General features: G+C 34.7%; 1 long non-coding RNA gene across 1 annotated transcript; it reads right to left on the minus strand.

Moving 5' to 3' along the window:
* Window positions 1-59,526: 59,526 nt before the first annotated feature.
* LOC143254534 (uncharacterized) lies at window positions 59,527-108,593 on the minus strand. Its single transcript, XR_013030239.1, has 4 exons — window positions 108,485-108,593; window positions 105,731-105,792; window positions 85,152-85,265; window positions 59,527-59,654 (listed from the first exon to the last, which is right to left on the minus strand). It is a non-coding gene; the product is annotated as an uncharacterized LOC143254534 (long non-coding RNA).
* Between the last annotated feature and the right edge of the window lie 13,303 nt (window positions 108,594-121,896).

The following is a 121,896-nucleotide window of genomic DNA, read 5'->3' on the forward strand; positions in this document are numbered from 1 at the left end:
TGTAACTTTTAAGTCTTGGGAATCACATTGTTAACGTTGTGTGCTCTAAGTCATCCACTACTCTTGCATCTGCGTGACAAAGGCAATAGCAAATTAGCATAAATTTGGTCACTCTAACTGCCACGCTATGTCTAAAGAGAGTAAACCTTACTCGAAGTGTAGTGGAACAAAAGCTTTACATGGAAAATACGACGGTTTCCAATACTTACCAACACATCATATAGGATGTCCCCAGATCGATATTATTGTGTATCTAATATTATCTGCTTCAGATGGTATACACCCAATACCAATGACTACAAACATTTTTGAGTCCGAAGCCACCTGCTTCTATCTTTTTTTTTTATCTCTACAGCTAAACCTTCAAACTATAATATGTTAGATAGCGTGGGTATTTTCACTAGTTCTAACTTGTGTTGCTCCACAGCAGAATCAGTTTGAATGTTTTATATACCAGGGCACTTGAAAAATTAAAACAAAGAAAAAATACTGATTAAATTGAGCGTTTTGCAAGACAGGCTGAGAGCACTTTAAAAAACTACTGACACTTTTAAAATAATCATTTATAAAATCAATCCATAGGTTGGCACATATTATATGCAATAGTGTCCATTATCTTATGCAATCAATAATTGCTTCTATCACACAATACACTTTTCTGTGAAGATTTCAAAGACTGGATTTCTCTATAAGATGTTGGTGACAACCTTTAGTAGAAAGTACCACATCCAGTTTATGAGAAGGATCCAGTGTATTCTTAAACACTCTATCTGCATGCAACATCCATATCATTTGATTATATCAAGGTGAAAATGTATTGAATATCATTTCGAATACTTATGTATAAAAAAGAGTAACAGTTGTGTCATTATTTTCATCTATCAGCAAGACATGGACCAAGGGATGACATAATTGAATCGTCAACGGATATAAGTATCATTGGTTTAACAAGGGCTACTGCTTGTTGAATGCTTACTTGGCACTGTATTCATACGCACATAAAAGTAGGATAACAAAATCATTACATCATTCTACAGCAAGATTCCGCTAGGCCATGCCGGGCCCATGGGCAGTATTACGTGACAGAGCGTTCTGATTATTAACTTGTACAATGGTATTTCATGTGAAAATTAATTAATTACATTTTATTAAATAAACGTAAGTCCAATATACGTATATTGGCAATACAAATGCTTCTAATTTGTAAATATTACATATTTTCAAGTATAGTCCAAAATAAAATCCAATAAAACGTTAAAACATACAAAACGAGATGTTTCGGGCTTCATCTATTTCAGAAAAATGGGCAAACTGATCTTATCTAGGAAGAACACGCGCACAAATCCACGGGTCACTTAAGTATCAACACGGATAATTTACTTCTAAGTCGACACGCATGCCTTGCTGCTACGCACGAGTGTGTGTGAGAATATTTCAATTTCATTGTTAAGTATATGGCTTTCAGAGCTTTCTAATTAAGATGCATACAAGTTGAAAAGCAGAAATATCGACTGTTATAAACAAATACTGATTATACATGTATTTAAAAGTTCTACCTCAACAGATATATTTCAAAAACTGGAAGTCGGTTTAATGAAGAGCAACCGTTATCAAAATATAAATTTATTTCTGAACATTTTATCCAGTTGGCTTGACATTGGTATAATAACGTTGATGAATTAACAAACATACTCTCATAAACATCTAAGCGCAGAACCTAAAACATTACATATCACATTTAGGAATAGATAGTTACATCTGTACTATTCCTTAAAAAGAACTAGTAACTGAGTGAAGGTGTGAGATCAAGCCGTTGTTTGAAACTTTTGAACATGTCTGTATGTTTCTTGTTTTTTAAACTAAGAGAAAGTAAATAGATATTCAATCGAACTTTAACACCATCTCATGATTTCAAAATCAATATTATTTTTAAGTTCGTATGTGTTTGTTTGTTTAATCAGCGCTAGCCGTCCCTAATTTAGCAGTGTAAGTCTAGAGGGAAGGCAGCTAGTCATCACCACCCACCGCCAACTCTTGGGCTACACTTTTACCAACGAATAGTGGGATTGACAGTCACATTATAACGCCATTATTCACATTTATAGCTGAGCCACTGGCGGATTGGGAATGGGGGTAGTATTTGTGATGCAAAACTATGAGACATCTCATAAATCCCAAACAGTCGTACATTGTACATTTTAGTATGGCTTAAATGTCGGTTTATTCATGATATGTATGTTTAATTAACACAATACGTAACTGTAATTAGTTAGATGAGTTATTTTATGTACGTTTCTTTTATTTCTAATGTTATATATCCTGTTAACGTTTAAAAGCTGTACAAAGTACGATATTGATGTCATAATTACAAACATTTGACATTCAGTTCTGTTTTATTACACTCCACTATGGCTCCTGTTTTCCTGTTTTTAGTTTTCCTAACTAAATAATTATAGACTCGCCTTACCAAAGAAAAGAAAAACGCACCAGTGCTATAAATCCTTTGTTTTTTATGAAACATCTTCCTTGCCACCTAAAGTTTCATACCTTCTTATTCTATTTTGTCTGAGACAACCTATTTAAAATGACAAATGGAAGTAGATAAGAATAAAGGATCGTGAACTCCTCGTGAAAGATTCCTTATTAGTCGCCAAATCCTTTGGGGGGTTACAAATCCTCTCTTGCCTAATCAACACATTTATTTCAATTTTATTTGGCTCTTACATGTGAAAGATTTTGCTCGGCTTATAAAATTGGATAGTTCTCAAAATTCTGAGGTTAACGGTTTCTAAATTAAGAGTATTTATATAAACCACCCATTAACTTAGAATAAAGAAAAGTTCCCAGACCTCTTCTGGCTACGTACAACTTGTAAAGGAAATAAGAAAAAAATGAAGTTTTTAACGGTCAGAACCGTATACATAAGATGGTTACAAAACAACAAGACTGCTTGAACACTATGTATGCTTTTCTCTTACCTTTTGATTTTATAGAATTAAAGTAATTCCTGAATATTCTGCAGTGTTTATTTTAATAAATACTTAGTGTTCCCTTTGATGTGCCCTTGAAAACTAATGCTCATTCACTGAAATGTAAATGAATTCTCTACAAATTACAATAAATATTTCAATAAAGATAGGTTAGTTTTTGAGTAGTGTCTCCAACTTACTTCTGAAAGAAAGCAATACAATATATTGTCTATTGTCCACTACTGAATAAAAAGGTAAATAAAAATCAGCATAAAAATAACACAGTCTCCAGTGACTGGACTCAAAAACAGAAACAAGAATAATTCTGGTATTGTTTTACCAGAGTAACACCTTCTTGTACATAATAAGATACGACTGTACAGAATTGTTGATTTTGAGGTCCTTGTTTGTGTCGTAAAAACACGGACACTCGGTATAGTGGTTTGAAGAGCTGTGTTAGGTTTGTAAAGCTTACATTAGGTAACAGTCGAAAACTATCCTCAAACTAGGTTTTTCTTCTTGTTGCATCTCGTGCAACTGTCTTAAGAAAGTGTTAAGTCGATAGACTGACTGAAACGATATGAGTCTTGAGTTTTGCTAGTAGGTCCTGATTGGTCATATGAGTCTGAGTTTTGCTAGTAGGTCTTGATTGGTCATATGAGTCTGAGTTTTGCTAGTAGGTCTTGATTGGTCATATGAGTCTGAGTTTTGCTTGTTCATTCTTTACATGTTTCAAAACAGTCTTCCTTGACTTTCAATCAGTAATTTCGTCTTACATTCTCTTTAACGTTAACGCTGGCTAGACAGCGTAGGCTTAATCAAACAACTTTGACTTTTCGTTTAAGTACATTTCATTTATCATCGATTTAGTTCATCTTTTCTTAAGTCATTCACAAAATTATTACCGCATTAGGCATACAAAATGCATATTACTTATTCTATTGAAATTCAAGCCCAATTTGGACAGTAAACAAGTAAAATGATAAACAATCTCTCTGTAATTGCGGTATCAGTAATTATTGAAATCGAAAAATATATTACAGCGAGGAATGTTGTCGTTTGTTAATATGCTCAAAGCTAACCAAAAGGATATTTGTTCTCTGCTCACCACGGGTATAGAAACCGTTATCAAAACCACAAACACACAGTTGTGCCACTTGAGTGTAACAGTAAGATTTCGGCAGACAGATAGATTATAAGGCATTGTAAACCAACTACAAAAGTTATGTGTAAATTGCAATTTTGATGTTTGTCGCTTATAACGAATTATACGAATATTTTAAGGGAGCATCCTTTTATTTCAATTACGTTTGTATGCATGTGTATGTAAGTGCGTGAGCTTTCCTCATTCTTCAAGTAATATTCTTTCCCTCCCGAAATTATGGTTTTTCCCTTATATTTTTATTTAGGCATATTTTATTCAACTATAAGGACTTAATTTGAAATGAGACAGCAAACGCTATAAATCACACAATGCACTACAGACGACGAAGTCAGTTGCGAACCGTATTTAGATATGAATTATGGGAGCTCTTGCACGACAGCCCCAATTACTCCAAGCACGAGCGCACCCATATTTCGAGCGTTCGCCAAGTGAAAGATTTTAATTAAATGAACTACACGAAGCTCAATAGGACTTGAGCAATTCCGTTCAGTACACTGCCGTTTGGTGGCTTCAGCCGAATACGAACATTCGTCGTGAATAGCAGAATTAACACATCGTACTTAAAACGCACGCGAATTCAACGATTAGGTTACTAACTCTTGAAAAGATTGTTATAAACTGTGTTGTTAGGTATTTATTGGACGTGTTTGTTTTAGTCTTAAGGATTTTTAACTGAAAATGTGAGATTTTTCTTTCACCTTTCTTCTTTTTTAATTATTCACAACGGTTTATTTTCTACACGCATCTGTTTCTGTTTAACTGCCTTTTATGTACAATAGTTACTTCTGCTAAGTTTTCCTTGCTTTTATCATCGTGTTTATATACAAATGCCGAATGTGGAATTTCATTAACATAATATGATAAATAATAAGTTTCTTAAATGTTTAATTAGAAATGCATTATAGTGGTTAAAGCACTCCACATGTGCTCAGCACCAAAAGTAAAAGCTTTTTTTTTTTGCAATGAAAATAATCTAATAATGATATATTTAATTTTAATTTAATAATTTTTCACAATCTTCAAAATATGCCCCAGAAAATATTAAGGGAATATCCTGATGAGAACTACAGGTAAAGGGGTAAAGAAGTTGTACACCCTATAAGCATACATATGGTGTTTATCAGTTGATGAATCGGGTAATGTCATGCTTCAGATAAGTGTTTGTATAATTTCGCTCAGAGGTACTCGAGGAATACCTGCACTAGCTATCCCTAATTTAGAAGTGGTAAACTTTCTTTCATCGGGGATAAATGGCAAATGAGAGAAAGTCCACTTTGTATTATTTTACTAAAATAAAATACAGAACAATGCTTCGACTTTCTTAGGTCATCTTCATCATGAAGTTTGCCTTTTTGTCTGTTATTTAAGTGTGCTTTCAATTGTCATTGGTACATAGAACGGCACTATTATCAAAACCTGTCACTAAGGTCACAGATGGCAAATTGGATTACCAAAATGTTTAAGTCAGTAATTAAGCTGTATTTAGAATATTTCCTCTACAATTATATACTCTAGTGTCTTTGCAATTACAACCAATAAACGTGTTGAGGCTGTGGTAGAGTAATATATTTAGTATTTGCTGAAGTTTCAATATAGACAAATCATATCTTCTGAGTAACGTTTTTTGTGTTTCTTATAAAATTAAAATTTCTGTGGTGCTTCCAGTGGTTACTGTGTTTTTTTTAAATATGCACAACTTTCTCCACGACAAGATTCCCCTCGCTGTATTGACAACGTTCTTTATAGTTTAAGGTTTGTACCATTTCTATTCACATTCTCCCCCAGTGGCACAGCGGTATATCTGTGAACTTACAATGCTAGAAGCCGGGTTTCGATACCCGTGGTGGGCAGAGCATAGATAGCCCATTGCGTAGCTTTTTGTTTAATTAAAAAAAAAACCTATTCACAACAAATAACAGTTAAAATTATTCTCGAGAAAGATCTTGCACATACTGTATTTTACAACTATTAAGGTTATCTACCGAGATCCCTAATTTTGAGCTAATGACTATAGGTAAAGCAACCACCAACCGTCCATGCTAAGGGATTGACTGTCACGCATATAACACACCAAAAGATTAAATTGCGAAAACTGTTTCGTGGTGTCGTATAGACTTAAATCTGGCTCGTAAGATCCGTAATCCGTAGCTCTACCACAAAGACAATCCGCAGACTTCTAGAGAAGGTAAAACTAATGTCGAGAAAGGTTTGACACTTCCCCCCCACACAAATGCCTTAGTTTTATGGGCATTCAGTATTGTTGTCTTAGTTTGCTGGGGATTCAGTATTGTTACCTTAGTTTGCTGGGCATTCAGTATTGTTGTCTTAAAATATTTTATTATCTCATAAGATGATGTGCCAAAATAACATATTATATTTCAAGTTTCTACTTAACACAGAAGTGGCGTCAGGAAAATTACTGCTTAATAAAGTTTAATTAATGACACTAGAATTACATTACACACAACTATGAATGAGGAGTGAAAAATGATGAAAACAACGGGAATTAAACGAACTAACAAATAAATAGTGTTCATTCTGGCGCAGTTGTAATGCTTTCTGACATTTTTCTTGATATTTAATGTTGTAAGCTTTTGCTGATTTAAGTTTACGTGTAAAACAAAACTGACAAGTAATGTTACAGCAAATATAGGAAACAAACTATCTAAGAAGATTTGGGTATTTAAGACAAAATGATAACCACAATAAACTAATTAATACACACTACGTGTTTCGACATGACATTGGTCTATCTGCTTCAGGTATGATGTAAATCCAAGCAAAGAAGTTTGTACACAGAACAAACTAGGAACTATAGGCTTTATGCTTAATTCAAAACAACAACAATCTATTCACAAATAATATCGTTGAAATTATTCTAAAGAAAAATCTTATATAAATTATATTTTATAGCTACTAAGGTCCGTAATTTTGAGCTACTAAAGGTAAAACAACCAGTCTGTAGCACCCTCCCCCAGTGGCTCAGCGGTATGTCTGCGGACTTACAACGCTAAAAATCGGCTTTCGATACCCGGAACAGGGTTTCTCGATCTCTTTGGCTCTTATGTTGCCGAACTGTAGATCGAAGTGCCACTGATTAAAGTTCCGCATTTTGGGGCCGAAGCATATAATAGTGACTTTTAACTCTTACTATTCAAGTAGGGTAGTACAAGAGTTAGCGGTTGGTGCTTTTGTCTAGCTGTCTGTTCTGTAATCCACCGGTTGAAAATTAGGGATGTTAGCGTAAAATAATGTTTTTGTGTAGCTTTTGTAAAATATCAAAAAACAAAATAATCAATAAACTTTCTTTATGGTTGTCTTCATTATTTGTAAAGCCCGGCATGGCCAGGTGGTTAAGGCATTCGACTCGTAATCTGAGGGTCGCGGGTTCGCGCCCGGTCGCGCCAAACATGCTCGCCCTCCCAGCCGTGGGGGCGTTATAATGTGACGGTCAATCCCACTATTCGTTGGTAAAATAGTAGCCCAAGAGTTGGCGGTGGGTGGTGATGACTAGCTGCCTTCCCTCTAGTCTTACACTGCTAAATTAGGGACGGCTAGCACAGATAGCCCTCAAGTAGCTTTGTGCGAAATTCCAAAAAACAAACAAACAATACTGCCCATGAACAACACTGACTCAGATTGTCTGCTAGCATGGTACAAAACAGCTAATACAGATCTTTAATTAAAAGTGAGCGAACCAGTAGCTATGTTACTTTTATTTTATATTTACTCGTTGAAGAAGTGACTTTAGAGAAAATGGAAGTTACAACTGCAGTGATACATAAAATGGAATGGTACAAAAGCTCTCAGACCTCTCATTTTTATGGCGAAACTTCTTTTGTACTGTTAATTTGAGTAAAAATTTACATACACAAACACAGCTCGCTCGTCTATACTTACACTGAACATTTTAATTTTCTGTGAATTTAAGTAATTGTAATAGAAATGAAAAACTGTTCAAGAACATTGCATCAAGTAATCAAGAAATAACATACAAAATGAGAAGTAGTAACTCATTATTGGTGTCGAAGTAACCGTTATTTAACATTTATATTTGATAATTTCACTGTAGTAATCGTTATTTAACGTTTATATTTGATACCTTCACCATAGTAATCGTTATTTAACATTTATATTTGATACTTTCACTGTAGTAATCGTTATTTATCATTTATATTTGATAATTTCATTGGAGTAATCACGAGCTAACATATCCATTTGATACTTTGACCAACACGTCACGGTAGCTGGATGAAATTTCCAAAGACAAAACAGAAATAGATTGATTATGGACACTTTCAAACGCCACTACTGATCAAAGAAAATATTGTTTTTACTTCGTACTAATACAGTAAGTGCTTCATTGGCATTGTGTGATAAAGTAAAGAGGCCAGACGTGACTCGACATGTCTTTCCTAGCTTTCTGGTCGTCATAAGTTGTCCAGCTCATAAATTACAGTTCTGAAGTAGTTTTTTGTGTGTATAAATCATGCTCACTTTACATAATTATGATAGATGAGTACAAGTAAACAAAGGGTACACTTTTAATTAATTCTGATTTAACACGTTTGGAATAGATGTACATTTGCTAAAAAAATAACACTAATACCTTTTTCAGGAAATATGGATGTTAGTAAGGACATAAAAGATTGTGAATATTGTAAATATTCACATAACATATCTTATTTACCATAACATTCAGTTAAAGTAAAAGAAAAGTTTTTTTTTATCTAACAAGCACGCGTTTTTAGATATATCTACATACATGTATATCTATTACTACCGTCCTACACATATGTACATTTATTACTACCGTCCAATAAATATGTATACCTATTATTACCGTCCTACATATATGTATATCTATTATTACCGTCCTACATATATGTATATCTATTATTACCGTCCTACATATATGTATACCTATTACTAGCGTCCTACATATATGTATACCTATTACTACCGTCCTACATATATGTATATCTATTATTACCGTCCTACATATATGTATACCTATTACTAGCGTCCTACATATATGTATACCTATTACTATATGTGTGTATCGTCCTACATATATGTATATGTATATCTATTATTACCGTCCTGCATATATGTATACCTATTACTACCGTCCTATATATATATGTATATCTATTACTACCGTCCTACATATATGTGTATCTATTACTACCGTTTTACACATATGTATATCTCTTATTACCGTCCTACATATATGTATATCTATTACTACCGTCCTGCATATATGTATATCTATTACTACCGTCCTATATATATATATATTAAATATTTATACGCTTCATTCCTCCTTTCTTTATCACAGAGAAATTCTTATTATTGTACCCTGTCTATGAGCTATTGTAGAGGACAAATATTATTAAAAAATGATTTTGTTTTATGTTTTTATAAATTATGCTAAAATAACTCTATATGTGTGTGTGTGCACCACCACTGCAGTATAATTAATACATTTCTTTCATACAGTATTCCGTTAAAATATTGTTAAACATTATTATTTTAACATACGAAAATAAAGTTTTGAAATATTTTAGCTCCAATTAGAATAAGGATTTTTTTTCTGACTTGTGACTGTTGAAAGAAACTCGCTGATTCTAAGTTGTCGTTGTTATTTTGAATAAAGCACAATGCTACACAAGGGGCTATCTGTGCTCTGCCCACCACGGGTATCGAAACCCGGTTTTTAGCGTTGTAAGTACGCAGACATTCCGCTAAGCCACTGGGTGTCAGTGATTCTAACTTTCAGATACAGCACAAAATACTTACTTCAGCACTGCAAGCAGATTTGTTTTTCGTGATATTGGAGGCGTTACTGTGAAAGTAATAAAGTCTCTCTATTGTAGAAATAGATAAACGAAACGATAACTGATTCCAAGTTTGGTGATTCTAGAGAATAGCCGGAAGTATAACCAGATCTTTGTGTACACTGTTTGTAAGTGAACTAAAACAGTAAATGTCATTTAATTAGTTATCCTGACATGTATGAAGACCAACATTCTATATCCTTATCTATAGCGCATGGTTAATCTGGTTTACGTGAAATTTAGCAGAGATTATTGTCCAGAAGAGACAACTGGGCCAGCGCAGTTAATTAAGGCCAATCAAAATAACCAACCGCAGCCGCGAATCAGGAGGACTTATGTGGAACGTGTAGATATTTTAAGCCTTAAAAGGTTCCGAGGATGAAGTCTTCAGAAGCTTGTGGGTTTTTAACATTTAGAATGGTAAAATATTGGCGATTCCTTTTCGATAATTTGACTAAGTCTTTTCTTACTTGGTGTGAGCAATACTTGTTTGTTTGTTTTTTGGAATTTCGCACAAAGCTACTCGAGGGCTATCTGTGCTAGCCGTCCCTAATTTAGCAGTGTAAGACTAGAGGGAAGGCAGCTAGTCATCACCACCCACCGCCAACTCTTGGGCTACTCTTTTACCAACGAAAAGTGGGATTAACTCGGGCGCGAACCCGCGACCCTCAGATTACGAAGCGCACGCCTTAACGCTCTAGGCCATGCCAGGCCCATGTGAGCAATACTCTGTTTGTCAGATTACTCTGAACAGGGGCCCGGCATGGCCAAGCGTGATAAGGCGTGCGACTCGTAATCTTAGGGTCGTGGTTCGTATCCCCGTCGCGCCAAACATGCTCGCCCTTTCAGCCGTTGGGGCGTTATAATGTGACGGTCAATCCCACTATTCGTCGGTAAAAGAGTAGCCCAAGAGTTGGCGGTGGGTGGTGATGACTAGCTGCCTTCCCTCTAGTCTTATACTGCTAAATTAGGGACGGCTAGCACAAATAGCCTTCGAGTAGCTTTGAGCGAAATTCAAAAACAAACAAACAAACATACTCTGAACACTCAGTGATGTGAACAATACTAAGAAAGGGATTTTTTATATTCTTAATCTTAGAATGGAGCACTAACTTACCAATACAGTCAGCACAGTAGCAGTACTAAAAGATTAGTAGTGATACTTGATGTAATACTTCCCTCAGTATTGATATTTGATGAAATACTTCCCTCAGTGTTGATGTTTGATGTAATACTTCCCTCAGTGTTGATGTTTGATGTAATACTTCCCTCAGTGATGATGTTTAATGGAATACTTCCATCTGTAGTGATGTTTGATGTAATACTTCCCTTATTAGTGAAGCTTGATGGAATTCTTCCCTTATTAGTGAAGCTTGATGGAATACTTCCATCTGTAGTGATGCTTGATGGAATACTTCCCCGTGTATTCAAACCACGACCCTTACTTATTCTCCAGTAATTTGTAATAATCCTCATCGTCAGTGATATGTAAAGTATAACTTTCACTTTAATCAATATACAATCATTTCATCAAATATTTTATCCATTTGATACGTTTTCACACTCGTGTTTCAGTGACGTCATCCAGCAAGTCAAAACGTTAACACGAGAGTTAAGGGTTGCGACACGTGAAAACAAAACGAAATTAGATTAACGACAAAAAATACGGATTCAGGCATACAGATAAACGAAAAAAGACAAAATGACGCGAAAAATACAAAAATCGAGAGGCTTAAAAAGGGAATTGGGAGATGAACTACACGGTCTGGAATAGATTGTTAAAGTCTACACTGAATTCAGTTATGAAGGTATTTATATAAGCGGTAGAGAAGATGATAACTGTTGTATATAAACTGCTGTTCACCATGGTTGTAAACCATATCTCTAAACTATGTTTTATTTTTATTCCGGGGACCTTTTCCCACTTTAATCAGGTCTGATGTTCCTGGATTTCAGCTGCGTGATTGATCTGTTTCTGTGTGAAGATAACGTTAATTGGTAATTAATAATCAAAACATGAAAAACAGAGCATAAGGTTAACAGTGAAAAACTTTATATTAGAGCAATCTATCAAACTTGCTCAGCTGTACTAAACATTGGAATTTACATTTAACTAAATATTATTTATGCGGAATAGTGTCTCTGAAGTGTAGTTACATTACGTTTGAAAGTCAATAAAGGCAGGTAAGTTAATTTCAGAATTTGATAGGTGGGAAGATAATATCATGTCTTATTTAAGACAAATATACTCATTAAGTTTCGTATAGGAAATTAGAAACAAATAAATGTGCTGAATCTCATACTGAGAAAGATTTAGACAAATGCGTATACTAAATATTATTTTAAAAATCATCATAACAAACACATGTGAGAATAGCGAAGACATATATAAATATATATATATATATATATGTATATAATCAGTCGTATACTGAACATGATTTAGAGAATCCTATGTAGTAAGAGTGATCATGGCAAATATATGTTCCAAGTATTATACTGAGAACGATTTAGAGAAACATATCTACTAAGTCTCTTACTAAGAGTGGTTTTGGGAAATATGTGTTCCATGTACTTTGCTGATAGTCCTCGAGTAACTTTGCGCGAAATTCAAAACAAACAAACTTTCATTCTTGTCTGAGTTAAACTGTGCAACTGTTGTTTTAGAACTGTTATATAAAGTTTAGAATTTCGAATGGTGGTGGAAAACGATTGATGTGTATCTTTACATATGTATAAACGATGAATACGTACTTCTACATAGTTGTTACTTAGGTTTGTTTAATATTCGTTTGCTTTTGCAACTATTAACACTTATCTATGATATTCAACTAGAATATAGTTATTTTATTGTAGCTTAAAATACGTAATAAGTTACCACTGCTGTAGAGAACGTATAAACACACTGATGATGTTTTGGCCCTCGCTGTTAACGAGAGTTTCATTGGTTTGGTTGACGAAAATCTAGAGTAAGATCCAAGACTATGGAATAGACACAAAATGGAGAACACAATTTTCATAGTTGAAACAAAGACTGAACTTTACTTGCATAGCAACACAATCAAATGATGTTCAAAAGCTAAATAAATAAAACTAATTTTAAAATTAAAAAAAAACTTACGGTTTGTTGTAATGAAGTTAAATAAAAACAAAGCTAAACAGAAAAGCAAAGGTGAAGAAACACTATCTAGCGGGTCAGTGAAGAATAAGTTAGAAAACAAAGATAAAATTATAGATTAGCTTGGGTGCAGCTCAAAACAACAGAAAGTCAGGGTTCTCTCAACTAAGAACCTATGGTCCTCTAAGGCGCAGCTAATCCCAATCAGAGGAAATTTCTGAAAATAAGCAACTTGAAACAGTAAATTCGATCACAAAAAGAATAAAAAAGAAATTTTTCTTTATCACTTCTCTGTCACTTTCTTTATTCTGTGTAACGTAGGCTTCAGTCGCTACAGGAACACAAATTATTATTTAGTTTCCTACACTGCGTCCATAATTTGTCTAAAATATGTTCAAAGAATACGTTGAAACATTGTGTGGACCTTTACATTTAATTTATTAGATGGCGTGGTTGATGATGTCAGCACAACAGAACTAAATGATTTTTTAAAAAAATGTTGCAAGTAGAGAAGTTTTTTCTTCAAAACTTAAGATGATTAAAACTTGTGTGATGTCAACTAATGCACAAACGGGACTGGTTGGACTGACAACAAACTCGATCCAGTGTGAAACTCCACGCACACACACACACACACACATATATACTAACAAAAAGATAAATGGACGTTTGGAAACAAACAGTGCGAGATTTCATTTGGATTAAGTAAAAAAGTAAATTTCAAGGTGGCGCTGCAGGCGTGTGTTAATTGATACTTGTTGTAACATTTCCTCAGACAGTAAGAAATAGGTTTATTTGATTCGTAGTCCTACGATTTCATCGTACGACTGAAAGTAAAATTTGAGATAGCGGCAAAATAGTGAACACTGAGCCTGCACCGGTCAAATCACACCTAGTATTTGTTCATCTGTGATATATGTTCCAAAAATCAACGCAAAAAAATGAACGCAAAAGTTCACAGTTGTGTTTTTATCAGTTTTACTTAATATTATTACGTGTTTGCCCCCCGCCAGTACAGCGGTAAGTCTACGGATTTAGAACGCAAAAAAATCAGGGGTTCGATACCCCTCGGTGAGCTTAGCAGGTACCCTGATGTGGCTTTGCTATAAGAAAAATACACACACACACACACACATTACGTGTTCGATTTTTACCTCCTTTACATTAGCTTTCAATTCAGTGGTTTAGTGACAAGTCTGAATGCTTTTATCCCTGAAATCCAGGTTTCGATACCCGTGGTGAACACGACGCAGATAGCCAATCGTGTAGTCTTACGCTTAACAGCAAAGAAACAAAGAAAAAAGTCTAAAATTATATAGGGGCGTAATACCTCCTGTGGGCAAATAAAATTGTCCCACATCATAAAGAAATACCTTTTTCCTGTTGTTTTTTTTCTCTCAGTAGTTCACCTTAACGATAAGATACGGCTCGACACACTTAAGGGACATAATCTGTCCAAGTACTAGCCTTGAACGTTGAATTTGGAAGAGAACACATCCGTTATCCTTACACTTCTTTCTTTTTTCGAAAACGGAATTAAAAAATTAACTATTTCCTTCAAATCGATGAAAGTGCACGCACCCAATGGACTTAATCTATTTTCATTTCCAGTTCATGTGTTTCAAAATGACTGTAGCTCAAAGCAGCGCGACATGACTAACTGGAGTTCGCTTCCTTCAAACAATTTATTTCAGTAGCAGCAGACAGCCGCTCTGGTTCCCTTGGTAATGACTAGCGCCAAACAAAACTTCACCGAAAAAATATTAATAGCCTTTGAATAAAGTTTCTCTTATAGGGTACGATGTCCTTTTTTATTTTGGTCCATTTTAGAAATTTATAAAGGATCAAAATTGTTTGGCTGAAATTGTCTTTAATTATTCTGAAACGAATAAACTGCTTTTAACACGTTAGATTTTATTATACTAAAAATTATTGTCAATTATTATTCGGTTGGCTCTAAACTAGGGTTTCCCAACTTTTGCCAACCAGCGGACCTCCCTCCTTCCAACTTCTTTACTGTACTGACGGACCACCTCCCATTAAAATTATTTTTTATCATGTTTAACTGGTGTATCACACGTATTTTAATACTTATACAAAGTTATTCGAGTTTTGAAAAACAATGAAAAGAGATTTAAATGTGGAAAGTATAAAAATATCTTATGACTTACTTTATTTTAAAGGATGACACTGCTTTGCTAAAACAGTCTTGTGAATTTCTGGGTCAACGTCTGGCACTTTTAAAGGAATATTCGTAATAACTGTTAGTTGTAACATTAACGTAATACACTGCAGTGATGTGTCAAGCCAACTGGAAATTAATTGTCTTGTTGTCTTGTTTTTGCAATCGACAGGCAACACTTCCAAGCGCACAACGAATTTACATAAATCCATTTATGCTAATTATAATTATTAATTTGGAATTTTTATATACTACTGAATGAGTTTTATAATGTATTATCATTTTATTTTATTCGTTGCTCTTTCAATAAATATAACTTTTATAAATTTGATATATTATTGCGGACCTCCAGAGGGCCAACGACCACAGTTTGGGAGCATCAGTTCTATACACATACGCCTGGCATGACCAGGTAGTTTGGGCGCTTTATTCACAGTTTGAGTGTCACGGGTTTGAATTACCATCCAGCCAAAAATGCTTGCTTTTTCGACCATGGAGGTGGGTGTTATAAAGTGATGTTCATTCCTACTATTCGTTGGTAGAAGAATAACCCAAGAGTTGGCTGTGGGTGGTGATAACTAGCGCAGATAGCCTCGTGTACTTTTGAGCGAAATTCAAACTAGACCAGATTTATACACGTCCTAATAATTCTGAAAATTACTAACTGATTTGTATCTCATCACTTAAAATTATTTCGCCTACTCTATTTTAATAGCTGTGGAAAACATCTTTCGCGCACTTATTTGAACAAGTAGTAAAATCCTGTTATTCTTACGTCCATTGTCTTTAAAATAAAAAAAATGATAACTAGTCCTAGCAACATTTTGGTGCTATTGCAAACCATAAAATCTCCACACAAAATCTACTATCTGCAAACAGTTTTAATATTAAAATTTTATCAACACTCTCGTGCGATGTTTGCTTGTTTTTGAATTTTGCGCAAAGCTACTCGAGGGCTATCTGCGCTAGCCGTCCCTAATTTAGCAGTGCAAGACTAGAGGGAAGACAGCTAGTCATCACCACCCACCACCAACTCTTGGGCTACTCTTTTGCTAACGAATATTTGGATTTACCGTCACATTATAACTCCCCAGGACTGAGAGGGAGGGCGAGCATATTTGATGCGAGCGGGATTCGAACCCGCGATCCTCGGATTAACACACTTGGCCATGCCGGGCCACCTGTCGTGCGAACATGAAATTTATTACATCAAGCATCTGTTTGACAGTGGTTACATTGTTAATGTTGTTTGATTTGCTACTCAAATAAATTTATCACTTGCGAACTTTTGAATATTGTGAAAGCACAAACTGTTGTGAAAGTGAAGTAACTGAGAACTCATTACATTGCGATTTATTATTTCACGTAAGTGAGAACAAAAGCTCATAAAAGTTAAGTAGATGATAATAACGACAAACAAATATTGATATTAATAATTAAACATAAAATTACTGATTATATTACACTCACCATAACGATTGTAATGTACATTATTTTTATAACTCCATTACGATTTTCAGGTTTTTCAATGATATGTTGTAAATCCATCAAATTGCGGACTGCATTGTTTCGTTCCACGATAACTCATAAAACAAGAATCGGAATTTATTCTGATAAAAATGATGTATATTAGAGAAAAATGATTTTATATTATTTTTTTATATGTCCGTGAATATTTAGTTTGTTGCTTCGTTTGGGAAATCAAATATTACAGAAGTAATTATAGAATGATATATATTTGTTTAAAAATTTCCTTAGGGTATTAAATTGATTTTTGTTTTCTTAGGGGAGTTTTTGCGTTAATATAAAAAAGGGATTCTTGCCGATATTGTTTGTATACCTATAACTCCATACTTCTTTCTCGTGTTTAACTTTATGCGAGATTCCTTTTAACTTTGGCCAGATTGGTTAAGACGTTCAACTTGTAATCTGAGGGTGGCGGGTTCGAATCCCCGTCGCACCAAACATGATCACCCTTTCAGCCGTGGAGGCGTTATAATGTGACGGTCAATCCTACTACTCGTTGGTAAAAAGAGTAGCCCAAGAGTTGGCGGTGGGTGGTGATGACTAGCTGTCTTCCCTCTAGTCTTACATTGCTAAATTTGGGACGGCTAACGCAGATAGTCCTCGTGTAGCCTTGCGCGAAATTCAAACAAACAAATTCTCCTTTTTTTATTTAACGTTTCAACCTGTATATCTATATTCACTGGAAGTTATTGCGTATGTTTTCTAACATATCAATACTAATTCTATAAAACATATTCCGTCTTGAGTTATTAGACTCTCACAAGCTGATTTTATGAGGTTTTAGCACATGCGTCTACACACTTGTATGTTCTTTCGACATCCGGAATAGTGGTATTCTTATAGAGTCTCTTTTAGTCAGTATGTCATGACATTAGATTTGGCTCATATCGGTTGCTATTACGACCTCTTTCATATTTGATCTAATCTGTATATACTGTATGTAGCTTTCATTATTCAAAGGATTTGTTTCCTATTTAATTATACCACTACTAACACGTGGTCATGCTACGTGAGGGGGAAAAAGTTGTTTGGTTTGTTTTGAATTTCGCGCAAAGCTGCTTAAGGGCTATCTGCGCTAGCCGTCCCTAATTTAGCAGTGTAAGACTAGAAGGAAGGCAGCTATTCATCACCACCCATCGCCAACTCTTGGGCTACTCTTTTACCAAAGAATAGTGGGATTGACCGTCACATTATAACGCCTCTGCGACCCTCAGATTACGAATTGAACCCCTTAACCCAACTGGCAATGCCAGGCGGAAAAAAAAGAAGTAAAATTTTACTATTTAAAAGTCGTAATAGCACTTCCAGCACAATTAATTGTTTAGAATATTTCGGTGTAAAAGTAAAACACAAATAACTAGATAATCGATTTTCTGTGTCAGTTCTCAAACGTTCTTCTAGGATTAAACTGTGTGATCAGATTAAATATAAATGTCTTTAACCTGAAGTAATCGTTTACTTTTATTTATTTATAAGAAAAACGTCTTAGATGTCTATCCAGATTAACTCTATAGAAACTTTATAATTAAATAAATGACCGATTCATAATTTCATCCAGTGTGGGTGAGTGAGGGGGTTGACAAAATTGGTTTTAGCATATCTGAGGAAGATTAGTACCACAGACCCGGTGAAGGTAAGCTCGAAAAGGATCTTACCCTCCTATTCCAACTAGGAGTCACGGGCGGAAACACAGACACAACTGCATTTTATGCATTCACAATCATATTAAGACCACGGGAAGCAATAATGTTTGATTACTTAGGGTTTCGGAAATACTCATTACTTATGAACCCCAGAAAATTACCTTAGTTGAAAAATTCGATTCACAATTTCTCTTTGCCTTTCCTTCTCTTCTCTAAGCACAAAAAGCGAAATTTACATACGCTCCCCTAAAGCAAGACGATCTCATCAAACGTTGATTTTTGTTTTTGTTTCACGTCGGTAGGTTGCTCTGATCAAAAGTTGATATTAATATTCATAAAACCATTTTCACTATGTGCAGAATGGACTAGGTTGTTTTTTTCTTTTGTGTTTACCAACCACAGTTCGCTTTACTACAATTCGGAATATCTGAAACATAAAGTTGGAAGTAACTAACTTATAAGTTACTTAGTTTTGAAACGCACAAAACGTGTTTCAGTTATTACCATTATTTTACTGAGTTAGCCCATGAGCTGCGATAGAATATCTATGTGAAGTCGATGAGTTTTTTCAAATTCCATCTGCATCCGCCAATAAAAAACAACTGAATGTCCATTGTATATCTAGTTAAAACTTAACATTTTTTACCATCTTTAAAGTTTTTATTGAAAATTTGGGACTGTTCTTCTTTAAAAGCCAGAAATCAATACCGAAGGCTTTCCTTAGTTTCCGCAGTCTCCAAGAGGAGAATAGTTCCGCTGTGGTACTTCTGGCTCTCAGAAGCCTCCCTAATTACAGGAGGGTTAGATACACTTATTTGTTTCGCTGCCATTTTGCATGTAATAGGGCCATTATCTCAATTATCTGATTCGTAATGGTCATTTCTAGGTTCGCACTGGCAAGTTTAGCGGGTGAGATGATCATCAAGCCCAATAAATTTTGAAATGCTATACTTTATGACAACTAATGTGCTGCCCAGAACGTAACCTGTAATTTGGTAAGTGAATCACCCAGAAGTATTTAGTATTGGAGAACGCAATAACAGAAATTTTCAGATGGATTTATTTCTGCCTTTTGGAAGAAAAAAATATTTTGTGGTCAAGCATGTTTGTTTCATGCTATTTAGGACTTTGTATGCAACTGACAGTCACAGGATGCGTATCACATTTTACATTCATTAGGTTGTTTAAACGAAGAGTCTTAAATGTTATGTTGATTTTATTCCGGCCCAGCATGGCCAGGTGGTTAAGCCACTCAACTAGTAATCCGAGGGTTGCGGGTTCGAATCCCCGTCCCACCAAGTATGCTCGCCCTTTCTACCGTGGGAACATTATAATGTGACGGTCAGTCCCACAATTCCTTGGTAAAAGACTAGCCTAAAAGTTGGCGGTGGGTGGTGATGACTAGCTGCCTTCCCTCTAGTCTTACACTGCTTAATTATTTACGGCTAGCGCAGATAGTCCTCGTGTAGCTTTGTGCGAAATTCAAAACAAACCAAATCCTTTTATTCATCCGTTCAAATCATAGGGTACACAAGGAAAAACTTTTTGGCTCCTAAACGTGTTTGTTTTCGTCGTTTATTTTGTTTCCTTGATTCACTTCTTTATATTTCTAAGAAACAACGAAAAAAACAAATGTCACAAATAAAATATATATTAACGAGCATCAGTTCAACTTTAGTCACGCCAGTAGAGACCCTTGGCCTTATAATGATACTTTACCTACAAAAATCTCCAATCTGAAATTCAATGAGATCTTCACGTGCTAGAGAACCAGCATCTCTACTTACATGCAGCTCCACTGAGGTATTTTCAAGTTTTATTTCTATGTTTATATCTATTGTCACGTGGGTTTGTATAAATGTGTGTGTTTACTTCAGCGTTGTATAATTTCGCCAAAATATTTAAAACATTATACAAACAGTTACTAATGTAAGTGAGATAAATAAATATGACTGTTTTCCTTCTTAAATCATTTGCTAAATTTAGACTTCGCGACAAAACGTATTTTAATTACGTGTCTTTTTAAGTAACAAAGTCATCAGTGCTAGAAACGTAATTTGTTTTGTTTGTTTGTATTTTAGCACAAAGCCATACAATGGACTGACTATCTTTGCTATGCCCATCACAGGTATCGAAACCCGGTTTTTAGCCCTGTTAGGCTACTGACATACCGCTGTACCACTCGAAATAGGCGGAGTCATAAAAGCCAAAATGCATTTGTACAGGTAGAATAATTCGATAACTATTTGCTCATCACAATTTTAGTGACAGAGATGGAAGGGGGCGTAAAACCTTATGAGTGTAGTGGGTGTTAGTATGATAAGCCTAAACTGAAGAGGTAGTGTGGGATCACCTGACCTTGAGCCAGGGGCATAAAATGTCTCATGAAAGTTATAAAATCGATTCATTTTTAAACTTAAAACGTTTCTGAATCCGTTTTCTGTCATATTACCAACGTTTTTAAAGTAAAAACAACCTCTTTAATCAGTGGACTCTAGATTAAGAAAAACAAAATTCCAGTTTTGTTGTCTATACATTTCATTTTACATTTTTGATACATAGGTTAACAACAATATTAGATTATACTTTTGTTGCTAAGCAAATGACATAAAAGCCATTGCTGGAAAGTAGTGTTACCAAAACGCACTCGCTTTTCCGTATACTAGAAATTGTTAATCTTACTCATGTTCAACAATAATTATTCTATGAATACGACACAAATTCATTTCATGAATTATCTACATTCTGAATGGTTCACAAAATAATTTACCGACGATTGACTGCCTCGACTGCACTTTTCTGCCTGTTTGGAGGTCAAGCTTGATTTCGCAAAATTCATTTTAGTTTGTTTCTTTCGACTTTCGCGCAAAGCTACACGAGAGCTATCTGCGCTAGCCGTCCCTAATTTTACAGTGTAAGACTAGAGGGAAGGCAGCTAGTCATCACCACCCACCGCCAACTCTATGGCTACAATTTTACAGACGAACAGTTAGATTGACCGTCACGTTATAACGCCCCCACGGCTTAAGGTACAAGCATGTTTGATGCGACGGGGATTCAAACCCGCGACCCTCAAATTACGAGTCGCACGCCTTAACCCACCTGGCTATGCCTGGTCTCAATTTAGCTATGGAATGTAAGGTTAGGATATACTATCGGGTCGGGGTGGTAGTACTTGCGCATTTTTATAATTCAGTTTTTTGACACTGGATAGTACTGTGATATCACTCTCCTAAAGTACAAAGTAGTAATTGTGGATCATCTACCCGTCAGCATACACAACAGTTTGAAAACAAAAGTTATCTGAGGGTTAATTCAGTATTGCTCAGTGTTTGGGTGCCCTGTTGGTTAAGAAACTCGACTTGCAATATAAAGTGATTTGGTTAATTCCACTATTCATTGGTAACTAGAAGTCCAAGAGTTGGGGCGGGTATTGTTCAGCAGCTGACTTCCTTCTAATCTATAGCTTTAAAATCAGAGACTGCTAGCGCAGACGGTCTCTGGTGTAGCTTCAACCAATAAACAAATATATTTTGCTGTTAGAGAGACACAGAGAGAGTTTTAACGGATATTTAAAAAAAATCGAGCCAAAAACGGGCTTACGCTAATTGGCTTATTAGCTTTGATGCTTTCATACATCTGAGCAAATGTTGATTTTGTGTGTATGTGTAGGGGGTAGATTGTTTCCAGGATTAACCGTTTTAACCAGCAGCTATTATCGGTTCTTATTTTTCACACTTTACGAGGTCATTCTTATTTCGATGTTCATCTCTTGCTGTTTTTTTTATCATTTATTCTATTTCAACTAAAAATTTATGTTACGCATTTTTCCCCGTATCGTTTATTTTAGGGGCCCGGCATGGCTAAGCGTGTTAAGGCGTTCGACTCGTAATCCGAAGGTTGCAGGTTCGAATCCCGGTCGCACCAAAAACATGCTCTCCCTTTCACACGGAGGGCGTTATAATGTGACGGTCAATCCAATTATTCGTTGTTAAAAGAGTAGCCTAAGAGTTGGCGGTGGGTGGTGATGACTAATTGCCTTCCCTTTAGTCTTACACTGCTAAATTTGGGACAGTCAGCGCAGATAGCCCTTGAGAGGCTTTGCGCGAATTTGAAATACAAAAACGTTTATTTTATCTGGCTTTCGTGTTTCTTCACGAAATGCCAGTTCCCACCGATTAGTTAGTCGTGCGCTGGTGTATATAAAATTCAAAGATCTGGAAGTTTTATATAATATGAGAATTGCTCGATCGGGTTAAAGTGAGCTCTATACAATTGTAGAAGATCAATTAGAGGATTGTTTTTTTTTTATTTTTTTTTTAATTTCGCGCAAAGCTACAGGAGGGCTATCTGCGCTATCAGTCCCTCATTTAGCACTGTAAGACTAGAGGAAAGGAAGCTATTCATCACCACTCAACGCCAACTCTTGGGTTACTCTTTTACCAACGAATAGTGGGCTTGACCGTCACATTATAACACCGCCACGGCTGAAAGGGTGAGCGTGTATGGTGCGACGGGGATTCGAACCCGCGGCCCTCAGATTACGAGTCGAACGCCATAACCCACCTGGCCATGCCAGGCCTTAAAGAATTGTAAGTAACTTGACTGATGTATTGTAATAATTTTTGAAATGCGTCATTTGCTTCTGGTTTTTGTTTTGTAGCTTTGCTGATGAAAAGGCTATATTCTATAGTCGAGGTTATTTTTCTGCAGTTAAAATGTTTCGAAAGTTTCAGATGTATAGTTTGTAAAAGTTCAGACCTTTCATTACTTTTGTGGTGTGAGCATATTCTGTTTTTGGAGCATATGTTTATTTTATTGAGAATTCTGGTCTTAAAGTTTCAGATGTTCTTCTTTACAATAAAATATTTTTTTATACACCGCGAAGAAAGGGACTGAGGTGTTTAAGGTTATTAATATATTGATAACATAGATCCATCAAACTTGTTTTATATTTAGCAGTGAAGACAGTAGGAGAAGTTTGCAGATTAAACACTATCACTTTTCAAACAGGGTGGTTGGTTTTTGAAATGAACTACCTTTAAAGTGTGGTTAGGGCAGAAAATTTAATTGAGTTCAGGATGAACACCTACGTAGTGAGGGGTGATTATAGTTAGGAGCTAATAAGCTCCTTTTTTGCTCCTTTAAAGCTTTATGATTTTTGATTCCACTGTTACTAGTTCAGTTCACCATAAATATATACATTTCCGAAGTTTTCTTTTATTTTCCACGTACAATAAAACGTCAGTAAGCTTTATATTCTTGGTTATTAGGTAATCATTATTTTTGTAACACCTAGTGTAAAGTGATATTAGTTATCACACACAACACTTTATTCTTTTAACACCTAGTGTGAAGTATTATTACTTATCACACAACACTTTATTCTATGCTTTCGACAGAGTTATCGAATCTTTGAATTTGTGAGTATTCTGAATATTTCTCCTTATTAATTAAGTATTGACTACTGCAGATATCCAACTGTTTTGATACTATGACATAGGTATAGACAAGAAAACAAGAATCAGCTCGTGAAGGTATCCACACCAACAATACTCTGGCTCACCTCTGTTTTAAGTATAGTGCATGAGGAGAAGCTATAAGTGAAGCCCCTAGCTTAAGCATGTAGTGTAGTGTAACACTTTACTAGGCATCTACTTCTCCCTTCCTTCTCTTCATATGACGTCACAATTAGTGGTGATGCTACTGTATCCTCAGCTGGATGGTTAATTTGCTATTCCAGTGATCTCTGGGGAAGATTTTCGGTATTACGTACAGATATGCGAGCTTTATTCCATGCTAGTCATCAAATGACATGTATAAAAGAAGTGTGCTACTGAACTTACTTTCAAAGAGAAGAGCTGTTTGTTTGTTTGTTTTGGAATTTTGCACAAAGCTACTCGAGGGCTATCTGTGCTAGCCGTCCCTAATTTAGCAACGTAAGACTAGAGGGAAAGCAGCTAGTCATCACCACCCACCGCCAACTCTTGGGCTACTCTTTTACCAACGAATAGTGTGATTGACCGTCACATTATAACGCCCCCACGGCTGGGAGGGCGAAGAGAAGAGCTTGTAGGAGCAATATTAATACGTGATCTAGTGACTCACTTTACATAACTTCTTAACCCTGGATGAGAAAGAATGCCAACGGTTATTACATTGTGGCTGCTATATTATAAATCTCTTCAAGTATAATGCTACAGTGTTTAGAAGATTATGATAAGTGAACGAGACCGTCATGCTTAATGCCAAATTATGACTTCGGGAAATGGAAACTATTTCCTCAGCATACCTTTCGAAAAACGTGTAAGTGTCTTCTTGTAAAAAAAATGAAGCACTTCTAAGGGCCAGACGTAGAACCGTATGTTATGAAGTCACTTGTATTAGACATCCTCAACTTGTTATCCAGCCTACGTATATCTGCGACCAACGTGATCACACTGTGATGCATTAAGTAAAATGACCAATGAAAGCAGAATGCACATTTCATATTTGATAAATGATGTGAAAACTAGTTGATGTCAATAGTTTAGGCAATTTCTCACACGTCTACAAGATTAACAAGGGAAAAGGTTTTATGCCCCTGTTTTCCTATTGGCTCACTAATATTGTGCTGATGTCGTTACACAGTTAATTAGGTAGTGGGTGCATCATATGGAAATTTATTTGTGCACAACGTGACCAGAGCACGTTAAAGAAATGTGTAAGTAATAATCAACATTACGTGTTAAAGAAATGTGTAAGTAATAATCAATATTACGTGTTAAAGAAATGTGTAAGTAATAATCAACATTACGTGTTAAAGTAAATGTGTAAGTGATAATCAGCATTACATATTAAAGGAAATGTGTAAGTAATAATCAACATTAAGTGTTAAAGAAAATGTGTAAGTAATAATCAACATTACGTGTTAAAGAAATGAATGGCGTTTTTCATGAAGTTGAAAGTGACTTTCACACATTGTGTAATTAACTAATAAATGGCAGAGTGATAAAAATTAACCTTTGTTCTGAGTCATTTTCGCTATTACTTAACGATACATATGCACTGTAAGTATGAAATTGTTTCTGATTCAAATACCGACAAAATAATTACAAGTGACTGAGCTTCAGAGTTACTAAACAGAAGGTTGTATTGTTTCACAGGTATGTTTCGAGATGATAATCCATACAATAATGTTAGAAAAGCAGGTGAAACTCGGGAATGATACACATAGTGGTCATTACAGTACTGTTGTTATCGAATAAATCTCTTCAAGTATAATGTTACAGTAACTTAAATTCGAATTTGGTTTTGAATTTAATTTTCGTAGCACGCCTATAAAAGTAGTGTTTGCTTTATATTGCTTTTCACAAAACTACACAATAGACTATCTATGCCCTGCCCACCACAGGTATCAAAAATCTGTTTTCTAGCGTTGTAAGTCAGCGGACATACCGTTGTGCAACTGGAGGGCCTTTATAAATGAAAGCTGTGATTAATGTTGACATCTCCTCCACCAGAAATGACTTATCTGGCAGTGAAAGTCATGGGTTGTTAAAGAAGGGTCCCAATTTCCAACCCTTTTAATGGAAATAATCATGGAAACTGAATTTATGAAATAGCAAATGCTGGAAGCTAAGAGGAAGCTGTTGAAAATGCCACAACTCACTTAATGGTAATACTAACTCGAACTAACATCAAGTTACCTCATTTAACAAGTCATTCGTAAGGTAAATAATCGTTCTATTTGCAACGATTTAGAAGACGTTGTACAATACTGCCACATGCACATGTCGAATGCATGTGTGTAGAAGATAGAAACGATCATTATTGTTTTAATGGGATTTGTAACGTACTCCAATTCTTATAGCAAAATAGTGTATTTTTCCTTTATCGTATTTTAGAGAGTTTCATCTATGGAATGGACAGGTAGAGCGAGTCTTGTTAAGGGTGCAATTCTCAGAATTCTGCCTTTCCTGGTGTGTAATTTTGTCCTCCGGGAACTCGTGCTTGCGTTTTTTGTTCAGAAATTGATCTTTGTAAAATATAACAGGCTCATGACAACAAAATGTTTAATGGAGACTTAATTCAGTTTAACTCAATGGAAGTGTCTAAGATAAATTAGAAGTGATTTATGGTATTTAACAACCAATGTACTATCCCTCCCTCCTCCCATATAAAAGATTATTATTTTTCCAAAAGTACAGGACAGGTTTTGGAATGTGTTATTAAAATATGTCATTTTCGACTACACATTAAGGGAATAATGGAGTAATGAGTAAGGGAAGATGGGTAATCTGTATCCAGTATCAATTATAAATTTTGTCTGTTTTTGCGTGCCTCTCCGCTGGGTGGGTTTTCTCACTCTCCTTGCTAGAAGGACGATCCTGTTGGAATATGGAGTAGCTAGCTAGCCAGAAATATCTGAAATGACTGAATATTAATTATCCTGCGGCTGAGTGAATAATTGCTTCTAGTAGTTACACATGAAAGGCTATCCTTATGAAGAAATTTATGGCTATGCTGTCAGTTCTCACCATTAACTTTGCTCAATTATGAATTCCTCTGTTATCTTCCACTTACAACATACTTGGTGAAAAAAAACGTTCAGTGTGCTCGTAACATTTAGATTCATCTAATCATTTAATGTATATGTTCTTGCTAAAATCCTCAGATCTTTGTATGTATACTGAGCTCAGTACCAATATTTATCTTCATTGGTTGATGTGTCGTTACCACATTTGGCTTTAAACATCTACTATAGAAAATGGCTAACTAACTTCTTAAGACTGTTGTTTTTGACTAGTTTCCATCATTTTAAATTGTCATTTTATACATATGGATTAACATGTCTTGACTTTAGTGGAATTTGGGGGGGGGGTAGTTATTGGCTTGAAGTTTTCATAAAAAATAATACAGCTTTAAACCTTTACTTGGGTATTTTTCATGAAATGGATAGGGTTTGTAATGCTAGTGTGCTTGTACTTTGTAATACCAGTGTGCTTGTACTTTGTAATGCCAGTGTGCTTGTACAAGTTATTCTTGTCTTATTTCGTGATTTTATATTATCATTCAGTCGGATAAATAAATAGATTTTTCAGAATCCTGTAAATACAATATTTTGTGTACAAATAGACTTTCCTGTGGTTCTTGTATAAACAGGATTTTTTGTTTTTTCACTTTAAATCATATTTTATTTTCAACACAAAACGTCTCTTGCTTCTTCTTATCTACACGCTAAATTCTAGAACACGACTATCACACATTGAACAACACTAATGATAACGCTGTAAAAGGTTCATTGGCTACACTAAAAGATTTGGCTAAAAATATATCTTTGTTCAGTATACGTAACTATTGTGACTACTTTAACCCAATAAAATATTCAGTTTAATATCTATATTGTAAAATATAAAGTAAAAATCAAAACAAATAGTTGTGTGTGAAAAAACTCATAGTAAGCTCATCAAAGCAAATGTTTGACATATATTTCAGACAAAAGAATTTAGCTCAATGTTATGTTCTCCAGATCCCAATGTCAAGTTGCGATGTATTAATACATACCCCTAGGTGTTACATTTTACCAACGAAAATGATGCATTCATTCTAATATATTAATACATATATTAATATATATGTTAATATATATTCATTTAATTCAACAATTAAACACCTTGAGCTGTTTTTATTGTCAGTTTTGTTACTGTTCATATTTCAGTAAAGCAAAGTGTACTCTCGTTTCTTTCTATTTTCTTTGCAGCATTTATGACGTCTGTATAGTGTGTATCATTTGAAAATACGGTGCTTCGACTGAAAATGTTGAAAGCTGACTACAGTACAAATGGAAAATCCTGATACTGTTAGATTGTCACATTTGTTTTTCATTCATACTTGTTCTCTTATATTCGTTCCTAGTGTCTTTTTTTATGTTGTGAATGGCATCTGAAATAAGAACCATTGCAGTTACGCATGGATGGTAAAAAATACATAGTTTGACGACTATAAGGTACGGATGATTAACTGATTAGCTCATAAAGTGACATGTATAGTAGGAAATCTTATTTATATTGCAAGAAATGACTGCAAAAATCCATCACGTCAAAAGAGATAACGTGTGAAAAATTGTCACCAGTGTATGTTTTAAAGTTTTACACTACGACAGAAGTAGTGAAAATTGAAATTAAAGACATTTCTCATCATCACAAAAGCGGTATTTTGTAAACAACTTGAAATAAGATAATACGACGTTTAATTTACCGTCGTTCCGATTATTTACCAATGAATATAAGCAGTAGTAACTGAAATATGAAATTTGTGTGCGTGTAAAAGTACATAATGATTGACATGAGGTATTATTATGCAGCAACTCATTGAAAATAGTACCATTTTTCATAATTATTTTCATAAACAAATGTTAAACAAAATGAACGTTATTTTTAAAGTGTATTGAAGGTGTAATATTATGTATATTAGACGGTATAAAGGCTGAGACAATTTGATAATCCACAATGTAAAAAATAAAATATATAATTTAACGATACAGAGACTTATATACTAGTAATAAGTTCGGTTTGTTTTGAATTTCGCTCTAAGCTACACGAAGGCTATCTGCGCTAACCGTCCTTAATTTAGCAGTGTAAGACTAGAGGGAAGACAGTTAGACATCATCACACACCGCCAACTCTTGGACTACTCTTTTACCATCGACATTACATTATAACGCTCCCATGGCTGAAAGGGCGAACATGTTTGGTGTGACCGGGTTCGAACCCGCGATCCTCGGATTACGAGTCGAGTGCTTTAACCACCTGGCCGTGCAGGGTCCCAGTAATAAGTAAGATTTTGAGATATCTGGGTGTACAAACTTAATTTATGATCCCTTAACTTGCACAAGTTTAGAATTGATATTAAGACTAATTTCTTATTGGTTTTGTGTTATTTCTACTTGTTTAATCTTTCAAATGGCCACGAGTTATTTATGTGGTTTCAAAACTATAAAATTACAAGCTCCCGTTTCTTGGTAAGTAATTACACATATTAAATTATTCTAATGTAAAGTAACTGCTGTGTCAGTTCAAGTGGATTAGCTTTATCATTATCTCTCAAATGAATTTCACATGCCAATTTGTAATTTTCCTTTGACGTATTGATTTCCTGGATTAACATTTCTACGTTCTTGTAGTCACTGCCATCGGTATGCCGAACTAGCTTTCGGTTACAATCATTGCAATAACCACTGCACTCCAGTTATCTAGAAATCAAGCCATATATGTTGATACACACACTAATTGTCTAAACGTGAATCCTGTATTCTTACAGAAGCACAGCAAATGTCTAGACACGAAACCAATATTTTGACAGAAGCACACCAGTTATTCTGGCAAGATTCTGAATTATTGTTTTCAAGTAAGGTCGTATAAATCAATAATGTGTCTGGTCCTTCTTGGTCGTTTCGTATACCTATCTTTCCACTCTACAGGCTGCAGAAAAACAAAATTTTCTACCTAAAATGAAATCATTTTTTGACAGAAGTGACCTTTAATTCAATGGGAAAGTTAATTATATAAATGAGGTTCCATTTTCGGCAGTGTCCTAAAATAGACAAAGTCATTGTTCTTCTTTCTCAGTTGAGAAACTTCGGTAAAAAGTACATCTTAAATCAGGTTATCTTTTATTCATTCTTGGGCACGTGTTCTTCATTTAATTGGGTGATATTCTCGTATAAACAGGATACGGGAAGTTAGGATAGTTACACACTACGGTAATCTTTCCTTAACGATTCATTTTTTAACTTGAGCCTTTTCTCAAGTTGACAGGCGACACAGACATTTGCACGAATTAAAACAAAGAAACGGGAGAATATGTAAAGTAGAAACAATTGTTTATGTGCACACTTTTCTGTTGTGATCAACATGGCGCGTATGTTACTCAAATTCCATTTATCGTGCTATTGAAAGAGATAAAGGTAAAAGAAGCTAATTTGTTTGAGGACAAAGACAAGGTAAAATAAGTAGAAGCAATTCTAGTCTTTGACATAAAGGTGATTTAGGCTTGCAGTATTTAAATATCTCTGCACTATAATCAACACACGTCATTGTTCAATAACTTGTCCAATTGTGAAAGTATGTAAATACATCACAATTTGTTTTTATGCGTTTGTTTGTTCTGAGAATATTATTTTACTATATATATATTTAATTTTGCATCAGTGTATTTACTGCCTTTTTCAAAATGTTCATTTTTTATAAAAGAAAAATTAATATAAAATAAGAAAATAACAGGTTTACTAAAAGCAAGTTTCTGGATTTACTGATACTAAATGTTCGATTTTTACAGTTACAATAAAGAAATATAAAACATTTCAAAGTAAATAGTAAGATTTTACACGTAATTTCCTTAGTTTAAAAAGTTTTATATTTTCTTCATTGTAACTGTAAAAATTAAATATTTAGTGTAAGTAAATTCAGAAAACTGTTTTTAATAAACTTATGTTCTCATTGCGAATTAAATTTTCTTTTGTATAAAATGTACATTGATAAAGGGAATTATTACACCTTTTGTAAGCACCTAAATAACGTGTAAAATCTTACTAGTTACTTAAAAAGGTTTTGGTATAAACATAACAAGTTTAGGAGGAAAAGAAAGCCACATTTCTCATTTATTTCTGTGTTTTAAAGTTGTTTGTAATGTAAAACTTGCCATAACAGGATTGTCATAGTTACAGAGTCTTTGTTTCAGTGTACCTTTTTTATATCATTATCAATAGCTTCTGATCAGAGAAAAACAACCTACACATGTCGAAACTGAAACTTAATCTAAATTTAATTTACTTACCTAACTTGGAAACTGTACATGGACGATGAATGAAGGCAAGAATACCTACGTATCAGAACATAAACATTTTCCCATAAATATATTCATGTTCTATTTAGAGAAGTGTGAGATTCTCACAGTTTCAGTGTTGCTCTGTTTTCAACCTGTGATCTGTATTAATCCGTTTGTTATTGCTTAACAATAGACTGTCTATGCTTTGCTTACCACAGGTATGGAAACCCGATTTTAAACGTTATGAGCCCTATGTCTTATCGCTGAGCTATTGAATAATGTTCCATGTTGAATATCTTGAAGATGGTTTTGCATTTGTATTTGAAAAACGTTATTTTGTAGATGGAATTTCATTTATTTTATTTAGTGTTGGACAGTTTCATATAATATCGATGTAATTTTTTTTCCTTCCGAGAATCATTGTGAATACGCTCACTAACCAGACCTTCAATGGTAAGAATTTCAAGATAGTAAGTTGAGACCTCAAATCATGGTAAACTTCTGAGATTACACACAAATACAATACTTGTATTTCCTATGTGAATTACTTGTCTTAAAGCAGAAAGGAAAAATTTGCTCACACATCACAACACAAAAATATGTCTTTCACCATTTAGCATTTAATATCTTTAAAACGTAACTGTGGATGTTGCTGTTTTTTTATGGCAAAGCCACATCTGGCTATCTGCTGTGTTCACCAAGGGAAAACGAATCCCTTTAATTGTGGGAAAGTTCAACTAATGAGAAATTTCGCGGGAAGTAGAAGGGGCGGGCCGTAGTCTGTATTTCCCAGTAAGTACGAATACGAACCACGTTTTTCCACTTCCTGAGAACCATGCCGGATTAATATCTTATCTCAAGCATACAGCATTGGGTAGAGATAGTTGAATAAAACTTATCTTCATCGTATTCTTAGACAGCTGGTGCGAGAGTAATCTATACATACTTTCCATTTAACAATCTGCTAGAATGAAGTGAATGAAAGTTTGATAATTTTCCTTTAGTTTAATACAGAGTAGGCTTAGAAACCAACAGCATATCACGCGCTGTGCATGGTTAGTTTGAACAAATTCAATACATAATGGAATGAAGTATCAGTATAGCCTAAAAATGTGAATAAATCGTTTTCCTTTTTAAATAGATTTTCTGTTAATTTATCCTATTACTGATTCTCTATATAAATGTTAAGTTTCTATGGATTATTTTGCCAGTAATTTAAATAGAACTCAATGGCTGTCTTTACTTTAGGAATGTTGACTGGGACATCAATGAAAATCACTCGTCACCAACACGGCTATAATTAAAAGAACAATGGAATTGACTCGTTTTTATTACGAGTGTATAACTCAAAGCTCTTAGTATCAGTCCTTACTGAAAACAATATTTAGTTTATATATATATATTTCATTGTAATCACTTATTATTGGTGATACAGATTGTGGGGTATTAATAGTGTGACTTAAAGTTTAATAACCAAAATAATATGAAATTCGAATAAGTTTTCAATATTATAACATTTATCAATATTTTATATTTTAAAACCAATGTTTTAATATCTATCTAATGAAGATTGATTGCTACCATACGATGAAAACTGTTATTTCTTTTCTGTTTATTTAACTTTAATTATTACTGTGTAGTTGATAAGAATGTATATTTTAAGGATGATTTATTTCTCTTCAGTATTGACTAAAGCGAATGCGATTTTTAGTTTACTCTTGTAAATGTTTGTATCGGGAAATCCACTGTCCCCAGAGTCGATCCATTTGTTTTTTAGTACAGAAGTTTCGAAGAACATTTTGCTATCCCTCCAATAAACATTGGAGTTTTTGAAGCTTAAAAGAATCAACACTAGGTACATAAACTATCGCTTCATTTCAAAGTATTTCTATTTCCGCTGAACAGGTAGGATTACCAGAAACCATCTTTATTTTTTCTTGTGTAGACCTATTTTGTAGAACCTGGAATCGGTTTTGAATACTTTGCGTTTGTGTCCGTTCAGGTACTTCGTTTAACAATCAAATACAAACTCTCTGGAAAGGTCTGTTTACTGGAACTTCTAAAGAAACGTAAGATGGGTTTCTTGAATACCAATTCGAAGATGCTAAGACATGAAACGAAAACATATAAAGCCTCAAGCTGCTATCAATGTACAACAGCCCTCGTGGGGCTCGTGATAACGTGACTTGGCTATTTCTGTTGTACGCTTCTTAGCGACAAAACTTGTAATTGGATATTGAAACACTTCTTATTCGCCACTGGGTTTTGTTTTCTGGCATTTTCTAGCAGAAAGGAATTTCATTTTCCCCTGAGGTAGCATTATAACAACTGTGTTTGAAAAGCACAAAAGAAAAATAATGTGCCATTTGCTTTAATGCAACGCATATTCTTATAGTATGACATAAAAGGTATTTTGAAGTTTTTAAATTTTTGAATGTGTGTTTTTTTCTTTCATAATTCATTGTCTATCGACAAGTGCGCATACTTGAAGCTCCAATCGAGCTTTGCCTCGCTACTTGTGGATGAAGAGTTTTTGTATAATCCGTGTCAATCCGGAATGATTTACTTTGATTCAACTTCATGTGTAATATTGTATGTAACGTTGTTATCTCAAATAAAAAAATATTTAATTATGAAATCTCAATTAAAAATATATAAAACAGATGTTAAAAATCCCCACGAATAGTATTGCTTAATACCTTAATTTGCGAAGGAATGTAATATTCTAGTGAAAATCAAATTTATTGCTGTTCTCAGAACGTAAATCATCTTCTGGGTAGCTATCGACTTAGACACATAGATTTTCAAGAAAGGTTTAGATGTTGTGGAAGTGACTGGGTGATGTGTCATGAGTCTAGTCAGTGACTGTAGGAGGAAAGAGAGTGTGCAGACCTTCAAGGGGGGAACCAACCCATTAGGCTAGAGGCTGTTATTACCGATGAACGACGCCGGAAATGAAGAGTTACTGCGCGACCCAAATCGATGGGCCGAAATAATGACTCTTCTGTCATTCTCTTCAGTGGTTTTTAGGGCTAACTGCCACGCTTTTTATCTTAACTTATTCTCGTAAGAATGTGAGCGCGACAGCGCATGGAGTGTGAGAAGTCTTTCTAAGGTTAAAAGGCGAGTTACGTGTCAAACAATTAATCAACTATTCTGGCAATGGTGATTCTAAAATTTGATTGAAAGTAATTCGATTTGTTTCCACTGTTTTCTTTCTCTCATTTACTAGCACAAATGACGTTTCTTGCTGGAATATTTGCAATTGAACTCAATGATTATGCACTTTTTCAGCTAAAAGAGTTCGCATTTATTGCTCAAAATTAAAGTGTATGAATTTGGTTGAAAATATGGTTGGGGAAAACTGACACGTTATTCATTAATATTTATAACATAAAAAAAAGTCAAAACAAGAATAAATTTAAAAAATAATAAAAAAGAAACACTGTACTAATTAAAACGTTTCCAGGATATAAGGTGTAATGTGGGATATAAAATGTACCTTAGGTTTTGGAGGTGACTGTGGAATAGGACCAACATTGCGGTGGGGATACACCGTCTATGTATGAAATTGGTTGAAAATATGGTTAGGAAAAACAAATACATTAGTCATTAATATATTTAATACATTATTGATTATGAAAAGTAAAGAAAATGTGTTTAAAAATTTCAAAAGTGCTGTTCTCCAAGGGTTTAGTTACAATTTTAAAAAAACAAACCAGTTATAATTTTGAAACTAGGTAGTATAAACACATTGTTCGCAGTGAAAATTAAAACCCAAGAACATGTTATTTACATGTTATGAAGTTTACAATGATACAATTTGTTACGTGTAAAACTTTAAACCACAATAAATTTTATGTAGTCTCAACTTTAACAATTAAACCATGCGTTTACTCTTTATTCACAAAATTCTGTAGGATTTATGCTATAAAAATTAAGATGAAAAACATTTTTAAGTTTGATTGTTTGTAATTAAGCACAAAGCTACACAAAGGGATAGCTGTACTCTGCTCACCACGGGTATCGAAACCCTGTTTCTAGTGTTATAAGCCCGAAGACATACAACTGCACCGCTGGTGAAGCAACATCTTTACGAAAAGGTATCTAATATATAAGCAAGCAAGGACCACGAAATGGAATTCTGAAATAACAACGAAGTTACACGTAATCATTCTCATTTCATTTTTAATTAATTTTCATTGAAATTATGTAATACTAGCTGAAGTACACGTCCCTGGACAGAAGTTATGTAAATTCATGATTATTGACAGATTATCTTAGAACATGAAAAGTTGCTTTTGTCATATGTAATTGTGAAAATATGCTCATTGAAGCTGCAAGTTTGCATGGATATTTGTATAAACCCAATAAACTTTCATATAAAAAGTGGTGAGGATCCATTCAAGGGGATGAAGTTGTGGTAAAAACAATACGCAAAACCGTCCGTAAAAACTGCTCAACTTTAAATCTGTATGTGCTGCCTCATGACCTTAATAAACCTCTATAGCCGTTTTGGAGAAGATCCATCCACACCTCATGAAGTAGTTACTTGGACATACGACAGACAATACTATCAAATTCATTTCCATACTGCCATAACATGTAATATAATGTCCATTAACACACTTTACTTGTGGAATCAGATTTTTTATGTTTACAAAATACATATATAAATGGCTTATTTTCGAAAGTATGACCTCATCATTTTGTTTCAGTTTTCTAAATGTTCCATTGTTTCCAGTAACGGTTCGATTCAACTGAAAATTGTTTTTTAAACTACTACAACAAAGACATGCAAATTAAATATTTGTGTGGTGTATTTGTTATATATATATATATATATATATTACTTCAAATCAGCAGAATAATTTATTTTGCTTACATAAAGTCACTTTTATTTTTTTTAAGGATGGACACCTCAACTACGCCTAGTATACAGTACATTAAGTACAACGTAGTGTATCTTCTAGAATTACCTAGATCATAAAAGTTCTTTCCTCTCCAGTACAGCGTAAGTCTACGGATTTACAACGCTAAAATCAGAGGTTTGATTCCCCTCAATAAACTTAGCAGATAGCCCGATGCGGTTTTGCTATAAGAAAGCACAAACACACACATAAAAGATCTAATTTACTTTAAAATGGGAAGGCTGTTAATCAGCAACGATATAGAGGATGCATCTGATATTTGTATCTATGACAACAACTGCTTGAAAACTAAGACTCCAATTTCCTGTTCACAGTGAGAGAGAGAGAGATGTATTAGCTTTTGATTCTATGGATAAAAAACCCGAACATACTATATTTCGATTCCCAAGTAGGCATAACAGCTCTCAAGTCCTATAAGAAATAGATAGTTTGCTTTTAAATACATTCCCTATTCTACTGTAGAAATTTTCGTTAAAGGAATGTGAGGTGTTTTATAATAACAACATATTATAGAGAGTTACTTAGTACTGCTATAAAGAAAACATTAAACGAATAACAATTATTGTATTACACCAAAGCATTTCCGTTTGAGTTACCTTTTTGCCAATATGTATCATAGGTATATATTTTGGAGAAAATAATACCAATAAAGTTAACTAAACACAATAAAAAGGAAGGATTGCGTTAAAAACAACAAATTCAAACCTATGATTAATCATATTAGTTTGTTATAACATAAAAAGAAGCCGAAACAAAAATAAATTAAAAAATAATAAACAAAAAACGCTATACTAATTAACACGTTTCCAGGGTATAAGGTGTAATGTGGAATATAAAATGTATCGTAGGTTTTGGAGGTGACTGTGGAAGTAGGACCCACATTGCGGTGGAGATACATCGTCTATCAGTCTTAACCTCAATTTACCAGTCTCACATAAAGAAATAAGATAAAGCAGTAGCAAAAGATATAGAAATAGAAATTAGGAAAGTGAGGGGCGCTAAAACCTACAACGTCCCACGTCTATATCACCCTTCACTGCTTGCACACAATTGTGGGAAGATGACTGCTCTCCAAAGTAAAGATGAAAAAATAATTAAAAATGAAAATAAGAAAAATAAGGCACTACCTCTTTGGGATAAATAAGTTAAAAATTACCTTTTGAATTGCAGCCCCCTTTATGGTAGAAAGGCACTATATTGGTAGCGCAGTAAACGAATTACATACTAGTACGAAGAGTTCCACCCAGTTATTTAAATAAACTAACATAACACCCACCCACCACCCACTTACTAAGTCTACTGTAAACATCCGCATAAAGTAGTGCCAAATTGTTAAATGACCTTATTCAAAACAAACAATAATCATTTGAAATGTTTAATAAAATGTCTCTAATTTTTATTTCTTTATATTTATTTAATACATTCTCATATTTGTTACAAAAGTATTTAATAATTTTATTTAAATTTCTTTATTAAGCCCATTAACTATTAATTTTTATATCAGTATTTCAACATTACTGATAAAATATTGTAATTTATTACAAATATTACTATATCTGAATAATTGCGAAAATATAATGTTTATAACAGAAGGGTACTGTACATTACTATTACAAGAAGGTAAATCATAAATTAGAACGACAAAATATCCCCTTGATATCATTATCAATTATTTGAATTTCTAAATAATGTGCTTCTGTGGGTTTTTATTTTCTTATAGCAACACCACATCGGGTTATCTGCTGAGCTCACCTAGGGGAATCGACCCCCTGATGTTCGCCTTGTAAATCCGTAGACGTACCGCTGTACTAGCGGGAGACATGTGCTTCTCTATTAGATATTAAAATATTTTCAATTTCTAATTCTGCTACCTAAATACTGCTGATAACATTATTTATTTTAGGATTATTTATACTAATTAAATCATCTATATATTTGTAAGTACAGGTAAAAATATCTGGATTTGTACAGTTTTCAATAAATCTAGTCTTATAATAGTAAAGATATAAGCTAGCCATATAAATAGAATAGTTGATTCCCATTGGAACTCCTATTACTTGTTTAAAAACCTGTTTATCTACAATAGTTATATATGTATTTGTCATACAAGTAAGAACCAACAGTGTGCTGGATATTAAAGGAAAGGTATAATGTAATTCGATAGCTTAAATAGTAGTTAAGATTTAAAATAACGGGAAGAATGCACTTCCTAGTACAATAATATCATTGTTACTCAATTTTATCAGAGATATATACATATAAATGAAAAATTTTCAACTATATAAACAGATTAAGCGTTGTTTGTTTACTGTTACACAACCGGCTATGTGTGTTCTGCCTACTGCGGGTATCGAAACCCAATTTTATTGTTTTAAAACACACTTACTTCTGTGGGGGTAGAAAAAAGAAAATACAGAAAACTCTTCCGTGTCGACGTAATTTGTTAAATCAAAACCTAATGAGCCAAATACTGTGATGCTAATAGAACGTTTATATAACTGTTATTTTTATTTTTTGTCTTCTAATTTGTAATTTATTATAATTTGATATCAGCGTTGTATGATACATCTAAAGAAGGCTTACGTGAAGGTCGTAGAACTAGGGATTTTGTACGCTCAGTTGGACAATACCCAGAGACTCTTTATTAGATAGATATAATAGGTTCTCTGTCAAACCTGTGATAGATTTGTATTACCTTCTAAATGTTATCGGACAGCCTCTTTGGGGTATGTTTCTGAGAACAGTGACAGTTAACCTCTCAATGGAAACGTCTTTTAAGTGAATGTGGTTCTGTTATATTTATCCGAAGTTGGTATTCCTATCATAACAGGACTGTTGTTCTTTCATAATGTTCTTAATAAGTCTTACAGGGAAACGTCTTAAGATTTTTCCTTCATATATAAATATATATACACAGTGAAATTAAATTATTACATTTAAATAAAGTTAAATAAGTAAACAAAATCATGAGGAAGGACTGCGTTAGAAACAGCAAATCCCAACCTCTGATTAATTATATTATAATTTTAATTTTTAAGGCAAAATAAAACTCATTAAAATTAAACAAAATGCGCTGCATTTTTAACAACAACAAAAAAAAGATCCAAGGTACAAGATACAACGTGGGATTATAAAATGTATCCTAGGTTTTGGAGGTGACTGAGAAGTAGGACCCACATTGCGGAGGGATACACCATCTATCAGTCTTAACCTTATTTTTAATGATTTTATTTTTAACTAAAAGCTATACGGACGTACAACTTGAGCCCCATACAAGAGCATGACAGTCACAGTAAACTTATTATAGTGATATGGTTCAATGTCGTGTTAATTACTGCCTCTACCATATTGGGGGTAGGAATGGTAAATTCAAGAGGTAAGTTTCATCTTAGTTACTCCCAAATGGTAGTACTTTATTTTCCTTATTTTTTATTTCATTTTTATGTTGTTTTTTTTTTAATTTTCATCTTTCTATCTTTACCTTTTTCTTATTCTTACTTTAATTTGGAAGAGCAGTCACCTTCCCACAACTGTCTGCAGGCAGTGAAGGGTGACATAGGTGTGAAACGTTGTGGGTTCGAGCACCCACATTTCGTTCTCCTAATTTCTAATCTTCTCATGTGATACAGTTTGGGCTACTTTGATGAAGCTAACCAGTGCGCATTCCATGATAACCCTGCTCCGTACCACAGAGCTGAAAAAAATGTTAATAATATTCATTTATTCGTGACAGTAAATGTGGAATAAAAAGGAAATTTCATAAATAAAAAGGAAAATGTATTGAAAACACATCTTAGGTTTTATTTTATTGCTTCAGGTGAAGAATTATCACCGAAGAAAGTGAACCAAGACACAATTTTTGGTTTTTGAATTTCGCATAAAGCTACTCGAGGATTATCTGTGCTAGCCGTCCCTAATTTAGCAGTGTAAGACTAGAGGGAAGGCAGCTAGTCATCACCACCCACTGTCACCTCTTGGGCTATTTTACCAACGAATAGTGGGATTGACCGTCACATTATAACGCCCCCACGGCTGGAAGGGCGAGCATGTTTGGCGCGAAGGGGATGCGAACCCGCGAGCCTCAGATTACGAGTCGCACGCCTTAACACGCTTGGCCATGCCGGGCCACCAAGACACAATGCTGGCAGACCTCAACTTTGTCGTAACCTGTTAGAAAGTAATGGGTAACAAAGTATATATAGAAGAACCTAAGAACTGCACGAAACCCTAATCCCCGTATAGTATCATGAACTCAGTCAGATACATTTAGTCTCTGGTGTCATGGCGATACCGAACAATTACCAAGTCAGGGTTGGAACAACCAAATATTAACTCAAGAAACATACTCTGTGGCTGCTTTCTGTCATAAACATTAGAGTAGTTATCTTTCTATTTAATTTTGTTATTTGCCATGTATATGTTGGTCGTCTGCTGTAACACATTTGTAACAATTACTTTGTTAATAGGGTCCGGCATGGCCTAGCGCGTAAGGCGTGTGACTCGTAATCCAAGGGTCGCGGGTTCGCGCCCGCGTCGCGCTAAACATGCTCGCCCTCCCAGCCGTGAGGGTGTATAATGTGACGGTCAATCCCACTATTCGTTGGTAAAGAGTAGCCCAAGAGTTGGCGGTGGGAGGTGATGACTAGCTGCCTTCCCTCTAGTCTTACACTACTAAATTAGGGACGGCTAGCACAGATAGCCCTCGAGTAGCTTTGTGCGAAATTCCCAAACAAACAAACAAACAAACTTTGTTAATAAAGATGAATATATGTATTTGAAGAACTGAAACTGAAGTAGTTCTCAGCTTACACCACACAATGTCTTTAACCATTTCACACTAGTTTGACACTTCCACATTGCACAATCTCGTAAAAAACAACAATTACATCAATCAAAAAAGTGTAAAAAACACGATAATATTTTTCACCACTCTTTGTATATACACATACATACAACGACAATTTGGTAAATACGTTGCTTACTTCTATGCTTAAGAGGCTTTGAACGTGAGTGGTATTCTGCGCATGCAGGAAATCGCAAATATTTGGTGCTATTTTTTTTGTTTGCACCTGAATTGACGAGAAATAACAATATGTTGGCTCTTGTTTAAAATTTATCAAACTTCGATCTACTGTAAAATAGGATATTGCTTTCTTACTAGATGATTACTTAGCAATTGTCAAATGTGGTTATATTAACTGCTTTAAACTTTGAAGAAGCTTTTGAGTAAATTCTTAAAAAAAAAACACATAATATTTTAGCAGTTCCAAACCCAAAACATGATGTCTTACAGTGTAAAATTGTGAACATTTAGTAAACACATCTGTAAGTAGCATTTGGTTTTAGTTTTCGAATTAAATGTTTAGCATACATTTAGAAACAACCATTAAATAATTCTGTTACACACCTATCAATTATTTTAGTCTTTTTCGGTTGATGTTTTCGATTAAGGAGGGTGTACCTTTTTCTTATACAATAGGGTTTGTTTTATTTTGAATTTAACGCAAAGCTACACCAGTAGTATTTGCTTATTCAACTTGCATATAATGTATTACATTAGTAAGACATATTTTGTACATGAGTACCTCATGTTTGATAGCGTATTTCAGTATTTAACAATTATATTTACTGAACATGGTGTTGAAACTAAAAACGATATTAATTAAACTCATCTCAAAATGAGTTTCAAGAAAACAGGTCTTTTTGTTTGGAAGGTTTTACTCGGTTATGAGTGCAAACTATGTGTTAAAAATAAAATATCTTAATGACTGTTAAGAGGTTTCTTTTAATGACGCTAGGTACATAACAGAAACAATTTTAATTTTTCTTAAACCCACATGGAGCTAACTAAAAAAATTATGTAATTCAGCAGTATAGAAGTTAATTCTAATAAAACGGTAAGTTAGTGTGATATGAATATATATACATATATATGATGACGTTCATTGATTTGTCTAAAGTCCAAGCGATTTTTTTGTTACTTTTACGTCACCACTGTAAAATGAAATGGAGTTCATTGAAAAATTTCCAGTCACCATACTGGACCAATTTTTGAAATATTAACATGTAGCTACTATTATTTCTAAAGTGCTCTGTAAGACAATAAGGATTTCAATTATACTTGGGTGTATTTCGATTAGCGACATTCAGACACTTCTAAAAACAAAGTTTCTTCTGTAGAAGTTTATTGATTTTCATACGGTAGTAAATTTTATCCCATATATTTCATTAGTTTTATTTCTCTTTGTCTAGTGTGTACGTATACCATGCTGTCTGCTCCTTAAGAGGCTCAGCCACGTTTATATTCTTTACTTTGTTGGATTCGAAACAAGTCCCCCGTTGGGACAGAGAGTATGACTGCAGACTTACAATGCTAAGGTCCCTAACATGATTCTCCATAGTGGACACAGAATATAGCCTATTGTGGCTTTACTCTATTTAAAAAATGTATTTAAAATTTATAGTTTTTAAGAATTGTTTTCTTCAAAGCTTAAAACAGTTAATATCTTCATAGTTGCCAATTACTAACTAGAAATTTAGAAAGGAAATGATAGCTCATTTTACAATACGTTGAAATTTTGAATAATGATTTCTTATAATTGCTGTGTTCAAGAACATGTAGATTGTTCTAAAGCTTGTTTTAAATCTAAGATTTTCACTCATATCACCAATAGCAACTTCTTATACACTCTATATATATTGTATATAGTTCCAAATCTGAACTGAATCTTTTAGATAATAATAAATCCATGTTATCCGCATTGAGTAGTGTTTTCGTTACTCGTCATTTCGTTCTAGAATATAAGTACAATCCTTATATCTTAAAACTCATCATGTCTGTTAGATTTATTCAAGTGATGACGCATTTTAATCGAACATAATTTTGTGCGTTCACAATAGAAAACGTAACAGCTAGATGAAGTTGTAGGTAAAACAACATTTTGTTTTGTTAGAGATTCCAAATCTTGATAAAATAACTTTTTAATTTTTACTAACCACAAAATTAGATGTCCGTACACACTATGCATTCATCAACAGATCCATAATCAACTCCAAGCCATAAAGACAGTAAAATTAGCATAGAATAAGTTCAATACTTGTATATATTATCGAAGCCCAGTATTTTATGTTTTTTTATATTTTAACAGAGAACAAAACTACTACAAAGCTATAAACACATTACTCACTATAGGCACAATATTTTTCAATGCTTGTGTAATAACTTCTATTAGCACAGCGGCTAAAATGATACAATAATAATTACAGTTAACAATAAATAATATCAATTACGTGTAACAGGCCAGCTAGTAAAATGTTTCTATAACCGCTTTGCCCTAGGTCATCAGCCGGGTATTATTTCTTTAAGCGGTGTTGTCGGCCATTAACTCAAGAACACTGACGAGGATGGCTCTGCTTAGCGATAATACCGAACACCGAAGGACAATTTTCATATGTAATATTCCACTTATAACGTATAACATTTGGCTATGCAGTTAATACTAAAGCTAATACATATCACACCGATGTGTCATATAATCTAAAGACATTTTTAAGAAACAATCGATCCTATGTCATCCTTTCTTAAGATATCTCAGGATACTCAACGGTAAGCGTGAGAACTTAAGTCTATAAAATTGGAAATTCGATCCGTGTGATGGCTACAGCTCAGGTAACTCAATGTGCAACTTTGGATTTAAACAAAACAAAACAGAGAAAGAAACAAACACAACTAAAGATTTCTTAAAATTGATTTCTTTCTTGTACGGCGTAAATTCTATTACACTGTAGAGAGCAATTAACCAGCTTGAAACATTAAACATGACTTCGTAAAAACTATTATTAGCATTGCCGTTTTGGAGTATGCGAAACCAAAGTTCACCACGTGATTATTCACTATGGATTGAGAAATTTAAAAGTTCCAAAGTAATTTACCACTAAAGGACATGTATATTTAAGAATAGTAAGTAATATGCAATCATGGAAGGTTTCAGTTTAATACATTACTATGAAATTAGCTCCGGTTTAACATGATATTAAAATTCGTTTGTAATTAAGCACAAAGCTACACAATGGGCTATCTGTGTTCTGCCCACAACGGCTATCCAAACTCAGTTTCTAGCGATGTAATTTAGCAGACGTACCGCTGTAAATGCTTTAATTTTTGATTTCAAAAGAACGCTTCAATAACGAAAAATATGGCTGTCTGAATGAAATTTTATAATAAGTATAAGATGTGAAACATATAAATTGCTTTATGTTTTTGAGGATCCCCCTTCTATTTCGTTACATGCTTTCAAAAGGAAAAACAACTCAGTTGGAATATAGTTGAAAGTTATCAAACTGGTAGAAAATGCTACATAAACAGAAGTATTCATAGTTCTCTTATGTCTCAAAGACTTTCCAAAGTGAACTGCCTCTGAACCTCATTCATCATGTACCATGTCACTTTTAACGGAAAGCTTAAGACAAACGTTTTTAAAAAGAAATACGTGTTTACATGTATATATGTGTGTGTATGTCTTTGTGTCTTGTAGGTAAAGTGTAAAAACACACTTAGGTCAACACATGCGTACATACGCACAATTCCAATATGTTCTGCAACGAGCGCGTGATCTTCAGCAAAAGAAAACCACGCCTGGATGGGTTCAATCGAAAATTCAAGCTCGTGCACAATATACACAGGAATGAAGCCTGTGGGCCTCTAATGAACTTGGTCACGATATATATATATATAACACGCTCTCTCTCGCCCAGGAGTTCAGTATGTAGTGGTGATGTTTTTAACACTTAAATCACAGGAGCTGTTGGCAATAAATGCAGAATTTATGCATAGATAGAGCTCGTGGTTAATAGACAAAGTTTAGTCGAGATATAATCATAATATTTTGAATAAACTTTTCTTCATCACTACATCTAGAGGAAGGAGTTTTTGTATGTTTGAATGTAATCCTCCTAACAAATCAATAGATTTGGTATTTATAGAACGAAGTAGAAGGTTTAACATGAATACTTCAATACAAGTTAAGTTCAGCAGTGATAACCTTTAAGCATGTACGTGGGATTATGCATGATTTATATTTTAGGAAAGATGTGCGTAGTTACACATAACGTACTTTCTGCCTTGTCTCTGAGGTATGTATGTTTGTACACATATCTCTTTCTTCTTTAGTGTTTGTATGTTTCTGATTCGTGATGCATGTCTTTTTGTATCTAACTACTTCCATAAAGTTTTGCTGTTGTTTTTTTGTTTTCACCTCATTTATGTATTCATGCACTTGTAAATTCTCTGTACATAGAGTTAGACAGATCCGTGATGACGAGAAAACCTACTTGTAGAGAAAATTATATACGTAAAAACGGCTGGTATGGGTAGAGAAAGCACTCAATTACACAACCGCCTTCAAACATGTGGTCAGCTATAGGTCAGTAACCCTTTCTTTCTTTGTAAACCTGACGATGACTGAAGAAGATCGAAACGTTGTTCGCTCCTCTAAATAGTGCTTTCTCTATCCATACCAGCCGTTTTTACATGTAGAGTTAGACAGATGTTTTTCATCATTTAACAATAAAACTAAATTATTATGAACTGACCAGAAAAGCAGTCTGTATTAGAGAAAGATAGTCAAGGAACTTAACTAGGATAGTCTTGTAGCTGACTATTAAATACTTTACTGTCTGTTTCAAAGTTGTGTGGTTCCGTGCTAATACACAGTTGATTTTGACAGTAATCAGAAGTTCTCAAACTTATTTTTGTAACCAAACGGTATCATAATAAGTGCTATGATATAATTTCTACAACAACTTTAATATTATTTTTGCATCAACTATCAAGTAAATTTATATGAAATATTAAACAAGATTTGTGTTATTAACTGCGCCAAACTTTTGTCTAAGGCGGTTTGAGGTAAGAAAAAAATATCAGCTAAGTTGAGATGATGAATCATTAGTTAAGTTAAAGATCTACTTGACTGTCAGTCTATCATCCCTGTGTCTGATGAAATATGAGGTAAAGAACCACTAGCTAAATTGAAGATTGACATGACAGTCGGTTTCTCACACCTGTGTCTAACGAAGTCTGAGATGAAGAACTATTAGTTAAGTTGAAAATCTACATGATAGTTTGTCACACCTGTGTCTAACGAAATCTGAGACAAAGAACCATTAGTTAAGTTGAAGACCTACATGATAGTTTGTTAACGAAATCTGAGATGAAGAACCATTAGTTCAAAATATATATGGTAGTTTGTCACATCTGTGTAACGAAATCTGAGATGAAGAACCATTAGTTCAAAATATATATGGTAGTTTGTCACATCTGCGTCTGACGAAATCTGAGTTGAAGAACCATTAGCTAACTTGAAGAACTAAATTAGAGTAACATAAATACGATCTGTAGTGGGTTTGTTAAATGTTTGTTCACGGAACAAGCGTCAACCAAATCAGGCTTAGAATGCAGCTAATAACACACACACACACAGTGTATTCTCTTTCTGACAAAATTAGCAAAAGAGGTTGGGAATCTATTTTGGTTGATATCAGAAGTAAGATTAAGTTAAGTAACAACTGTTTAATCATTATTGACAAATTAGTTAAAACGGACAACTATTGTATTCACGTGCTTAATTTTGAAAATTACAACTGCCCTTCGAAGTATTTTTCAAGTTAATGTTTAACTACGTTAACTGCAAAATGCGACTATTTTCATTTGTTGATTGAGAATGTTTATTTGATCACAACAATAATGTTCGAAGTTTATTGAAAATGTTGAGATGTTATTGGGCTTTCGATTTAAAATACCCAGTTGATGATTTAAAGCAGCAATTTAATTGTTAAGATTTTTATTCTCGAATTTTTTTTTAAAATTGCGATAGTATCATAATTATAAGCAAGTTTTATTTTAAGTTTCTTTATTAGTATTTCATTCACCCATATTGTATGTACCTTCCTGACTACTACAGTGGATATTTTATTCATTAAAGTGTTTTCTTTTAATAATTCGAGTTACTAATATAAAATCTGGCTTCACTGTTTTCGGAATTCAGTCACGTAAATATTAAAGAAACTGGTGTTATTTTCAGAATAAATTGTACATAGTTACAAGGTGTTAGAAATCTGGTGACGGTAACGCAACCTGACACATCTAAATTATCGTATAGTGAGTCTAATGTTTTAAACTGACGTTAACATTTCGGTAATTGATAGTTATAATCATATCATGTGGCTCACAAACTCTGGAATCGTGTCCGTAGACATGTGTGCCATCAACATAATTAAATTTAATCCTAAGACTTATAAGGTTTTAACTTCGAAATGTTCCGTAATGAGGTTATAGAGTACAGGTGGTTGAGGTTAGGCTATTTCTGGGCTTTCGTGTTACCATTTGTAATTTTTCTCGTGTTGAAAGCAAATTGTCGATAGAGAGCGCTCTGAGTTCTATTGTTGAAACTATCTGTTGAGTACGTTATTTCAAATCCTTTCATTTACAATCTACTGTTAGAGTGTGTGTAGTATTTCAAGGTCTGCTACGTTAATGTTTGTGCTAGTAATCTAGAAACTGATCGTCGTATTCAGTGAGGTTATTATGGTACTTTCTATAACGTGTACAAAGTGAACTGAATTCATTAAATGTGAAAATGTTTTTCGGCAAACGACTATATTATAGCTGCAAGACACCTAGCTAAAGAGTGGTACGTTGAATCTCTGATGTTTGCTATGGAACTAATATGACAGACCTACTGTGAATTTTTTTACAGACTGATCATAACACCCTAATATAGATCACCCTAGGCTCCAAAATAAACAGTGTCAGAATATAGAAAATGCCCAAAAAGAAGATAAAAAACAAGAACACATAGCTCAAATCGTCCCTGAAAACGAATATCAAGAATACATAAAAAATAAAGACAAAACAGGAAGACGATTACACATGAGCGCACGCGCACTCGCAGCAATATTTCCTTGCATCATGTGTATTCGAAAACATAAAAAAAGGTGAAAACAACATAAAATCAAAACAATATTCAGAAGCTATAACATAATGCTATATCTACTGTAGCTACTGGTATACATAAAAGCCATAACATAATGCTATCGTTACTGTATACACACCAATCCACCAAAAAAGTAATGGATAAAAACAATAATATTTTCAAACTTTTTGTGAAACAATGAAAAGGTCAGAATTATAAGGCATAATACCCTTATGTGCAGAACCAGCCTTATCAAAAATAACACCCCAGGAGGCTTGTTTTTTTTGTTTTTTGAAATTCGCGCAAAGCTACTCGAGGGCTATCTGCGTTAGCCTTCCCTAATTTAGCAGTGTAAGACTAGAAGGAAGGCAGCTAGTCAGCACCACCCACTGCCAACTCTTAAGCTACTCTTTTTACCAGCGAATAGTGGGATTAACCGTCACATTATAATGCTTCCACGGCTGAAACGGCGAACATCTTTAGTGCGACGGGGATTCGAACCCTCGACCTTCAGATTATGAATCAAACGTCTCAACCCACCTGGCCATGCCGGGGCCCCCAGGAGAAATAAGCATTTGTCGCCCTATACATTTCCTATATTTTTCATTCTCTTTATTCGATTTTTTTCTCTTCAATTTCCCACCACTTCAACTACACTATTGTTACAGCGGCATGTGTATATATGTGCAACATATGTAGAAATTGTACTAAGAGAACAATATAGAAACTAATAGACAATACTAGACATTAAGGACACTTTTTAGGCATTCTCTACGATTGTAATAATCCAATCGATACTTTTTATGAGAGAGTTTTGGTGCACCTAGAAAGGTTGCATCCCGGGCAGTCGTCAGATTCGCCCAGTCCGCTTATAAAAACCTCTAATACCTATTTATACGTAATAACTACTCATATAATCAGACAAGAACATGCAATATAATGATGAAATAGTATTGAAACAATAATGTACGAACCATAAACGCACGCACACATGCAAAGGACACAACTAAAGTCAAAAGAAATTTTCTACATCCATCGAAAGCCTAAAGGAGAGAGTGGATAGCGCTCTTTTAATAAAAATGGTCCTTTTGAGGACTTTTTTGAAGAAAGCAGTCAAAATGCGTGATTTAAATAAAACGTAAGTTCACTTTGACTACCGTTTAGAGAGTCAAATTACATACTGAGCTCTACCCTTGGTGAAGCGTGTTTGTGTTTTCTTATAGCAAAGCCACATCGGGCTATCTGCTGAGCCCACTGAGGGAAATCGAACCCCTGATTTTAGCGTTGTAAATCCAAAACATACGGCTATACTAGCTGGGGGCTTCTTGGTAAAAGCCCAACAAATCAGGTAAAAGTATACAAGTAAAATTGAACTTTGAGTCCACAAGAGGCTATATTTTCGAAGCTGTTCTAATGCATTTTAAATGTCTTACCTTGAACATTTTGCAGATTAATTTAAGAAGATTGAACTTCTTTGTCTTTTGTCTTTGAAAACGCGGAAATCCCTCAAATTTACTAAAAAAATAAGCGAAATATCTGCGAGGATTTTCAGTAGCCTTTATTCTGCAAGAAAGTTGTTGCAAGACTGAGGAAATTAATTGGAAGTGTGGAGTTGTAATAGTAGAGTGGAGAAACTTGGAAGTGTGGAGTTGTAATAGTAGAGTGGAGAAACTTGGAAGTGTGGAGTTGTAATAGTAGAGTGGAGAAATTTGGAAGTGTGGAGTTGTAATAGTGTAGAGTGGAGAAATTTGGAAGTGTGGAGTTGTAATAGTACAGTGGAGAAATTTGGAAGTGTGGAGTTGTAATAGTAGAGTGGAGAAATTTGGCAGAAGTGGCAATGCAGTTGTGTCACTTCTTGTTCAAAGCAGCGAATTTCACAGTGAAATATGTTCCAACTGAACCATTTACAATAGCTACTGCAGTTACTATATGGAAATTAGTTCACAAAATATTTTCATTTTTTAAATATATGTGGAAAAGATTAATATGGATTCCGTTTGCTTCTGTGCTACAAAGCTAGCATGTCAGGTTTGGTCTGCATCGGTCTCAGTTCATTGAGGAGGATATGCGTTTACAGACAGACAGAATATTTACTTTCCTTCATATTCGATATTTACCGGATGGCTATGTCCATACGTGTAGCACATACATGAAGACGCCTGCACTTTAATTTTTACACTTAGCTCTGCCTCGTTTCATTCACCAGAGCTTAACTACTCAGAATAGAATATTTTATGAAAAAAGCAGTAGTTCATTAGCAACTAGAACTAGAATATTGATTGTATAGAGTACTAATGATAATAACATTCGATTATAAATACGAAGACCTGAAACTATACGTATTAAAAGGCAATCCAACTTTTCAGCTTCTGGCATATCATTAATTATATATTATAGCGTAAGAACCAAGTGGTCTAATTTCGTTTATTCACTTTTAACCTTATACCATGATGAGTCGAGTCTTTTATCGTAGTTAAAGTTGGTCCCTCAAGCATTCCTGAGAAAGACTTACTAAAATGGTTAGTTGATATATATATATATACTACACTCAAAAGAAAGAAATAAACGTTTGATATGGTTGGAAAATTTATGTCAGAGTGTTATTTATACATGCCCCCCTTCAGTAGCACAGCAGTTTGTCTGCGGACTTATACTGCTATATACCGTGTGAGCAGAACACAGATGGACCAATGTGTAGATTTCTACTTAATTACAAACAAACAAATATGTCATTAGGCATCTCTCACTGCTGTAAGAGCACATAACTATCTGGGTGCATTTTATAAACACTATCTGCCTTTTAGATTGGAGCATTTATCGTGGTAGCAATATTTAATAATAGTGCGTAATAGTAGAGGTAAACCAGTAATGATATATTCAGGCGAGTTCTCTATAAAATAGCTTTTGAGAGACGGTTGAAAGGTAACTTATAATAATTTCCGGATATTATAACAACTAGTCTCAATTCACACAGCCAGAGAAAATTAAAAGTGTGAAAACTACGAAAAACTATCGTAGGTATATTTTTGCTCAATATAAACGACAACCGATAAACATTCAACGATAATATACAATAAACGAAATGGAAGTGTTAAGCTTCAAACTGCTACATAAACTTTGTGGTTACCATAGGAACAATGTTTTTGCTAATTGTCAAAAGTTAAGTTTTTAATATTAGTATCGAAAACTAGGCTTTTTGAAAGTCGCTATTATAAACAAGCTAAGACATTATATCAGATTAGAATTAGCTCAACCAGTAGCAGTGTTATTAATTGAACATTAAAATAATGGAAAATGTTCAAAAATTGGTAAAACACACGTCTATGACAAATGTTTTATACTTATGTGCAACGTTTCTGGCAGGATCCCTTTAACAGGCAGTTTATACAGTGTAACATAGAAAAAAAAACTTAGATTTACACTTAAAAGAGCACTGTCAGAAAATCAACTACTATAATAAAGCCTTACCTTGAATGCCAAGTTATCATAAGTATAGTAATAAAACAATTATCAGGCAAGGTAACTTTAGTGTGTTGCAAGACGTATTGTTACAAATGTTAATTTTCGAATTTTATGTCCCATAATACTAAACGTCTATTTTGTTTGGTTTGATTTTTGAACTTTGCGCAAAGCTACAGGAGAGCAAACTGCGCTAGCCGTCCCTAATTTAGCAGTGTAAGACCAGAGGAAACGCAGCTAGTCATCACCACCCACCATCAACTCTTGGGCTACTATTTTACTAACGAATAGTGGGATTGACCGAAACTTATAACGGCCCCACGACTAAAATATTTAATGTGAGAGGGATTTGTTCCCGCGCATCTCAGATTACGAGTTGAGCGCCCTAACCAACTGGCCATGCGGAGCACACTGAATTTGTATTCATACAAGTGGTGAATTATGCAAAATAAAACAACTGCTATTTAGAAAATACGAATGTTACTAATACGATATTAACGCTATTTAACACTCTCTGAAAATCAAAGTTATCAAAATTTATGATAACGTATCTGTTGCCAAGGTGTAAAGACAAGACAAGTCAAGCCAATAAAATAATTCAAACACAACTTTCAAATAATTCCGCTAACTAATAATAATACCTAAAAACAACAACTAGTTACTGAGGTAAACCTAAAACCTATATGTGGATGACGTTTTGGTCTTCGTCAGGAAACTAATTTCCGCGTTCCGTGAAGCGGCCTGATGAAGGCCTGGGTACAAAAAATGAAATATTATCCGTAAATCTCACTCAGATGCAGCATTTAAAGTATTCATTTTCAGGTCTTTCAACTTTGAAATAAACAACGTTCATTGAATAGATTCCAACACCCAGTTACGAAAGGGCATACTCTTTAGGAATGTTTATTACAGGGAATAATCCCCAGTAAGATGTTTTTTATTGCAACAGGTAACATGCACAAGAAAAGAGTGTAATAACAAAAAATGTATTACCAGCAATATGCCTCTTGGAAGAAAGAAAACATTAATCTTTAGTGACAGAATCATGTATTTTTCAAGTCGGGTCTTATAAAACTTGAGTGTGGATGTTACTGGGTGGCAATAAGCCGCTGTTATGGTGTTCGGTATCCTTATTAAGGTAATATATAACGTATGGTAAGCCTGTCTTCGAGCGGAAGGAAGGACAAAACCACGAGTGAAAACAAAAACTCCATGGTGTCGAGAATGGTTAATGGTATTACCTGTATTAACGATTGGTCAGTAAGCTAATCTCCAAACAGCAGTAAGACGTTAAGTGATGTAATTACCACTGTGAAGAAGCGAATCGGGGCAAGAATGAAAGAATAATGAGACCTATGATATGTAATTATGGTTAGCTTGACCGTTTACCATCTGTTAGAACTCTGAGGGGCTGTCAAATGTATTTTTTTCTTTCACATTCATCAAAGTTGTTTATGTTCACCACTTCTTTCATGGTCGCTAAAATATAACCAATATCAGCAACGTGACAAATTAAGTTATGAATGCTGCAACTTTATATACAATCATTTATACAAATAAATTTAGTTAGTAAATAATTTTACTAGAAATGTTTGTTGTTTTTTTTCATTTCGCGCAAAGCTACACGAGGGTAATCTGCGCTAGCCGTCTCTAATTTCGCAGTGTAAGACTGGAGGGAAGGCAGCTAGTCATCACCACCCACCGCCAACTCTTGGGCTACTCTTTTACCAACGAATAGTGGGATTGATCGAAACATTATAACGCCCCCACGGCTGAAAAAGCGAGCATGTTTGATGTGACGAGAATTCGAACCCGCGACCCTCAGACTACGAGTCGAGTGCCTTAACCATCTGGACATGCTGGGCCTACCAGAAGTGAATGAGAAACACATGTGAATATGTGTACACGAAGTAAACAAATTTTAGGTTTCATGTTATCTCACCCACCCGGAAAATAACACGTGACACGAAATCGGTTTAAACGCTTTCAGTATTTTTTATAGCATAGTTTGATGTTTAACTCCTGTAAGTTATACACTTATTTTGAGGTATTTTTCAAAATTAGAGTGTTATTTTAGAAACACAGAAATATTCTAAGTCAGGTATTAAAGCAAAAATTTCTCATTTTCAGTTTTGTTTATTTGCGAAACCAGGTTTTGGATGTTAGAATTCTTCAGACTTTCCACTAATCCACTGGAGTGTGATGGGGGCGTCATTTGGAAATTCAAAAGCTATTTCAAAGAATTTTGGAAAATCGTTTTACTGTTTTCTTCTTTTTTTTTGTTCCTCCTGAAAAACTTAGAACAAACGTTGTTGTCCTCCTCTGTATCAGCAGTAAGTTTATGGACTTGCAATGTTCAATTTTGAGATGTGGTTCCTTGCGATGAATAGAGTGTAGATAGCCTATTGTGCATCTCTGCATTAAGAAAACAACAACGACACTGTGAGCGATTTTCTACTCAGCTTAAAATCCAAATTAACTTGCTGTTAAGATTAGCATTAATTAAAGCATGACTGCTTACATTTTACTGAGTGCAAAAATGACGTATTACGAAGCTTGGCCAACAGTTAATGATAATTTATATACATTTTTTTCCAAAAATAAGTTTTTCAAAATATAATTTGCCAAAGGAATCTTCTGGAATAATAATTCTAATTTTTGTCGTCACTATGTTGAGGGTTAGACACATTTCAGTCAGTATAATGTGATGTATGCTAATATAGACGTATGAGTGTGTATTTTTGTACATGGTTGAGAAGCCTTTATCAATTTCTCATCTACACAACGATAAAGCTACAAACTTTTTTTTATCTAATTACATGACTAATGTCCTATTTCACTTTTAACGAGTCTAGAAAATGTGAAGCCTATTCCAGTATTCCTATCTCATGTATATCACGAATGTTGCTTATACATTTCGTTTTGATATTATCGAGATAATACCGATCCATATTACACTATCATTACATCATCATGACAACTTTATTATTATTACTAATGTTAGCACACAAAATTTTGGAAATAGAGAGCATTTCTGCATACTGACACTTGATGTGTTTGGATTGGCTTATTTAGAATTTCGCGCAAAGCTACACTAGAGATATTTGAGTTTACTGTCCCTAATTTAGCAATGATAAACTAGTCAACACTACCCACTGCCAACTCTTGACCTACTCTTTTTCTAACAAGTTGTAGAACTGATCGTCACCTTACCACGCCCAACAGCTGAAAAGGGTGAGCTTGTTCGGTAACTGGGATTCGAGCCCTCGACCCACAAATTGCGAATCGAGCGCCTTGATCACTAGGCCATTGGATATATATTATTGTACTACTCGTGTTCAAGGCAAGAGCAAAGTTCCATTGACAGAAACGGGTAGCAATAGTGAAAGATACAATACATCATAAGAATCTAAAAGAAAATATATTTTGTATAGTATATCTGCATAAGCCTAATATTTTCATTAGTTAAATTGGCTTATTTATTTGTTTCCTCAACTTCTTTTACAAAACAGTGGAAGATCTGTATTGTCGGCTTTGAAGTCTATATAATTACAAGAGCTTTATGAAGGCTCATATGATGAATAAAACTATTTAAAGTCTTTTTTCTTGATGTTCCTATAAATATCGAACTTGAGTAATACTTCTGCAACAGTTTTACTGTAGTTATTCCATTAAGATTATTTGCTCAGTGCGACTTTCATGTAACCCGTAATACAACTGTTATAACACAACTTAGCTATGCTGTAACTATTTAACATGAAATCAGTGCTGCTCGCTAAAGTATACGAGAAATATACAACAATACGTGCTTTGAATATATAAAATTATATATTTGTCTACAAATATTTACTTAGCAAATGAGATACGTAATCTTTCTTTCTGTTTACATACACAGTGTTGACCCTAATCGATCGTGGACCTCTTCAAGTACATACGCACATTAAATAAGGTTTGATTTGAACATACAGATATTTTGTATTTTAATGATGGGTCTGATAAACCTGTCGTTTATCACTGTTCCAGCACTAAGCTGTGCATTCAACACACACACACACAAACTATACTGAACTTATTGACAAGCAAGACTACTGTACTCTACAGCGATTTAATAAAACTGGTTTGGATATCATATAAAAATATATTTTATGGCTTCGAAATATTAAACTGTTTCTAACCTTGAAAGCCGGTAACCCTATCTCTAACATAGAATTGGATATCTTTAGTCAATTGTTTTTATAAAGACGTACACAGAATTACAGCAAAGTTATCTTATAGTGCTACAAAATGGATCTACTTCAACGTATGTAATATTGTGATCTATATAGAAATAATAATCAAATCTAAAGTAGAGTCGCCTTAACGTGACTTAATGGTTAGCATGCTGAAGGATCCAAGGGTTAAGACATAATGATGCTGAACAAACCTGCATTTTCAACTCTGAGCGTAACAGTCAATTCCATTATTTTGTTCGAACAGTCGACCAAAGCCACTTTGTGCTGGATGCTCTCCCTTTGGTCATTAGCTCAAAAATGATGGACGGAAATGTACCTGACCCATAACTGTCCTTGAACGTGGAATTCACATGCGCCTAAGGTGGCGTTCACGCTAAAATATCGAACCTCAGTTACTGGTTAGACGGCTAGCGGGGAGAAATAATGTCATTTTGTAATACTTAAATTTGCGCTTAAAAGAACAAAAAATTGCATCAGGCTTTAGTGAATCACCATTTGTTTCAGTAATTTGTATTTAAACGGACCGTAATGCACAACAGTATATATAAATATGTGTTTTACAACCTACTTACAAAAAATAAGTGAAATAAATGGAAGTGATTATATTTAAAAATACACCTGTGCTATTAAGATTGATTTTAAATATTATATTAAATCTATTTAAACTTAATAGAGCTAAATAAACTTGCTTACTACAATTAGATGAATCTACTGATATATTATATTCTACCAGGCACGTTGTCTTCCCATAAGTGTATTTTGCTTCGATTGGTTTGTTGTCTTCGGCATTTTAACCCTCTATTACACTCATTATGAAAATATGGTGGAAAATGTTTTCTTCGAATGTATTACTTACATAGGTCTACAATACACAGAATAAAATGTTTTTATGAAATATATTTGGTATGTTATAAATGGGTAAGGCACCTATAAGTGACATTGGTCAGTTGAGGAACCAACGAAAATAATTCCAAGCTTTAGAAAATAAAATTATATAGTAGCTGGAAAGGATGACATTGTAACTATTAAGAAAACGTATCTCGTATTATTTATTAATTAACGTTTGCGTTAGGTGGTGATTTACTTTTTCATTATGTCCACGAATAATTAATCCGCAAGTACTAAATTACTATCCGCAAAGATCGCGGATGTAGTTGGTAAAGGAGAACTGAAGAATGTGGAAAATTAAAAACAAGTCAGTGCATAACATAATAACACTGAAAGTGAAATGGACATGCCATTATATTAAGTATTTATAAGATTATAAGCAAATGTCTTTAAAGAAATAAAGATTTAAATAAATAAGAATATTATTTAAATCTATGAAACCCAATGAATTCAAGTGGAAATGGGACGTGTGGTAAAGGCCAAAAACTAGGTGGAAAAAACAGATGTCTAGGAGTAAAACCGTATTTATTTTTATAACAAACCTGTAAATGATCTTTGAGAAATACAAGACCTAGGAACCTGTACATTTAGAATACTGATAGAGGTAACGTGACACGGGATGTGAAACTATGGTGTGAGGCAACATGCCCCCTAGTGGCTCAGCGGTATGTCTGCAGACTTACAACGCTAAAAACCGGGTTTCGATACCCGTGGTTGGCAGAGTACAGATAGCCCATTATTTAGCTTTGTGCTTAATTTAAAAGAACAAAACAACAACAATGAGGCAACATAACTCCCAACCATTTATCTTACATTGCTGCTACGGCCGGTTTAATTTTAAAGTTAAAAGCTAGCTAATATTTTGAAATGTGTGTATGTTACCTTCATTAAACTAGGGACAGGGGTGGGAAAGATTACATTACGTTCACGACTCATCAAGCAACTCGCGATTCGCGCTATCCACAAATTTCACGATACACTTACGTCACTGGTCCAAAATAAACAGCTAAAAGAAAATCCTACAAGAATATAAAGCACATTTCACTTATGAAACACAAGATAGGTAAACAGACTATCCTAATTATAAAGCAGAGTAATATAAGCAGCTATTTTGATCTGAGTTTAACGACTTCAGGTAGCTAAACGTGAAGCAATGTTAATATTTACTGCTAACATCGAGACGTAAAACATCCAAGTTAACCAGTAAACTAAAAGTAACTCAATAGTTTTACTAAATAAACCTATAAAAAGTGGATTGGGACATTATGAGCTTAACTTTTAGGCCACAGTAAAACAAATAGAGAGAAGATTAAAACTAAACAGATAAGTAAAATAAATCAACATCAAAAGGAAGGACTTTGTTAAACACAGCAAATTCAAACCTCTGAATAATAATATTATCTAATAAACAAAAACAAGACTAAACAAAAATAAAAAAGGCTGCACTAATAGAAAAGATCACCATGGTACATACAGGCTATAATATGGGGTATAAAATGTACTTTAAGTTATGAAGGTGATTGTGAAAGTAGGACCCACATTGCGTTGGGGATACACCGTCTATTAGCCTTAACTTCCTTTCGCCAGCCTCACATGAAGACTAAATTGCACTATGTAACACTAATTTTGTTCCTGAATAGCATGTGTTATTTCTTAATTGCTCATGTTGTAAAAGTACAGAAAATGGCCATTATTCCATTCAAACTTTGCTTTTGTGACCTGAATAATGAAATTTAGAAATTAACCTAGTTTCTATGTAAAAAGGGCAAATTTTGACATTTTTATTTACATAAGGTCTGAATAAAACAACATATGAATCAAAATTTACATATATTTATACTAAAATTATGCAAAAATGTTAAGAAGTGAGTGGATTCTCGAGATTTGCGACTATAATGTAAATCACTTTTACGTATCAGCCCCCAAATATAGTCTTGGCATTCGACTTTGTTAGACCAAGAATCTGATCAAGTCATTGAGGTCTCTTTGGTTGGGGTAGTATGGGTTTCTCTCACCAGCTGCACCTCTGAAATTGTAATCTGGATCTTTAACGTCTACCTCCTATTCTGATTTGCTGCTCTCTTGTGAAGATTACTGCTTTCTTTCTGATGGAATGGATACAGGGAGCACAGGGCAGTGTGGCACTGGGGCAATGGATGATGGAAGGTCCGGATACATGATAGCAGATGCATTTTTGCTAGCCCGATGTTTGAAAGGGTCCACCATGCAGAAGTACCAATTGCTTGAGTGTTCAGTGGGTTCACACCAAATTCTTGGAATAACAAACTTCATGGCTCTCTTTTTTTCTATTTATTATTCTGCAAAAGAGCAAAATAAAATTGTTATTATGAAGAATAAATTTATTTCATCTATAACTAATGTGTGTGTGTGTGTTTTCTTATAACAAAGCCACATGAGGCTATCTGCTGAGCACACCAAGGGGAATCGATCCCCTGATTTTAGCGTTGTAAATCCGTAGACTTACTGGTGTACTAACGGGGCACCACTCAACTAATGTGTAAGAGGTTCATGCAAAATATTTTATCTGTGATATTTTTTCTATACTATTGGAATTAAAAAAAGAAATTAAAAGATATTTAAATTTTAAAGGTCTAAAATCTGTATAATATAAAATGTTACTATTCAAGCAAGCAAAAATTGTCTGTCTTACCTTCTAGATTGGTGCTCTCAGGTAAAATGAGGTGCCCAGGGTTTGTCTTGATCCCCGACAGGCATGCCGAAATATGCCTTGTAGGCTTCACACATTTTAGAAGATGATGCCATAGAGTACTTTTTCGCTCTTGTCTTGATAAATTGGCCACATACATAGCAGAATACGTCTGGAGAATGCTTGCAGCTTCTTGATGCCATCTCTGATAAAATCAGACAAGTCTATGTGTGCACTAAACTGAAGTGGTGAGCCCCTGTATATATATTATTATGGAAAGTTCTAGAAAATTCTCGTAAGTTATACATCATTCTAGAAAGTTTTTAAAAATTCTTGTAAGTTCGAAAAAATTCTTTATCAGCTACTCAGCACTGAATCTACTTGGAATGTTCTGGAAAATGAGTAAATTTGAAAATTTTATTACCCAGGTCACAAAAGTTTGAAGAGACAAATCTTTTTTATTTACTTTAGGCATAAGCTATTGGGAAATAACATTTTTTGCCCAGGAACAAGAAAAAGTAAAAATGATGTTACATAGTGTTATTAAATAATAACATAACCAAAGGAATAAAACTAAAGATTAGGAGAGCGATATGTGGGTGCTCAAGTCCACAATGTCCCACAGTTATCTGCAGGCAGTAAAGGGTGATAGATGTGGGACATTGCAGTCTTGAGCACCCACATCTAGCTCTCCTAACCTCTAGTTTTATTCCTTTGATTATTTTCTTATTTAACTACACTACGTAACAAAATTTTTTACAAAGTGAAGAAGAAAAAATAACAATAAAGGAAAAATCCGATTACATTTAGATTTATTTCTAGTTCAATAAAAACAATTTTTAAACAACCGGCCATTTTATTAAATAAATTACTTAATATTTTATTTGTTAAAATCAAAACTATAAGTTCTAATAATAAGAAACATACGTTTCAGATAATAGAAAATAATCAATCCATTTTAGAATATCTAAGAAACTGTGCAAGTAAAGAATATTCAAACATTTCATTCTATTGCACTGTACACCACAATTCCATTAAAAGTGTAATTAATATAACAATTGGTTATATTACTTGGTTAAAAACCTGGTTATTTAAAAATATGTAATTATTATAAATGCAAAAATTTATATCTTTTACGTTTTTTAAAGCAAAATTTTCTTCCTTCCATTACAATGAAAGGAAGCGCAGATAGCCCTCGTGTAGCTTTGCGCGTAATTCAAAACAAAACAAACTATGACAGGATAACAGAACTGTTATATTAATTAAACTTTTAATGGAATTGTGGTGTACACTGTAATAGAATGAAATGTTTGAATATTCTTTACTTGCACAGTTTCTTAAACTTACCAGCGAGTAAGTAAGAGGTACAAATATGAAACATGCTTTTCAACAACCACTGTTTACTTACTAACAAGTAAATAAGAGTTACAAACATTGAACACGCTTTACAAACTTAGTTTAATTAAACTTTTAATGGAATTGTGGTGTACAGTGCAATAGAATGAAATGATTGAATATTCTTCACTTGCACAGTTTCTTAAACTTACTAGCAAGTAAGTTAGAGGTACAAATATGAAACATGCTTTTCAACAACCACTGTTTACTTACTAACAAGTAAGTAAGAGTTACAAACATTGAACACGCTTTACAAACTTAGTTTAATTAATATAACAGTTCTGTTATCCTGTCATAGTTTGTTTTGTTTTGAATTACGCGCAAAGCTACACGAGGACTATCTGCGCTTCCTTTCATTGTAATGGAAGGAAGAAAATTTTGCTTTGAAAAACGTAAAAGATATAATTTTTTTGCATTTATAATCATTACATATTTTTTAAATAACCAGGTTTTTAACCAAGTAATAACAGTTCCAATGGAAGCTAACTATTCTACTTATATTGCAAATGTATATCTTTATTCTTAAAAACAGGTTTATTGAAAATTACATAAACCCAAATATTTTTACTTTAATTTACCGATACCTAGATTATTTAATTAATATAAATAATCTTGAGATAAATAATGTTATTAACACTTTTTATCCAGTATAACTAGAAATTGAAAATACTTTACATCTAATATAGATGCACATCATTTTGATTTAGAAAATAAATTAATAATTGATAAGGATATCAATGTAAATATTTTTTGCTAAAAGAAATAATTTTGCTTTTCTATTATACGGTTTATGATCTGTTAATAGTAATGTACCATACTCTTCTATTATAAGCATTATAACTTCACAGTCATTTAGATTAGGTAAAATTTGTAATAGATTGCAATATTTTATTATTAATGTTGAAATATTGATACAAATATTAATATCTGATAGATTTAATAAAATCCTCAAAATAAAATTATTAAAATATTTTGTGATAAATATACAAATGTATTAAATAAGTATAAAGAATTAAAAATTAAGGAAATGTTATTAAAAATTTCTGATAATTATTTTTAGTTGTAAACAACGTGGCACTACTTTATGATGATGAACACCTTATCTCATATATAGGCTTGTCTATTGTCTGAAAATTGGTGGTTACAATGGACTTAATGGGTAGTGGTTTGGAGTTATACTAGTTAGTTTAGAGAACTGGTTGGGACCCTTTATACTAGTATAACGTATCTACGTGGCTACTAATTAGTGCTGAAACATCATAATGGGGCTAGAAATATTAGCTTCAGGGGTTAAGTTTATTTAACTTACTTACACTCAAGTGGCAATACTTTATTTTTCTTTATTATTTATTTTATATTTTATTTTCTTCTTTTTTTTTTACTTTGGAGAGCATTCACCTTCCCACAACTATCTGCAGGGACGTTGTGGGCTCGAGCACCCACACCTCGCTTTGCCAATTTCTATTTCTATTCCTTAGATTATATTATTATTTAATTACTCTTCATATGAGATTGTCGAACGGAGGTTAAGACTAATAGACGTTGTATCCTCACCGCAGTGTGGGTCCTACTTACACAGTGACCTCCAAATTCTAGGATATATTTTATATCCCACATTATTATACCCTGTTCCCTGGGAGATCTCTTCCACTAGTACAGCGTTTCTTATATTTGACTGGGCTTGTTTTTGTTCATAACAAATTATGTGTATATATACACATATCTGTGTGTGTGTGTGTGTGTGTGATGCACATGAAAAACACACACCCATAATTTGAATTTAAACGACTTGGATATAAATCAGTTATATACAAAAAATTTAAGTTGCTACAGCAATGAAGTCAAGTCAGAAGGAGTCCTTGTAACTGTTTAGTATATATCTTATCTACAGTATTTATTATATATTAGAATCGTAAAACTTTTTTATTAGAGTATTGTATTCTGCTACCAGAAAAGTGGAAACCTTGAAAACTGCTACCACAGAAACGATATTAAACAATTACAGAGATCAAGAAAAGAAAACGTTGATAAAATGTAGACTGTGTATAATGTTCGAAATAATTATTCTGATATGCCTAAATTTAAATGATATCATTTGCTCTCAGATTGTAAAAAAAAAAAAAAAAATATGTTTTCGTAAAGGTTGGCTATAGACGTTCATCTATTGTTATAATATTCTCATTTGAAGATGTAGTAGAAATGTTCTTGTTTTCTAGTGAATAGTTCGATTTCTTAGCTTAATGGCGAGAGATTCTAACATTCTAAGCTGTAATTCCTCTGGGAACGGAGAATACCGCAGAATAAACTGCCCTCACATTCGTTTAGGACAGTGGCGCTGTAGGCTTTAGTGTTACAGTGTTCTGTTGTTAGACTCTAGAGCCTTCTGGTGTTTCATCTTTTATATCCCTGGAAGCATGTGAATTTATATGCTACTAGCTAAGTATCAAGAGATTTTGCTTATCTCAAGAGACTTTTATCCCTAGGCACTGCTTTAAATAAAAAGAAAATTAAACTGAACTTCTAGATATAGACATGGGCGTCCGTAGAGGGAGCACAAGTGGGGACTTACTCCTCCCATGATGAAATGAGAAACATAATTCTTTCTTTCTTCGTTCAGCACGTGCATATGAATTTTTATTTAGTTCATAATTCCACACTACTTTGTCCATCCCTGGAAAAATCTCTGCAGACCCCAAAGAATATAGATGTTTGATCATTTCTGTTTCAGTTTTCTTGTTAATCAAGTTCATAATATTGCATAAGTATAGCGTGACAAAAGTAACAGTTTCGTCGGAACATCTAACGTAATAAATTCTAAAAATGGGATTTCGATACCTGCGTTTGATAGATGAAAGATACCCCATTTTGTGGTTGTGTGCTTAACAACAAACAAATACAATCTAATATAAAAACGAAGGGAGTGTTTAGTTTTTTCTCAATTTTTATATGGATTATTCTATTTGGGAACGAAAGTAGAAAACAATTTCTTATAAACATTCGTTTTATGTTCTTAACTTTTGCTTCTAAAAGGCTTTGACTTCCTATAACATGTAACATGGTTTTAACCACATTTTGTTTAAAACTTGAAGAAGCTAAGATTTCAAAATGTGAATAGAGACCAGTGAAAAATGGATTTATAATACATTTCAGTCCACCGCTAGTATAGCGGTAAGCCTACAGATTTGTAACGGTAAAAGCATCGGTTCGATTCCTCTCGGTAGACACAGCAGATAGCCTGATGTGGCTTTGATATAAGAAAATACACAAACACAAAATAATACATTTCAAAGGTTCAGAACATTCCAGACAGGACTGTTATCAAGCTTTCTCATGAAAGCACAAGAAGAGAGCACTCGATCTGTCTGTCCATAGATTTTACCGTTAAACATAAAATGTGATTGTTACAAGTATTAACAAAATATATGTAGTTATAATCCTGTGCAGCTCCATTCTCGGCAAACACGAGGTTGGATAAAAAGATCAGTGGTTTAGCCTAGAGATATATTTACGTAAATTGATTCCATATTAAAACTAACACAATGGATATTATCCTTAAACAGTGTCGGTTTTAAGGTATCAAGTATCCTCAACAAAATATAGATCCTGTACAAATCTTTCAAACACTGTGTTAAAAAACCTCGCGAATGGTTGATTATAGGTACCCGTACTAGAAACTATAGATCCAGCTGGACGTTTCTGTTTGCGAATTTTAAGGAGTCCAAATGCCTACAAATTGATCTATGGAATTCAAAAGAGCTTCCATTTTGTTGATGTGATGTGCTTTACTTACAATAACAACCACATTATCTTTTTCCAGTTTAGTGATTAAAATGTCTTCACTTTTTTTGTTTTCGTTTTTCAAAGCCTGAGTTTTGTCTTTGCTTCAGCTATTGTTCTTTTAAATAAGTCTAAAATATAATACATATATGTGAATTCATGTGTCCTGTAGTACACCCTATAGTATATTGAATCAGCAACTGGAAGGATCTGCAGTTTAATAAAAGAGCCATGTAACGTTAAAACACAATACCAGTAGTGTATATTACCAAACACTGTCTAAACAAATATGATAGTGTGTTAAAACACGCAGTACCAGTAATATGTATTACCAAACACTGTCTAAACGAATATGTTAGTGTGTTAAAACACGCAGTACCAGTAATGTGTATTACCAAACACTGTCTAAATAAATACGATAGTGTGCTCAAATCCAGTTTATTACACGTCATTCTCCATTCCGGGGAAGATTTCCACCTTACAATGCTCGAGTCTCTCGTCTTTAAGATAATCTAACTACTCTTAACCAGAAGATAAGGGCACTGCCACTACACTTCTGTAGTGAAAAGAAAGTTCAAGACATGAACTTCGAACTATTAATTTATATAAACAAAGATTGTAAGACGTTTCCTTGAAACACAAAATGAGCTGCTTAATAAAAATTCCAAGTTCTTGTTAAAATACAACTTAAACTAACATATCAAAATACCTACGTTCTGGAGAATGACACTCATTCTTCGATTTGTTTTTCTAACCTTAATTTTTTTTATTTTACCTACCTACTCTAATAACAAAAGTTCAGATATGTAGATACAATTTGATCTACACTTATTTTATTCTATCTGATTTTCTTAAATAACACCTAGATAACACGTAACCTAATTTAAATAACAGATTCCCAGTAACAGTTTTAACTGTATTCAAGTAATAAAGCTTATTCAAAGTCATTATTTATATTTATCAGCTCGGATTCTTAGGAGTTTTATATTCATTTTGTAAACTGTACCTGTACTACAGTGCTAATTTTCAAATGACAATCCTGTACAAAACCCTTTTACATTGCTTGTATAATATATTTTTACATCTAAAAAGAATAAAACGTTTGAAATTTTAAACTGATTATTTACTAGCATATCGTTTGTTTAATCAACGTAATGCTTTAAGTTAATTATTTTACGAACTTTTCCATTGTTCTATTCACTTCATTATGTTCACCGATATCAAGAGACTGTTTTATGTGTGACTAATGATTCTATTGTGTTACGACTGTTTGTGTAAACACTGATGCATTTTCAATAGAAATTTTCTAGGTGAAAAGAAATTATATAAAAGATCCAAGTTCGCAATGATATAAACAGTCTTTTGATATCGGTGAACTGTAAACATAATAAAGTGAATAGAACAGTAGAAAAGTACGTTGTGATATTTCTCAGTCTTGTAGCCGACTCTAGAAAGTACAGTCACTTATTCCAGTGAAATCGTAACCAAGAAAGCGCGAATAAGTTTCGAGCATAAAAATGATTCATAATTCATCAGTGATATTTTTTTGAAATATTATGAACTTTCATATGTGTTCTGTTGTTTTCCTTTCATCCGAGATGGTATCGATGAAATTTTTGTCTCGATTGACCGTCTAAAAACGATATCAAGTTAACAGCACTTTCTCACACGACTTCGTTCACTAGTTTCAGTGGTTCGTGTGCTGCCCGTTTTTGACGTTTTCCTTCTTTTAATACGCATTTTGCACTGTTTAAAAAATCTTGAAAGTAGATTTGAACACAGGAGTTACTACTTCCAATAATCATCTCTAAAAAATCTGATTTTTCTTAAACTTCTTCCTACACATATTAACATACTTCATGAGACAATGACGAGAAGGAAACGTAATTCAATTAGCTAAGTAACAAGTAATCACGTACAGACACCTCAGTAGAAAGAAAGGAAAGGTCCTTCCCTCATTGGTTATCTGTCCGATGTACTTTGCACGTAAAGTCCAGCCTTTGCATAGCGTGAAGTAATTTGTAAGTTCTAAAATCTCAAAATCGTGAATAAAATACAAAATAATAACGTAAGTTCATCTTCAAACTTACCAGTTCTGACTGAATAAGTATTATGAAAGGTCAAACTAAGGCTACCTGCTGAACAACATTGATTCTTATTCTAAACACCTGCACGTAGAATTCATATTTAACAATCTCTTAATACTTGCAAATGATAAATGTGTAATATCTGAAGAAAACGTGATGATGACTGTCAAACAGAATACTGAGGACGAGTCTTTCGCACAGAACAAAGTCCTCTTTAAAACCAGTACCCAAGCGTGTAAAACTGGACCATTTGGCTGCTTGCTTTTTGAGCTCCTGGACTCTCTTTTTATTTACACAAAGTATTCAACAATTTAGTGTCAGTGTAACCCTCTAACTGTAACGAAATACATACAAACTACCATAATGAATATTTGTCATACGCTGACTTGCTATACCACCTCACGTCACACCATGCGACAACAGTGCTTGGTTTTGGAACGAAATAAACTTTGGCTTTATCTTTCCTACGTGAAAACATTAGTGGAATAATATCCTATAGTGACACACTGACACTAAGTGCGCTGTCGTCTATTGAACTCCATTAGTGATTAACTACGTTATTAAATTTAAATTTAAAAAATTGAAAAAAACAACAAACAAAACATTTTTGTTTAAAACAACAACGACAATATGCAAAACTAAACCAATTAATTTTACGTATTTTAACTGAATTATGCACGAGCTTTTTCTTTAATAGATTGTTTAGGCAGAGTATTCGTGATGAAAATTTGTAGGCGAAAGACTTTAGAAACGTCGTCTTCTATACTTGTGTCTCCACAGTTGCCGTCTATTCTACAAAATTTCATTATGCACTAGCTCAGTGTAAACAAAACTTCATGTAAACCGTTTCTTATTATCTGTTTGTACTTTCAGGCTGGAAATGATACAGATTAAAGCGCATACGACGTTTTGAAAATTGCAGTTACATGATGAATTATTAATAATCAAAAAAGGCTTAACTTCAACATGTCCTAGAATGTTTTCTACCAGTTTCTCCGAACTGAAAGTGAATTATTTCTCAAAGAAAAACACACCCACCATATTTTGTAATAGATTTACTGACAGTCAACTATAAACCCTCTTGAACTATATCATTGTTACAATAGAATCTAAACTAAAGTCACCTTGCACTAGTAAGATTTATAAATGAGGTTTCAATAATACCAGTGTCAGGTTTTAAACTTGTACAATGTGTTGCGGCAAATAAAATTATTTTTAAAATTATCTTTGTTTGTTTTTGAATTTCGCACAAAGCTACGCGAGGGCTATCTGCGCTAGCCGTCCCTAATTTTGCAGTGTAAGACTAGAGGGAAAGCAGCTAGTCATCACTACCCACCGCCAACTCTTGGGCTACTCTTTTACCAACGAATAGTGGGATTGACCGTCACATTATAACGCCCCCACGGCTGAAAGGGTGAGCATGTTTTTTTTGCGATGGGGAATCACTCTCTTCAAGTCTTAAAATGCCTTGTCATTTTTAATTTAAAAAAACTGTATATAATGCTAAAAGTACAACGACATTTGAATTTTTTTTTTAAATTATTGGGTAACTTGTAAGAAACGAAGATGTATCTTTCTTAACTAATGACTCCTCGAATGGTCAGCAGTTAATCCGAGGCCTTTGAATACTACAAATTGGGTTTCGATGCCTGCGGCGATGATATGATAGTTAGCCCATTTTGTTAACTCAGTAACCAGTAAATGTAACTGATGAATAAAAAAAAATTGGTACACGCATGATGACATCTATAAAAACATGTCCAAACATGTTTGAAAATTAGAATGTTTATATTATTATTATTGATATTTTTATGTCTCGTATCGTTGCTAAAGTTAAATATAATATTTAGGTTGTCATCCCAGATATGTACCCCGCTGGTACAGCAGTAAGTCTACGGATTTACAACTCTAAAATCAGGGGTTCGATTCCCCTCGATGGATTCAGCAGATAGCTCGATGTGGCTTTGCTGTAAGAGAAACACAAACACAAAAGGTGAAAACTGACCTGATCTTCTTCGGAATTCCTGAAGATATGGTACAGGTGAGACTGATTTCTCTTACGATTACATAAAATGGTTCATGGTTTACTGCACAAAAAAATCCTCAGATGATAAATTATCTGGTTTTCAAACCCTTTTTTTCCGTTAGTACCTTTCATTCCAGAGCTCCAAAGGTAAGTTTGCACTTAAACAAACAAATATAACCTAGAAATTCATTTTTCATGTGTTCCTGTTATTGTTGTGCTACCTTTATGAATTTAGGTTTATAGATACCTTTATATTATATAGAGAGATATCATAAAGGCAGATTATGACGTTGAAGTTAATAACACTAAGTGTTTTGTATAACAGCGAAGTCTTCCTCAATATGCAGGTTTTTCATTACCTTTAAATAAAATCATTTTCTATATATCTAAACTCAAACATCTAATGCATCTTAAAGATAATCTGTACAACAAACCTTTCAAAAGTGAGGATAATAATGCTGAAAGATATTTACTAATAAATTATCCTTTAAAACAAAAAAAAAACAATTCGGCTGTTAGATAAAGATTTCTCGATGACATTTTAAACGTGCGTCGAGAAATCTGATGAAATATATTGATCATATATGGCAACTTCATGAGAAAAGCATTTCAACGCCTTAGTGTTCTTTAGAGGATTACTATCACATATACATCATTTTCAATATTTGCTTTGTAAAGCATGGATTCGTGCTATCTCAAAGCAGTTTTTTATTATAGCTAGAACGCAATCTTTACGGTAACTTAAAACCTTTGTATTTTTTGGCTGTTAGGATTCATTTGATTTTTAAAAAAACAGTATGTGTGTGCATACATATATATACACATATTATTCAAACAATAAGCGATTAAAATGACACACACACATTTATACATATATATGTATATATATGCAGTAACATTCATTCCATTTTATGGCATACTTCAGCATATCCAAGTGCGTTATTTTTATGCACAAGCAATTATATTCTATTCATAAAAGCAATTAGTTTCAAGCTAATCATTCGTCTCTCCAACCTATGTACTCATAATTCACTTTTCTTTGGATGTAATTATATGAAAAGCAAACATTTAAAAATGCATTGAATAATAAAAAAGTATACCATGCGCAACTGAGATGTGTAATTATTGCGGGAAGATGTACTATAAGTATTTGCCCTTTTCAAACCAAACATAAGAACTCATGTTGGATGAAAATCTCTGTCATCAAGCTGAACAGTCGTTAAACCCAGATTTTTAAAGAGGTTGAATTTCTTTCATTATACACTTTAACATTTCCATACGAGGGTCGCGGGTTTGAATCCTGGTCGCACCAAACATGCTCGCCCTTTCAGCCGTTGGGGCGTTATAACGTGACGGTCAATCCAACTATTCGTTGGTAAAAGTGAAGCCCAAGAGTTGGCAGAGGATGGTGATGATTAGTTGCCTTCCTTCTAGTCTTACACTGCTAAATTAGGGACGGCTAGCGCAGATAGCCCTGGAGTAGCTTTATGCGAAATTCAAAACAAACAAACATTTCAATAAAAAGATGAGCAGTGCTAATGGCTGAGTCCTCAACCGGCGGAACGCCGTTCCGGAGCGTTTCGCGCCAGTTTAACCCTTGAAACGTAGGAAAGTTAGTCATTGTGTGGATTTACCTCATAAAATATTTCGGTTTTCATATTATAAAGTTCATTAATGTTAAGTTGAAATTCAAATTTGTTTTGGAAAAAATAATTTAAAAAAGATTTCTCTATCAGAGAACCACTTTATCTTATAACTGTTAATAATTGCTCTTAATAATAGAAAATAAACACGTGTATAATGAATAAACATTTCGAGACCTTACACTCACCAAGACCTTAAAGTAGCACTTGTTTATTAAAAAAAATAAAACGAAAACAAACATAAACGTGCGTCACTATAAAACTATTGTTTAGTCTTATTTTTACTGTAGTTTGTGATTCATTCCTTATTAAATCGTCTATTACTTTCAAATAAAGTTACAAAAATATCTTAAAGTTTATGGAATTACTACACTTAGCTTAGAAACTGTTAACAGAAAACGTTTAATGTTTGATGCAGTAATGATAAAAATATTGAGAAGAATTCCTGTGATTTTAATTCTTTACTTCTTGTTTGACAGTTTCTAAATACAGACAGAAGGGTCATTTATAGATGGTTCAAAATAATATTGTTCCTGGAGTACGTATACAGAAAGAGGACGATTCTATACTGTAGGGTAGAAGTGGAATGCAATTATGGTCATAAACTTAACAAATCAGTGCAGTATTCGAAACTACATAAACATGTCAGTGGTACAAATTACATAATGCATCAGTTAGTACTTCCTTTGTTTTTCCTTTCAACCAAAGAAAAGATTTTATACTTATCGCAATATAGACAATTGATAATTAATTCTGATTAGCTTTTCATTTTTTCCTTTAAGAGCATGCTACGAAAGCACTACAGTGAGGTACAATTGTATTTTAACAGTTTTATTGAAATTGTGAAACATCTCAGGAAAAGATGCTTTATGTTTTTTGTTGGGATTTCTCCTGTCTAGCTTTGTTCTGTTTACTGTAGGAATCGAACACTGAATTTTAGCATTATAAGTGTGGAGATTTATTGCTGACCCACCGGGAAGCAAATATTTCATGTAATAAAACAAACTTTTGCATGATATAGTGTAATAGTTGACGAAGAGTGGAAATTACTTAAATTATATAAATTATTAATTAAATTCATTATCTAAGAATTTATTGGAATTTTTGTATCTCTAGATAGTGGGACATACAGCCAATCTTCTTTCGTTATTCAGATAATGCTAAGTCTACGAAAAGACATTTGATAAATTAATTTAACACCAGAAAACGAGAAAAACTTGAATAAAACATATAACTTGGAAAACCATAACTCTGACTAAATGAAAATCATTTTATTCCTTTAGTACATTCTGACTTAGTCTTTAAGTGCAAATTTTGTTCATTTGCATTTGACAGAAAGACGATAAAAAGTCGTGTAAATAGTACAATCACAACTAACTGTCGATTCGATAAGTATACACTGCTGGACAAAATCTTAAGGCCAATGAACATTAAGAAAATATATGCATTTTGCGTTGTTAGACTCAACCATTTATTTGAGTAGAACTTCGAAAGATGAAAATAAGAAAATGGAAAATAAAAATAAAAAAACTTTTTTAACACTTAATAGGGAAAATGTGAACACTATGAAATTAGCCTAAATACTAGCTGGTCAAAGTTTAAGACCATACCAAAAAACAATTCCTAAACAGGACAAAGGACTTTTTCAAGGTGAATAACGTGATTTTTTTGGACCATCCAGCGTGTTTGCCCGAAGTAAACCCCATTTAAAATGCTTGTGGGTGGATAGCAAGGGAAATCTGTAGAAATGGACGTCGATTCCAAACAGTGCATGATCTTCGTGAAGCCGTCTTCACCACTTGGAATAACATTCGAATCAGCCTTCTGCAAACGCTTATGTCGACCATGCCAAAGCGAATTTTTGAAGTTATTCGCAATGATGGCCGTACAACTCACTACTGAGACCTCTTGTTGGGCATTTCTTACCCTGTTTAGGACTTCTTTTCGGTATGGTCTTAAACTTTTAACCAGCTAGTATTTAGGCTAATTTCATTGTGTTCAAGTTTTCTCTGTTAAATGCTATTTTTTTATTTTCCCTTTTATTATTTTCATCTTTCGAAGCTCTACTCAAATAAGTAGTTGAGTCTAATAACGCAAAATGCATATTTTTTTCTTTATGTTCATTGACCTTAAGATTTTGGCAGCAGTGTATCTCGGCTTGATTTGTTTTGAAGTTTCGCGCAAAGCTACACGAGGGCTATCCACGTTAACCGTCACTAATTTAGCAGTGTAAGACTAAAGGGAAGGCAGCTAGCCATCACCACCCACCGCCAACTCTTGGGCTACTCTTTTACCAGCAAATTGTAGGATTAACCGTAACATTATAATGCCCTCACGGATAAAAGGGCGAGCATATTTAGTGTGACTAGGATTTTAACTCGCGACTCTCAGATTACGAGTCTAACGCCCTGACCACCTGGCCATTCCGGGCTCATAGTCTCGGTTTACATAAATCGAGATTGCTCAAGCTACAGGAAAACAAAACTTATGAAACAACAAAATTTAATGAGTTGGATTCAGATTCTCAAAAACGGTTGTGAATTTTAGCTTAGCTATAAAGTCAACAATTTTTAACCTAAATTAAATAATAAAAAATGAAAATGTTTCAGATGTTTTACATAAAAACCGGGAAGAATAAAATAAAAGTGAAATATTTGAATCATCACTTTACCTATTTTTGTTGTGTCTGCCTACTACTTATAACTTTATTCGTAGATCATCGGAATCCATGAATTTTTCTGATCAAACATAATAATAAAAAACGTTCATTGTGATAAACGAAAAATATTAAAGATACGACAATCTTAGGAATTTTGTACCTTTGATGATTTTCTTTAATTTTGACAATTTTGTGTTTTTGTTGGTTTAATCGCCTGATGACCTAGCGGTAAATTTACAGACTTACAATGATAAAATCCGGGTTTCGATTACTTACGGTGATCAAAACTACTGTGATTACGGTGATTACCATTGTGTAGCTTTGCAATAGAAACAACAATAAGCAGACAGACTTATTGGTTTATTGGGCCCTGAGGTTCAATAAAGCAAGGACTACAATCATCAGTGCTGAGATGTTTTTGTTGTTTTTTTTTTCATTGGTTTGAGTTGGAAGGATGATTCCGTAATCATTTTGTGTTATTTACAAGTTGTTTATCGTCTTTGTTGTTATTACAGAAATAGACAATAGAATTAGTACAACTTGATGTTAAATTAATTCAGTTATAAGTTAATCGTCTAATTTTTTAATTTCTCAGTAAGGTGCATTTCCTTATATTGTAACACTTTCCATAGAATAGCTTCATTTGTTTACATCTTCTAGCCTCTTTATGTTTTCTTCTCTTGTATTTGTAACCTATCTTCTACTAATATTTTTTTTATCATCTGCAACGTTTAATTATTGGCGGATTGTTCTACCACTGAATTGTCTCGTTGTTGTGGTGGTGATGTACTTGTATGTTTCTTCACTAACGACAAACACCATTTTTTTGTTATTTCGATCTTTGAACAAGTTAGATGAGATTTCTCCATTAGGGTAAAACTTTCCTTCGTATTCCTAATCTCTATTGTTATTCTCTTTCTTTCCCTAAAGATAACGAGAATCTAGAATTTCCTTTTAAACCCTTTATTCGAATCTTTGCTCAACTATTACAAATACTTCCATTCTAAAAGTAGTATTATTTTATTTTGACTAAATAGGAAACAGTTGAACTATTTTTCGAAAGTTTGAGAACCTGAATAAAAACTTGGTAAATAACCAGCTTTGACGATGATATGGTCGAAACTTAAACGAAACCTATTAATCAGGATTTATGTTTCTCTTTCTGAAAGATACATGCGATGATAGATAATATACAATATCCATGCTTTTTGTGATATTTAAACTTTTGATATACTGGCAAAAAGTTTCTTTTTTCTTTATTTTGCAGTTATGAATACACTGAGAAAGAAAGTATTTTCACACACATTCTCTACGGCCCGTCATGGCCAGCTGGGTTAAGACGTTCGACTCATAATCTGAGGGTCGCGGGTTCGAAGCACCATCGCACCAAACATGCTCGCCCTTTCAGCCATGGAAGCATTATAATGTGACGGTCAATGCCTCTATTCGTTGCTAAAAGAGTAGCCCAAGAGTTGGCAGTGGGTGGTGATGACTAGCAGCCTTCCATCTAGTCTTACACTGCTAAATTAGGGACGACTACCGCAGATAGCTCTCGAGTAGCTTTGCACGAAATCCAAAACAAACAAACAAACAAATACATTCTCTAAGTAAATTAGCAAATTTTAAGCTGGAAGTTCATGTATTTTTAATCATTCTTGACATAAAAAATAGCTAAAATTAGAATCAAGAATTGTTAAGTTAGTTGATGTACGAATAAGGTATTAAAAATTATATTTAAAATTTAAATATTTTTAAAATCAGACAGTTTTTACAAAATGTAATTTTACGTAAAGTGATTTATTTGTGATGACTTAAAATTACATTTTTCCTATGTTACTTCCAAATACCAAATCCACACATAAAAGTTATAAAAAAACAACAACATACACTGCTGGCCAAAATCTTAAGGCCAATGAACATTAAGAAAAAATATGCATTTTGCGTTGTTAGACTCAACCACTTATTTGAGTAGAGCTTCGAAAGATGAAAATAAGAAAAGGGGAAAAAAATGGCATTTAATAGGGAAAATTTTAACACTATGAAATTAGCAAAAATACTAGCTAGTTAAAAGTTTAAGACCATACCGAAAAGAAGTCCTAAACAGGGTAGTAAATGCCCAACAAGAGGTCTCAGTAGTGAGTTGTACGGCCGTGATTGCGAATAACTTCAAAAATTCTCTTTGGCATGGTCGACATAAGCGTTTGCAGAAGGCTGGTTGGAATATTATTCCAAGTGATGAAGATGGCTTCACAAAGATCATGCACTGTTTAGAATCGACGTCCATTTCTATAGACTTCCCTTGCTATCCACCCTCAAGCATTTTAAATGGGGTTCATTTCGGGCGAACAGGCTGGATGGTCCAAAAGAATCACGTTATTCGCCATGAAAAGGTCCTTTATCCTGCAGGCATTGTGGATTGCAGCGCTCTCCTGTTGAAAAATCCAGTAATTTGCACATAAGCAAGGGCCTTCAGTCAATAAGGACGCTTTCTTCAACATGCCCATGCAGCCAGCCGCTGTTTGACGCCCTTGTATGACCTGAAAATCTATTGTTCCATGGAAGGAAAAAACACCCCAGATCATGATGGAGCCTCCTCTACTGTGTCGTGTAAAAAATGTCTCCAGTAGGATATCCTTATCGTGCCAGTAATGTTGGAAGCCATCTGGACCATCCAGGTTAAATTTTTCTCATCAGAGAACAAACCTTCTTCCACTTTTCTACGTCTCATGTTTGGTGCTTCTCAGCAAACTTTAACCAAGCTGTTTCGTGGTGTGGAAGGAGGCGTGGCCTTTAAAGACGTTTACAGTTTTTAAAGCCTTTCTCTCGTAGATGCCGTTTTATTGTTTTTGAGCTGCATTCTGCGTCCGTAAGGGCCTTAATCTGGTTCGACGATCGGCTGGTGTCTTGCCGGACAACCCGTCGAATCCTTCTGCTCAGCCCCTGCAAAGGTTTCTTTGGCCGACCACTTGAAATTCTCGCTCCCTATTCCTCAGGGTCTTTTAAAAAATTTGCAACAGCAGTTTTACTACGCCCAATCTCACCAGCGATGGCACGTTGAGAGAGACCTTGCTTTTGCATCTCGACAATTCTGCCACGTTCAAACTCTGTCAACTTTTTAGCCAATGTAACACGGGAGATGTTGACAACGCTAATGCTTGAACACAAATGACTAAATTTCGTAACGTGTTTACCGGTTAACGCTTCGTTTCAGTATGGTTTTAAACATTTGACCAGCTAGTATTTAGGGTAATTTCATAGTGTTCACATTTTTTTTATTAAATGCTAAAACTTTTTTCACCTTTTCTTATTTTCATCTTTTGAAGCTCTACTCAAATAAGTGGTTGAGTCTAAAAACGCAAAATGCATATTTTTTCTTAATGTTCATTGGCCTTAAGATTTTGGCCAGCAGTGTATTCACAAGGTTTAACTCTTATACGGTAATTTATTTTTCTATATTAATTCCTTATTTTTAGCATTAGAAGTTTCATATTATTTTATTTTTCTGGCATAAAGAAGCCTGAAATAAGAATATTTGTTTTTTGTAACACAAACGTTTGTGTTCGTTTTGCTTGGCCCCAAATGGCCAAGCATGTTAAGGCACTCGACTCGTAATCCGAGGGTGGCGGGTTCGAATCCTCGTGCACCAAACATGCTCGTCCTTTCAGCCGTAGGGGCGTTATAATATTACAGTCAATCCCACTATTCGCGGGTAAAAGAGTAGCCCAAGAGTTGGCGGGGGGGTGGTGGTGATGACTAGCTGCCTTCCCTCTAGTCTTACACTGCTTAATTAGGGACGGCTAGCGCAGATAGCCCTCGAGTAGTTTTGCGCGAAATTCAAAACAAACAATCGTTTTGCTTTAATCATTATTCTGTGTTGTTGAAAATAATCTTTTAATTAATATAATTGTTTTTAAAATACCTGATTACTAGTATGGTGTTTAAGGTTAAAAACGCAATGAACACAAATTTCGAAAACAATAATATTACTATTTTACGTTTAGCAGAATATATCAGTAGAACTAAACAAACAATTCAATTGTGAATCAGTGTTATTTTAATATAACCTGTAAATTTAATTAGTGTGAATATTCGTGAATTTATTGAGATAATTAACTTTAGAAAAACTAAATTTAAATTATTAAATAAGGACAATGGGCCTAATGGAAATATTGTCAGTAGATGGCGTGAAATATCTAATATGCAAAGCAGTCTTCTGGTAATTGTGTAAGTAAGGGTTATATTTTGCAAAACATTACATCCCTGAAGATGACGTATTTATATACGTCGAAGCATGTGGACTATGTGAAACTGTTTCCTAGCCCCATGGGTTTGTTTATTATTGATTTTAATCCTTTTGGTACGTTATTGGTATGTTATTGTAAGTTTGGGATTGGAAACTATCTTATTTTTAGAATTGTGTATAAGATAATCATTGTTTGTTTTTAAGTAATTGTGTTTTTAACACTAACAGAATTGTTATTTTCTACTTCAAGTATTTTTGATAAAGTAATTTTGTTCGGGATTTTTACCAGTGGTTATTATAAGAACCAAAGAACAAATGCACCATGTATGAAATCCCAGTTATGTGCACTACGACCGGTAAAAAATAAATCGATTTCTTACTTTTATCTTATACTTTATATATCATGTGTTAATTTGCATTATTATTACATAATTTGACTTCTCTTGATAAATGGTTACTTAAATCAGGTTGTTCTGAAGTCTTTGTATGTGGTATTCGATATCGATGAATGAGTCTTTCAATAAGTTACTCCTGCAAAAACATGAGATTCAAGGCTGAATGGTGAGTATGGGGGTAAATGGTGAACAAGTTTGAATAAACCATTTAAATATTAATTCTTAAGCTGGATTTTAATGTTGAAAACTAAAACATTCTGACTTAACACTAGAAACACAAACTTAACGGGGAACAAAGACTAGGACACTTCCTAGTACAGGAATCGTAGAAAAACTAAAATAACCCTTCTCTATTTCTATCTGATATTGAGTCTAAGCTTGATTATTAAAACAACAACAGAAGAAACAACCTCAGTTATTGGTTTAAAGAAAAAATTCTCAAGATGAATTATTTTTCCAAATGTGCCTGAATGTCTTAGACGTTAAAATTATATTAAAAGTTTGGATACTTGTACAGAATTTTCCCAGTATGTTTGTGAATTTCGCGCAAAGCTACTCGAGGGCTATCTGCGCTAGCCGTCTCTAATTTAGCAGTGTAGGAATAGAGGGAAGGCAGCTAGTTATCACCACCCACCGCCCACTCTTCTGCTACTCTTTTACCAATGAATAGTGGGATTGTCCGTTACATTATAACACCCCCACGGCTGAAAAGGCGAGCATGTTTAGTGCGACGGGGATGCGAACCCGTGACCCCAGATTAAGAGGTGAAGCCTTAACCCATCAGGCTATGCCGAGCCGCCTAGAAACGCCCCTTATATCCTGATGGTTTTGCTTTATACCGCAAGGAGGCTCTCACTTGTTTCTAGTGCTTCTCTTTCTTTATTTAAATTGACGTGATCAGTTATTTACTTACTAAGCGCCGTTAACACCAGTTATTGTTACCTAGACATAACGACATAAAATATCTACATCTTTCTCATAAGAAAAATGGATATTCTGGACGTTTTTTGAGGTCATCAGTTGTGAATTTTTAAATGAAAAATTCAATTCCCTTAGTATTACAAGACTGTTACTGTATCCAATAAAGGTCCAGTACGTTTATACTGTTCTTACTTAAATAAACGGAGCTTATTCTAAAAAGCCGAATCAATGAACTACTACATATGTATTGCATATAAACTGAAAGAGCTGTCTTTAAATTCTTATGTGCAATTTAAAAAAAAAGAGCCTGCAGTGGCAAATTAATACGCCATGTGGCTGTGCGTATCCATGAACACGTAGGGCTTATCTGCAGAACTAACTGAATACTCTTATATTCTTACACTTCAGCTATCCACAACTATCCGTGAAATATTATTAATGGACTTATAAAGTTGTAGCTAAGAGCAACATAGATTTTCTTTCTTCTGATTAACTAAAGTCTCATTAAAAATTATTTCTCAATTTTTGCAGAGTTATGATCTTTTTGATTCTTTTTCATTAGCCATATAGATGTGTTTACTTACTTATTTACTGATTTTGTGTGTTTGTGTTTTTTCTTATATCAAAGCCATATTGGACTATCTGCTGAGCCCATTGCGGGGAATCGAACCCCTGATTTTAGCGTTTCAAATCCGTAGACTTGCCGCTGTGTTGGCGGGGGACTTGCTGGTTTTTATAATCAATTTGAGTCTTAACATTGCCCTTACAAATATTCATTGCAGTACACAAGCCCCTATTTAGAATTGAAGTTGTTACTCATAATTATGGTTTTGTATTCACTGTAGGAATTTTCTCAAAATTGAATGTTTGAGTTCTAAAACGTTCATTAGATATGTTGTCAAGAATCACCTTCATGGCTGTATTATTCGTCTACTTTTTTCGTCTCATGAATATTTTATCAGAAAATTCTTTATTCGACCAACAGCAGTTGATAAGGACGGATATAAATTAAAGCTATTTATATCTTACAGCCGTATCATGACATTGAAATACTATTTTCAATCATTCCTATATTTGTAATGTTGATATAACTAACTAATACATTGCTTATACACCAAACAAAGTAGGTAAATACTATTAAGTACTTTAGAGCAAACAGAGACGTTAACATGCCTAAAGAAGTTTCTGGAAACAAATTCGAGGCTAGAGAGAGACACACTATAATATTTGTCTAAAGTCCTATGGTAGGTATTCGTGTAACTGTACGTAACTAGTAGCATGCTCAAGCCAAAGCCACGACGCGAACCATAAGCTCGAGTTCTCCTATTCTGATACTGCGCATGAAATTTATGGCAACCTGATTGTTTGTTTCCATGGAAAAACGTTACTCATTAATTTAACTTAATGGTATATACTAGAGATATTATACCGAGAAGCTCTCGTGCAAAATTTACTCATGTCACATTAATATGTGTTTTATAAATTAGTTTATGTAAATTTGTTTCATGTTCGTTGCAAAGTACTTGGCTTATGCAAATACGGACCACATCAGGCAATGATGTTTCCGTCTGCTTTCATTTTACGTAAGGCGAACTGCTGTACAAATCTTTCCACTTTAAGTTATAAATATGTTAAGGTTTAAGCTCAACTGGGGCACTTTCTTTTTCAAAACTAACTTTTCACTTGTATTCATAACTAACTTCTAAATAGATTAGAGCGCTCAGTGAAATTAAACTATAATACTAGCAAAAATGCGGTAATTTTACGAAATATCTGTTTTATTGTACTCACTTCTAAACAGAGTAATTAAATTATTTGACAAAATCCTGAACCAATAAACTCGTATATCAATTCCTATTACTTTTCGATGAAGAGCATTTTTATTTTAAAAAATTAAAACAAAAAAAACTTGCATTTGTTTTCGAAAATGTTAATAAATGACGTAATACTTTTTAAGCTCATTTATAGAGCAAGTTGTTATTGAATCGTATGTTATTCAGAATTCAGACGATAGCTTTCGTCATATTAATAACTATTTATCATAAAAGCTCATTCGGACATGACTTGTGTTCTCCATCTTGTCGATCAGTATAAGAACAAAGTTTTGTTAATTTCGAAGATTAAACAATCTCAGTAAGTGGACAAGAATAAGAAATATTAGAAACTATAAAACTGTGTACCTGAAAAATAGTAGTTTGTAAATTCCCACTTTTTGCAAAACTAGTTTGGGGGTGTTTATTTCTCAAGAGCACAGTATTGGTTGAGCAATTACTAGTCTGTTGGAAAAATAATTAATAGCATTTTTAAATTTAGCAATAAGAATATCGTGGTTTATCGTCTAACGAAGGGCTAACGTTGTGTACCTAGACTTGGCCCACAATAACTAGAGGAATAGAAGATATAAAATTGCATGAAAGAAGACTGAGGCGTGAGGTCTTAGTAAAATGAAATACGCAATGTAAAACAACAACACACAAATTAATCTTTATTGCCTTCTTCCGATAAAGAAGGCCCGACATGGCCAAGCGTGTTAAGGAGTGCGACTCATAATCTGAGGGTCGCGGGTTCGCATCCCCTTCGCGCCCGCCCTTTCAGCCGTGGGAGCGTTTTAAAGTTACGGTCAATCCCACTATTTGTTGGTAAAAGAGTAGCCCAAGAGTTGGCGATAGTTGGTGATGACTAGCTGCCTTCCCTCTAGTCTTACACTGCTAAATTAGGGATGGCTAGCACAGATAGCCCTCGACTAGCTTTGTGCGAAATTCAAAAACAAACAAACAAACCGATAAAGAAAAACAGACAGCCTGACTGGAAAGAAGATATTGTCCGAATGCGACTAAACGAAATAGTTTTCTCAAACATGACGCAAATCGACCATAAACATTAGTTGTTTTTCAACTAGTCAAAACAGTGCTAACCGACTATGTTAAATTTTCCAACATATGTGTGGCAACTCCATAAAGAATTAGTATTGTAAGGAGTGAAGCCACCCACACCAGGTTATAAAGAAATATTGCTCTGTTTACATGCTTTAACCAGGTAAAGGCTTTAACCATCTTTTCACAGTTAAAACAGAAACTTTGCGTGTGTATATATATATATATGATTAAATAGTGATGAAGACGCACAGATAAGACTACAAAAGAAAACATTTCATTGTTTACCTCAGGTTTCCAATTAACCTTAATTCAAAATTAAAAACCGAATTAAAATCTTGAAATGAGAAGCAATTAACGTCATACAAAGTTTATTCCTAAGTAAATAGCATAAATACAGATTTCACTATCCAATCCAACTCTGACATGTGACGTTAATGATAGGACAATAAATAATCATTTTCCCAGAATTACAACATTTACAAACAAAAACCAGACTTCACAACATACCACTATTGCTATACAATAAAGATACCTACAAGGGGCTACGTTTCTTGAAATGTAATAAATTGTTTGTTTTGAATTTCGCGCAAAGCTAGTCGAGGGCTATCTTCGCTTTCCATCCCTAATTTAGCAGTGTAAGACTAGAGGGAAGGCAGCTAGTCATTACCAACAACCGCCAATTCTTGGGCTACTCTTACCAACGAATAGTGGGATTGACCGTAACATTATAACAACACCACAGTTGAAAGGGCGAGCATGTTTGATGTGACCGCGATTCGAACTCGCGACCCTTAGATTACGTGTCGGACGCCTTAACCCATCTGCCCATGCTGGGCCAGGATGTAATAAATGATCATTTTTACATCATTGCAGAAAACCAAGATTACTGATAATAATTAAATTAACTACTCGAGATTATGCAGTATTTTGGTTGCATATTTATATATGCATATACACGCATGCCATGTTGTCGATAAGATTCAATGTTTACAACACAATATAGAAATGCATCCGATGTCCAAAATTAGGCCTTCTTTAGTCTCTTGATAAACTTTAGCTTAATTCTAAATTTTACCCTTTTATCCTATCCAAAGTTTCGTAGTTGCTGTCAAACAAAAGGAAAAGAAAACAGAAACAATGAAACTAGGGAGATATTTCATCTTCTTTTCCATGACACACATGCAATGTCGAGTAGACGGCAAGTTATGACATCAAACTGTCTTGTTGCTGTCACTATGGTAATTATGATAGAAAAACTGGAACCATTAGACAACAATAAATGAAGACACGTGATGATGACTAGCTGCTTTCCTCTAGTCTTATACTGCTAAATTAGGGACGGCTAGCACAGATAGCTCTCGAGTAACTTTGTGCGAAATTCAAAAACAAACAAAGCAGTTATTCAGATATTGTAAAGTTTGTAATAAATTACAATATTTTATCAGTAATGTTGAAATACTGATACAAAAATTAATAGTTAATGGACTTAATAAAGAAATTTGAAATAAAATTATTAAATAATTCTGTAACAATTATAAGAATGTATTAAATAAATATAAAGAAATAAAAATCAGAGAAATTTTACTAAAAACTTCTAATAACTATTTTCAGTTATGAATTAAATCATTTAACAACTTGGCACTACTTTATGCGGATGTACACCTTGTCGCATATAAAGGCTTATTCAGAGCATGGTAGTTACAGTAGACTTAATGGGTGGTGGTTGGGTTCTATACTAGTTTATTAAGATAACTGGATGGGAATCTTCAAATTAGTATATTTCGTTTACTGGGCTACCAATTATTGCCTTTCTACCATAATGTGGGCTAGAATATTAACTTAAAGAGGTTAGTTTTAAGTTACTTACCTCCAAGTGGTAGTATCGTATTTTTCTTATTCTTATTGTTAATTTTTAATTAATGTTTTTCTTCTTTACTTTGGAAAGCAGTCATCTTCCCACAACTGTCTGCAGGCAGTGAAGGATGATATAGATGTCGGACATTATGGGCTTTAGCGCCTACATCTGACTCCCTTAATTTATTTTTTCTATATCTATTTCTTACTCCTTTATACTAGTTCTTTATGTGAGATTGGCGAATGGAGGTTAAGACTGATAGACAGTGTATCCCCACTGCAATGTGAGTCGTACTTACACAGTCACCTCCAGAACCTAGGATACATTTTATATCTCACATTATAGCTTGTATCCTGGGGTATTTTTAATTAATTCAACATTTTTGTTTATTATTTTTTAATTTATTCTTCTTTCGGCTTGTTTTTAGGTTTTAACAAACTAATATAATTAGTCAGAGGTTTGGATTTGCTCTTTCTAACGCAGCCCTTCCTTTCTAGTTTGTTTAATTAACTTTATCAGTATTAATGTTCGCTAAAATATACATATAAATACACATATATACATACATATATATGTAAACATACCTGTGTTTTACATTGATCTTTTCCCTATTTGGAAACGCGTCTTTTCTACAAGTAGCAAAAACATATATTGGCTAGTACGTCGCCTTGCGAACTATCATTTGTATCAGTCAGTTTTTTATTAGCAATGGGATATAGCTTTTTATACAGGTCGGATTCACTTGACAACAACCAACATACTTGAGATGTTTGATCTCAATGATTGTTCTCATCAGATGTCGCTTTTTTCTTTTCACAAACGGATTGCAATGCAGCTGTGTTATCGTTCTGTGGTCTTCAGCTCACTGAAAAATGTAGAGACTCCTTGCTCATAATATTGATGTCTGACAATTGTCGGTCATTTGTGTACCCGTTTCATTCAATTAACTCGAAATGTCATCTAACCAACCAATCCACACAGAGCTGTCAGCACTTTTACTGAGCTGCCAATTTCATACTGTGGCAGTAAAATATCGTTTCTTCTTACTATTAGTACTCCAATGGCACAGCCGTAAGTCTGCGGACTTACACCGCTAGAAATCGGGTTTTGATAGCCGCGGTGGACAGAGCACAAATAACCCTTTGTGTATCTTTATACTTGATATCAAAATAACAGCATATTACTTTCTTTTTTACGCGTATTTTTTCTATTATATTTTTATGCTCATGTACGGAAATGTAAAGTGGTAGACGTATTATTCTTCTTACAAAATTATCCCTTGCAATTTCTATGGTATAAAAGCAACTTTCTGAATGAACTTTCATCGCTATGTTTGCGTTTTTCTTTATTTTAGAAAATATAGTATTGTGAATTCAGTGTTTTGATACTCAGAGGCTATGCTTATGAAGAAATAGATGTATCTGCTGTGTCTCATACTGCAGTCAAAACACCAAGTAAAGAGTTATACGTGATACCGTTAATTTGACAAATTTCTTCAAAAACAAGAAACGTATCACTAAAGATAGCCAGCCCTCTTCAAGAGCGAACATTAAAAACAAAGTTGTGTCTGTCTGCATATCTCTTTGGAAACGAAAAATAACCTATGTATGAACATAGTATCCCCACTGCAATGCGAGTCGTACTTATACAGTCACCTCCAAAACCTGTTAAAATCGTTATTACAACATTAGCAAAGAACTATGAAGTAAGTCGTTGGTCTTTTATTTCTTTTTTTTTAATACAGATAACACAATTATTTAAATATTCCAATTTTTAAGATGTAAAGACAAAGTTATTTTCAAAAGTTATAAAAAAAATAACAAGAGTGGAATCGATACGCCTTAAAAATTTCCATAAGAGCAGAACGGTAACGAACCTTTAAAATGGATCAATCCAGTTTGTTAGAACTTTGGCATATTTTACTTTTTCCCTTCCTTTTCATGCTCTTAACTATTCTCTTTTGTATTTTTCATCACTTGGTCTTCTGTTTCTGAAAGAAAATGTAAAGAAAATTGTCAAACGTTATACTTCCCTAGAGTTTGCTGACAAATAGCCTGACTGGTGGACGACTGCCGACCATCAATAAACGTCTAGTTAGCAGGCGACATGCGATTTCCACGCCTCTGTAACGCCATGAAATTTTGCAAGCACTGCCTCGCCAATTTTCTTCGGTTACTGCTTCTCCCGCGTTTAGTGGCAGGACATATTCTCCACGCCTTGCTGAATCTGGGTCCGTTTATCAGGATATCTTAACACACTTGCTCCTTCTGTCGAGAAGACACTGAGTCGTGCGGTCGTTGAATTTTATCCTGGCGGAGATACTTGTCGTTTTGCCTTCCTTAATCATTAAACGCTTTATTTGTCTCTCCTTGAAACATTCAATAACAAAACTTAAAAATTAGAAAACGGAGAGACTAGTAGAAGGAGCGTATTAAAAGTTCTGAGAATTTTGAGACGGAAGTCGAGAATCGAATTCTAAGTTTTCACGTTTTGAGAGGGCATAACAAGGTACTAGATCAGAGATATGTGTTCAAGCAGTTTCAGTAAAAACGGATTGAACACAGATGCATGAAAATAAATTGTTTACATCAGTGATGACGAGAAACCCACTTGTTGAGAAATTTATATGCAAAAACGGCTCGTTTGGGCTGAGAAAACACTTTACATAGAAGAGCGAACAACGTTTCTTTCTTTGTGAACCTGACGATGACCGAAGAAGGTCGAAACGTTGTTCGCTCTTCTATGTAAAGTGTTTTCAGACCAATGTTTACACTGACCAATGTCACGATGAGATATTTCTACTGAAATAATAACTGCAGTCTTTTTAGTTACAATCAGGGGTTCGATTCCCCTCGGTGAGCTCAGCAGAAAAATACACAAACACACACTTTTTGGGTACAGTGAAGCTTTCTGTTTAGTGAGAAAATTTTTATGAGGAAAATAACTCTTCTAGCTAATTGGATATTTTTCATAAGCAAAACAACTGTTGTTCCTAGTTAGCTAATTTTATAAGGAAAATAACTCTTCTGGCTAGTTGGATATTTTTTATAAGTGATACAACTGTTTTTCCTAGTTAGTTACTTTTATAAGGAATATAACTCTTCTGACTAGTAGTTGATTATTCTTTTTATAACGAAAATAGCGTTTCTGGCGAATAATTGGATATATTTTATAAGTTAAACAACTCTTCTGGTTAGTGGGATATATATGTGTGTTTTTCTTATAGCAAAGACACATCGGATTCTCTGCTGCGCCCACGGAGGGAAATCGAACCTCTGATTGTAGCGTTGTAAATTCGTAGACTTACGGCTGTACTAGCGGGTAACATTTTATAAGGAATCTAACTCTTCTGGCTAGTTGGATATTTTTATAATGAAAATAATTCCTGTTTTATGACTAATTGCCTCAGAAATTCAAAGCACAAAAATATTCCTTAGAATTTTCAAAATTTTAAATTTCGTCATTTCCGTATATACTTATATATATTACTCAGTGAACTAAAAAGTTTCAAATTGCTCAACACGTTTGTTCTTAATTGTTTTCGGTGTGTGAGTAGAATGAAGATATATATGTGTGTGTAGGATAAGGATTTGTAAGTTTGTATAACGAACGTTTTATGTAGGTAGAATGAGCATTTTTATAAATGTAGAATTACTACTTCTGTGTGAATAAAAGAGACGTTCTTATTGGATAGAATAACCATTTCGGAACAGTTTTTGTGTCAGACCTGCTGGAGAAAACAACACAGTTTGTTAAAAGACAAACAACGGATAGGTTTCATGTAAACTTTTTATCTTCTAATGTCAAATCAGTATTGATAGAACCAGAATGCATTAAGTGCATTGTTTTGCCAGTAAGCTACGTTTCTATTATCTCAAAAGTAAAGTAATATATATGTATCTTGTCTTTAGTGACATGTAAGCAGTCTTAGCAGCACTCATTGAGCCAGAAATTGCATAAGACAAACATTAGGCAATGTTTATTACAAAATAACTTTTATAAAACTAAGATTTCTACTTAAGAGTCTCCCTGGTGGATCAATAGTAAGCTTACGGACTTGCAACACAAAGGTTTGTTTTCCAGGTGTGAACAAAGCATAGATAGTCTATTAGAAAAAAACAAACAAATGTACTTAGTATCAAATTTATACAAACTACAACTAACTTAATAACTTATAACGGCATTGACAATTCGTTAAATATTTTAATAAGATATATTGCTTATGTTTAGTAGAGAACTTAGAAGACTCATGAGGTCGATTCTAGGGGTTTGGTCTACAGCATTACAACAGCAATTAACAATGAAGAAAAATGATTGTGTATTCGTGAGAAGGTTTGATAAATATTTGTTTTGTAACTAACACATTATTATTATTGTTGTTCAAAATGTTTCGGAAAATAAATGAATTTTAATTCTTCTGTAAATTAGCCATAATAAAATAACGTTAAAGCATTATTAAAAGAGTGGTACTTTATTCTATGGAAAGTCCAGATGCTAACTTTATGTTAATTTGTTAGAGAAGTTGGTATTGTAAGTGTTTATCCAGAAGTTAACTTCGGAGACGTGGCACCGTTTCTTTAACCATGCGATGTAACTCCGTTAAGTGGTCGGAAACAAACTATAAACGTTTGTTTTTTAATTTCGCGCAAAGCTACACGAGAGCTATCTGTGCTAGCCGTCCCTAATTTAGCAGTGTAAGACTCTAGAGGAAAGGCAGCTAGTCATCACCACCCACCACCAACTCTTGGGCTACTCTTTTACCAACGAATAGAGGTCTGGCATGGCCTAGCGCGTTAAGGCGTGCGCTTCGTAATCTGAAGGTCGCGGGTTCGCGCCCGAGTCGTGCCAAAACATGCTCGCCCTCCCAGCCGTGGGGGCGTTATAATACGACGGTCAATCCCACTATTCGTTGGTAAAAGAGTAGCCCAAAAGTTGGTGGTGGGTGGTGATGACTAGCTGCCTTCCCTCTAGTCTTACACTCCTAAATTAGGGACGGCTAGCACAGATAGCCCTCGAGTAGCTTTGTGCGAAATTCCAAAACAAACAAACAAACGAATAGTGGGATTGATCGTCACATTATAACGCCCCTACGGCTGAAAAGGCAAGCATATTTGGTACAACTGGGATTCGAACCCGCAACCCTCAGATAACGAGTCGAGTGCCTTAACCACCTGGCCATGCAGGGCCAACTGGAAACGTCAGCTGGAAGATACGTAATTTCAAAAATGATTCCTGCGCGTTTCCCTGGTAAATCACTAGTAACTTTACTAACTTATAGTGCTAAAGTTTGACGTTAGATTCTTCGGGGTGGACAAAGCTCACCTAAATTACTGACTAGTTATTCGATAAAATAATATCCCATGATGGTGTTATTTTTGTCTGTAGCTTTTAATTTTGCAAGCATTGCTTTGTTATATGAGTATGTACTGAAACGTTTGTATCTGTTTAAGTATGATATATACTTTTACATCACAACTATTTTAAAGTAATCAAATATCTAAAATGCAAATTCGTGCCACTTGGAAACCACCGTAATGCCATATAACACGAGGCATGACATTAACAGAAGTTAAGTATCCCGACCTCTTTTCGAAGGTTGACTTTCTACCCCCTGAAGAAGGAAATCCTACTTTCTAAAGGGTTTTGAATTCCGGTAATTTTAATTAATTCCATAAGCAAAAAATGTCTTATTTTGGCCCATTTGTTAGTAAAGAACTGAAACTCCGTGATTGGCCAAAAATATACAAAACTTGCTCCGAAAAGGTGAAAGTAAGTATTGCTGACTAGTCTTCAAACCAGGGACGTCAAGCACTGAAAACTCTACAAAACAAACAAATCATGCTAAAACAAACTGTACAGCGGTTACTTAGCTACTTCAGCATCTACTAAATAAAGACATTCTTTGTATGCAAAATGTATACTTAGGCAGTTAGCTTTATTAATATTTGGGTCAACTGGTAGTTTAGTGTCTAAGGAGCTACTGCTAAAGGTTACAGAAGATAACCGTGTGCAATGAAATATCCTTAAGTAGGTAATAGCAGTTGTGGAAATAGAATGAAACCTGGTGCAATGAAATATTCTTAAATAGATAAAAGTAATCATAGAAATACTTATGTTAGATCCTAATAAAGTTAAGTTATGAATAACATGCACATGTACTATTGTGAAGCATGAAAATGAATACTGAAATGTTAAATGACGAAAGTATAAAGGAAATGTAGCTTCGAAATGTATGTCTAAGCAACTACGCACATTAGATAATTGAAAATGGGGACAAACATATTTAGTGAGCAGTTCTATATCTTCATACGTTTCAAATCTAGCAAAAGCTATTACGGACTGCTTAATGTGAACGTACTGTACTTAACCCACAGTGTAAGATGTTTAGACTCAAAACGTACGACGTATTTTCTGAAGTACAATTCATGGATTGATAAAATTCTTATTCTTGAGTTGTTTGTTTCTTGAATTTCGCGCAAAACTGCTCGAGGGTTATCTGCGCTAGCCGTCCCTAATTTAGCAGTATAAGACTAGAGGGAAGGTAGCTAGTCATCACCACCCACCACCAACTCTGGGACTACGCTTTTACCAACGAATAGTGGGATTATCTGTAACATTATAACGCCTCCACAGCTGAAATGGCGAGCGTGTTTGGTGTAACGGAGATTCGAACCCGCGACCCTCAGAATACGAGTCGAACGCTTTAACCACCTGGCCATGCCGGGCCTTTTTTGAGTTTAATCCTCTTTAACTAAACAACATAAGTAAAATTGGCGATCGGCTTTCTAGTAAATCACTCCACTAAACATCCCTAGTATTTTAATTTACTGTAACAGCAACAGTACATATATTATTGTCCAGTTTTGGAGTTTAACTCTTTGTATATTTAAGTATTATAGTATCGAGTTCACTGACCTTTTTTATTATTTTTCGCATAATTTAATATCACATGTATTTTTATATTCAGAAGTTAATTTTGTTTACGAGAATACTCTGAATGAGAACTGAGAATGTTTGCTCATTTTGTCCCCAAGGGATTTTACTCCGGCATGAATGATGTCAAGTCATAGAAATAAACATAAATCAAGATAACCTTGTACTGTAACTCTTGCATGAATGATGTCAAGTCATAGAAATAAACATAAATCAAGATAACCTTGTACTGTAACTCTTGCATGAATGATGTCAACTCAGAAATAAACATAAATCAAGATAACCTTGTACTGTAACTTGTAGATTCAAGTATGAAGAATACATTGTTTAAAGCCAGCCCTCGTTTCTGCAGTAATTAAATATAAAGATGTTGAAGCTGTGTCGTAGTGTGCGAAGTGCCAGTGAAGTAGAGTGTAAGTATGCTACGTCATTCCTGTTAAGCTTTATCTAAAATATATGAACAAAAATCTATAATGATATCTAAAAACATATTAAGAAACACTTGACTAAACGTCATAAAATAATTCAAGACTACATCAAGTTTGTATGCAGCAATACCCTTTACATTTAGATCAAATATTAAACATTGAACTTAAAAGGTTATTACTGTTATAGTTAACGATTTTCTGTCATTGGATCAGTGGTAAACTTACACTTTGCAACTCTAAAATGTACGGTTCAACTCCTCCCGTTGAACACAGCGGTAATAATTTATTGTGTATTTTGTGTAAATAACAAATTCAGATATTAAGTGGTAATTTCATTTGTTTAACAGAAACCTTTCAAAACTAAAATTGATTATTATTTTTTAATCGAACAATTAAATTGCTTAAGAGTAATCAATACAAAAAACGTCGGATTTTGTCTTTTTTACCTTTAATTTATAGTAGCACAATGTACCTGAAAAGAAATTTAAAATTAACATTTAAATTGCTTTACATGTAAATTAGTTTTAAACGATGTCATTTAAACACTTCAATTTTAATGAACGCTATTCTGTTTTGAGAAACTGAACACAATTATTCGTCACTTATTAGTGCTCGTATACGTTTAATTTTAATCGGTTTCGTTTTTTATTTATAATAAATCACAAAGCTATGCAATGAGCTATCTGTGCTCTGCCCACCACGAGTATCGAAATCTGATTTCTAGCGGTGTAAATCCTCAGGTATACCGCTGTGGCACTGGAGGGCAGTTTTAATTCTATTGTGGGTTATAACCTTGGATCAATTTGTAAATATTCAACAATGGTTAAGTATATATTTTTTAAATTTTTGATGCAGTTTCGTGTATTGTTACCTTTCAAATTTATTTTATAAAAGAGCCTCTCCCCTCTCAGTGGCACAGCGGCACCTCCTCGGATTTACAAGCTAGAAAGCGGGGTTCGATACCCATGGTAGGAAGCGCACAGAAGCCCATTGTATAGCTTTGTGCTTCACTACAAACAAAAAATACTTCATAAAATCTTAAAATAACTCTTTATTTACTAACTTGCACTGTATTAAAAAGAAAATGTAGAATAATAAGTTATATTACATTTATCGAAGAAGCTTTATAGCGACGAATCAAATACTTTTGTTCATAGCAAAGCAAACTGGCAAATATCTGATAGAGATCAAATTTTTTAAACTTTAATAATTTTTCATTGCACGGTCATAAAAGTTATTGCTTACTGATAACAACTTCTTCGTAGAGCTCTGGAAAATTTAATTATAGACGTAAACTTTAATAAAATCATAAGTCAACTAAGTAAATCCAGCCATAATGGCACGTTAGATTCTGAGATTAATTTACAGAAGTTTGCATCTCTTGTTTTTTGGGGTAGTTTTCTTTTTTTCTAAAACTTGCCAGTTGACGACAATTGAAGTTTCTTGTGTAATTTTACTAGATTTTCTATAAGATTAAAACTAAGATCTATGTGGGATATTTAAAAAAAATGATAATTATACACCAGTTGCATGAATGTTGTAGCAGGAAGCGTTAGTTAATGGAATAAAATATCGACATGCTTCCCATAAATTTTCACCATGCCATCTGCAACGTGTTAATTTACAATTTATTTATACCCATGGTTACAGACGCTTCATAGATAGGTCGCACACATGAGCACATAACGCAGTGAGGATCATAACAATTGGCACGTGTTAACCTATTAATTCTGAAACACCCTGAAGCACCTTATGTCCGTAAAATTCGCGAGTAATATTTGAAGGTTTTATACTGATAGCTATAGATAAAGCAAAGCGATATCGGGCTTTTTTTTATCGTGTGTGTTAACAACTTGCGTATATTAGGTCCCTCAAACTACTCCGTTTATATGAAGACGGAGTAAGTAGCACAGACCTTTCAAATGATACTCATTTCCTAAGGGGTTCAGTAGCACAGCTGTGCATTTATTACAAAAAAAAATTCATTCGACGTTTTTTCAGACGTCTAACAAAGCATAGTCTAACAGCACTTTTGGTCGACCTGTATCCATTGCACTGCTATATTATCAAGCTCTCTTTCCAAGCTACTAAATGTTCTGATGAACGTTAAATTGTGGACTGTTATGTGTTGAGGTGACTGCAACGATCGATTTACCACTTTTGTTTTCTAACGACATTCAATCTCTTTCAAAATTAGATAAATGTCATTTTTTTTGCGTTTTATTTACACTTCAACAGCACTAATCTACTATTTAGTATCTCTGTTTGTACTCGTTGAATTTTATTATAGACTATAGAGCAATCTAGACAGATCATGTCGCTGGTGTCGAATACTAGTGATAGGACTGTTTACATTCCTTAAAGTAAAAAGAAGAAAAATTACTCAGTTCGATATTTTTAAAGAACTAGCTGCGGGTATAGAAATTCTGATGGCTTTTAATATAATATAGATAGGTTTCTACTCTTCTATTGTTTTTAACAATGACCGATATCTCTTATTAAATGTAAGTACCTCTAGCTTATTTGAAAGTGAGTTGGTACTTAAATTCAACAACAAAGGCTTACAAAAAATGCACTAAAAATCATAAAACGTACCCAGTAATTAAAAACAAAGTAAATATTTAAATTACATTACTTCATAATGTATGTTAGAATATAAAATATTTTGCTTGAAATGCATAGAAAACTAGGCATAATTTGCGGCAATGTCACCATAGAAGTTTCTGCACGAATCATATTTCCATGTGAATCAGCAGAAAGTTATATTGAGCAGGTGATCTAACTAATGAGAAACTGGTCATCTTATAAATACTTGAGTGTAACTAATATGGTTATTAAAAATTACACTATGGTTATGTGCACATAGCTTTTCCTGATATTGAAATGGTAGACCAGAGGCAAGCCACCCACCATCTTCTCTTTTGCTAATCTTGTCTAACCGAATAGTGGGATTTTGACTGTCACTCCTGTTCCGCACAAAGTTCGGATTGCGTTTACACGGCAAGAGACGAGAACAACAAATCCTTATATTCACGATCCGAATACACTTATATCATGGTCAGTCAATTAAATAAAATAAGATTTCTACAGCTTTCATTCGTGGACATGCATAACGTTAAGACAGAGAGAACTGTCTTAATACGTAATACATAACTACAATAAAGTCGAGATAAAAGCGAATGGTACTCACTTAAAAATTATTTCAAGAATGTTTCCGGTTTTATTATGAGAAAATGCACAATCGTTATTTTAGTACCGGTAAAACTGTATGCCATACAGATACTTCGTGCGCATTTCAAGTTCAGTTTAGAGAACAGGGGAATGAAAGTCCTTCGTTGTTATGGGTATAATATCATGGCTAAGATTTTTTTTTTAGTAATAGTTTGAAGAACCAACGAAGTTTCATACGCACGTTAGAATTACTAGCATAAAATATCTGCACTCAGCTGAGGTGTTTGAAGTAGAGGGGAAGAACACAATAACATATTTCGGTTGAGCATCTCAATAAACTTACTTCTAGATCCCCATCATGCCGTGCCTGATAATATCTGGGGGAACATTTCCCCCCTCCTTGTAGAGGACTACGCCTTAAGCATAGAGACAACCCCAATCTCATTTAAAGTTGCCCGCTAAATGTGGTCCTGCAAGCTCCAACTGAGGGAAGAGTTCGTAGGCAAAAAATAGATGAAGAAACTCGCAATTCTACCCCCCTAGTGGCACAGCGGTATGTTTACGAACTTACAGCGCTAAAAACAAGACTTCGATACCCGTGGTGCGCAGTGCACAGATAGTGTTGCTTTGTGCTTAAATCCAAACACTCATGGCCAGGTGGCTAAGGTACTCGACTCGTAATCCGAGGGCAGCGGGTTCGAAGCCCATCGCACCAAACATGCTCACACTTTCAGTGGTAAGGGCGTTATAATGTGACCGCCAATCCCACTATTCTTGGGTAAAAGAGTAGCCCAAGAGGTGGCAGTGGGTGGCGATAACTAGCTGCCTTCCCTCTATAGTCTTACACTGCTAAACTAGGGACGGCTAGCGAGATAGCCCTCGAGTAGCTTTGCACGAAATTCAAAACAAACCAAACCAAACACTCAAACTCTTACAATTGATTTAACATAGAAACAGTTATTGGAGTTATAGTGTGGTGAAACAATTACTTATAATATTTAAGTTATTCAGTGTGTTTTAAGGTATTTTATACGTTTTGTCTACTCGATTATCGTAAACTCTACACTTTTATTTATGGACACATCGTTTGTAGTCACATCGATTACGAACACGAGACCAAGATGTGCGAAACAATGATACTATTCCTCGTTTCTGTTCATAAAATCTTCCTTAAATTTTACACAGCTTTTGGTCTTTCTATAATACAAAAAATTATCTATTTTTACGTATTTTTTGGGTACTTTTTAGCAAACTGAGACAAAGAAAAACGTGTCATTCTTGTTACTGAACAGGACACCTCTGAATTGAGCTGTTTACTTTAAAGCTACAAACTCACAAGGATTTTGGATACAAGCATAGTGCAATCTGAAATTGGAACTATGTAAATAACACCTGAAGATATTTGTATTAAAGGCGATTTATTTGTTTTTGAATTTCGCGCAAAGCTACACGAAGGCTATCTGCGCCAGCCATCCATAATGTAGTAGTGTAAGACTAAAGAGAAGGTAGCTAGTCATCACCACCTGCCGCCAACTCTAGGACTACTCTTTTGCTAACGAATGACCGTCACATTATATCGACCGCACGGCTGAAAGGGCGAACATGTCTGGTACGACAGAGATTCGAATCCACGACCCTCAGATTATGAGTCAATCGCCTTAACCCACCTGGTCATGCGGATTCGAATCCCAGTTGCACCAAACATGCTCGCTCTTTCAACCGTCGGGGCTTTATAACGTTACAGCCAATCCCACCATTCGTTGGTAAAAGAGTAGATCAAAAATAGGAGCTGCCTTCCCTCTAGTCTTACACTTCTAAATTAAGGACGACTAGCGCAGATAGCCCTCGTGTAGCTTTGCGCGAAATTCAAAGTAAATAAATAAATAAAACTAATGTTAATTATATACCTATACGGTTCATTCTTCCAAATCCGTGATTTTTCATACATGTGTTTTTCTACCTACTTCATTCCAGTGGTTGAGTTCTTACAGGTGCACCCACGAAGGTGAAATATTATCTTCAGTGTAGCTTTCTTAGTGCTTAATATCATAAACGTAAGTTGTGATAAAGATAAAATTATTAATAGAGTATATGTGTGTTCGTAGCAAAATTTACTAGTGACAGTGCTTTAAAAACTATAGACATATTGATCGGAAAGTTACCTTCAAAAATACCTCACAACAGTGACCTGAAAATTTGAGATCAAGTGACCCCCAAAAACTAATCTCGCCGAAATTCAGTTTTCGAAGAAACTCCACGTGAAAGCATAGGAAAACGGTTGACAGATACATATTGTTCCCATTAGATATGAATAAAACAGGCAAAATATGAGAATTCTAATGTGGTATGTCATCCATATATTGACTGTCACCCACGCAGACGAATAACGTCGAACACTTCACTGAACCAAAAAGAAAAGCCGACAGGACTGCATCCAGTCACTATTTGGATGAAACGCTATAAAATCGTTGTAAGGACACATTTGTGGCGGCCAGTATTTCCTACATGTTGACTTCGATCACTCGAAAGCTCAATCATTTGCACGCCTCTACTGTCAAACGTAATACCTTGACAATCCTCCTTACATCGACGGTATTAGTGGGATTATTGGATTTTCTCTGTGAAGCGGAGGGATTTGAGACGTCTTCATTAGAAAAGAGCGAGGACAAGGAAAGTCTCAATGAGTATGCGCAAAGCACCTCTTGGGGTGAGTAATCCATCGGACAAATTTCTATGGGGATTTGTGATTCGTAAGACTGGTAATGAAAGCGACGTAGGTTTAGGTGTATGATGTTTAGTAGTAGTCAATATATGACCAAATTTCTGCAACACAACTATAATAATATTGGATAAAACTTTTATTTAAATGTTAATGCGCTTGTGTATATATCTATCTAGATATATGTGCATATCATAAGTGTATTTCCATGGATAAGTTAATGTCAAGGGAAGTAAAATAAAATGCATCTGTCTATCTATTTTGTTGTTATTAATTTATGTTACTTTACATGTATTGTTTTTAACAACATATAGAACTCAGTACTGACTTTTCTTTACAGAATCATTAGTTTTTAGTAATAATACTTTATTAGAGATTATATTTTTTGTGTACAAATTTCGTGAAGATACATAAATCGTATTGTACCACAGTTTCACGTTACGATATTCGTGTCATTGTACTGCCACACTTTAGTGCATTATATTCATTTTCCACAAATATTTTAATACTCTTAGTATAATCTATTCTTCATATTTCTAATAAGAAAATTACAGTAGAATTATACAAGAATGTGCAACTATGTTAACCGCACTACATCAACTATGTTCGGTGCAGATAGGGCTTTCCACTTGTTACAGGGATAGTTGTTCTAAAAGTAAATTGGAGCGGCTTTGTGTAAAATATTATTAAACTTTCAATGAAACAACATTAAAATTTACATAATACTTTTAATAACTTCATTAAAAGTACAAAGCCTTACTTTAGAAATTCTTCAAGTGGTTAGTTAAAACCTGATGTCTTTAATAATGTATTTAAAGTATTGTGTGCATATTATTGACTTTTTAATAATTGTTGTAACTATTTGCTTTTTCTTTTAGTTTTATAAAAACAAACATTTCTATTTGAGATTATTGATGCTACTATTAAGTAATCATTAAGTCACTATTTATATGAAAGTTTAAGTTTCAGTACAGAGCTAGCAGAAGTAATGTTTTCTTTCATTATTGTAATATTTTATATATTTTTTCAAAATATATACAACTATAATGTTTTCTTAGTTTTAACGTATTTTTAAATACGCTTCCTCCCCTCGGTTCTGTACTTTCAGTTTACCTCCACTGGAATCTAAACATCCACCTACGTGTTTGCCGTGCGTGACGACCCATGAAGGGGAAGAGAGGTGGTTGAGTGGTCCAACCCTAACACACCACTTTGGCTTTGAATTCATGTAGACGGGCGGTCCCGGAGTCAGTCAGCTGGTTCACTTGGGCTAGTATCAACCAAGTACCAGTGTTGTATGTTCTCAACGGGTGTTGTGGACATTGTATATGATGCTGATGTTTGGGTATAGTGCTCACGAAACCGTGGCGTTGCTGCAGTGTCCTTGTTTGGCATTGTAGGGAGTTTTATCGTAGGGTTCCATGGTGGGTGGGGTCAGTGGGCATCGAAACATTCTTTTTTCATTATGGATCTCTCTAATCAAAATCTAAATAAAATAGTGAAACAACAGCCCATTGCTAAACAACCACATCTTGAAGATTCTGAACAGAAATCTTCAACTTCTTCAACATCTGTACCTCATTTTCTGATATTACATTCTTTATCAGACAAATGTTTAGGGCAAATCTCTCCATTTTTTATTCAGAAAGGGCTAGAGGGACTCTCTTAAATCAGTCAAAAGCTTTGTTCTGGTGATATATTGGTGGAAATATTCATTTCTAAATACACTGAACTTCTCTTGCATTCGAAAGTCATTGGGAATATACCCATTGAGATGACTCACCATGGTACTTTGCTTTCGTGATGAAAAGGTATTGTTGAGATGGATTTGAAGAACATCCCCGAGTCACAGATCCTCTTTGGTTTCTCTATCCAAGGAGTTTCTGCAGTGAAGCGTATCTCCACTCGCAACGATGTAATTATGATACTGACCAATGTCCTAATTTGACGTTTACCTTACCACGTCCACCTGCCCCTATCAAAGCAGGTTATCTTAATTGCAAGGTACAGCCATATACTCCAAACCCTTTCAGATGTTTCCAATGTCAGCGGCTCAGTTACTCAAATACATCATGTCATGGTTCCTTCACGTTTAGTCACCGTGGTGGCAAGAACCACGATGCTTATGAGTGTAAAATAGACCCTCATTGCATTAATTGTAGTGCCTCTCACCCATCTTACTTTTGTTCATACCCTAAGTAGGTGGAAGAAAAAGAGATACAGCGTCTGAAAACGGTTCACAACATTTCTTACCCCGAGGCCCGAAAGTTACTCTCAATTACCCCATCTTGGACGTAGCCTGCTGTAATTCGTTGCACTGGTACGGTAGAAATGCAGACAGATCTCTTCGTGCCTTCTGAAGAATCATTCTCATACCATGTGAAAAGTCTTTTGCTCTCCATGGTTAAGAAAGTTGATAAATCAACGTCAACACCCATCTATGTCCGTATCATTTCTTTTAGCAGATCCCTGGATTCACTTCCATTGGTTCCAGGTTCAGGTGTTTCTTCAGGTCCATCTTTTTCTCCGGCCCCGAGATGCAGAATGATAATTCGTTCACACCTTCAGTCGCTGGAATTCCAATGACAGAGATTTGCCTAATCGACCCAGGGCAGGTTTCATGGAGGTCGAAAACAGAAGGGCTCTTCTCCCAATTTGCCTATACATAAGTAACAATAGCCACTTTGATGCAATGGAACTGTTGAGCTTTACCTTTTAATCTTGATGGCATCAAAGCACTGATTGATTCTTACAATTATATATGTCTTTCCTTACAGGAAATATTTCTGAAACGTGCCGATACAATACCTTTCTGCAGTCTTATTTGCACAGAAATGACAAGTTGTGTGAAGGACAAGTGCATGGAGGTGTAGCACTACTGGCCTTTGTCACGTGACAGACCCTTAGAGGCTGTAGCCATCCGTGCTTTCTTGGATCATACCATCACTCTTTTTTTCTCTCTACCTGTCTCCTGGAGAGTCCTGTGATCAATCAGAACTTTATGCTTTCATTGAACAGTTACCATCTCCCTTTTTGATCCTGGGGGACTTTAATGAGTATAATCCCCTTTGAGGAGGTACTGATATTGATGGTCTCTGATCACAACTTTTTTTTTTCAATACTGGTTCTTATACTTATTTTTTACGCACCTAGTCAATCTTTTACTGCTATTGATCTTTCAATTTGCTCCCCTTCACTAATCTCCCACTTATCACAGGGGTTGAGAGTAACTCACGGTGCAGTGATCATTTTCCTATCATTTTGAGAGAGACTGGTCGTGATCGATGCCACCCGACGTGCGTGCCCTCGTGAAAGCTGGATCAAGCCAATTGGCCCTCTTCCACTGCTCTCTCGGAACTTGATCCTGCCGTCGTCTGTAAACAACCGATAGACGACTGTGTGGCAGCAGCTCAATGTATTCCTAAAACCTCAATACATTTTTCCAGGGTATCCTCGTCTGTGGTGGAATCCTGCTTGGCTCATGGTACGGAGGGCTCCAAAGCGGGCCTGGAATACCTTTAGAAAATATCACACATTTTCATACCACATCGCTTTTCAGCGGGCCAATGTACATGCTTGGCAGCTAAGACGTGAAAGTCAGAAGGAGCCTTGGATTAAATTTGCAACCAGCATCTTTTCTATAACCAATTCTAAAGTCATATGGGACAAGATGCGGAAGGTCAGTGGGCAGTATATAATTCTGTCCCACTTTCAATCTTACTGTTTGACTAAGAAGTTGTTGTTGCCCAGAGCATCACAGATACTCTTGATGAAAGCTTTTGCCGTGTGTCTAGCACTTCTGCACTTCCTTCACCTTCTTAGCCATCAAAACTGGATAAAGCGATTGCCTCTTTCTTTTCAGGCTTATTGTCTCTATAATTATAATTGCCGTTTTACACTGTTGGAACTCCAGCTGGCTCTTTATTGGTCTGGCAGTACATCGGCTGGACCTGATGATATACACTGCGAGACGCTGCACCATCTTTATCTTGCTTCTCTTACTATTTTTTTTAGTTGTTTTTAACTGAATCTGACAGGAGAATGCTTTTCTGATTCGTGGCGCCAGGCTATTGTTCTACCTTTTTCTAAGCCTGGGAAGGATCCAAAGATTCATTTATACTATCGTCCAATTGCTTTGACGAGCTGTCTCTGTAAGATCTTAGAGAGGATGGTTAATGCTCTTCTTGTTTGGTTCCTCGAATTAAACAACCTCCTCTCGTCCACCCAGTGTGGATTCCGATGACAAAGCTCCACTGTGGACCGCATTATTCGACTTGAAACGTCGATCAGAGAAGCTTTTCTCAAGCAGTATCTTGTATCAGTATTCTTTGACCTTGAGAAGACTTATGATATTACGTGGAGGTATGGACAGTTGATTCTAAGTTTGTGTGGATTCTACACTTTCCTGTTTTTTCTAACAGGAATTTGAGGTTCCTCAGGGCTGTGTATTGAGTGTCACACTTTTCAGTATAAAGATTAATGCCATCACTGGACAACTCTCTCTTACTATTGCAAACTGGCTCTATGTTGACAACTTCCCCATCTCGTGTCAGTCTTCGAACATAAGATTTATTAAATGCCAACTACAGACTGCTCTCTATCGTTTACACAGAGTCTCATGAATCTCCTTTACACCTGTGCCATTTGCAACTGTCTTTACTGCATGCTTCAAAACTACGATCGTTACTATAGCATCCCACCTGGGGTTGTGTTTTCCTTCCTCAGTGGGACATGCTTTTTCAGGATACACGATCTGCCATTGTTCCTTTTTGCCTTCGATCCTGGCGCAGTTGGATGAATTGGGTCTGTCCTTGGATGACATTGCTGTTTTCACTGGTCAGCCAATCCCACCATGGCTTCTTAGTCCCCAAATGTGACCTATCTTTAACTCATCTGAGAAAAGCAGACAATCCCGATTGGAAATATTGTCTGCTATTTGCTAAATATTTTTCGAACAATCCTTCCACTCCAATTTATATGCGTGGTTTGAAATCAAGTGACTCTGTGGGTTCTGCCGCGCTTTGTTGTGGTTCGGTGATTGCGCATAGAATCCCCTCTAGAGAAGTGTACGCCATTTCTCTTGTTCTGGATCACATAAAAGTTAACCAATACTTGAATTGTACTATTTATACCGAATCGTTTAGCTCTTTAATGGCCCTGGAATCGCTTCACATTAGTTTTCACCCTGTTCTCGTCGATATTCAAAACCGACTGACCAATTTATCTTTAATATTTACTTCTATTCAGTTCTTCTCGATGCCAGACCACGTTGGTATTTGCGGGAACGAGCTCTCTGACACCGCAGCTATGTCTGTCTGCTCTGGCACTATCTCTGCCGTAGCTGTTCCATACTCGTGGCCCTATATTCAAGGCTCGGTTCTGCGCCAGTTGGCAATCGACTTGAAGTGAGCAACGTGATAACAAGTTTATCCAGATAAAACCTTCTACTGGACATTGACCTTCTTGTTTCCGTAAGGAACGGAAAGAGGAAGTTGTCCTAACTAGAACGCATTGGTCAAAATTTTGTAACTCGTTATTTTCTTTTATCTAGCATTAATGCGCCAATGTGTGGTCTGTGTGACAGTTAAATCACAATAGCCCACATTTTACTATCGTGCCTTTGTTACAACTCTGAACGACGGCACGATTTTGGACATGTTTTATCTACAGGCTTACTCCTGACGCTGGACAGTGTCATTGGCGATAGTGACACTGTCCACCTTACAAATGTGTTTAGCCAGGCATGGCCAGGTGGTTAAGGCGCTTGATTCGTAATCCGAGAGTCGCGGGTTCGAATCCCCGTCACACCAAAAATGCTGGCCCTCTAAGCCGTAGGGACGTTATAATTGTTGGTAAAAGAGTAGCCAAAAAGTTGGCGATGTGTGGTGATGAGTAACTGCTCTCTCTCTAGTCTTACACTGCTAAATTAGGGACGGCTAACACAGTTAACCCTGGAGTAGTTTTGCGCGAAATTCAAACCAAACCAAACAAACGCGTTTAGTTTTTTAATGGTCATTGTCCTTTTTAACGCTAATTAAGTTTTTATTTAATTCAAAAGTTGGACTTTGTTTTGTTTCCACATGATTCCTTTTACGAATTTGAGTAATTTTACTTAATTTTTAATTTTTTTTACCGATTCTTTGGCACAGATAACCTAGTTGCTTTGAGCTATAAAACGCCAACCAACAAAACAAATACACCCGCCCCTAGTAACCCATCGGTAATATTCAGAGCTTATAACGCTAAAACTCGGGTTTCTATACTTGCATTTGGCAGAACACAGATAGCCTTTGTGTAGTTTTGTGCTTAACAAGAAATAAACAAATAAAATTTATTATTTGCGAAAAAAAAAATGTATGTCAATTTAAAATTCCGACTCTCAAGGATAAACCAATATTTCAAATTCATCTTCATACCTTACATTTTGACTAGGAACTACAAGTAACGAGAATGACAAAATATCAATGAGATTATAAAGTTGATCGTGGCGTTCTTTAAATTTATATTACTAATTTGTCTGATCTACAGATGTACAGAAATTACAAATGTTTAGAAAAATCTATCAGGGACGTAAAACTAACGGACTAACTCTTAAGATACGTACAAACAAACTAATTCTTTATGGACTTAAAACTAATTAACTCTTTGTGGCGTACAATCTGTCTAACAAGTTCTTCAGGGACATACGAACAAACTAACTTTTTAGGGACGCACAAGCTTAATAACTCTTCATTAATAAACTATTCAGTCACGTACTAACTAACATAGAGTTATAATGGTGAAAGGAAAATTCAAATAACCAAAGGTTTAGAAATGTTACATGTGCTATTTAATGGAGAAGTTGGTTATTTTCAAAATGGTGACTAATTTTGGACTATTCTGTTTGTGTCTTTCTCTATAAATGCAAGCTACACAGCATAGCTGTGTCCACCGTGAATATCGAACCTTGAATTTTAGCCTTATAAGTCCTCAAACGTATTGCTTTGTCATCTTAAATGGGAGTAACTTTTAATCATATTTAGAGACATTTGTGGCGTTTGACGCGTATCTACTGAGAAGAGGCATATAGCGCTAGTGTCTTCTCTTTATAGCAACAAATAAAAATCATTTATTATTATAATTTAACAGGTATACAATATCACTTTATTTAGGACCCCCGCTAGTACAGAAGTAAGTCTACGGATTTATAACACTACTATCAGCCAAGCCATTCGATTCCCTTCAGTGGACTCAGCAGATAGCCCGATGTGGCTTTGCTATAAGAAAACACGCACACGCTTTAATCAGAAGTGAAAGTAAATAGTAAACCTACTTAGAGCAGAATTTCTCTTTAAGTAAATTACATTCTTCGATGTATTAGGTATGTCTTATATAGTTGTCTTTCCTTCTAGGTTAATCCCATTATATGAAACAGTTGCAATATCAAACGAATTAAATCTCTCATATCTCGTTGTTTACCTACATATTCGCCCGTTAAACAAATAACCCTTAGGAGTGGTTCCTTCATTATATTTGATTACGAATGTTTCGTATAAATGCAAATGAACCTTTTGCTAAAGTGTCGTGTGCATAAGACCAAAACACGGAATTATAGAAAACAAGCTTTGTAAAATATTTCTAACATTAGAAAATCTATTAGGAAGTAACGAGTATTTTTCTTTTAATGTTCGACAACTAAATCAACTTCGATAGCATTTTCTGTTGTTGTTTGCTTTGGTGCAAAGAACTCCTAGATGCTAAAGTGTATTCTAACCTTGTATGAATATAATAACTGGCTTATTGAGCAAATACTTGATTTTTTTTAAAGAATACTCGATTCGAGTTTCATTAATTTAAAGAAATGAAAGTTCAACAAAGTACGACATTCCAGACTAAGCAAACACGATAAGACAAAGTTTCAATCACACGTTGTACAAGTTATGCTAAGTTCCTGCAAGTATGTTTGAATTTTGCTTTCTTTACAGATGTTGTTTTTTTCTTTTTCGTACTAAAGTTAAGATTATTTACAATTACTTTTACCATTCACGTCTTTGGTTATTATAACACTTGTATCTTCTTGTTTCTCTCTGTATCAATATTTCTGTTTACATGGTTAATAATAACATTCTAATCTTCATACTTTTCATTGAAAGTTTTCCTAGGCTATTAGTAAAATCAAGTACATTTTTTCATGTTTTTTTATAGAAAATAAAATGCTTATTGATGAATAAAATATTTACCACTTTTATCAGTGGAGTATATGGTCAAAGTTTTGCCTTCTTGTCGAAATTCAAAGATGTTTCTTGTAGTGGTAAATATACAAATATTATTACTATACCTTTTACATTTATGAGGACTACTTTTCATCTTAAACTTAGTGTATGGAATTAGGACTAACCAGAACTTTTGATACTGGCGAGACTTTGTCAGGTTTTATTAGGATTGCGGCCGAAAACATTCATAATAGAATACCCAACTGCGTAACGAATCAACGGATTCTAATCATATGTTATGCATTATGACAGTATTTACCTCTTCTTAGAGTTACTCATAATTGTTATTGTTGTGTATTTGTTTGAAGAAGCGCAAAGCTTCACAGTTCAAGTACATGAAGTGTTATTAATATGACAGTTTATTGTATGTCTTGTTTGAAACGTAGTTGCATTGTAAGTGGCTTTAAATAACCGGGGAGGAATAAATACAGGTACATATTTTATTTTTCATAATTTTACAAATGAACGAAAAAATTAAAGATGGTGTCGGTGTTTTCTTCATTCACGTGAATAAAGCACTGAATGTTCCTAAACTTCTTTTCACGCTTAAATATTTTTACACAATGTTAGCTTTGCCAATTGTGTTGTGAAGAAAATGCTCCGATTTTATAAATTATTATTTTTTGAACTATTAAATGTAAAAGTTAGCTCTCTTGCTTCGTGAGATATATCAAAAGGTACTGTCAATTCTTGGAGGAAATATTCACCTTACACATGCTGCTTGATAAAAGTAATAGCTATGTATAATAGAAATGTTAATTACCTATAATATAATTTAAACAATGATCCATAGGTTAAAGTTTATGTATAATATTTGTAACTCGGTAGCATTTTCATCACCTGCAATATTTTTTTGCAAAATGGCTCACTTAACTCAAAATCGTTTTATATACCAGCATATGTTCAACAAACTACTGAATCAAATAATTTAAAGTACACGAGTAAGGATTACCTTGTCTTTTATAGGTTTGGAATAAATGAAACGGTAAGATGGGTGTTGATTCAGTGGTTGTCCTGAAAAAAAAATATACTTCTTTAAGTACCTTCAATGGACTCTGTAAATTTTGCCAAGACTCTAAACATATCATTAAGTGGAACATCAAATGAAGATTAGTTAAAAGTAAAGGAATGTGTGAAGTCACGAACGAAATTCAGAGTGACGTTCTGAGACAGACTTGATGCATTATAAGAAAAATAATGGAATTGTAGTAATATCTAGTGATATAAGTGTTTTTTACAGATTTTACACATCTTTAAGTTACTTGAATGAACTACAAAAGAAAGTTGGGAAATCCTTGTTTGTTAAATGTTTAGAGATTAAGTAATAATGTTGTAAAGCAACAGAGCTCCTGCCAACGAGAAGCAAGAGGTTTATAGTGTGGAAACGTTCGAGAACTCTGAAGAAATATTATTTTTTGGATTCTGTTGTGGGTTTATGAATATTTCGTGCTAAAGATCTCATTGTTACCGAAAGGAAAAACCATTGTAAATGTCTCGTTCGATGTGAAGGCAATATGAAGAAGATATCAAGTGCCGGAGCGACTACAGGTACATTGTCGTGAGACAGACGTGCACCAGTTCATGAAAATGATTCACCTCGTGGTCAGGTATGTGATATGAGAAATATCAGGGAAAAGTACCTGCAAATCCTAATATAATAATAGCTAGAAATACCTCAGAGGTATTTATCCATGAGACGATCTTTCATCAAGATATAACAATATGCTTGACTTTTCTTTGGTCATTCGACCCTAAAGCATCCCTTCTAGCTTTGTACTTTCAGAATCGTCAGATAGATTATCTTAAGAAGTCATAATACATTTACAAGCTTCAGATACTAGCATCTTCCAAGAGATGGTTCATGCTGCAATCGAGTTGAGAGCTGATCTCCAAGAAACACCATGCCTCCCAGTGACGCTAGAAAGCGGGTGTCGATACCCATGGTGGACAAAGCATATATAGTCCATGTGTCGCGTTATGCCTAACTTCAAACAAACAAACAAACAAATGAAGAAACAGCAAAAACCTTTTGAAGTTTTAAAAGGGATAGATTAAGAACATGTGTAGAAGGATTTTGTTTGTTTGTTTTGAATTTCACAGAAAGCTACACGAGGGCTATCTGCGCTAGCCGTCCCTAATTTAGCAGTAGAGGGAAGGCAGCTAGTCATCACCATCCACCGCCAACTCTTGGGCTACTCTTTTACCAACGAATAGTGGGATTGACCGTCACATTGTAATGTCCCCACAACTGAAAGGGCGCGTCATGTTTGGTGCGACCGGAATTCGAACCCGTGACCCTCGGATTACGAATCGAACGCCTTAACACACTTGGCTATGCTGGGGCCCAGAAGGTTTTTAGATCTTCCTTTTCATTAGGCTTCTCTTTGAAGGCCTGTTGATGCTAGAAGATGGTGGAGAAAATACTTCATTTTGTAAATGACACACTTACAAATTATTTTCCTAATTTGGAGTCCAAGTTTATGTTTTATATTCATAAATTCAACCATAAGAATACGATTAAGTGGGTATATCTATTGGGTTGAGGAATTATTGAGGAATTTTTCAAGTTAAAAAAATATATTCATAAATGAAACGCTTTCGCAAAATATTTCATGTCATTTGGTAGATAAGTTTTTGCTCTAATAGATGGTGTGTTTGATTTTCATATGTCTTTAATTTTTGCTTTCATTTTCAGCTCATTAAATGGAATGTCAAGTGGACAAAATCGAGCATTTTCGACACCATCTGCTTTTCGCATTTAATTTCTTGCAATTTCGTTTAAAACAATGCATACTATATACCTAGGTATTACATGAAATAAAGTATCATAATAAATGTTTTGGGTGTAATATGTTCATGCATTGAAGTATTGTATAGTCTTGCATGTAATGCTTGAATGAAATTATTTAAAAACGCTCACGAATTATTCCTCAACCTAATACAACAGTATCACATCAAGTTAGCAAATGCACTGACTTGACAGGTTTATCTAATTTAGAAAACTATTTTAATATTTATTTTAATAGCTTCTGTTAAATGTATTATTTTTTAGCTGGAAGCTACTCAGTGGTTAGCCTGTGCTGCCCTTCAGTTTGGACGATCCAAACGTTGGAAGTCCGATATTCGTTGAACACGCTTTGCTGTGGGAGCGTTATAATAATAACAGTCACTCTCGCTAATCGCCTATGACTAACCGTGGAGATGCGATTCTTGCTCAGTAAGGTGCTTCTAACCTTACTGTTTAGTTCAGGTGATGCACAGGCCACTTCTCTAGTTGAAGATATTATATTATATTTATTTTCTCTTCTAATTACACTTAGTGATTTATTGCTATTTTAGACACCTTTGATCTTTCCCACATATTATTTTACTCGAATTATTGAAATAATACTATATATCGATATTTTTATTCGTTCTATCAATATTAATATACGAAGTAGATTCTTGTGGAGGTTTACGTGTTTTCAGAAGAAAACAATTAGTTGTTTTTGGAATTGCTTTTAATGCTATAATTACATGTTAGAAATCAGGATTTATTAATCATATTAAATTCAGCATATGTTCATAAGGGCATAATCTTCAAGTAATTTAAATTATGTATTACGTATTAAGTTTTGGTTAAAGGTTTGTAAATTTAGCAATCAGCCAATCATCGCCTCTCACTTCTATTTTCAAGTTCTCAAATTAAAAATGTTGAATAACATACCTAACAGCTGCTCCAGTCAACCCCTTTACTTTTCCGCTTCAGAGCTGAACAAGGAAAGCGGGTATATAGGCTGTTCTATATACGTAGGCTTACAAACACAACAAACACGCGAACACGTAATCAGACAGTACGACGCCAAGCACGTGCTGTACTGCGATCCTGTGTAACTCCACTAGTATACTAACGTAGCGAGTACAGTTATATTTAATACGTATAAAATATATGTATATAGTTCAGTAAACAGTTGTATTAAAACATGTATTGCGCATACCGTATTTATGCAACGTCAAAGTAACATTAGGATCCGCATCGTTTACATGCTACTAAGTACATGTGTTCATTCACATTCTGTCCACAAGAGTTGTTTTATTTATTAATACGACAGAATTCAATAGGTCCCAGTAAAATACCTAGTTGAGAACAGAGTAACCAAATTGAATTTGCAAGGATATGAAACGTGATGAAGTAGGTAGATACCTCCTGTGGATTGGTATAAAACATGTGATAAAGTAACTAGAGATTACAGCGTAAATGGCTTTATTAAATCATCTTATTTCAATCTCTTAAGAACGTTGTATATATTATTGAGTGAAGTGTAAGTTCTTGAATAACGAATTACATGTTTTAAATTGAACTTTGTGAAATGTAATCTAAGGTAAAAAAAACAAGACCCAGTTAACTGGTTAATAGGTGGCCACCGCTCATGCTTATTAAATTGATTCATATCTTTATTTATCAAAATTATCGTCCGCTGTTGTACCTAAAATTGTTGATACTGAAATGCTTTATTTACAGTCGCCTTACTTGTTCGCTGAGAGCCTAAATTATGCATAAAAGACTTCGTTATTGCACAATTAAAGATCCTTGCTTTACTTTACTATAGATTTGTATAGAAAATCGTGCGAGGGCAAAGTTTTATGAAATATTTGAAAAAAAACAACAAAATGACAGAACATAGTTAACTGATACAGTTAGTGGCAATTCTATAATACGGTTTAGCATATTCTGTGTGTTTGTAATAAGGCCATCTCGGAAAATTGGTTTGGTTTGAATTTCGCACAAAGCTACACAAGTGCTACCTGCGCTAGCTGTCCCTAATTTTGCAGTGTAAGGGAAGGCAGACTAGAGGAGAAGCAGCTAGTCATCACCACCCACCGCCAACTCTTGGGCTACTCTTTTACCAACGAATAGCGGGATTGACCGTTACATTAGAACGCCCTCACGGCTGAAAGATGCGAGTATGTTTTGGTGTGACGGGGATTCGAACCCACGACCCTCGGATTGCGAGCCGAGTACCTTAACCACCTGGCCATGCCGAACCTCCCAGGAAATAATAAAAATAAAAACGAAGACAAATATTGTTTAATATTAACTTCTGATCGAAACAAATTACCTATAAAAATAAGAATTTAAAAAAAAAAATTCCAGTAGAGAGCGTAGCTAATTAAATATAATGTTCAAAATGTACTGGCTGCAATGCTTAAAATACATCAGTTGTGCACCCTCGTTGTTAGCGAAATTTTCGGCCGTAAACCCAAACAAATATATACACACACACAAACACAAAATATATATATATATATATATAGAGAGAGAGAGAGAGAGATGGATAAACAGACAAGTTCTAGTTTACTTATAAAATGATAACTTCTCCGTCAGTTTTAAAATTACACCAATTGGAATATTTGAAAATGTACTAATTTATTATTGTTATTATTATTATTAATTAATTATTCTGGTGAGTTAAGTCATGGGTTTTTAATTTGTTTAATATATTCGACTGAAATAATTTTTATTACCTCCTAAACATTGCTACTTTCCAATTCCTTTGACTACTTGTTGAGGAAGTTATTGTATTGTGTGATTATTTTCTGTTAGGCACAAAGCTAAACAATAGGCTATTTGTGCTGTATCATTCTTGGTAAATCATCTTGTTTGTTTGTTTTTGTTAATTTTGCGCAAAGCTACTTGAAAGCTATCAACGCTAGCTGTCCCTAATTTAGCAGTGTAAGACTAGAGGGAAGGTAGCTAGTCATCACCATTCACCGCCAACTTTTGGGCTACTCTTTTACCAACGAATAGTAGGATTGACCATAACATTATAACGCCCCCACGGTTGAAAAGGCGAGCATATTTGGTGCGACGAGGATGCGGACCTGCGACACTTAGATTACGAGTCGCACGCCTTAATCCACCTGGCCATGCCTGGCCGTAAATCTTCTTATTCAAGGTTCAAACAAATACAAACACTTACCGCTTAGCCACAGGGAGCACTATTGTACGAATAAAATAATATATCATTGTTTTTATGGCAAAATTAAATTGGAATTTTTAATCTGAACGGAACTTTATGCTCACAGGGATTAAGTGGCCACGTCAGAAATCCCTGGGGATCAGATGAAACCGTATCTTATTTTCTGTTACTAAGTATATAAAAGGTATTTAGTGAGTGATATCCGACGCTGAATAACGAAAATCTACTGTCACTTTAACCTACAGGTGCGGATGGTATTCAGCGGTATAACTTCTTGGACCTTGGATTCTTCTACCAGACATCCTAAACGTTAGGCATCGCTCAGCCTTTTTCTTGTAAAATACACTGCACACTGTATTTGAATTATCTGGTAGGCCCGGCATGGCCAGGCGGGTTAAGGCGTTCGACTCGTAATCTGAGGGTCACGAGTTCGAATTCCCGTCGCACCAAACATGCTCAACCTTTCAGCCGTGGGGGCGTTATAACATGACGGTCAATCCACTATTCGTTGGCAAAATAGTAGCTCAAGAGTTGGCAGTGGGTGGTGATGACTCGCTGTCTTCCCTCTAGTCTTACACTGCAAAATTAGGGACGGCTAGCAGAGGTAGCCCTCGTGTAGCTTTGAGCGAAATTCAAAAAACAAACAATTATCTGGAAACACATGTATATACTTTCACAATTCTCAGTTACGATTGTACTTTTCTAAAATGCCCCCCCTCACTTGGATATATGTGGTTGGCAAACCACAAATAATTCATTGTGTAGCTATGTGTTTAACTACAAATAAACAAACAGTATTGGATTATCATAACGTTATTGTGCATCAGTATAAACGTGAGGAATAGTTCAAAAGTACTGTGATGTTTACATGTGTTGTATAGCTATTTACCTTAAAAGGTATTTAAACAGCATAAAGCTTACAAAACACGATAATTAATATCTATAGTCATGTAGTTTACGTAAGGTTTGTCTGTATATTTTAGTTTTTGTTCAGGTAGTTTTGAATTTTACTCAACAGTCCAAGAATTTGACGGAACAGCTTTTTACGAGCCTAATTACTAACTAGTAAAACTAATAAAAAACTTTATTAATTTAATAATATCAGACTCTCATGGAATGGTGCTGAATAGAATAATTTAGGCAAATGATGGTGGATGTACAATAACAGTTCGTATTAATATTCTAGACACAATAGTTTAAACATGACGATAGTCGCAGATTTAGTTTTACAAAATATTAACATTTCGAATTACTTTGACAGTTATTGCTCAAGTAATATTCATACACTAAATATACAGTATATATATAGATTATTCCTGTTTTATTCAACATGACGAACAACTAATAAGGTTTTTTTTTCCTCTTTTTCTGTTGCAGATCCGTTGGAGAAACGTTGCTAGAAAAAGTGAACAAAAGAAAGGAAGACCCCAGGAAGAGGCTCAGTGTGTGGTTTGGTTTGCTGAATCCAAATCAATTGGGTCAGTGCAACAAAATTCCTGACGCATTTATGAAAAAAAAAGACCTACCATCTGCAAATAGCACGAATGCTCGGTTTAAAAAATCTCTAGCAACTGGTAGTGTGTCACTAGAAAAAGGAACTGAACGTCCGGTGTATCTGATGCAACGGTTGATCATGAGCAGGAGACATTGTTTAGAAGCACGTGGTGCACACATGGAAGTATACTAAGGCAAAACCTTTAGGACTTGTTTCTCAAGTTAAGTAAAGCCGGAGCGTTCTATCTATAAAATATTCGAAATTATTAATTTTTAATACGTCTCTCAGAAACCGTGGCGTATCTTTACACTACAATTTGTTAATTATTAAAAGTAAGTTCAATCCGAAAATTCCCAAAGATGGTGGTTTTGGGAGAATTTATACGAAACAACTTGACGTTAAAGTTTCATTTGTTAACTGATAAATGTTTAAGTGAAATACAATATCCTCAAATCTTCACACTAGCTAGTACTAAATTATATACCCGCTGGGAATGAATTCAGTACATACAATAAAGCTAGATTCTCAGCATCATTAATTAAATAACTGCCAACCTTTCACACTTCTACTATAATATTTTTCTGCTCAGCTTTCAAATACGATAACAACAATTTCGCCTGCGATTTGGTTAGGGAAGATCGAAGCATCACGATAGTCAGCAGTGGGATGAGCACATCGGAACACTTTGAAAACAGCTACAGACAACACAATATTGTACTAGACTTGCTGCACAATACTTACCACGGTGGTTCTGGACAGTTCCTGGATACCTCTGCGTGTTATTTGGAATCTTTCATATTTCTTGTGCTTGGCCATTAAGCTCGTAGTGCGCTGATAGGTTTCAGTCACCTTATCGCCTCAGATCACTTTCCGCAGCCCCAACACTGAAAGGGTGCTGGAAATGCCTTTTTTTTAGCCAAAAGAAATATGTAAAAAAAAAATAGTTCAATTTAATAAAAATGGGCCACTAATTTATGGACACCCTGACATTTAGTAAGTCAATATCCAGCTTCTCAAACAATCTTTCTTCTCAATGCTGTCCCCTAGCGGCACAACGGGTATATCTGTGGACTTAACCACGCTAGAAACTGTAGAGACAACCGTAGTAGCTTTGCCATAAATAAACAAGAGGTAAATAGTGGTGGGCAGAGCACAGATGAGTCCTTGTTTAGCTTTGTACTTAATTACAAACAAACAAACCTCGGTTGTTATATTATAATACAACTCCTTTACTATGTGTTGCAAATGATATGTATTTTTCAAATCTATTCATTAACTTTATGACTATCTGTGGTTCTGCAATAAGATTGAAGATTTATAACTCTAATAACCTGATTTCGATACTCGTTGTAGGCACAATACAGTTAGTCCATTATGTAGTTCTGTGTTTAACTACAAAGAAACAAACACTGAATTTATTTCAATGTTAAACTTTTCTGCCCCTTCCCCAGTGATACAGCGATACGTCTACGGATTCACACGCTAGAAGCCTGATTTCGAGTGGTGGGCAGAGCACAGATAGCTCTTTGTGTAGCTTTGTGCTTAGTTTGAAAACAATCAAACTTTTCTAACGCCGAACAATTTAACTCGTTAGCAACGTTAATACAAGAGCTGATCTGGCAATACCGCATGTATCTTAACTTACTTTGATTTATCTTATAATATCCTTTGATTATTAAAATTTCATTTTTGATTAAATAATTTTAATTAAAATTGCGGTAACATGCTCAAATTTATGTATTCAAATCCATATACCTACTAATTACGACGAATATTGATCCTGTTGTACAGGTTTGGAATTCAGATCTAGATTCGTATCCGCGCGATATAATAAAATATTCTTTTCACTTTAAGTTCTAGGTGAGTTATAAAAGTGACAGTCAGTCCATTAGCGTAAATAGTGGGTGCTGCTGACTGAATGCATTCCTTATGATCAGTAGCTCAAAATTAGGGACTGTGACAGATAGTTTTGCCTTAAATAAACAAGAGGGAAGCCTCAGTAGCCTCGGCACTTGATATTCTGTTAGGTAGAATTAGGGTAAATTACTATATTAGACTTTTTTTTTCCTTTTATTAGCTACAATTTTTCTGCAACAACAATAGCAAGCGTGGGGCGCGCGTATACCCGGTTCGATTTTATTACTCATCAGGTTTTCTATAAGTCTACCCTCAAACTGAAATTCTTTTAGGCAGGTATAAAGCAAATTAATCTGAGACCTGGGGCGTGGTCAAATGCATCAGTCGAAATGTTTTAACTTTCTGAGTTCAAAACTGTAATTAGATTTGGATTAAGTCAAGAGATGACGGACCTATGAGCTAAACATTTGTATGAATATACAAATATTCTTTCTTCATAAAAATGACCAAGGTTTTAAATATTTAAAGTTATGAACTTCTACGCATTTTAATGAAGTAAGTGTAAACTTTATAAACCGAAATTTAAAGAAGTTGGGTTTTTTTCTTCAACTTATTGCACCCCTGAGGTTCATATCAGATAATTCGTATTAAACGTGTTACAGTTTTAAATTTAAGTTCACAAATGTTTCATACTTTTATATGGAAACTATGATATTTACTACTTAATGAACATGCACCGTCCTTGTGGGTTGAATATAATGTCCTCTTCAGTACCATTTGTTATTTGAAAACATACAAATGTAGCAAATGTTCATATGTTACTACAGTATTTAACTGTAAAAACACGTGATTCGTAATTTTAGGCCGTGCATGCCTGAACTTCAACAGCACCTATCGTCAACTCTTGGGTTACACTTGTCTGACCGAATAGTGAGATTTGACCTTCGTGTTTCAATAGGAACGGGTAGCTAACAAGGAACCCTCATATCCAAAGTCACAAAACGCCAACTAAAAGGCCAAGCTTATTTATTTATTTATTTTTTACTACAGTTCAATATCGCGTAGATAGCCGTTATATAACTTATCACGAATTTTCGAAACAAACAATTAACAAATAAATAGCCTTTTGTTTAGCTTTGCGCGAAAATTCTGAATCGAACAAACAAATTAATCAAAAATATAAATCAAAATGATAATTAATCCACGATATATTGATTAATTAATTCGATATAATTTAATCTTCACGTTTGCTTGTTTATTAATTACAACATTTGTGTGTTTAAACATTAAAACATGCAATTTAACTACACTATTTTTGTTCTTGTAATTATACAAATTTATGAATTTGTGTACACGTGGATTATATTCTTCTTTTACCGTATAGAACTAGATCCACAGCGGTATGTCTGCGAACCCAGAACGCTAGAATCCGTATTTCAATTCTCATAGCGGGCAGAGCCCAAATAACCCATTGTGTAGATTTGTGCTTAACTTCAAAGAATATTTTAAATAGTTTCTTAGATTAACTTAAATCAGTTGTTTGTAGAATTATTGTTGTTTCAAGTTAAGCACAAAGCTACACAATAGACTATCTATGCTCTTCCCACTACGGGTATTGAAATCCTGTTTGTAGCGCTTTGAGTCTGTGCCAGTGGTTCGTGTTTGTTTGTTTTTTTGGAACCCATGCAATCATGTTTAATAAAGAATATACTTACTGTTTAAGATGTTTCGATGTATATTGTCAACTTCTACAAAGTAGCTTACATTTCTAACTCTGTTTCTCTTATATTACATTTCTTCCTGAAAACTGTTGATATGAACGACAGTTCTCCAAAACCAAATGCCTTTGATGAAATGCCTAAAGATAGTTACAAACACTATTTCTTACTTCGACAAGTTCGGTTGTCAAAAGTGTTTGATATTTGCTGTATATTCTTGACCAGCTGCCTCTTTAAATTTCTACATTCAATTATGTTTTGTTTATTTTAATTTTCAAATTCGTGATTACTTTTCTGAGATACGTTTTTTTCATAAACAAAGATAAAATGTAATGGAAGTGTTGAAGCAACTGAAACTAATAAATTTATCTGTTCTTAATTATGTTCTGAATACCTCCTCAGAATTCACAAAGGTTTCAAAATAGTGTACTTCACAGGACTATATATGTACATTTTTTATCTGTGTCAAAAAATCTTTCTTTAAAAGTTTTGCACTCACACACACACATATACATATGGAAAGTTATTACTGACTTTAAGACACTTGTCGTTTTTAACGCTAATTAATATTCGTAAGTTTCAAGTAATATTTTCATATTAATGTCACTTCCATAAATAAAACCACTTATGTTCTATGGGTTAGTGGTGAGCAACGCCCCTTATTTCCTTGTCATAGAATAAATTCACTTTGATGCAGCTTCACTGATGTAGCTCCATTGTTGAAAGTTAACTGTGTACGTGTTCGATACAACTCCCACTAACAGATGCTATCACATTTAAGCTTTTTTTCTTCAAAAATCATCCATAGTTTCATCACGAAACGTATGAATATAAATCCACGTAATAAACCCTATAAATTAAACGTGTTTCGTTTATAACAATTTATTGTTATTATAAAACAAATAAAACATTTTTTTCAATTGCTCTTATGACTTTATTACTCTTTCTACTTTGTTATATTGAAACATATAATAAAGTATACAACAGAACGTAGCAGTACTTCTAGAAGTAGTAGTTAATAACCAAGACAAGATAATTGTTGGATCGATATATTCCAGATACATCGGCAATAACGATGATTTTAGTCCAGCTGAGGGAAGTAAGGGTTTCAATCTTTCTAATTCAAAAATACTGCAGCAGTAACAATGATTTTAGTCCAGCTGAGGAAATTAATGGTTTCAATCTTTCTAATTCAAAAATACTGTAGCAGTAACAATGATTTTAGTCCAGCTAAGGTAAGTAAGGGTTTCAATCTTTCTAATTCAAAAATACTGCAGCTGTAACAATGATTTTAGTCCAGCTGAGGTAAGTAAGGATTTTTAATCTTGCTATTACAGCAAGCACTGCAGCAGTAACAATGAGTTTAGTCCAGCTGAGGTAAGTAAGGGTTTCAGTCTTTCCACTTCGAAGCTTACAGTGAAAATTGCTGCTGCTATCAATGTTTTGAAATCATGAGTAAGTAACATAAACGATAAAGGAAGTAGCAGCTAGCAAGTCATGATGGCTGAAACATTGTTCTTATAAAGTATAGATAACCGTTCGCTTCAATCCGAGGAAACCTTTCAATATTATATTGTGCTCTAACCCTTATTTTCGCAAAAATGAAGATGCGAAATCTACAACAATTTTCTATCACTAATACCATGAATGAAATTACCACGGTTATTAGCGTGCCGAGCTGTGAATCAAAAGTTCCAAGGCTTGTGGCCCAGGATGTGCTATTGAGCATCCTCCACGGTTTTAACAGGGAGGACACCATAAAATAGAAGCCAATATCGCTATTATTTTATGAATTGTGAAAATGGCGCTGGGTGCAGCTTGCTGGTCTATCTCCCTTTGAATAACAACGGAACTTTAGGGACGGTTATGTCTGAACTTTGCCCGACATGACCAGGTGGTTAGGGCGCGCTACTTATAATCTGAGGGTCGGAGGTTCGAATCTCATTCGCACCAACATGCTCCACCTTCATCCGGGGGAAGCGTTATAATGTTCGGTCATTCTGGCTATTCGTTGGTAAAAGAATACTTCAAAAGTTGGCAGTGGGTGGTGCTAACCAACTGCCTTCCCTCTAGTCTTTCACTGCTAAATTAGGGACTCCTAAGGCAGATAATCCTCGTGTAGCTTTGCGCGAAAATCAAAATAAACAAACGTTAAAGCTTTGAGTGTCGCCGTTTAAAGTTATTAAAATTCGTAAAAAGGAATCATGTTAAAACAAAACAAAGTTTAATTTTTGAATTAAAACTTGTATACCGTTATACATTTGTTAGGTGGGCAGTGTCACCATCGCCAATGTCACTGTACAGCATCTGGGGTAAACCTCGAGACAAAACATGTCTAAAATGTTGCTGTCGTTGCGAGTCTTAACGACGGCATAACAGTAAAATCAAAATAAACAAACGTTAAAGCTTTGAGTGTCGCCGTTTAAAGTTATTAAAATTCGTAAAAAGGAATCATGTTAAAACAAAACAAAGTTTAATTTTTGAATTAAAACTTATATACCGTTATACATTTGTTAGGTGGACAGTGTCACCATCGCCAACGTCACTGTACAGCATCTGGGGTAAACCTCGAGACAAAACATGTCTAAAATGTTGCTGTCGTTGCGAGTCTTAACGACGGCATAACAGTAAAATGTGGACCATTGTTACCCGAGTGTCGCACAGACCACACATTAGTGCGTCAGTACCTGACAGAAGAAAACGATGAGTTAAAAATTTGTGACCAATGTATAGTCTAGTTTGGACAACTTCCTCTTTCCGATCCTTACGGAAACAACAGAGCCAAAGTACAATAGAGGGTTTTATCTGGAAATGTTTGTTTTCACGTTGTTCACTCTAAGTCGACTGCTAACTGGCACCAGCCGAGCCTTGAATACAGGACCACAGTCACAGAAGTGATAGCGCCAGAGCAAACAGATTTAGCTGCGGTGTCAGCGAGCTCGTTCTCACGAATACCAACGTGGCCTGATATCCAGAAAAACTGGATAGAAATAGATGTTAAAAAGAAATGGGCCAGTCTGTTTTGAATATCAGCGAAAACAGGGACCAAGCTTATTTATTTTTTACTACAGTTCAATATCGCGTACATGGCCGTTATATAACTTATCGCGAATTTTCGAAACAAACAATTGACAAATAAATAGCCTTTTGTTTAGCTTTGCGCGAAAATTCTGAATCGAACAAACAAATTAATCAAAAATATAAATCAAAATGGTAATTAATCCGCGATATATTGATTAATTAATTCGATATAAATTATCATTAGTTTAGTAGAGGACTAAGCGAGTCAGTGTAAATAGTGCAGTTTGAGTACTGCTTAGCTTCTGTGTGATGTAGGGCAAGAGAAATGGCGTACAGTTCAGCAGTAAACACATAAGCTGTAGATGGGATTCTGTGCACAACCACCGAACCACAACAAACCATGGAGAATCCCAGAATCACCTGATTTCGAACCACCTGTATAAATGGGAATGGAAGGATGGTTCGAAAGATGTTCAGTAAATAACAGACGGTACTTCCAATAGGGAGTATCTGCTTCTCTCAGATTACTCAAAGTAAGGTCACAGTTGGGGATGGTAATAAGCTATAGTGGGATGAGCTGACCAGTGGATACAGCAGTATCATCCAAAGAAAAACCCAATTCATCCAACTGCACCTGGATAAGAAAACCAAAAAGTACAATGGCAGATCATTTGTTCTGAAAATGTATGGCCCACTGAGGAAGAAAAACACATCCCCAGGTCGGATTCTATGGAAAGAAATGAAGTTTTGAAGCATACAGTAAAGACAGTTGTAAACGGTGGAGGTGTAGAAGAGGTTCGTGAGACTCTGTGGACAAGCTCTGAACTAGGAAAATGTGGAAAGCCCTGGTGCAGAACCGAAACACCTGATGGTGGACGGGGTTCAGCATCTTAAAAGCCGAGGTCCTGGCAGAGCCATAGACCAGATATCCACATTCCAGTTTCGATCGAATAAAAGCACGATATATATTTTAGCATAGAACATCAATCCACACCCTAAGTGCTGGAAGAGAGTACACGGAGGACGTTCAGTAGTCTTGTACATTTGACTCGCAGTTGCTTGATGTGTGGTATAAAGGTCCTTATAGTCAAAGATAAGCCCCAAGAACTTTGCTTCATGAACCATGAGAAGCACAACTTCACCAATACGAAGTTCAGAATCGAGGTGAATACCCTAGTGGAAGCAAAAGTGTATGGAAACGTTTTTAAAGAGAGAGAAGTTTAAACCGTTTGCTCTGGTCCACTTCAGTACACGATTGAGGTACAACTCAATAAACGTCATGTTCAACGATTTACATGACACGTGGAATTCGTCAACATAGGGCCAGTTTGCAATAGTAATAGGGAGTGATGGCATTAATCTTTATACTGAAAAGTGTGTAACTCAAGACACAGCCATGAGGGGATCCAAGTTTCTGTAGGAAAGAACGATAAAGTGTCAAATCCACACATATTGTAATCGATTACCCATTAAAAATATTTAATAAAAATGGGCAAATGGCCATGCAACCCATATAAGTAGAGGTCTCGCAAAATACGATACCTCCATGTAGTATCATAAGCCTTCTCAAGGTCAAAGAATACTGATACAAGATGTTGTCGCTAGAGAAAGGCTTCTCTGATTGACGTTTCAAGTCGAACTGTATCAAAATGGATATGGCCCGGCATGGTCAAGCGCGTTAAGGCGTGGACTCGTAATTTGAGGGTCGCGGGTTCGCATCCCCGTCGCGCCAAACATGCTCGCCATTTCAGCCGTGGGGGCGATATAATATGACGGTTAATCCCACTATTCGCTGGTAAAAGAGTAGCCCAAGAGTTGGCGGTGGGTGGTGATGACTAGCTGCCTTCTCTTTAGTCTTACACTACTAAATTAGGGACGGCTAGCACAGATAGCTCTCGAGTAGCTTTGCGAACTTCAAAAAAGCAAACAAACAAAGTGCACATTTTTATTTATGTGCAGGCGAACTGGGTGGATAGCTTTTCTGGTTTCGATCACCTTTTTCTTTATTTGAGGGAGGTATACTGACCTCATGGATTCTGCCCTGAGTCGATTGGGCAGGTCTCTGTCGTTAAAAAAAAAATTCCAGCGACTGAGGCGTGAATGAATGATCATTCTGCATCTTGGAGCCGGAGAAGAAGATGGACTTAAAGAAATGCCCATATCCAGAACGGAAAAAAGTGGATCTGCAAGAATGAATTACAGGGATAAGGATGAGTGTTGACGTTGATTCATCAACTTTCTTAACCATGGATGTCAAAAGCCTTTTGTCATAGTTTGAGAATGATTTTTTCGGAGGCACGGAGAGATCTGTCTGCACTCCTACCGTAGCAGTGGAACAAAGTGCAGCAGCATACGTCTGAAGTGGAGTGATTGACAGTAACTTTCGAGACTCGGGGTAAGAAATGTTGTGAACCGTTTTCAGACGCTGTACCTCTTTTGCTTCCACCTACTTAGGGTATGAACAAAAGTAAGATGGGTGAGAGGCACTACAATTAATGCAATGAGGGTCTATTTTACACTCATAAGCATCGTGGTTCTTGCCACCACTGTGAGCACATGTCAAGGAACCACGACATGATGTCTTTGTGTGACTGAGCCGCTGACATTGGAAACGTCTGAAAGGGTTTGGAGTATATGGCTGTACCTTGCAATTAAGATAACCTGCTTCGATAGTGGTAGGTGGACGCGATGATGTAAAAGTCAAAATTAGGACATTGGTCAGCATCATAATTCCATCTTTGTGACTGGAGATACGCCTCATTGCAGAAACTTCTTGAATGGAGAAACCAACGAGGATCTCTGACTCGGGAATGTTCTGCAAATCTCCCTCAACAATAACTCTTTGTGACGAATTCAAAGTACCATGAGGAATAACCTCAATGGGTATATCCTCAATGGCCTTCGAATGCAAGAGGAGTTCAGTGTATTTAGGAATGGATGTTTCCACCAATATATCACCAGAACAAAGCTTTTTGACTGACTTATGAGAGCAAGGATGTCCCTATAGTCCCTTCTGAATAAATAAAAATGGAGAAATTTGACCTAAAGATCTGTCTGATAAAGAATG

Source organism: Tachypleus tridentatus, chromosome 6 (assembly GCF_004210375.1).
Source record: "Tachypleus tridentatus isolate NWPU-2018 chromosome 6, ASM421037v1, whole genome shotgun sequence".
Classification (NCBI taxonomy): Eukaryota; Metazoa; Arthropoda; class Merostomata; order Xiphosura; family Limulidae; genus Tachypleus; species Tachypleus tridentatus.